Consider the following 114,827-nt stretch of genomic DNA (forward strand, 5'->3'; position numbering starts at 1 on the left):
TGTACATGTTTGTATATACGTTAGGACTACGAGTCTATGGGCTGCTGTGTACCTATTTGAGTGTCTCTTTTCAGCTTGAAGATTGTGTGTACCCTGCCCATTGTGTGTCCTGTAGACGTGTGTGGGTACGCAGTGAAGGTTGTGGGTCTAATCGTAACTATGTCCGTGTGTGCTGCATGTTTAAAGACGGGAGGGAATCGCCTTGTATCCCCAGGGTTAGAAGATGTGTGTGGCCGCATGTACACTACAGGAATGTGTTTGTTTCTCAGTCAAGCTCGGTCCTCGTCCAGGGCCTGGGGGGGTCACGGTCACGTTCTGGGATGCCCTGGCCCAGGTTCCCAGAGGGGCGGGGTCTCTAGCGCCCCGCCCCCCGACTCCAGGCCGCTCATTGGCCGTGGGTGCTATGACGTCGTGGGGATCGCAGACAGAAACCCCAGCGCCCGGCGAGCGGGAGGTATTGTCCGTCACCCCGGGCTTTGTTACGTCTTCGCCTACTCACCTGGCCGCGGGCGCGTCCTGGCCGCTGCAGCCCGGAGCGGAGTGCCAGCCGCTGCCGCCGCCGCCGCCGCCATGGTGTCCCCAGTCACTGTGGTGAGTGCGCGAGCGAGCGAGCCAGTGTCCGGCGCCCACCGGCCTGGGGACTGGGCTGCGGCAGGCCAGGCCGCCGGGGGCCGTGGAAGGGGCAGGGATCTCGCGGCGGTCGGCGTCCCCGGGAGGGAGGTGGGCGCTGTCAAGGCCCCCCACCCCCCACCCCCACCGCTCCCCGGACCCGCGGCGCCCCTCCTCCACGCAGCCCCTGCCCGGCCGCCCGCCGGAGGGAGGAAAACAGTGGGCATGTGACTCGGAAGCGTGACTTTGTTGATGTCTGTGTGTCTGACGCGGGTCGGCGGGCTGGTTGCCGGGGAGAGGTAGAGGACAGCAGCTGGCCGGCGGTTCTGCGTGGGCAGACCACAGGGAGGCGTGGGAGAGGGCGTGGGAGAGGGCGGGGAGGGCAGGAGGGTGACTGGGCCCTCCTGGGAATCCTGGCCCAAATCTGTTCCCTCGGTTCCTTATCTCATAAACAAGTCTGGGGCGGGGGAGGGGATGTCCCTGAGTCCAAGCAGCATTGGTAATGTGCTGGAGGAAGAGGGGTCATTCTCTCTTGACATGGTTTCCCATTCAGACTTTCTCAACTCGAACGTTTGTCTCTTTTCCCCACCCTTCCTCTTCTAGTGTTGGATTCTCTATGATTGTCAAAGTCTCGCCAGCTACTACTGCCTGTTTCTCCTCATAGGACACATGGGGCTGGGGGACGGGTGTGGAGCAGACCTTGATGCTTCCAAGGGCAAGCTGGTGGTTGATGGGGAGAACTGGGGACTGTGTGGCTGTCCATCTCCTCCAGTCTCCTCCTCCGCCCATGCCCCTGCCCTGACGAGAGCCTGGATGGGGGGAGATCTCCATAGGAAGGGACTTAGTCATCTTTTCTCCCTGCTCTCACTCCCGTCAGAGCAAAGGCAGGCTTGGACCTTGGACCTACCCTTCTGCCTCTTCCCAACCTCCTTTATCACAGTCCGATCAGCCGTCAGGTAACTGGCAGTCTGGAAGTCAGTGTGCTCCCAGAGCCTTGTGCTGGACAGCTCACCCAGCCAGAGGCACAATCATTTTGGGCAGAATGTGGGTATACAGGGAACCTCAACCGTTCTAAACCATCCACAGAGACCCTGTACCAGAAGCCCAAGCAAAGGAGCTTCAGCGTGTCACAGATTGAGGATATCTGCAGTAGCCCCCCTCCCTAGCTTGGAGAGTACCTGCAGTGGCCTTAGACACACCTTTCTTTAGTGGCCCTCCCCCCTGATCCGTCTGAGGCCAAGTCAGCTGCTGTTACTTCCCCCCTCTCAGTTCCACATCTCCTCCCAGCCAGTCTGCTGGCTCCAGCGCAAAAGCTGGAAAGAGAACTCCTCCCCCGCTTCCTGCCTCTTTCTGATGAGCTCTTGAGTTGCTCTTGTTCTCAGAGAAATGAGACTGACCGACAGACAACCCCCTGCAACTCCCCAATCCCTGAAATCCTTCTCTAGCCAGCATCCGTATCTCCTCTCCTTGCCCTTCTTGGCACCTTTAGGCTGGTACCTTTAGGGGCAGCTGGAGTGGAGGCTGAGGAGCAGACTGGCCAAGGAAAGAGCCTGTGGGGGCTGAGGTGCCCACCCTCACACATTGCTGGCACTCACCCGGTGTTGCCAGGGCCCTAAGCCTGTGCCCTGGCCCCACTGCAGAAGATCACAAGGCGGCTAGTTGTGGCGTCTCTGTGGTTTCCTGCTGACTTCACTCCATTCTAGACAGCTGGTGGCTGATGGTGGCCGAGACGGGTTAAAGGGGTTTTGGAGGGACAGGGAGGGGCCAGGAAAGGAGAAGCATTGGCCTGCGGGAGGGGACTTTGTCCCAAGACCTGTTTTCTGCTCAGTGAGTGACCATTCTGGTCCTGCCCTAGGGCCAAGAGTGGATGTGGGCAGCAGGAAAGCGGAGCCCCTCCCCTTCCTAATCAGTTAAGCCTCAGGGTGATGATGGGCATGTTCACACTCTGCTGGCTAGTTGGGACAGGCCAGACTGAATTTCTGCGTGTCAACCCTCCCTACTTGGAAGGTGGGCCTGGCTCTGGGGTATACGTCTGGGCTGAGGGTGCTGGCTCTGAACACCTCTGTGATCTTCTGAGCTCGTAAGTGCTGAGTGCTGCCCTTGTCCTATGTCCTCCAGGTGAAGAGTGAGGGACCCAAGCTGGTGCCCTTCTTCAAGGCCACCTGCGTGTATTTTGTGCTCTGGCTGCCCTCGTCCAGCCCATCGTGGGTCAGCGCCCTCATCAAGTGCCTGCCCATCTTCTGCCTCTGGCTCTTCCTTCTGGCCCATGGCCTAGGATTCCTGCTGACCCACCCCAGTGCCACCCGCATCTTTGTGGGGCTCGTCTTCTCCGCTCTAGGTGATGCCTTCCTCATCTGGCAAGACCAGGGCTACTTTGTGCACGGTCAGTTGCCACAGTAGCTGTTTGGGAGGAATCCTGGGGCTGGGCGCTAGAGGGTCTTAGGTGGCCAAGGATTTGGGAGAGGGAGCTTTTGAACAAGAATATGGGGCATCTGAGGGGTTGTGAGGCCAAAGACCGTGGGACCCTTATTGGAGGATTGCCTTACAGAGGATCTGGTGATCGGCTCTGGAGTTCCTCAGGGGAGGGGGTGGTATCTTTACCTTTGTGGATTTCTTCCCACCCCTGATACTCCCCAAAGTTCCTGGGTTATCCCAAGCACTCCCCTCCCCCCCCCACCCCATGTCTCTCATTACTCATCCGAGCCTGCCCTCAGCATCCCCTCATCCCCTCTCACTCCCAGGTCTGCTGATGTTTGCTGTGACCCACATGCTCTACGCCTCGGCCTTTGGCATGCGGCCACTGGCTCTTCGGACAGGTCTGGTGATGGCAGTGCTGTCGGGCCTGTGCTATGCTCTTCTCTACCCAGGCCTCTCAGGTGCCTTCACCTACCTGGTGGGGGTCTATGTGGCCCTTATCAGTTTCATGGGCTGGCGGGCTATGGCAGGACTACGGCTGGTTGGGGCAGCCTGGCGCTGGACTGAGCTGGCAGCAGGCAGTGGTGCACTGCTCTTTATCATCTCAGACCTGACCATCGCCCTCAACAAGTTCTGCTTCCCTGTGCCCTACTCTCGGGCACTCATCATGTCCACCTACTATGCTGCCCAGATGCTCATCGCCTTGTCAGCTGTTGAGAGCCGGGAGCCAGTGGAAGACTACAGACTGAGCAAGGCCAATTGAGAAGCCAGGGTGTGGTTACCCCTCTCTCCTCCTGGGGGAGGGGTCCAGAACCTGCAAGAACTGAGTCAGGATGGCTGTAGGACTGACCTGGAGAGTAGATACCACTGGGGAAATGTACACGTTTGAAGGGGGGTAAGCAGGAAAAGGATCTCTCTAGCAAAGTTGGTGTTCCAGAACAATGCTTACAGTTAAAAAGAGCCAGCCTAATTCTCCTTGCTGGAGCCAGAATTAGACATCTCCCCACCTCTAACCCCATAGGGGCCGTCAAAGCCCCTCCAGAGGGCAATGGTGCTCAGCGTCTTGACCTCCCCCCGCTTCTAGATGGAAGAGTCTGACTCACCCCACTCCCATTCTTTCTGATCTGCACAAGAGTCGAGTGAAGAGGGGAGAAATCTGACCTGAGATGACCCAAACCCAGGGCTTGAAACCCGTTTCACAGGCCCCTAGGTGAGAAGACTGGATGAGAATGGAATCTTCCTTTCCCTCATCTATCCTTGTTACTTGAACTATCTCCGTTTCTAAGTGGTGGGTGGGAAGGTGAAGGGGTGTCTGCCCAGGTGGGGAAGACTGGGGACTTCACTGGCCTAGGAGCTTGGGCTATCAATGATTCAAGTTGGTCCTATCTCTCTCAGAGGCCAGTCCAGAGCTCAGGCCCACCACCACCACCGCCACCTTTAGACCCTATCCCCAGGGTTAGGGTGAACTATACCAAAGGAAGGGGCCAGCCTGTATGTGTGTCTGTGCGTGTGAATTTCTGTGTGTGTGTGTGTGTGTGTGTGTGTGTGTGTGGTCTGTCTCCCAGACTGTCTGGGTCTTTCTGTGCCATCTGTCTCTGTCCTGCTGTCTAAGTCTTATAGGGAGAGGGCCTCAGGGAGTTGCTGAGGGGGTGCTGAGCCTGGCTTAGAGAGCTGGGACCCCATCCCACCACTATCAGTGCTTTCTTCTCTGCCCCTTCTGCACTGGGAGCAAGAGGAGAGGGCTCCAATGACATTCTAGGGTCATAAGACCTAAGGCACATTCAATGCAAAAGGAGCAAGGATGGGACAACGCCATCCTTTGCTGTTCATGTGAAAAAAATAAAAACCAAGGGCCACTGGCTGCTCTGCTTGTCTGCTTGTGTGGCGTGTGCCTGTCCTGGAGAGAAAGGGGTGGGGGCATGGTGCCAGGGGCCCTGGATGTCCTTAACAGCCTGGGTCACAGTGCTGGCCAGGGCATCTTGGCGCCAGGCTGGCTCCCTGGCTCTGGTGACATGGTGCCTGTTGGAGTGGGTCTCCCTTCCCTGGTCACGTGTATGGGTGTGGATATAATTCAGGAGGGTGGGGGATGGGCAGTATTTGCCACCATCCGATTTTGTCTTTGATGCATTCCCCTGTGCACGGACACCTAGCACCTTTGCTGACTCTTAGTGACCCAGTGCCCTCTAGTGCTGCCCGCCTCCTCCCGGACCTACTGCCTGTTCCAAAATGATCCAGATTCCCTTCAAGTGTTTCCTCTCTCCTTGAACTCTGGGCTCCATTAAACAGTGGGGAGGAGTAAGATTAGATTAGCTGATTTGTACTTTAGATGGGAAGCTCTGGCAAAATAATGTGTCACCCTGTTCCAGGGGCATTTGCATCTTAATGGGCAGTGCTCTGACCCAGAAGCAGAGAGGAAAGCCTTGGGTGGTGGTGAATATGCCATTAGTAAAAGGGTTGTAGAGTCGTGGGGACAGGATAGAGGAGGCTCAGCCCCGTGTGGGTGGTGGGTGAATTAGTGATTTTCAGACTAGGATTTTTACAGAGATACCTGGTGGGAGACAGGAAAAGGATAAGTAGAAGAGAGTGGCCCAGAGACAACCCCCCACCCCCCCCCCCCATCCTTGTTTGGAGTCCAGTAGTTTCTTACAATTTTTTTTTTAATGGGGAAGATTCTGCAGTAAAACCTAAGTATGAGACCTAGTGAGCTGGATGACCAATCGTTTCTAGCTTTGAGAAGCATTAATTCCCAAATACCAGGAACTCTAGACACTAAAGAAGCAAGGCCCTGATCCCTTCAAACCCCAGAACTCTTGAGGGCAGATCTACCTGGTGAAGAAGTGCTGGGGGGGGGGGTGAAGGGGGGAGGACAGGGAGAAGAACGAAGCCTATAAGATGCGTCCTCCCCTGCCCTGAGGGGAGGGGAGGGTGTGATGTCGCTGCAGAGGAGGGGAAGGCAAGCCAAGGCCCAGCCAAAAAGCGGCTGGTCACCCCCAATGCGGGTGGGTTTGGACTAAGCTCTGGGGGTGCGTGTCCTCTGTATCCCCATCCACTCCCAAGCCCATATCCTTGGTCCCTGCTCCATGCCAACCTCAGGAACAGGCAGGGGTGAGCTTAGTCAGTTTATTGTCCCATGACTTCACTGACAAGCACCAGGGAGCGAACTGGGCCGCCGTCACTGGGGACACACACAGGATAGGCTCAGAAACCACCTAGAACAACATCCTCCTGATGCCTGGGCTGGGCCGGAGATCACATAAGGTGCTTGGACTTCTGCAGACTCTCGGTGACTGACGCTAGAATTGACTTGTCATCCTTGTCTGAAAGAGCAAAGCAAGTATTTGTCAGTGTTGCTAGGGGGAAGGGAAACTCCAAATTGCTGGACTTGCAGTTAAGGCCCCCGTCTCCCAAGGTCAGCTGAGCGTGTGGGGCCAAGAGCTGCCAGTTATTCAGAACTCAATATTTGCCAGGCATTGTGCCAGTCACTTCTGTGCACTATCTCATTTAAGCCTCAAGACAGCCCCCAAGAAGTAGATGAGAAAACAGGCTCAGAGTGGTTTGCCAAGGTCACGTGGCTGGACGGTGGCGGAGCCAGGGCCGTGGGCCCACGTGCTTACAACCAGAATTAAGCTGTCAGGGATTTCTCTAGCTGTGGAATGAAAGCTGGATGTCTCCCACAGTGCCTTCCCTGGCCCAGTTCTGTCACACAGTTCAGCAGCTGCCCTGGAGGCATCATCTCAGGGCCAGATACCTAGCTGAGTACTTGAGAGACAGAGCGACAGGACGTGGTCTTTCCCCGAGGAACGGGACTTACAGCAGGACACCAGAGGACTGCCGCGGAGGGTTCAGGGAGCGGCAGAGGATGAGGCTGGAAAAGTAGATGTGGGGGACAGGGGAGACAGTGTGGGGAGCCTTGCTGCTTGGGGTTTCCTCCAGAAGATCATGGGAGAGTCAGGGAGTTTAAGTGAAAGGGAGCAGGGCAGGTCAGCTCTGCATTGGGAGAGGTCCTGCTACTAGCTGTGTGGTTGTGAAAAGAGTGTGTAGGAAGAGAAAACACTTCCCCTGCACGTACACACGTTGGGTAGAGGTGTGGCACACCTGTGCAGAGGAAGGGTCTCCACTAGGTTCCGTTCCGTCCTCCCATTGGTGCTTCCCACCTGTCCTTATCCTACACCAGGAGCTTTCAATCTTGGTCGCACATCAGAATCACTTGTAAAATCTCGTAAACATAAAAATTCCTTCCAGAACCCGGCCACGGAGATTGTGCCTGGCCAGTCTGGGTTAGGCCCGATCACCAGTATCTTTTTCAAAGGCAAGTCTAGGCCCACTAAGGGTTGCAAACTACAGTCTACCGAGGGATTGCAAACTCCCAAGCCTGGAGGCTCCAGACATGTAACAAATGACATCGGGAGGATGGGGGAGACGCACCGAGTACGGCCAGTTGGTGAAATGTTTACACCACCTGTTGGCAGAGTAAATGAAAAAATGCACCCCGAGACGGCCATCCTGTGCCTCTGGCCCAGATGGGACGCAGGGCCGCCTCCCCGCCCCCAGGCGGGCTCTGCGGGTGCCCTCACCGTAGACCGTGAGCGCGCAGCTGCTGCGGTCCTTGCCCAGCTCGTTCTCCACCAGCACGCTGTACTCCCCGCTGTCCTTGAGCGTGCAGGTGGGGATGACGATCGTGCACACCCCGCTGGTGGAGTTGTACCAGAACTTGGAGTTGGCCGTGATGTTGACGTCGCCCTTGTAGAGGGTCACCGTGGGTCGCGGGTTCCCAAGGAAGGCGCATGTCATGGTGCAGTCCTGGCCGCGCAGCACCGTGTGCGGCTTGAGCGGGATCAGGAAGCGCGGTGCGTGGCGCCAGTCCTTCTGCTCATACGGCTTCAGCTTGGCGCTCAGGTCCTCGACTGCGCGGGCGGGACGCGGTGGGCTGTGAGCGCGCCTGGGACCCCGGCCGATGCCCGCCCGCTGAGAGCTCGAAGGCTCCCTGGAGCCCCCCAGGCCTGGGCTACATTCCCACGCGCTCTCAACTTTGGGGCCCCTACCTTACGCCGGCACCCGAGGTTCCATTCGGCCACCCTCCCACTCCCTTGTCATTCCAGGGCTCCACTATCAAAACCCAGTGCGTGGGATTTCACGCTTTTCCAGACCCAGGGGTCCTAACTTCTTTCCAGCTGCCAGCTTCCTGACCGAGCTGTTAACTCCCATCTGAGCTTTTCCAGCATCAGGTCAGCCTCCGTGGTCTCTGCTAGTCTCCATTTAGCTCTTCATTTCCAGTTTCCTGACGCTATCTCCACCCCTAGCCCCTTCCCTCCAGGGTTCCTGGACATCATCCCCAGCCCTCATCCCCGTGACCCATTGGCTCAGGGGACCACGTCTCAGCTCTAAACAGCCGGCCCGCCCCTGTCATCCCCGTCCCCAAGGGCACCCCCACCTCCACTGTCATCCCCACCCCCAAGGGCGCCCCCCACCTCCACCCCCTCAGAGTACGTACAAGGTAGTTCCTCCTCTAGGCTTCTGGATCACTACTTCTCTTCCCAGCATCCCTGACGTTAGCCTTTTCCGCCTCAGCGGTTCTCAGATTTTACCTCAAACCTTGGGTACCGCTGGCAATCCCTATGTCATCCCTGCCATCAAGGATATAACCCAAACCCCCGAGTTTCCTGACTCACTCTTGTCCTTGACGATGAGCCAGGTATCCTTGGAGTCGAGTGGGTCACTGTCACCGATTTCATTCCGGGCCACTACTCGGAAATAGTACTTCCGGCCAGGGAGTAACCCGGTCACCGTGTACTTGTTGCTGAAGACGCGCTCCGCTGCTGTGAACCAGGTGGGGCTGCTGGCATCCCGCTTCATGATGACGTAGTGGGCCTCACTATCTTCCTGCACGTCAGGGCTGTGGTTCCAGGTCAGAGTCACCGTGTTGGGGACCTCCTCAAACAGCTGTAGGTTTGTGGGCGGCCGCGGAAAATCTGGAACAACCACAAGGTCCAACAGCCACCCTTGGGGGCCTGAAGAATTATGCCCCACCACGGCCACCTGCCAAGCCCCATGGAAGATGAGACGGGGAATGTCCCTTCTTTGAGTCTCAGGCCGCTGGTATTTTGGAGTCAGAAAGAACTATTTCTGAGGCGTAGCTCTGCCATTTACCAGCCCTGTGAACTTGGGCAAGTTACTTATCTTTTTTTGAGACCGGTTTCCTCGTTTGCAGAATAGGGCTCACAATAACTATCACAGAAATGCTGAGTAAAGTGCTTGGCACATAGTAACTATTCAATAAAAGTTTATCCCTTCATCCCTTGGGAGTTTAAGGCTTTATTATAAAGCTTCTAGCCCTCACTACTATGAGGCCACTGCAATTATTAATGGACTCATTTCCATCTATCCCTCCTGATTCCCACTCATTTTCTGCTCTCTCTCTGCCATCCATCCTCTGCATATGCCTCAAAGCTCATCCGATATGCGTGCGGAAACTGAAACAAGGATTTGGCCCTAGTTCAATGGCTCTAGGGCTTCAGGGCATTGAGAAAAAGCGGAAAGAAACCTTCCCATTAAGGCAAAGGCCAATAAAGTCTTGTTTTGTGGTGCCAGACAAGACTTCACTACCTTAAGGCCTGGCTTGGCAGTGATAGGAACTCGAGCAGCAGTGGGGAGTTACATTTTGGAGTGTGTGTAAGGATACCTCCCCAAGGCCTCTGCCTACTGTCATACCTGCCACACGCACGTGGATGTCATAGGATGCCTCTCCAAACTCATTCTGGAGCAAGATGCGGTACACCCCTGAATCAGAGCGCTTGGTGCTGTTGATGAGGAACTGAGAATGGTTTTTGCCCTTGGTGATGGTTTCCCTGCCCTTGGTGGGGATGCCGTCTTTCTGCCAGATCACGTTAGGTGGTGGTGAGCCCTGTGGGGTGACAGGAGATGGCACTGGGGTCATCCAGGTGATATTTGGGGCTCCCACTGTTGAGAAGTCTCCTGCCAGGCTCTAGTGCCAGGGTTCTGGCGAGGGGCCGAGACAGAGACTCTGATAGCTACAGCAGCCATCTTGGTGGGCATCTGGGGGCCAGGATCTGGAACAACTCACAGAGAAGGCAGCATGGATGCAGAGGGCTGTCCCAGCACGAACCACCATGTGACTCTTCAGTCGGGCACTGAGGTCAAACTTGGGGGCAGCTGAGAGGGAAGAGACCAAGGTGGGGCCATGGACCTCTCTCTCTCTGGAAGACTCAGCTTTAAACCTCCCCATCCAGAGCCTTTCCCAACCTCTCCTCCATGCTCTTGTTAGAGCCCATACAGACCGTTAGCAGCCCCAACACTGTGAAGCATTTATTTGTCCCTCGTCTGTCTTCCCCTATTAGTATGTAAGACTCTAGGACAGGTCCTGTGTCTTAGTTGTTTCTGTATTTCCAACACCCCTCTTGGCACACAGTAGATACTATTTAGCATACAGTGAGTGGAGTTTTTTTGGTGGGGGCGGGTCACGCCTGGCTCTGTCCAGGCACAAGTATGGACGACTTCTTGCCCATAGCATCACCCAGTTTTCCCCTGTGGGATGAGGTCCTAGGGAGGAAGGTATGGAGCTGGGATGTTCAGGCGCAAACCCCAGCTCTCTCTGCGTCCTCACCTGGTGGCGGCATGGCACGAACCCCCTCATCCAGTTCCACAGGCTCCCCAACCCCAGCCTCATTCACAGCCCGGATTCGGAAGAAGTATTTCTGCCTCTCGGTGAGGCCTCCCACTGTGTAGCAGGTGCCTGAGATGGGGATCTTTGTGCACTTGGACCACTCCTTAGTGTCTTCAGCCCGCATCTCAAGGATGTAGCCAGAAGGTGGGTCTCCCTCTGCAGGCTCCCGCCAGGCCAGGGAGATACTGGAGTTGGAGGAATCAGACACGCGCAGACCCTGCACCAGACCTGGGGGCTCTGGGTGGCAGAGACATCCAGTCAGCCTCCCAACTCACCCGTACTCCTCCCCGTGCCCATTCCCACACCTGGTACCCCTAAAACCTAGCTGTCAGCACTTCTTCCTCTAACACCCAGTTCACACCTTCAAGGCCAACCTTGCGCACTCAACAACCTCCAAGTTCAATTCTCTCGCTGGCTCAACACTTTCACCCTTGAAGTCACTACCCTCCAAATTCAACATACCCTACAGCCTCAATTTCCTTCTATTCTATTTTTTTTTTAAGGTTATTTATTTTGAGAGAGACAGAGACAGCGAGAGCAGGGGGGAGGCAGAGAGAGAGAATCCCAAACAGGCCCCACGCTGTCAGCCGTGGGACCCCATGCGGGGCTCGAACTCAGAGATCATGACCCGAGCTCAAACCGAGAGTCAGTCACTCAACTGACGGAGCCACCCAGGCGCCCCATCAGTTTCCTTGTGTTCTAAACTCCACCCTAATTTAGCCCAACCATCTCCACCGCCTCCATTCGTGTGCGGTACCCCCATCTCATCTCCCAAACTCAGCCCCCTCCCGACCATCCACACTATACTATCCCCCTACCCAATCCTCAGACCTGCCTCTATCACCTCGCCTAACCAGAAATGCTCAAAGTTTGATAACTTTTTTCCCACCCTGCCCAATCTTTATTTGTTGGTTTTCTCTTATGTGTGAATCCTGTCCCTCTATTAGGCTGGCAGCTCCCACAGAGTGGAGACTGTGTGGAGGGGTCATCCTGTTAGGCTTTCCCAGAGGAGAAGTCGGCTGTCTACCTTGCATCAGATAATTCTACTGCGTGCTGGGGTTTGGCACCCCATACTCACTGACAGGGTCCTTGGCTACCACTGAGTTGGATGCCATACTGGGCTGTCCAGGGCCTGCCTTATTCACAGCTATAACTCGGAATTCATATTCTGTGTCTTCCAGGAGACCATCCACAGTGCACTTGGTATCTGAAATGGGAGTTTGAGGGGTCCTGAGGCCAGGGGGTCCACGAGATGGGAGACCATAGTGTGGGAGGGCATGGATTAGGGGGTGGCGGGATGCTATGAAAATCCTCAAAGGAGTTGGGGAACAGAGTATGTTCAGGGCAGCAGAAGTACACAGGTCCACCCAGCAAAGCCTCTCTTGGTCCTCCTGAGCCTCTCTCCCTAGGACCTCACCTTGGATGGGCTCCTTGTTGACCGGCACCCAGAGGCTACTGCCTTTCTTCCTCCGCTCCACAATGTAGCCGAGCACTGGGGCTCCCCCATCCTGGGTAGGGGCATTCCATGTGATGGTCATGCTGTCTTTGGTCACATCGGTCACTTGAGGCTGGGAGGCAAGACCAGGGGGCTCTGTGGGAGACAGAGGGCAGAGGTTAGGAGGGGGAGCATGTAGACATTTCCCACCCCATGTTGATCTCTGGCTCCCTCCTTAAAAAAACAAAACAAAACAAAACAAAACACCTTAAACCAATGATTCTTAACTCATGTCTGGGTTTTACCTCCAGAGAGTTTAATGTAATTGGCCTGGGGGGTGGAAGCCAGGCATGAGCATGTTTTTAAAGACATCAGGTGATACTGTGGAGACCAGATTGAGAATCGCCAACTTGGTTCTTTCGACCCTTGTCATCCCCAAAGCCACAGTTCCTAATGTACTGTCTTGACACATGGACACATGGAGACTAGTTGGGAGGGGTGTCGCCAGAGGTTAATTCGCTTTCATAATTCAAATACCCATGTTGTCAAGGGGCTTCTTTGGGGGAAAAGTTAGAACAGATTCAAGGTTATCTCTAAGGTAACACTACTCTCACTTGAATTTGGGGTGATTTCTGGAATGGAGAAACAAGTGGAGTCATTTCCCTGCAATTGAATGCAGTTCTGGACATATGCACACATGTGTTGTGCATGTGATCTGACTGGGAAAAGTAGAGAATTCCTACTCAAGATAATGTTCTGCTCGTACTCCGGATTCCATCTGTCTCATCGGATAGCCACAGAGGTGACCCCACAGAATTCCCCACAGACTAGCCTCCCTCACTGGCGGAAGGCCTCCATCCCGACCCCTGAGTTTCCCACTGAGCATAGGGCTATCTCACTGACCAATGGGATTTCCTGCAAACACTTCATCTGTTTCCAGAGGGTCGCTCACTCCTTCTGAATTAACCGCCAGGATACGAAACTGGTAGGCTTTTCCCTCTTCTACCTTGTTGGTGGCAAATTTCGTGAGTTTGCTGTCCACCTCGCCTATCTTAATCCAGGACTTCTTGCCGACCATCCTCCGTTCCACTATGAACTGGGTCACAGGCCGCCCACCGTTGTCTTTGGGGGCCTTCCACTTCATGTGCACACAATTACCCGAGAGTTCCAGAAATTCCACCCGGCCCTGGGGAGGTTTCGGACGGTCTGAGGACAGAAGATAGTATCACAACAGGGAGCAGGAAGGCTTTATCCCACTTGCCAGAGGTCCACCAAACTGGGGCATAGACTTCCCTCGCCCTTCTCTGTGTTCGCTGTGCCTCCTTGAAGACTTGCCCAAAGGGTTTGATCTTTGGCCACCTGAGACTCTCACTTGCCTAGGAATAGGTGGACTGGGGACCCGGGGAGCCCCTGTCTCAGCTTGTCCCCTTCCACACAAGATCTCTCCCTCCTCGCAGCTTCCAGAACTCCAGTGCTTTGTGATATTATAGTTTATCTTATGTTATTACACATTGGCCAGTTTTCATCCCTTTTGGGTTGAGAAACAGCTGGAATACTTCCATCCCTATATCCTCAGCGCTGAGAACACAGAAGAGGGGTTCAGTCATGCTGCTGAATTGAGTCAAAACCCAAACCTTCTCACTTCACAGCTTGATGGCATGGGTGTGTGTGTGTGTGTGTGTGTGTGTGTGTGTGTTGCATGTTGACCATGAGCTCACTAAGGTCAGCTCCTCATCTCTTGTATTCCAACCCATCCCCAACCCCATTCCTACCCCCTTCCATCTTTCCAGCTTCATTTTGTCCTCAACCCCATTCACCCACCCTCACTTCATGTCACTTCCAACCCCAAAACTCCCGCACCAACCCCACTTCTATCCCTAAATGCCCCTCTTTCACTTCATTTCTACCTTATTTCCAACCATGTCCTCATCTCCAAGTCAGTAACACTGGAAGGTCTGCTATGTGCTGTGCGCCCTGCTATGTGCTTTAAATTCACTTGAAACAGATACTAAAAACAAAACTCCTGACACAACAACAACAAAAACCAAAACCAGCCCCAAATCACCCCATGGCAAATGAGAAATGGAGGCTTCAGTAGGTTCATCCACTTGCCCAAGGCCACCTAGTGAGGAACTTAGAAAGCGGGCTTCTGGTGCAAAGCCAGCACTGGGATCCCATTCTCAACCCCCAACTCCAGCTCCCATCCCCAGCCTGCCTCCCGCCCTGAGCGCAGAGCAGCAGATGCCCTCAGCTCAGCCCAGCGGGGGGCCAGCCCTCACCCAGCACGCTGAGGTGCAGAGTGGCTGTGGCTGTGCCGTAGTCATTCTTGAGCTTGAGCAGAACGAGGCCACTGTCCTCACGCACGCAGTTGGAGATGGTGAGCAGCGCCTGGTCTTCCCCGCGCTCCATGGACACACGTTCCTCTTCTGTCACCTCCATGCCGTCCTTGTACCATGTCACTTTGGGCAGCGGCTTCGCCCGGAAGGGCACCTTGATGTTTGCCGTGTGGCCCACCTTCACAGTCACGGGGTGCGCGGCCAGCGCCTCCAGCACCGACGGGTCGATGGTAGGTGGATCTGCGGGGCGGGGGCGGGGGGCGGTAGGGCAGGCTCGCCCGGTAGGAGTGGGGGGTGGGGCGATGAGGGGTGGAGGAGGATCCCATGGGGGTGGGGGAGGAGCCCTAAGCACGTGGGCTGGCCCGGAGGGGTTGAGTCTTGCCTACAGAGGGCAGCGACCTTACCTGCAATGAATACGGAGGCCTCGCTCTCTGCGCCCTTGGCCCGGAAGGTGTACTTGCCCTCGTGCTCCGGGCCCATATTGGGGAAGATGAGCTTGTGCACTGCACCCTGCTTCACGATCTGCACGCCGGGCAAGTCCGTGATCTGGGGGGGCGAGGGGCAAGGGGCGGCCATGAGTGCGAATGTATGGCCAGTCCACCCCTTCCTCCTTGGCCCCCTTCTCTAGCCCTTGCCTCGGACCTCCTTGCCATCCTTCAGCCACACGCCCTCCACCTTCTCGTCGTTCAGCACCACGCACAGTTCAGCTGGGCTCCCGGTGGCCGCATGCACGTCAGACATCCCGCTCTTCACCGTGGCCAGACGCTCTGGGGGAGAAAGGGAGCAGGTGCTGGGTGAAAGGAACTCACGTGAAAATGGCTGGTGGTGATGGCCATGGGAAGGGGCTGGGGTGCCATGTCTGTCAAAATAATTTATGATGAGCAGGAGATTTGGAAATGGCCAATGGGCGATAGGAGAATGGTCAGGGAGGGAACTGGAACAAGTAGGTGGGAGGTTGGGGAAAAGTCCAATTAGCATTGGGAAATGGTTAATGGGGGCCTGCTCATCGGAAGATGGTCACTGGGGACTTGGGGTGCTCAGTTGAAGAAGGAGAATAGATGGTGGGAGTGTAGATGGGTAGAGGAGTTGGGATGGTTAGTTGGGGTTATGCTAGACTGTGGGATGTCCAGGATTTTTAGGAGTTGAGGGTGGTCAGGGTCAGTGGGGACCAATCAGGATTAGTGAGCAGGGGCTGGTCAAGGTCAAGGAGGATCGGATGATCAGGGCTGCTGGGGATGGTCAGAGTCTGGAAGTGAAGGATGGATAAAGTCAAGGGATTTTGGATAGGGTTCCAGAGATGGGGTATGACCAGGGTCTAGGAGGTAAAGATGTTCAGGACCTGGGAGGTCAGAGAGGGTCAGAATTTGGTAGATGGGGGTGATTAGACTGGGAAGTAGAAACTGACCATGATTTGAGGAGGCTGGAGTCAGTAGGGGGCTGATCAGTGTCCATGGCAGGGAACCGCCAGGCCTGGGGGGATTGGTCAGTGGGAGCTGATAGGGTGAGCACGTACCCTCCACGGTGACCACAGCAGTACTGTAGTATTCAGTGGGGTCTCCGTCCTGCATGGCCACCACAGTGTACTCGCCACTGTCACTGAGCTGTGCGTCCTCAATGACCAGCTCTGCTCGCTTGCCCTCATGGCTCATGCTGTACTTGGTGCTGCGCTCCAGCAGCCGCCCATCCTTCTTCCAGTACAGCGTCACATCCTTGGTGGTCAGCTCACACTCAAGGCATGCACGGCTCCTCTCTTTCACACGTACGTTCTTCAGGGTTCTCACAAACTTGATGGGGATGCCTGTGGACAGATAGACTGGGATCTGCATCCAACCCCCTACATCCCTTTCTGCAGCTACATGCTGCCCTACTCCTCTTTTTGGTCCCAGAAACACAGGGACTTGTGGCATTCAATGTGTTTGTGTGCAACACGTGACCCACAGAGGTAACCGGCAGAGAGAGTCCCAGCTCTGCCCCTTACTTGCTAGCTGACTGTATGCAACGCATTCACTCTCTGAGTCTCAGTTTCTTCATATGTAAAATGGGATAACAGTTTACCCCTTCACAGCACTGCAGTCAATATCTCTAGTGGCCCTTTGGAACTCCAGCCTTAATTGCATTGTCTTTCTGGTGTCTGGGCCTTTATACACCTGCTGTTCCCTCTGCTGAGAATTTCCTGTCTTCATCCCCACTTGCTGAAATATGAACTCCTTTTGGTTCTTGGCAAGACTTGGCCATCACCTCATCACATCCTTTCTGACATCACTAAGTGGTGCTCCTTCTTTGGGTGCCCACAGCCTCTGTGTCTCCCACCATCACAGCCAAGATGATTCCACGTTACAAGAGTCAAGTGCGGTTCCCACGTGTGACATGCCTCACGGGTAACTCTCCAAACGAATTCTAATGTAGGAATGCAAGTGGTTAACAGTGATGTGCTATAACATATAAGGTTAGAGCCGGAAAGGCTAATAATTTCCTGACCCATGATCTCCCAGCTGGTAAGAAGACCCCGGTCTTGACTCCCTGCTTAAGAACTTATGTTCCAAGTCCATTTGGTGCCTCCCCCACTACACAAGGAGTTAGTGGAGGAGAGAACCCTCTGTCTTTCTAGAACCCATCACAGGGCTTTGCAAGGAGAGATGGATGGATGGGTGGATAGATGGATGACTGCCCGCATGGAGGTGGCTGTGGCATGAGGCCCACCCCTCAAGCTCTGGCCCAACCACTCACGGTCAATAGTGAGCTGGGCTTTCTGTACCAGGTCCCCCGCCTCAGCAGAGAACTCGCCGGCATCGCTGAGTCTGGCATCCTTAATCTTAAGTGTGTGGGTCAGACCATCCTCAGACACTGTGATTTCATACTTTTCGTCCCTCTTCAGCTCCTTCCCATTGAACTTCCACACAAAGTTGGGCACTTTCTTGGAAAGGCGGATCTCAAAAACAGCTGTCTGGCGCTCTGTCACCTTCATTGGTGTCATCTCTCCCAAGAACTTCAGCGGCTCATCTGTGGAAGAGTAGGAGGGGCAGTCGTTGGGCTGCAGCCCTGGTCCCTCCTGAGGGGTGGGGTGATGGAGGGGACATGAAGACTCAGGGGTCACTGGCCTTCTGTAGCCCACAATTGGGGAAAGCATCCTTCCTTTTGGTCTGCTTGTGAATCCTGGAGTCCCCTCCCATGATGGTCATATGGTCTCCTCCCCAGTAACGTTAACACAGCAATTTTAAAAGGCACTTATGTAGTTTCAGATATGTGCCAGGCACTCTTCCAGCCAGTGTGTACATAGGATGCATCTAATTCCCATATAGATAGATTTTACTATGATTTCTCATTTTACATATGGGGAAACTGAGGCAAACAGAAGTGAAATAACTTGTCCCAAATCACAAGCTTCTAAGTGACAGAGCTGGGATCTGAACCCCAGCAGTCTAACTCTGGAGACTGTGTACTTAACCATGATGCTACACTGCCTCATGGCACTTACTGTCTCATTCTCTCCCTTGTGCCCCATGTTTCCCTCCTCCGTTAATGTCCATCCCCATGCAGTCCTCTCCTGCATGGCCCCGCCGTCCTCTCTCCCACATCCCTGGCAATTCCTCCCCTGATCTGACTGCATCCTCCTTGTTCCCCCTCATGCCCACATTCATACCCAGCACTGTGAGCTCTGCTCTCATCTTCTTGTCACCCACGGACAGGCTGTAGGTTCCTGCGTCGTTCATGTTCACATTGGTAATAATCAGCATGTACTTGGTGCCTATCTGCTTCACATCATACTTGCCTAGGGAGTACTGGATCCTCAGTGGCTCATTACCCTGTCTCATGAAATGGGTAGAAAAGCTGAGGGAGGGGTTTAGGAGGAGGCTTCCAGAGGTCCCCATTCCCCAAGGCCAGCCTGAGCTGGAGGGTACGACGTCTGCCTCTCTAAGATCCTCAGACACACCAGAGGCCCCCGAGATCTCTTTAGCCACATCATCTAGCTAAGCGGGACCCTGGGTCCCTGCCTCCCTTGAGACCTGAACTCTTAATGTTATCTTCAGGACTACCTAACTCATCCTTTTCAGATGGGTAGACTGAGGCATGGAGAAAGGAAAGTAAGTATCTCAAATCAAACAGCAAAGTGATGAAACAGCTAAGAATAGAGCCCAGCTCCCAGTCAGTTTCAATCATCCCAGGAGGCATCAGCCTCTTGCTGGAATAGAAGAGGGACCTGGTTGACGGATAATGAGAGTGTCTGTGAAGGGAGGAGGTGCAGAGAGGAAATGATATTGCCAGGGCAGGCCCTGCCTAGGTGTCCCCTCCCCACCTTCATCCATATCATCTTGACATTGGGGTCCTTCAGCTCCATGATGCAGTCAAAGACCACAGTGGTGTCAATCTTGGTCTCTATGTCTTCCAGGGGCTTCAGAATCCGGATGGTCTGTGAGATTGTGATAATAAAATGGCGGGTGTCAGGGACATCTGGGGCCTGCCCAGTCTGTTAACCCAATTCTGGAGGAGCTCCTTAAAGGTTTGGGGAGAAATGACTAGGCTGATTGGACAGCTGTGCCTCCCCCAACCTCCTGCCACTGCCTGCCTGCAAGATTTAGGGGCAGACAGATATGATGGACCACGAGAAAGGAACTACATTCATGGAATAGTCACCATGGACCATGAGAAAGGAACTCCATTCATGGAATAGTCACCATGGACCTGGGCCCATTACATAAGTCCTCTAATTCCAGCGTAGATGCTCAATAATTGTGAGTCGGTTGAGTGAATGCATGATGACAACACAAAAACATATGAAAGAGGAAAGTGGAAATTTCATTTTGCAAATGAGAGACTGAGGGGCAGTTCACACAGTTAATAAGGCAGTAGAACTGGGACTTGAGCCCAGGTCTATCCTACTCCAAAGTCTATGCAAGCACATTTGGGGGTAGTGGGGAGAGAAGTAGAGATCCTTTCTTGCTCTTGCCTTTGAGCATGTGTGGACAGGGTGGAGAGACCTTGCCACTGGGAGACACACAGGCACCAGCACTTTCGGAGAGACCCAGACCCCTGCCTGCAGACCCCTGCCCCTCTATGGTCACTGACCTCCACCTCCACTTTCTTCATCTCTTTGAGCTTCTTGAGCAGCCCCCGGAAATCAGTGAAACCATACTCCATGCAGACCTTCTCAAAGTCCTTCTTGGGTACCTTGGACAAAATCTCCAGCATCTCTTTCTCACCTATCCCCTTCTTCTGCTTCTTCTTGGGAGCAGGGAGTCCCCTGGGAGGGGGTGGGTACCAAGCATGGGCTCAGCACCTCCCTCTGAAGTCAGAGGGAGGCTCTCCTAACCTTGAGATTCCCTTCCCTAATTCATGGGTTCTTGGAGCCTGGGCCATTAACTCAGGGCCCCAAAGGCCTTTGAGAAGTTCTGGCCTGGAGGGTGGAGGGACAGTACCCTGGGGAGAGGAGCCTCCCAGCCTCACCTCTTCTTCAGCATCTTTTTGAAATCCATTTTTTCATGACCTGAAGACAGAAAAGGGGACAGGGTCAGACAGAGGAGTCTGATCCCTACAAAGAAAGACCAGGAAGAGGGAGCTGGCTCACCTTCTGTCACCAGCAAGGACACAGTGTAGATGGCATCTGCATGGTCATTGCTTGCAATGCACTTGTAGTTGTCAGAGTCATCGGAGGTCAGTGGCTCCAGCTGGATCAGAGTCAAGCCATTAGTGGGGGAGTGAGGAGGACCCCAGGGAGACTTTCTGTGAGGAGGGAAAGGAGGGCGTTTTGGGGGGGAGGGGGAGTGGGACTGAGTGTGGGTATATGTGTGGAGGACTGAGCAGCCCCTATGATGTGGAGGTTCCAGGGAGCCATCAGTGTGAGTGTGTGTGTTTGTAGCCTGATTCTTCACAGGATTCTCCCTCTTGGCTGTGAGCTAGACGACAGGGATTTCCTCTGAGTTGTAACTGTGTGCAGTTTCTGCCACTAGGCTGAGTGTTCCTTCTTTTAACACATATTTACTCCTTTGTACAGGTGCCGGACTGAACCTGAGGAAACCGGTGAATTAGGCTGAGGAAACCGGTGAATGTTGGTATCTGCAACATGGCACTCACAGTCCAGTGGGGTCTCGGAATGAATGAATTTGTGTAAGGGGTGGCCAGTAGGGGGACCTTGGGGCAGCCTGTGTGTACTATGTGGGGCTAAGGGTCCAGTAATGGGGCCACTGGGAGAAGGAACGTTCTGTATGGTGGGGAGAGGGGAGGCTTTTGGCCCTTCACAATGGTATGTCCTCATGGGACCAATTGGGACACGTTTCCCCATGACCCATCTCTCCTTTTCCTCAAGGGTCTGGAACCAGAGGTTGCAGAAGCTGGTTAGATCTAAGGATGATCAGCCCTTGGCCAGAGTCTTCTAGAAGTGTTCCCTGAAGAGCCCAGGAACCCTGACCTTCACCCCCCTTCGCTAGGATTAGTTCCTCCCTTGGTGCCTGGCCTGCCGATTTAACCTGGCTCCACCCACTACGGCTACGCCCCCTTCTAGCCACGCCCATAGCCTTGGCCTCCCTTCCCTTTTGGCTCTCTCACCTTCTGGAAGAGATGGGTCTCCTGCCCCTCCTTGGCTTTGCCCTAGTTCTGCTTCGCCTCACCCCTAATTTTGGTCTCCTGCCCACTTTAGCAACACCCCAACTCCTGATTAGGCCTCTCTTATCCTGCCCCTCCTCTAGGGCAACGACAGCTTCTTTCCCCATGGCCCTTCTTGGTTCGTTCAGTTGTGGCTCTCTTGTCCGTGATGGGGCCGGCAGCATGCCCTGGGGTCCCTGCCTCTGGCCTCGTCCGTAACTGGCTCTCTGGCTCGGGTCCCCGCACCTTCAGCACGTGCTCCTTGTTGATGCTGTCGTAGAACATTTTGGCCGACTCCTTGATGGGGATGCCGCTCTCTCTCTTCCAGGAGATGTTGGGTTTGGGGTTCCCCTGCACCCGGGCTCGGAACACAGCTTTATCCCCTGCAGTGGGCACGGGACACAAGTTCACCTCTTAGCCTCCAGGTCGGACCTTCGGACCCTGCCTCCTCCCAGGGGTCTCATGTCCACCCTGGCAGGGGAGCACCCCTGGGCCTGGGGCAGCCAGTGTTTGCATTACTGGGGGACAGTGGGGTCGTGGTGCTGATTGGGGCACCGGGAGAAGAACAGAAAGCAGCCAGGGGCTTGGGGACACACGGGGAGCGACACACCCTCGGGCGCGGTGACGGGGTGAGGCTTCTCCACGAACTCGGGGACGCTCTCGCCTGCAGGGATGTCAGTACTCCGAGTCACCAAGCTGAAGAACTCTACAGTGCTCGAGGACTTCCTTGTCACGACTTCCTCTGTGGCGACAGGCGAGAGGTCAGAATGGGAGGATTGGCCTTTTCTTGAGGGGACGGTGGAGCATTTTAGGGCCGCGCGGGGACTTTGGCCAGAAAAGGAGGACCTTTAGTCAGTCGGTCGTTGTGTTATGGCACGTTTCAGCCACCAGGGGGAGCGCCCTCCTCTTCCAGGCCTCTGGTCAATCACGTTTATCGGGCCACGTTACCGGGTCCCAATTGTTTTCTTTTCTTTTTCTTTTTTCCCAACCTTTTTCTTTTTTAAAAAGGAGATTTATTTTGATGGGGGTTTCTTGGCCTCTTGGGCTTCTCTCCTGGAAATCCTAGTCCCCCAGCAGCCTTAAGAGGGGCCCGGTGGCTTAGTTGAATTCGGCTGTCTGCCTTCCCCTAACCCTTCTGTGGTTTAGTATTCCTTGCCATGGGAGGAGCAGTGATTCTTGAGCGAGGGACAGGAAACGTTGCCAGCCTAGAGGGGCTATGGGTGGGAATCTCCTTATCTGAGAGAGCATATTCAATGCAGTAATGTAATTTTATGTTTGGAAAATGAAAAGTTTTTTCAGTATAAACTACAGACCGTCTTGGTGGCTAGTGAGCTGACAGTTAAAAACAATTTCTCTGATTCACCGAGCGCGTTCCTTTTGTCAGGAACCGTGCTAAACACAGTTCGGAGGTTATGTTATTTAATCCTCACAATACTCCAGCGAAGTAGGTGCTTTTATTATCCCCACTAGCCTGAAGGACTGAGATGAGAAAAACGTGTTCCGACACACTTTTAAGTAGCCATCAGAAGGGTCAAACAAGCAGTGTGCAGGCTGCCCATAACCTGCAGATGTTTAATATCTACAATGGTCAAACAAAAAGTAGCCCTACATCTAAAAAATGAGAGATTTCACATAAAAATTCACATTTCTGGATTCTCAACATGGAGCTCATACCCCCCATATGGCAACGATCAGGGGGCAGTGAATAGCGGCTGCCCCTTGAGGTGGGGGATGTCCTCTGCAGTTCACTTCGGTCTTTTTTTCTGCATTTATATTCCGTGCCTGGACCCTGCTGGCCAGTGGTTTTAAACTCTGGCTACATGCTAGAATCTCTGGAGAGCTTGAAACACACACACACACACACATACACACATACCCATACACCTGATTTAGCAGCTGGGTGAGACTTATGTATCACTATTTTTTTTCATTCCCCTTCCTTGCTCCCCGCTACACTAAGCCAATCGAATATGCAGCCGGGGTTGAGAATCACTGCTATCATCACGTAAGTTTGCAACTTCTGGTCTTGAGCCCCAGCTGTTCCACTTGCCTGGCCTCACTGACCAGGAGGGGTTGGGATAGAGTGTTCATCTGGCCCTGACCTCTGTGCACGAGGGCTTTGAGGGACTCTGTCCCTCCAGGACTTTGAGGGAGGGGGCAGTGACTGGGAGGGGATATTGGATACTTTGGCCTCTGGCCATCTTTTAATCTCTTTTCACTAGAGACATGACTGAAACAATCTGTTCTGCTCTGAGACCATTTCTCAGCTTTCCCTTGGATCTGTTTTCCCCCAAGTCCGGTCCCCAAGGGTTGAGAGCCTGGAAGCTTAGGTCACTTGTTTATGTCTTCATCCTCTCCACTGGCAGCTCCAAATCTCCTATTTCTGAAGTGGAGCAGGGTCAGCATTACTCACATCTAGATAAGGTAGCTACTTCCCTAGCTTCCTCCATGTCTGAAATTCTGCCATCGGAGATACATCCATTTGCTTCGGGCTCTGATCTCCTCAAGCAATTAAGTTCATCAATCACTCACACACATGCATGTGACGGACTTTCCTAAGCTGTTTTCCTGGAGATCGGATCTATGGGTAAGCCTCCCACTGGCTGAAGCCTTATCAAAGTACAGATTAGAAGCACAGGTTAGGAGAGGGTTGTCCTTTGTATATGGGGCTCCTGAGGGGCCCAGAACTCATAACGGCTGAGCGCCCACCCCTGCCCCTCGCCCCGTCACCGCCCAGAGGCTGGATGTGGAGAAAGAAAGGCTGCCCTTTCCCGATTTCCCCTCCCATCCACTCTACTTGCCTCCCACGATCCTGGTTGTCTGGGAGAAGGTCTGCACGTGGGTGGTGGAGCTGGAGAACTCCATGGACACGTGCTCCTGCAGCATCTGCTCGTGGTGAATGGTCGTCATGGTGACAGCAGGCGTGGGCACTCACCTGGGAGGACCAGGGAGAGGATGAGGCCATGAAGGAAGGGCCTAGGAGGGAGATCCAGAGTTGCTCTTCTGTGTGTGTGTGTGTGTGTGTGTGTGTGTGTGTGGCGGGGGGAAGACACGGGGCAGGTGAACACAAGGGGAGACGACTGTGCACAGGAGAGAATGAGGAGAAGCAAGCTTCTCTCCGGCCTGTCTTTTCTTCCCATTGTATCTCACCTTCCCAGGCTGGTTACAAGGACCAGTGGGCCTGTCACCCACCAAGTAATCGCAAACCATTCCAAGTTCTCAAGGGGAGAGAATGTAGGGCTGAGATTTACCCAGGGGGAGCTGGGGATTCGTATTCATAGCTACATGGAACTAAGGAGGCAGTGTTAGCTGTCTCATCAGGAGGCAATGAAGTCAGACCTAAGAAGGAACTTCCTGACTAAGCCATACTGCAGTGGGCCTTGGAAGGAAGCTGGGGATTTTCCTCCTGTGCCCTGGGGACCCCTGGCATCATTGGAATGCGAAGACGGATAGATGAGAGTGTGTGTCTGCAGCCCTGCTTTCACTTATGACTCGATAAAGACAGAGGCTGAGGTTTTCTTTCATTTTTTTTTCTTTAAAAAAAATCAGTAATTCGATCTCATCGTTAATAAGTGAAACAACATCCACATCCATATGAAGAGGCCCCCTCCTGAGCCCCCATCTCTCGGCTCTCCCCCAACACGAACCACCCGTGGTCACTCAGCTCCTTCTGGAGCTCCTTCATGCAGAGACACGTATGTTTTTGTCCTCGTCCCTTCTTTACACTTCAGGTACACACTATTCACTATTCCGCCCTTTCTCTTTCACGGAATCCATCTTGGAGATCTCTCCGTATCGGTTCATGAGGGCTTTCCTTGTTCTAACAACTACACAGTATTTCCAAGAATGGATGTTCCTACCATTTTTGTTTAACCAGCACGGCAGTTTTCCACCTACACTTTGTGTGTGAGGAAACTGATGTCTGCGAGAAATAACCTGTCCAAGGTCACTCAGCCTGGAATCCCGGCCTCCTGATTCCCAGTCCACTGCCCTTCTGAAAAGGGCCTTGTTCTGGGCAGGAAGGTTGAGGCTAAACTTTATCTCCCCCACCCCCCTGTATCTCTGCCTGGCCTATTTCCACCTCTGAGTTCTTTTTTTTTTTTTTTTTTTTAATTTTTTTTTTCAACGTTTATTTATTTTTGGGACAGAGAGAGACAGAGCATGAACGGGGGAGGGGCAGAGAGAGAGGGAGACACAGAATCGGAAACAGGCTCCAGGCTCTGAGCCATCAGCCCAGAGCCTGATGCGGGGCTCGAACTCACGGACCGCGAGATCGTGACCTGGCTGAAGTCGGACGCCTAACCGACTGCGCCACCCAGGCGCCCCTCCACCTCTGAGTTCTGAGACTGTCACCAGCTAGACCCCAAGAGCTGACCTTTACTCCTCACCTGCTTGGTTCCACTGACCTTTGTCCCACGTTCTTCCTTAAACTCTTCTTTCTTTATTTTTAATACGAAATTTATTGTCAAATTGGTTTCCATACAACACCCAGTGTTCATCCCAACAGGTGCCCTCCTCAATGCCCATCACCCACCCACCCTCCCCTCCCTCCCACCCCCCATCAACCCAGAGTTTATTCTGTTTTTAAGAGTCTCTTATGGTTTGCCTCCCTCCCTCTCTTTTTTTTCTCCCCCTCCCCCATGGTCTTCTGTTAAGTTTCTCAGGATCCACATAAGGGTGAAAACATATGGTATCTTTCTCTGTATGACTTATTTCCAGCTTATCTCTTAACTCAGGCAAAAGACCTTCGGGGCAAAATATCCTGTGATGGAAACTGAAACAACCCCAAGCAGTAACAACGGCCTGGACAGGAGCTCTGGTGGCCCAGACCACCCAGACCAGTTTAAGCTTAACACATACCCTGACTCACACCTGTGCAGACGGACCCTGGCGTGGCCTACAGTTACCTTTACCTCCTCATGATACTAAAATCTCCACCCAACGAGCCTCAGCCTCATTTACGTAACATACAATGTACGTATGGGCATGTTTCCTTAAGGAACAGGCGTTGACCTTCTGCTCGCCTGTGCATGCGACATGGCTCCCCATCTAAATGTTCATCCTAAATAAAAGAAACCTACTCACCCTCATTCAGGGAGTCACGACTTTGGCAGATTTTCCCCACGATCTCATTTGCTGCAAATAAAGTTTCCTTCGTGCGATTACCCACCTGTAGTTTCTACCTGGGACCCCCCTCCCCCCCCCCCCCAAGGAGCGAACTCACATGAGTTAGCTTACTCTGGCTGTCCTGCTCTGGGCTCCGAAGGTAGCAGGTTCTGCACCCTTCTTGCAGAAAGAGGGGAGCCTTACCTTGAGGAAAGAGGGGAGCCTTACCTTTGCGTGACCTGTCCCTCCTAACCCTTGAATGCTGTGTCCAGGGCTTTGGGGGTGCAGCTACGCCTGGGCTGTAGGCGGGCAAGTCTCCTTCTTTTGTCCCAACAGTGGAGTCACCGGTCCCTTAAATGTCTGGCCCCTTGGGGGCGATCCCTTACTGAGCCTCCACAGCTGCCCCGGCTAGATTGGCACGCTGCTCTGGTGGGGGAGGGGAGGGGGGAAGTAAGGCTGGAGCCAAGGCTGGAGGAAATGCTGGGGACCAGGCGTGTGGGCAGGAGACTGAGGGTGGTGGTCCGGGCTTACTTTTCCTGTTCTCTTTCGCCAGAGGTTTTGGTTCTCACTGCTGGTGGGCGGGACCTCGCTGAGCTGAGGGGCTCAGGGTAGCGTGTGTGTGCGCACACGCACATACATACACATATGTACATGTGTGCACAGTCCAGGGGGGCCGGAGTCAGGGAAGTCTGCCACTTCGCATACATCCAGGGGGCACCGTTCATGTTGGACTCTATGTGTGGTGCCTGCACGGCTTAAGTGGCCTCACAGGGCCACCCTGGAGGAGGAGATAGACATGTTAGCTCCCCTCCCCCTTCCCACTCCTACAGCTCAATCCTTCTCTAATCCAGGTAGAGGGTAAGAGGGCCTACCCTCCTGTTGGAGGATGGCTGGAGAGCATGCCCATCCCCCGCTCTGGGACCTGCATCCCAGCTGTTCAAAGCCCCTCCCCGTTCTTTCCTTATTGTCTGCACGCTTGGGACAGTCTACCAACACACATGAGGTTCTGGTGCTTTGTAAGGACTCACTGGTCGGTCAGCAGCCCTGCCCTGGATCCTCCCATGCCCTGGAGTGACCCCCGCCTGCCAGCAGCAGCATCACAGCTACTTTTGCTGCATCCCTGAGGGCAGGGGTAAGAATAGAGCAGGAGTGTCCGGGTGGCTCAGGATCTGAGCCCTGGGGCAGAGTCCCTGGGCGCTTTGGGGGGGAGGCTACTGTCCGCCCAGGCCTTATAAGGGAAACGTCCAGGTTGCAGCTGCTATTGGGACCTGTAGGGCTCATGGGGTAAGTGGGCTGGCCTACAGGGAGGAGCCTGGGTGTGACCTGAAAGTCTCCCTGCCCGAGCCTTGGCCTCTCTGGCCCATCTGTCGGAGCTGGTGGCCTTCCAGACACTTTGCCTCCTCTGGAAGCCTCCCATACCTGTCCTTGAGGCTCCTCATGGTCCAGGCCTCCTGGATGGGTTGGAGGTGAGGGTGCAGGAGACCCTGCCAAAATCAAATGGATTTGGCCCATACCTCCAATCTCCACAGGGGGCACTAGGGAGCTGGAGGGTGTGCCTCTGCGTGTGTGTGTGTGTGTGTGTGTGTGTGTGTGTGTGTTGTGTGAGTGTGTGTGTAGAGGGTGCACAGAGACCAGGCGCTAGGGACCTTGAGTGTGTGTGTGTGTGTGTGTGTGTGTGTGTGTGTGTAGAAGATGCACAAAGACCGGATTACAAGGAGACAGGGAGGGGAGAGGCAATTATACGGACACAGGAGGCTAGTTTTGCTCAAAATGCTCCGTTTATTGCTCTATTCAATGACCACGAGCAAATTATAAAAAGACACCAAATGTCTCTGTCTGCCGTGGAATAAATATTTAAAGTCAGCAATAAAAACACGTGGCTCCAAGATAACACATGTTGCCAAGAGTCATGCACGCCCGACTGACGGGCTCTCAACACACGCATGGACACAGGAACACACGCAGAGCTACACGCAGCGAGACTTCTGGAAAGGCTTTCCCACGGTGACACAGAAAAGTGTTCCACACGGATCTGGGGCCCAGACCCCACCCCACCCTCAGAGCTCCCCCTTCTCCCACCCCCCACCAGGGCTCAGGTCCTCTGGGTTCACAGCCCCCCTCCGTCCCCTGCTTCCTCAATGCCTCACAGGCTGGTCACTGCCTCCTGAAGGCATCTGACACCAACAGGTCATCCTGGCTGTGATACTCCCCCCACCCCAACCCAGAGACCTCTCGCCCAGCTGAGACCTCTCGGCCCACTCCTCAGGCGCTCCCCATCCCGAGCTCAGTAACTGGGGCAAAATCCAATCTGCTGGGTGGGAAGTGGGGGTGGGGGCCCAGGGCAGGCGCCTCTGCCTGGGCTACTGTGGGGCTGGAGCTCATCACCCCTTTCCCCGGGCCGAGGAGACACAGTGTCCGGTACAGACAGCAGAGATGGACGGACAGACAGACACGCTACAGCGGGACGCTTGCGGCACAGAAACGTTTTGGATCAAGTAGCAATGGAACTATCATTAAAAACTGAGGCCCCAGGTCTGCATGGCATGGGTCAGGCCCCGGGGCCCCAGGCCTGGCCTGGCACATCCCTCTCCCACCCTGCCCCAGTCCCCAGTATGTACAGTAGGAAGAGCTATGTTGGGGAGCAGGGGCCAGGCCAAGGCTGCCGGAGGAGGGAGGAGGAAGGAACAGACTAGAGAGAAGGAAGCAGGAGGGGCAGGGACGGGGGGCAGGTGGGGACCCGAGGCAGGGCCCCGCGTGTAACCGGGGGGAGGGCCCAGACTCAGGTTGGGCGGTGCCCAGAGGACCTCGGGGCAGGAGCGCAGTCACTCTGGGGACTGGCGTGACAGCTGCTTCTCGTAGAGGCTCATGACATGGTGTACAAACTGGTATTGCTCACATGTCTGGATCATGCCGCCCCTGCGGGCAGAGATGCACAGCGGAGATGGGATGGTTGAGAGATGACGGGCTGCGGGAGGGTGCCCCCAAACCCACGACTGCCCATCATTCGCGAGGGGCCTGGTCTTTGTGTAGCGCGGAGGGGTCAACCCTTGCCAGCCGCGTCCCTCTGCTCCTTCCTGTCCCGCCCAGCTCTGGCGCACATTGCAGGGACAGAGAGGACGTGCCCCACCACCCCTCTCCCCTCCCCCCCCCCAGCTGGGTTCCTTTCCCCTCCTCATCAAGCCAGCAGCTGTCTGGATCCAGCTCCTCTCCCCATCTGTGTCCTCCACTCCCCATCCGCCAGCACGTCCACGTGCTGTGGGTCCTCCTGCCCCGCACCCCACGCGTGCCTCAGTCTCTCCCCATGCGCGCCCCACCCCCCCGCCCCGTGCACAGGCTGACCTGTCCTGACGGAGCTGGCACGTGGTCTTAAGGATGTCCACCACTCCCTCCTGCCGCAGCTGCTGGCAGCAGATGCTGGTGGCGATGAAGCAGCCCGTCCTCCCAATCCCTGCACTGAGGGCAGAGGGCACGCTGGGGTAAGGAACGGACCGGCGTGGGGAGCAGGGAGGCTGCGCTGCCCTGGTGGGTGGCTGGGAGGACCCACCTGCAGTGGACAATGATGGGGGCGCAGCGGGGCCCCTCCTGCCGGGCGGCCTCCTCCACCTCCCGCACCAGGTGCAGGAGTGGGGGGGCCCGGTCTGGGGTCTTCTGGTCGGGCCAGGACGTGAACCAGTAATGCTTCAGGCCTCGCTCTTCGGTCCCGCTCTGTCCAGGAGACAGAGACCCACCCCAGATACATGTGAACTCTTAGAGTCCCCAACGCAGCCCAAAGTTGGGAAGGGAGCAGCGAGAACACAGTGGGGAGACCCCGGCGTGGGACCCACGGCCTCTGCCACCTACACCGTGCTGCTCGTACTGCTCAGTGGCATCAGAGACCCACAGCCAGCTTGGTAGTGGAAGCTGCTCAGTGACAACTGGTCTTCCCTGGTCCGTTCTGCCCCAACAACTCCAGGGTCCTCCAAGAGAGGCAGGGAGTCCCTCTCCAATCCGCTCCTGTCCTCTGCTCCCTTATCTTAAACAGCCGGGTCACCCCTCAGTCTCATGACCCGGAGCCTGGGGGCTCTCCCGCTCACGTCACTACGCTTCGCCTGCCACCACCCCCAAGTCTTGTCAGTGTTTTTGCCTCTCCACCAGCGCCACCTCCGCTTCGCCCTTTATCGTGTCTCCACCGTCTCTCCCTCCCCCCTGACTGCTCTATCCCCACAGTGGCCAAACGTGGACCGTGTGCAGCACAGATCTGGACACGCTGCTCTCCTGCTCAGAACTCTCCAACGGCCCTTGTTGCTCTCCGAATAAAACCCACTCTCCTTAGTCTTCAGTCTGGCAAATGAGACACACCGTATAGGATCTAGCCCTCCAGGCCCGTCTCCGACCCCTGAACACGGGTAGTACTCAATCTGGAGTGCTCCTGCACTCCAGATGGTTTGTACGTAAAACCTCTGCGGTGCGCGCGCGCGCGCACACACACACACACACACACACACACACACACACAGAGCTATTCCATCTTCCGTGCCTTTCTTTTTAACTTTTTTCTCTGCCTGGAATGTTTTCTCCCTTGTTTGCCCCTGGTCAACTCCTACTCATCCTGCCAACTCCATTCAGCACCACCGCTTCCAGGAAGCCCTCCCTGAACACCCTGGCTAATGGAGTGGCCTTCTTCTATGTTTTTGCCAGTCTCTAGCCTGGTACTTACCATTAGGGGTGCTCCTTTAGGAGAGAGTCCAGGTTTTGGACAGTCTGTGTTCCCAGTACCCACCCAGAACCAGGCGTAGGGAGGCTTCTTGCAGAGACTCATGGACTCATGGACAAAAGTAAATACTCCCCACGGCAGTGTGACAATGAGGCGGCCCTCAACTCACCTCAGCCTCTCTTTCTGGGGAAGCAGAAAGCTTCCTGGTACTTGGCTCACCTCTCCCAGCCTTTGGGGTTATTACATTGGGCTCTACCCAATCCACAGGATTCCTAAGGAACAATCTCCTCTCTTGTGCTGAGCCTAGAAGAAGCACCACTTCAGGGTGGGAGGATACCTCCCCCCCACCCTTTTGGGCTGTTTTGTATTGCTCATATTTTGTATGTCTTCCTTTTTTTTTTTTTTTTTTCCCCCTTTTTGTGTAACCATGACTTTCCTGTGCAACCCAAACGCAGCAAGAAGTGTCTGCCCTCTGGTGGACAGATTGAATACTACAGGATCTCAAAGTTCTAACGGACCTTCAATTCTAAGGACTGGAGGTTGTTTGGAGATCTCTTACCCAGGCAGTTCTGGACTTGAGTGTATCTGAAGCAGAGTTGGAAGGCATCATGAATGACAGTGTAGACAGAGAGAGAGCCCAAGAGCATAAAATACAACTGATATCTGGTCCTGCCTCTGGCCCCCAAGTCCATTCACCCCTCCCTCGTCCCTGTTTATCAGTACATCCTGAGAGTGACAGAGGCCTGGATTTCAGCTACAGACCCCGTTATCTGTGGAGGCTCCCGGTCATGGTCCTGTCCCCCATCCTCCCAGTCCGGCCCAGTCCGGCCCAGCCCAGTCCCTGGCCTCACCCTGAGGGAGATGAGTCGCAGCCGGTAATCCTCGGTATGAATGACTTTCTGCACAGTGATCTCCACTCCGTCGTACATCACCTGCTCCTCCGGCCAATACTCAGTGCACTTCTGCAGGGGCCCAGACCAGGCTGCAATACACTCCCAGTTCCCCACCCGGTTTCCCCAGTGCCCCACCAGGGCCAGCAGGGCAAGATATAAAAGGACAACAGGTTCGCAGGTAGACGGCAGCTCAAACCTCAGCTTCATAACCTGTACGTTACTTCCCTTTTTTGAGCCTCAGTTTCCTCATCTGGAAACCGGAAGTGATGCCTACTCTGAAGCACTCTAGTGGGGATTCGATTAAATGGGCTACTATGGGTAAAGAAGTAGCCGGAGTGGGCCCCAGCGGGCAGGGAGGCAGGACCCTATCAGAGCATAAGCCGGGCAGGTGGAGAGGGCAGGGCCTGGACTTAACCTCGCTCAGCCTCCCATTTCCTCCCCTTGGCAGTGGCGTGAACACTACCACCCTCACGAGACTGTTGTAAGGATTCATACGGAAACAAGGTGCTTAGCCGAGGGCACAAAGCAGCAGACGCCTGGCAGCGGCATGGGGCGCCTACCTCATTCATCTCCTCGATGTTGGTGATCATGACGATGATGGGTGTCTGCTCCTGCCACACCATGCGCCAGAAGTCGCTGACCGTGCTGACGATGGGTCCCTGCGTGGCAATGTACACCTTCTCCTCCCCACCGTAGCCCTGTGGCCAGCCAAGTCCAGGCTATCAGGGTCGGACACAGTGCTCCCTGGGCCCAGTCCCCACACTCAGGCCCTTCCCGGGGGGCTGGCAGGAGCCGCGCTGGCTTAAGGGCAAGCCTGGAGGTCAGATCCTGTTGGCTTGGGCCTCCCTTTCAGGGAGAGGTCGCTGGGATGGGGCTACGTACCCGGATGTAGTTGGCGTTGATGTAGGAACTCAGAGGGTCATCGGGGTCTGGCGAGGTCAGACATACTCTGCTGTGGGGGTCTGGGGTGTGGTGGGGGGGAGACAGGTGAGGCTGGTATTTGACAGAAGCAGCACCCCTCTAGTGCAGGGCTCACCTTATCTGGCCCGCTTCCGGGCACCCACATTTTTCCTGGGACTCCTGAAGTTCCTCCTTCGCCTACCCACTAGCAAAACACAGGCCCGTCTCCGTGACCCTGGGTCTCCACCTCCATAGCATCATTGCCTGCCCCTTGCCTGTGTCCCTTAAGCTGCCCCGGGCTCACTGTGCGTCATGTTCTGGAGAGGAGTGAGCTAAGTCCAGAAAAGGAACTACCTACAGTGCACATCCTGGTCGGCAGGGGTGGCAGAGTTTGGGTACGCACGGTCACTGACGTGCTGTGCACACTTGAAAAGCACACGTCCTTCCTAAGCCTCGACTTTCCTATCTATAATACGGGGGGTAGACACGCCCACTTCCCAGCGTTACTGGGAAGCTAAACGAGAAAACAGCTGTGAAAGTGCGAGGTAAACCGTCAAGTGCTTTATAAAGAGCTATTAAGATCTGGGGGTAGAGAGCCAAGGGAGAGCCCAGGGATGGATGAAATGGTAGGGTCTTAGCAGCAGGTGCACGTGTGCACGGAGGGCTTTTTCCTTTTTCTCCCAGTCTATTCCCGCGTCAAATCCCACAGCCGCAGATTCTCACAACCTCCTGTTCCTCTTCTTGGAGTAGAATCTGTTTTGTTCCAGCTACAGCCTCCCTGAACGGACTATTCTGTCAGCCAGCAGAGGCTGGGACTGGGACGGGGAGGCCATGTGAGGCGGGCAGGGAGTTGGCTGGGGGCCCGGGGCCCTAGCCTCTGGTCTGGCTCTGTCACCAGCTCACTGTCTTAGCCCTTCTCTGGGCTTCGGTTTCTCTCCCGAGAAACTACAGGCTGAACTAGAGGCACATCCGGCATACAGGCTGGGGCTCTCCGAGGCAGCACAGGGGAGCCAGAGGGTGGGGTCCAGGTCCTGGCTCTGTGACTTGTTACGAGTGCCAACGGGCACGATTGCCTTAGTTCCCCTGTGCCGCGTCTGTGAACCGGAGACATCCCTTCCGTCATGGCCCCGCTGGTCTTGTAAAAATAAAAGGAGTGAATAGTATCCAGATGTCCTCAGGCCAGGAACTTAGCCCAGCACGCGCTGTATCGCATAGCACGTAGCTGTGATCGCTGCCATTATTACAAGTTTCCCTGTAGGTTAACAGGTCGAGAGGATCCCAGACCTGGTAGGAGAAACAGGAGGTGACCCTCACAAGCCTCCGTTCTCCGGACCTTTTATGGGGAGGCGAGTTCTCCTCCCTCCCATGCCCGGAAGTCCTGGCAGGTGATCTGGGGGTGGGGCCCCCTTGTGGACAGGGGCACAGAGAGGTTAGGGGTGGAGGAGGGAGGGTCCATGAAGGAGACTCTGGGTGGCCAGCAGAAGAGAGGAGCGGGGAGTGCTGAGGGGTCACCTCCCTGCCTGCCCAGATTACGTGCTAGAAGTGGACACACCCCTCTTTGACCAGCCACCAGGGCCTCTGGCGTTGAAGAAGAACCACTGTGGGAACGGGAATGGTTCTACTGACCCCACTGAATACTGCCTCCGCGCCTGGCACTGTGCTGGAGGGTAGGGACTCCCCGACAAACAGGACATGGTCCCTGCCCCCAAGTGCCAGGCAGGCAGACAAGCAGCGTGTGGTCTGAAAGCACCCAGGCTGGGTCTGAAGGCCCTGTAGGAGCAGGAGTAGGGAACACCATTCTGTCTGATGCCAGTGCCCGGGGCCAGGCGGGGGGTGGTGACGTGAGGTGGTGAGGAACCAAATGACAAAGGGTCTTACAAACCACACTTATAAGGCTGGACCTAAACCGGAGGGTTATAAAGGTGGCAATGACAGGGTAAAGGAGAAGAATGACATGACTGGATGTCTGCTTTGCACCATTTCGGGGACAATGGTAGATGATGGACAGGAGGGGAGACCAGCCAGGAGATTATTGCCCAGCCCAACTCCAGGGGCATTATGTCAGTGAAGTCCATGTAAATGGCACCCCTGGAATTGGGCAACATACAAGCCCTGAACCCCAAAAAGTCATTTGGCAGTGAGGATGGCGAGGGAGAGCTGATCCGAGATTTCCTTCCTTCCTCCCTCCCTCCCTCCTTTCCTTCTATCCTTCCCACCCCTCCCTCCCTCCCTCCTTCAAACAGGAGCAGAATGTCTGCTATGTGTCAGGCACTATTTTGGTACTTGGGACACAGTGGCAAACGGACAGAAAGCGCTCCCCTGTATCTTGTCCTCAGTGCTGCCAGCTGGGTTACCGGTCACTTTGTCCTAGTAACTGTCCACGGATCTGTTTCTTCCATTAGACTGTGAACTCCCTGTGTCTCATTCATGCCTGAATTCTCATCCCCTGGGGTAGGGGCTCAGCAAATGTGGGCCAAACGAATGAGAGAACAAGCCTCGGGGTGTCCTGGATCTGGTGGGCCTCTGCCAAGCCTGACGTGTCCTCTGTCACACACACCCCCGCGCGGATCCCGGGCTCTGAGGCACAGGGTCAATTCTTGCTGGCCACAGAGGATTCTCTGTTGAGCTCCAGGGCGTGCAGGCTGAGAGCATGGTGAAAGTGGCCCAGGGCCTCTCAGCAATCCAGTGGGGACCGCTGGAGCGATGGCCGGGCTCCCAGCCTCCCCCAGGGGTCATTCTGAGTGGCCAGCAAAGCCCCCGGTTCTGGGGTACCCGAGCCCCTCCCTTCACGCGGGGCTGCCTGGTTGGAGGGTGGCAAGATGAGGGACGAGGTGAGCAGCCCTGAATAATGCATCCTGGCCTTAAATGGTGCTTTGTTTAACCGGAACTACCTAGAGACTGTGTAACCATAGCAACCACAAGTCGATATTTTAAAAGTTAAAAATAAGTCATGACATCTTACATGTTGTTGGAGATGCTGATGGGAAAACTGCTTTTTTAAAGCCTCGTTACTCCACCAACCGAGCGGAGTAGGTTGGTGGGGACTCACTTCCAACACGTCACCCCCTAAGCCAGCCTTGGGGCCTGGGGCCTGAACTTGACAGGGGTGACAGGCAGACAGGGGCTTGATGAAAGTTATCCGAAAATGACACCCCAGGCTGAAAGCGGAACATTCGGTCACCTGGTCTAACTGTCCCTCTCAGACCTGCCAGGGGACTGACCATGCAGCTTCACTTGCACACCCTGAGTGACGTGGAGCTCACTCTCTGACAGGCAGCTCATTCCCTTGTGGGGCGTCCCTTCCTGTGAGAGGACTCACAATCAGAACAAAGTCAACTCAAGGTAGACCAAAGAGCCCAGTTCCGGGGTCAAGGAGGCCCAGTTTGAAACTTCCTGGCTGCGTGACTGTGGATGAGCCAATCAACCTCTCGGAGCCCTCATTTCCTCCCTTCAAAATCTGCCCACTCTGAAGAGATAAAAGAGAGTGAAAATACTCTCCAGTCACCATGCACCGTCTAGGAGCTCTTACGACCTTCACTCTTTCTCTCTGGGTTTCCAGAGCCAGGCACAGCCAGGGCAAGGGTGAAGGAAAGAACTAACCTCTGCCCTGAGCAGGGAGACTTTCCCGGCACTCGGTACCCCCTAACCCTCCTTCCCTCCTTCTCGTGACCCTGAAGGCCTAGCTCAGGGCAAGGGGCACCCAGGTGAGGGTGAGCCTGCCCTCACCTTCTGGGGCAGCGAGTACTCACTGGGAAGGATGGTTTTGTACCGGTTCTTCCGCACCAGCCCAGGGATGTCATACTCCTTCGGATCCACAAAGTTCATGGGGATTTCCTGCAAGATGAGGACACGGGGGAGTTAGCAGCTGTGGGCTGGCTCTCACAGACGTTGGAATCCAGGCACCGGTGTGCCCCTAACTTCTAGTCCAGACGTTTGCTTGAGTGCATGCCTTCATTCAGTAAACATTTAGTATTAAATGAGTCACTGCACATAAAAAGCATTTAGAATAGCACCTGGCACATAGCGAGTAAATAATAAATGTTATTATTATAGTCGATCAAGGGCCAACCTGGCACATAGTAGACACTCAATTAATGGCTGCTGAACAAAGAACAAGGAGAGAACCAGGGACCTGACCAATCACACTCCCTGCGCTGCAGCCAACCTGAATGGCTTCACGGATCCGGGTTCCCACCCAGGGCATCCCCACCGCAGGAGCTCAGGCAGTGCCGCACTCTTTGTAGTTAACATCCACCCCATCCTCTGTCCTGTCCACCTTAAATGCCATCTCCTCCAAGAAGCCTTCCCCGATTCTCCCCGGGAAAAGAGCCTCCTTCTGAGCTCCCAAGGATATGTTTGCACCTCCCAATCATGCTCTGTGTCGAGAGCCCCAAGTTCACACTTCTCCACCTGGCATGTGAGGTTGCCTTGCATCTGGTCTTTGTTTACCGCGGGTTGTTCTCAGTGACCCGCTCTCTAGTTACAGGCAGGTCTCTTCTGTGCTGCAAATACGCCCCTCTCCATCCCGCTCCAGGTCTGAGCTCCCAGCGTGCCTTCTGACTCTGCTAATCGGGAGCCCTGATCCCACCCCTCTCCACCTGTCCAAACAGTTCCTAGGCTGTAAGTTCACCTCTTGGCCCCTCCCCACTGTTCTCCAGGATGACTCCCCAGTGCCTCGGGCTTCTTCACCCCCCCCCCCCCCCCCCGCCTTCCATCTGACCCCGCTGCTCAGTGCCTGACTACACGTAGTTTCACAGTGTCCACAGTTTTTGGACATAGTAAGTATGGGCTTTAAGTATTGAGAAAGATTCACTTTCTTGGGTTACTGTGGAATCGAAAAAAACAAAAAAACAACCAACACCAAAACCAACGTGTCCAAAAGTGCCCACGGAGTGAGCATGCAGGCCACGTTCTTTTCTCTCTGGGCAAAATCAACAACAATCTACTGAACAGGAAACACCAGAGAGGATTCAAACCACTTCTTCAAGGGGAGGTGATGATGGGGGACACAGAGCAGAACTGAGGCTCGGGTGGTTAAGGAAGGCTTTCTGGAAGCATCCAGTGGGGCAATGATGTGAGTACAGGCATGGGAGGAGAAGCCCGGGGGTAGGGGGAGGTGGTGGTCCAGTTTGAAGTGGACAGTCGCTGTAGGGGTGGGGGGCATAGGGCTGAACAAAGAGGCTGGGCTAGCCCAACTCGGGTAAGACAGGCGATGCCCAGCCCTGGAAAATGTGGAGCAGTGGTTCGGAGAGTGACTGCGGTTTTCACAGAGGAAACGGCCATCCAGTCCAGGTAGGAGACAAGGTGGCCTGGGCAAGGGGAGCTGGGGGAGGTTCATGGCTTCCCCATCCCTCTGGCCTCTCCCCGCATACCCAGGGCCTCTTTCCCATTCCTGCCCATACTGGTGAGTTACCGGATGGGTAGGTTTGAGTGAGGAATCAGCTTTTGGACCCAAGCCCCTTCCTTCCTCCTCCTTTGGGGACCATCCTGCAGAGAAACAAACAATAGGGATGGCCTCCATGGGGTGCACCACCTGGGGTGGGTAGAAAATGTGCAAATTCTGGGGGTCAGTATTAGAAAGCTCACTATTACGACGCACCTAAGCCTCACTTCACACTTTGCCTTCATCGACGAAAATAAAGGAGACACTGTCATTACGTCTTAGCTGATGACTGGTTGGGGGCTCAGGCAGGTAAAGCAGGTAAATGTCATTTATCGGGCCCCTCAAAATCCCACAGGAGGCAGCTGGACCAGGCTGCTGCAAAGGGTCTAGAGGGGGACGGGGTGACTGGAGGGATGTCAGAGGATGAACGACGCTTGGTGATGTCAGCCGGGCAAAGGGAGGGAAAACAGGAAGTCAGAAGGAAGGCATTCTTTGACTTTCAAAGCACCGCAGTGGGCAGTGAGGACTTGGGGACGCCACCGAGCACCAGTCACCCAGCGGAGCCCTCTGCACACATTAGCCATGTCTTTCATCCTTGCAACATTCCTATGATTTCTACCCCCATTTTCCAGGTGAGGAAACGGAGGCGCAGAGGGGAAGCAGCTCGCCCAAGATGGTGGGAGAGCTGACAAGGAAATAACAAATCCATCAGATGCTGGGTTCAGGGCACCCCCACCACTGCCTTGCTAGGTGCGTGATCGGTGTGAGCAGAAAGGTCTACCCAGAGTGGCGTGACTGGCACGGGAGGACTCACAAAGAATTCTGCCTGCAGCAGGAAGGGGTCCAGGGCCTTCTCGTGAAGCTCCTTGGCCTGCAGGACACGGGAGGCGCTGAGCAGGTACTCGCGGGCTGACTCCTCACGTGGGGACATGAGATAGCCGAAGCCCTCCTCATTGCAGCCTGGTGTGCACATGTCCAGGGTCAGGGAGACATTGGAGCCCCTCCTGGAAGGACCGGGAAAGGGGGAGTGAGTCTCAGGGGCGGGGAGGTGGGGAGGGAGAGATCAAGGGTGGCAGCGGGAGGAGTGGGAAGGTGACAGCGCCCCTGACGGGAACAGCATGAGTCTCAGCTCCGGGGCTTAAGCCTGATTCCCCGTCTCCTGCCTCCTGCAATGGAGATGCTAACTGAGGTGGGGGGCTTGGGGCCCCGGTTCCAGAGGTTCCATCCAAGGCGGCCTCAACACAGCCCTCCCTGGACTCTCTTCTGTCACTGCCCAGAGGCAGTGCCCAGCCCTGTGGCCCCAGGAAGCTCAAGAGAGAGGGCACCTGACTAGAGCAGGGAAGCGACGCTCTACCCTCTGCATCATGGCCTTGGTCCTGCCAGTGCTGGCTGACGCTGGCCATGAGTCATGGAAATCTCATCCAGGAGAAGCCAGGCGCCTTGGCTATCAGGGGAAGACGGAGTCCCGGGGCTGCACAGCAGCAGCAAAGATGCCTGCACTGGACAGGCTCTACCCCATTCGGTGTCTAAAGCGTCAACAGAACAGTTGAAGGGCGCTGACCACATAGAAAGGGAAAGCGAGTCCCAGAGAGGGGACAAGAACTGCCCAAGCTCACACAGTAAGGGAATCGCAGAGCCGAAACTAAAAGCTAGGTTTTCTGACTCCTCGTCCAGGGCTTCTTCCAAGATATCATGTGGAGAACTCAAACCTGGTGTGATCCAGCTTACCCAACGAGGCTCTGAAAAGGTGCTGACACCTCCCAAAGTATGTTCTGGGGAATACTCCGGGACATTCTATAAAAGCAGAGTGGTCAGCAGACTTTGAGGAATGCCACATGCTACCCGCTTGCTGATTTACAATGAACGCAAGCGTGTTACAGGCCCTGACAAGTCCTGTAATAAGGGAACCTACCCGAACTTACTTGAGCACAGCAGCCTATGTGTGAGTGTGCACACACATACACCTGTATATGCCTATGTGCTCGTGTGTACTAACGGCACTTCTCAGCATTTACCTTGGGGCACTCTGATCTATAGGAATCAGACCTGACGAGCATGTGTCTACACTGGCTAAACTAAGAGGCCAGCTCTATCCTGGGCCCTGGGAGTCAGAGTCAGGCATCTGCCCTTCTGATGGGGAGCTGAGAGCTCAAAAGCCCATAGAGCCCACCCCTTCTCCACCCCTCCCACCTTTCCTGTAGACCCATGGACTTGACGGTGAGTGAGGCAGGGTCGGCCTCCGGCTTGATGTCCATCACGAAGTCAAACACAGGAGTCTCAGGGACAGGGTCCAGGTCTAGGAAGTCATCCTCGACCTTCTCTTCCATCCACTCGGAGTAGGTGAAGGAAGGCTGGCGGCTCACGGACTGGCGTCTATCCTCAGGGCGCGGTGGGGCAGATGGCTCTGGGGGAGCCCTCAGGAGGTGCCACACCTAGTTGGGAAGGCACAGCATCGTGGACCTGGGGCCGTGTCAGCTGGCCCCTGAGTGATGGGGTGTCCATGAGATGGAGTCCCCTGCCCTCAATGAGTCTAGAGCAGCCCTGCTCTCCTGGGAGCCGTCTGCATAGCACCGCCCTTCACCTAGATGGGAGTTTCCAGTCCCCACCCGACTCCCTGCCCCCACCCTCCCCCAACCCTCAGTCTCTTGTGGACTGAGGTCTTGTCGGTGGGGTGTGGGGCTCCTACACCAGTCTTCTCTGGCTTTAGTCCTTCCCTCAGCTTAGAACATCGCAAACCCTTCTTCAAGAAGAAGGTGTCCCTCAACCCAGGCTGGGCTCACCAGTGGAAGGGCACAGATACCCTGTCCTTGCCCCCACCTGAAACATCTAGCTCGGAAATCAAGTGGGAGCTGGGGGGGACTGGGCCTCAGGGTCAGAGGAGGGGTGCACAGAGGTCAGGCCAGGAGGTACCTTACCAGGGTGGTAATGAGGATCACAGACAGAGTAACCAGCAGCAGATTGGGGACTTCCCAGGTCCCAATGCCCAGCCAGGCCTGGGGAACATGAGACAGACAGTCACCACAGGGTGGTGGTGGCGGGGGGCCAAGTTCTCATTCATTCCGGCAGCGACAGAACTGAGGCTCTGAAAGCTGCTGACCAGGTCTGGGTGGGGAGCAGGGAGATGGGTTTCAGGGGCATGGAAGTATCTTCTGAACTCGGAGAAGCCCCATCCAGGGGTTGGTGGGGCTGGAGGTCCCCAGTCGCTCCCTCCTACCTTGGAGCTCCCTGGAGCTTACTCACCATGGGTCCCAGCTGTTCCGGGAGTGTGAGCAAGGAGGAGATGAGGTCTGTGGCATTCTGTGACCAGATGGGGCCATAGCCGCTGAGCCAGAGCACCCCGCAGGCAAGCTGGGGCAGCCAGGGGGAGCGGACTGAGTTTGGACCCTGGGCTCCTGGCCCCCATGTCCCCCTGCAGAGCTCACCTGCAGCCTCAACCTGGCCCCCCCAAGGTCCAGACTGCAGAGCTCAGGGAAGAGCCCAGGTACTGTGTGCGCAGAGCAGGCCTCAGGACTCTCCCTGGAGAAAAGCTGACTGGAGGGAGCCAAGATAAAACCCTTCCCAGAAGGGACCCCCACCAGGTACCCACGTAAAAAGAAAAGTTTCCCAGAGATGTATCTCCATAGACGGGAAATTCTCAGAGAGACCCCTGCAGGCCTGGCTGCTGGGGAGGCCTCAAGTCCTGCTTCTTGGGTTAGGGAAGGCAGGCTGTGAGGGTCTTAGCTCCTGAGGCTGTAGCTGAGACCTCCAGCCTCCTGTACACACCAGCCCGAGGGCTTGGAGTCACTGCGGGACACCGAGAAGGCCCCTCACCTCCCACGATCCCCAGGTGGCCATCCTGGGGAGGACGCGGGGGGCTGTCCCTCCACCTGCCCTCAGTCAGGCCCTTGTAAGGCCTGTGATATCCTTACCAGGAACTGGGAGGCGGCCAACAGGCACAGGCTGTTCCTGACAGGGAGGGAGTGGCTCCCGACGCCTCGAGGTGGTGGCTTCTGAGCTGGCTCTGAGGGCTGTGAAGGCGGTGGGGGCGGTGGCATTTCTCTCGGAGAGTCCGCGAGCCCTTCGGCCTGGTCCAGCGCCTCCATCACTACCGGCTGGGGGAGACCTGTGGAAGGCGGGACACGCGCCCGGTGACTCGGGTCCTGCCGACCCACGGCGGGCCGCTCCTTCTGGGGTTGCTGTGGCTTCCGCTCAATCTGGGATCAGTCAGCGTGGCTCCACTTCCAGCCGTCACCCTCGATTAGCAAAGCAATATTCACCTACCTTCGTCAGAAAGAGCTAAGTGTGGGTGGACAAATTATTTCTCTTTTATTTCTCCAGTAACAGAGTTAAAATGGCAGGAGGTTTTTCAGGGAGTTAGCATCGCCGTGTTTACGCAGCTCCGTTCTTTTCCATTTCTTAAGGAAACAAAAAACAACCACCTCACACTCAATTAAAAGAGAGAGAGAGAGGAAAAAAAAGACACGGCGTAACCAGGCCGTGACCCTGAACAGCCCTCCCACGCCCGCCCTCCGGATTCGTGTCTCTTGTGGTCCGTGCCCCCTGGCTGAGGCTGGAGGCTGGACCCCGGGCAAGATCACAGCCACGCAGCCCTTCGCCACCTCAAGGCCACACCGTGGGGTGTGGAGGAAAATCTTGGTGTAGCAGAATTGGTATCAAAGGTCTAGTCCTGGGTCTGTCCCTGGCTGTGTGACCCTTGGAGAGTCACCCCCTCTCTGGGCTTTGTTTCCACACCCGGGAGACGGAGGTTCAGCTCAACCCTTGGATTTCCTCCTGCTTTAGGGAGCCCTGGTGTTTCCTCTCAGATAATTTCAACACGGGGCTCCGCTACTATGAACGTGTGATCACCACTGGCTTACGTCTGAGGCGCCGGCTGAAGTTTGGGATTCTGTCAGCACCCACGTTACGGAGTCCCAGATGTTGGACGCCCTCCTTTGAACCCACCTGGTTCAATCTACTGCCAAGAAGAGAGGGACTAGCAAAGTGGGTGTGTGACAGCTTGGCGGGGGGGATGGGGCTGTCCATACAGCCCTGCGTCAATAGGACGATGGACCCCTTTTCTAGTTGGGTGATTAATAGAACACCCACAGCCAAGATCATGTGAGGCCAATGGTTTTTCTGGCCGTGTGCTTGCTCGCTCACTGGACACGTCCTGAGCGTCTTCCATGGCCCGGATCGACGGTGTGGTGCCAAGGGCCCAGGTCCTGGTGGCGGCTGTCTTTGTGTCTATCACAGGCCCCTCCTCCTAGATGCTGACCTGGTATGGCCCCCCACGTATGTGTTCCAGCCACACTCCTTGCAGTGCCTCAGGTGAGCTCACCTACCTGCCCCGCTCCCCACGCCTCCCCCTGTGCTTTGCCAACGCTATTCCCTCTGCCCGGAACATCGCTCCAGCATCCTGCTTCCCTCCCCTGCCCACTCCCCACACGCTGCCAAGTTAACTCCTATTCACCTTATAGAACTCAATCAGATGTCACCCACAGTAGGTCCTCCTCTGTCACATTTACCTAGCACCACGTGCCTCTCCATAACCACCACCAGCAAGGACACATGTGGAATGTGCAAGGCCCTGCTGTGGGTGCTTTAGACATGTGGATTCGTTCACTCTGCACAGCACTCGTATGAAGTCAGTATGCCAGCTGTCCTCATTTTATAGACGAGGAAGAGGAGGTCCAGAGAGGGTCCAAGACTCTCCCCAGGTCACTTAGCTAATAAGTGGCTGAGGTGGGTTCAAACTGAGGCATATAGACGGGCTCCGGGCTACACGGCACTGGCCTTGGTTTGTAAAATTATTTGTTGAATATCCTCTCTCCCACTTGTCTGTAAGTTCCATGAGGGTGGGAGTGGTGTCGGTTTTGTTCATCACGACTGCCCACAGCATCTAGCAAAGCCCTGGCATGTAAGTCTGTAATAAATATTTACCAAATGAGCGAATGATGGTAGGCAAGTGCTAAGTTTCCACTCAGTTTTCTTACCAGATAAACGGGGATAACCACGTATTTCTTTGGAAAGCTATGATGAAGAGAGTCAATACTATAAATGAAACACTCCGCATGGCACCTGGCGTCCAGCCAGCGTTCAATAAATGTCAGATGATGGTAACAATGTTAGCACATAACCCCTGCCGTCGCCAGGCTCCCAGTCTCATGGGTGAAACAGACCAGTGGATACGTGCCTCTCATCCAGTGCATTTCGTGGAAAATCTAAGTGCTGGTGGAGTCACTTTTGAAGGTTATCCACTTTTGCCCATGGAGGCCACCTACATGAGCAGACAGCTCAGATCCTGACCAGCAAGGTGAAAAAGGAAAAGCCGCTGCTAAGAGATGGATCATGCAGGGAGCTGAGAGTTTCCTCTGTTGAGAAGCAGAGGCTGGATGACTCAAGTGGCAAGGTCCCCCTTCACACCCTCAGAAAAAGCAGTCGAAGTGTGATGCCACATACGGAAGGGTGGGAGGGGTACAGGGTCACCTGGCTAGGCTCTGCAGTCACACTCCGTGGACCTCGGGCAGTCCCTTCTTCTCCCTGTGTCTCGGTTTGCTTCTCTGCAAAAAAGAGGGGCTCGACCTAGAACTTGGTGCTTCTCAGGTGTTTCTGCCAGCCTCAGAGAGGGGCCATGGGTCTTTGTGGAATAAGAGGAACATGCAATGTTGGGCTTTTGCTGTTTTAAAATTCATGGGTGCTCTGTGTTCTATACTACGGTATATCTGTACTTGTTTTGATATTAAAATAATGGGCTTTTTCCCCTCCCAAAGCTTCGAATCAAATTTCTCCTTCAGGAAAATGTGCTACAATTTATCCTGTGGCTCTGCCCTCAGGGGTACACGCACCCCAGTCTGGGAAGCACGGAACCCGCCTGCAATAAAACATCATGCTGCTGTTACAAAAGATCCTGTAAATGAATATTTAATATCACGGAAAGAAATTTCGATGGCATGGAGAAAGGCAAGGTGACAAAACAGTATGATCTCCTTGGCCTTAAAAATTAAGCAAGTATAAACGTGCGTGTAAAAGGTGGCAAATACCCACCGTAAGATGAGACGTTAACATGTGACAGTGCTCGGGGAGCATGCGGCCCAGCAAACCCCTGGCACACAGTAAGTGCTCAATAAATGTGGTACGTGGTAAGTGGGACCAACTGAAGCCAGGTGTTAACAACAGTCCTGTGGAAGGGGGAGGTGACAAGGTGATTTTTTTCATTGTTTACGTATTACAAATTTCTTCCAATAGATACATGCAATGATATGTAGCTACATATATGCACATACATACACAAACATACATGTACACAGATACATGTATTTATTTATAGAGAAAGAGACATTTTAAAAAAGAGATCACTGCTCTGAGTTCAGATACCATGAGGCCTCGTTAATACTCCTAGGTGCTGGGCCCTGACTGTCACAACTAAATGCACAAGGCGGGATACAAGAGAGTGAGAGAGTATATACACAGCTCTGTGACCCACCCAGCATGTAAGAGGCACTCAGAAGACAAACCCCCTGATGACGCGTGATCATCACTTTTCCATACGAAAGATGGCAGGTTAACTGCCTTGCACCTGGCGGGGGGCGGGGGGGGGAGCATTAAAAAAAAATTGCAGGCTGGTTGGGCCCTCTATGCACATCTCAAAGAGAAAAAGTGAGGCTGGTTTTTATTTTGTTTTGTTTTGTTTTGAGAGCCAGGGGGCACCTGGCAGTCCTGGGGGCCAGATGAATCCAACTGATGGGTATTCACTCAGCACCTGGGAGACGTTCACCTTTCAGAGCAGAGTTTACTGAGAAGTTTTTCTGGGCAGAAAGCGGATGTTTAATTCAGGAAGATACAGTTTTTTAAGTTTATTTTGAGACAGAGAGAGAGAGAGAGAGAGAACGAGAGTGGGGGAGGTGCATAGAGAGAGAATTGCAAGCAGGCTTAGACTCGAGTGGGGCTCGATCCCATGAAGTGACCTGAGCTGAAATCAAGAGTCGGATGCTTAACTGAGCCACCCAGGTGCCCCAGGAAGGTACATTTCCAAACACACAGAATACTCTGCATGTAATTTTGGAGAGGATCCACAGACTTCACGTAAAGAACCTCTGATCTCGGAGTTGGAGTAGAGGTCTGTGATAGAAAGTAGTGGAAATAGGGGAGGTGGAGAACAGGTCTGGGAACTCATCTCTCTTTTTAGTCTCTGTTCATTCAGCCATGAGTCCAACACACACACACTAAGTGAGCACCAACTGTATACTTTGCCAAGCCCCGGGCCAGGCTCCGGGGGACACAACAGTGAACAAAAAGCAGTCGCCGGCCGACAAGGACCACCGTGCTCCTGGCCCCATTTGTCTTTTCGGCTCCTGGTCCCTCTCCTAGAGATGAGGTCACTCTTGTTCTTGCCCTGCCCACCTTCCAGTCACTATCCCGCTCTGGGCGCGACACCATCACCTCACCAGGCAGGCTTGCTTCCCTCGGCAGCCCCGTGAGGTAGACATTCTCATCATCGGCCCCGTTTTGTCGGTGAGAGGCGGCCGCTTGTGTCAAGGGCTGGCTTTTCAATAGTTCACAGCGAGGTAGCTGCTCTGCCACGCATGAAACCCTGACTCAGAGGCAGCTTGCTGACAGTGATTTAACATTGGGCTCCTCACGGGCTTGCCTCTTGCGCAGGGTGAAGGGGATTTTCCAGGCATAGAAATCGAGGCTTACAGAGGTCAAATGGCTCGCCCAAGTCAGTGAAGACCTGAGATTCCAACCCAGGGCCTCCTGACACAGACCGAGCCTTCCGTTTTGCCACACTGCTTATCAGGAAGGGTCACTGCAGCAAAGGAGAGAGAGGCGGTGAGAGCCTGGGAGGGAGTCCCTGCGTCTGGGGAAAATCCTGAACCCTAACCAGCTGCATGGGGGAGGGGGTGGGGTGCAGCATTTGTGCCCAAGCCCCCCTGACGGATCCTCAATGGCCACACGGTATGGAGGGAAGAAGCACGGGAAGGCAGGTGCTCAGTATCCCTGGCCAAAGCTCTGGGGCCCCTGGGTAAGGCTTGCAAGCAAACAGCCTTCGGATTTTACCCCGGGCTTATGGAAGCACTCTGATCGCTCTCCTGTCACCTAGCACCTGAATCCCACCATTCAACTCTGCAGCTACCATGTGCCCTGGGGCTGGCACCGCCTGAGCTCCAGAACCCGAGGCTGCTGCTGTCAGTGACTCATCCTTCGAGCACTCCGGCTCCCAGCCCACCGGAACTGGAACAGGAGGCTGGCTCAGCCTGTTCCTGTTTACATGACGAAGGAGGTTCTGTCCCATTCAGCTTTTCTTCCTTCCCCAAACATGGCCACGAGTGACTTCTCAGCCATGCCCACATACTCACAGGGGGCCCTGACCAACAGAACATCACGCTCAGTCCCGACCAGGCTCTTGGAATTGCTGACAGTCAGAGCCTGACAGCCCCCAAGGGGCATCTGGTCTCGTCTGCTAGTTTCAGACAGGGAAGCTCAGGACGGAGAAGGGGAGTGGCTCACTCAGGGCCAGGAAGTGGCAGAACTGGGGTTTGAACCCAGGTCTGTGGACCTCCGCGACCCGTGATCTTTCTGCTATTTCCCAGAAAGATCTGGAAACCACGAGAGGATGAGGCATGGCAGGCCACTCAGGCCTATTCTGAGGTTTTGTTTGGGGAAGCCCTGAATGTAGAACCAAGGGAGGTAGGTGCTGCCAGGGGAACAGAGAAGGGGTGGAAGAGTCTAGAAGGAAGAGGCCCAATCAGCTATTTCTGCCACCACAACTATCACACTCCTCAGCGACGTCCTGGGCTGGGAGAGGGACAACCTGGCCTCAAAAGGCATGGGCACTGCCATGGACTCTGTCCCCCCTGGGAGAGGCTAGAGTGGTGGTCTCCGTTTTCTGCCTTTTGGGGGGGTGGGCGTGAAAGGCAAACTAGGAGTCAGAGGGGATGTGGTGGAGGGTGAGAAGATTCCCCAAAACAACATTTTCATTTGACATTCACCAAGCACCTGCCCTAGGCTCTTGAGGCTGTTTTATGTCTCAATCCTAACACTGACCAGCAGGACTCCTGGGCGTGAGAAGAGCCCTGGCAAAAAAGAAAAAAAAAAAAAATTCTAGCCTGTCTGGGCAAAGGCAGACTGATGGTGGGCGTGGGGTCCTGGAAGTCTGCACTGGCTCCCTACAACACGTCTACCGCACGAGTCCTGCTGATCAGCAAGCAAGAAGGCAGACATACCCTTAGAAGGAGGTAGTGAGATGACAAGAACTGGGGCTGGCAGTAAGTTAAGTACTCCAGATGGGAAGCTGGCCGAGGGTAAGGCCAAGTCTTGTTCACTGCTGCATTCCCCAGCAGTGCAAGCAGGATGGCTTGAGAAAAGGAAACCAATTTTGGCCTAAGAAGATTCTGGAATAGGACATGGGTGCTCACCATTTATCAGCTATGTGACTTAGGCAGGCCATTTAACCTCCGTGCAACTTGATTCCTGTGGTGGTTTTCAAATGTGTCTGTAAGTTCCTCAACATTCTTCCCATCGATGGGAGTGGAGTCTATGTCCCTTCCCCCTGAATTAGATGAATGAGTGCCTTGAAGATGGGAATGTGGCAGAAGGTGATGAGTGGCTGTTGAGGCTAGGTTAGAAAAGTTCTCGCAGCTTCTGCTGCTTCTCTCTGGACGCTTGCTCTGGAAACCTTCAGCAGTCATGTAAAAAAAAAAAAGTAGCTATCCTGAGGCCTTATGGGGGGAGAAAGACAGAGAGAGAGAGAGGGAGAGAGAGAGAGAGAGAGAGAGAGAGAGAGGGAAACTTGAGAATGAGATGGTGAATGCATTAAGATGCATTAGGTGCTCCAGAAAATTTGAATGCTGAAAAGAAACTATCCACCTTGACCTTCAGCACACAGGCCAATGCAGCAAGAGGGAGGCACCTCAGGCCCCCTAGAGTTTGATAATCAAACTACCCTATGTGTGGGACTTTGGTTTTAAAGCTGACGTTCTGAGAACTCACCTCAAGCAAGGTGAGAAATTTGTACCACAAAGGAGGGGGTGGACAGCTATACTATTCTCCTTCCTGTCTGATGCCGAATTCTCCAGAACTTTCCTCAGTGACTTGCTTCAAGCTAGGGACCCTGGTTCTCAGATCAATACAAAGTGCAAGCCTGTGGGTGTGAGGTTTGGGCTATACAAGCTCTGCTTCCTCCAAGCCACAGAATTCAATTTTGTCCTTCCTCTTTTTTTTTTTTTTTTAATGTTTATTTATTTTTGAGACAGAGAGAGACAAAGCATGAACGGGGGAGGGTCAGAGAGAGAGGAAGACACAGAATTGGAAGCAGGCTCCAGGCTCTGAACCATCAGCCCAGAGCCCAATGCGGGGCTTGAACTCACGGAGCACGAGATCGTGACCTGAGCTGAAGTCGGACGCTTAACCGACTGAGCCACCCAGGCGCCCCGATTTTGTCCTTCCTCTTAACCAGCCTAGCAAAGCACAGCGTCTAGCACCCCCTGACTGCTTTACAAATACCAACCCGTTCAGGCCTTATGACCAGCATATGAGATAGGCGAGAGGACTGTCCTCTTTCACAGACAGGACACCAGGAGTTCAGGAGGCCAAGTGACTTGCCCAAGGCCATCGCAGCTGGTGAAGAGCAGAGCCAGGCCTCAGACCCAGGCGGCTGTGTTTCAACATCTGTCTTCCTGACCAGACCCCATGTTGCCCGCCCTCTGCCTGGGCCTCCACTGTTTCTTTCTCCTGCCTGTCAGGGGAAGTCAGCCTGGGAAAGAGCTCCAGCCCATTCTAGGACAGAAGGGACAGGGACCACCCCAGGATGGAGGGGAGATTAGCACCATCACACCCCAGCATGGGGGCAGGGTCGGGAGTGGGAGGGGCTCTAAGGGCGGGGTGAGCAGAGAAAAGCAGGATCGGGATGTAGATGAGGGGCAGAGGTCTGGGAACTCAGGTCTCTCTCGACGTTCAGTTTGGAGCAGGGGAGGCGGGGGTGGGGGTGGGCAGGGGTGCTGAGGACTGTCTGCGGACGCCTGAGAGACTGTGCTAGGGGAGTGCACGTGTTAAGAGGCGAGAATAGGACCCATGAGTGGATGCTCTCAGTAGGCAGATTTAAGTAACCAAAAAATATCTCCAGGACCTGACTTGTAGCTCCTCCCATCCCCCCAAAGTGGCTTTGTTTCTGGGGAGGCAGCTTTTCTAGCGGCTTGTGGCAAAAGCTTTGGAGCCACACCAACTTAGGTTTGATGCCTGGCTTTGCCATTTGCTACCTCTGTGGCCTCGGGTAAGTGACTTAATCTCTCTGGACAACAGGTATAGTAAGACTTGCCTGTTGGGAGTTTGAGGATACCACAAGGTAAAACATGCCAAGTGTTTAGTCTGGTGCCCGGCACATGGTGAATGTTCAATAAATAGTAGCAGAATTTACAGAGGAGAAGGAGGAAGAGGGGAAAGGGAAGGGAGAGGGAGGGAGGGGCAGCAGTAAGGACTTCCTTTTCATCTGCCTGCTGGGCCCCCCAGGAGGACAATAGATGCCTTGCCTCCTCCAGGGCAGGAGCTGTGAGGCTGTAGGCCTGCAACTGGGGTTGGTGGAGAGAGTGGGCATGGACTGAGGGTGGCAGAAGGGAGGGGGGCATCTTTGTCTCTGCCAGTGCATTAAATCCAGAATGCTAACAAGCTTTCAAAACAAAACACAACTCAAGTAATCTTTCGATGGGATATAATGAAATGGTTCTATCTGAAATTGCAAACAGCTTTGTTGCTACAAACAAAGCCTCAGTTCTTTGTGCCTCTCTGGAGCGGGGGCCCAGAAGTACAAGGGTGAAAAGGGTCAACGAAACTCTGTGGGTGCGGGCCACCCCCCGCTGCCCACGCTGAGAACTGAAAGAACTGACAGAGAGGCCCTGGGGTGACGGGGTGCCAGAGGTCCTAAGTGCCTGAGGCTTAAACACAAACGCATGGCAAGGAAGGGACAGACTTGAGAGTCAGTCTACCGCCCATTTCACAGCTGAGGAAACTGAGGTTCAGAGAGTCAGAGGCAGAACGAGGATTGACGCGTGTGTCTCTAACCCTCTAATTCTGTGCTCGCTGGCGAAGCCAGCATGGGAAGTTTCACAGGCACTGCCAGTGGGTTATCTGAAGGGCAGAGGCCTAAAGCCCTATGGCCGCAGAGGCCCTGGCTTGGGGTTCTTTGGCAAGTACAGGAAAGTCCAGGTGGCAGGAAGGGAGACTCTCAGGATAGCAGCGTCCACAAATCCCAAGCCTCTAGAGGCTGCCATCCTGGGGTGGCCCCCTGCAACCGGGGAGCCTCACAATGTTGGTAAAGTGTCGAGAGGCCGCGACGGCAGTCCTACCTCTGCCTCTAGCGAGCTACGTGGCCCAGGGCTTCTCACTGCCTCCAGGGCCTCTGAGGCCTTCTATAAATTCAAAGAGAGTGACCAGGGGCCTTTAAGGGCCCTTCCAGTGCTAAAGGCACACACCCACTTTTAAAAAACAAATCTGAGTCCCTGCTTTAATTTAATTCAATGGTTTCCCCTTGTTCTTAGGATAAAGACCAAACTCTATCATGGTCAACAATAAAGGCCCAGCATGCGCTGGCCCCTGCTTACCTCCCCAGCCTCCACTCATACCACCTTATTCCTAGCTCTCCCTCTCTAGCTTCTTCCAGATCCTCTGCTGGAACTGGCCTGGGAAGCCAGTTCTGGAAACCAGTGGTTCTGCTCCAAGAAATTCTCACCCAGTCCCTAAGGGGGCATGTACGCTCATACTCTCTGTGGTAGGGGTGGGAGAGGTGGGGGGATCTCCATGTCCTTCGCTTGGAGGAGCTGGCAGGCCATGTCCGGGGACACGCCGGGGAGTACTGTGCAGTCCTTAGAGGCAAAGAGTCAGAGTACATGCAGCACCGCATGATGGATCTCGGGAACAGCGCGGTCAGAGTGGACAGAACGAGATCTAACACAACCCAGTGAATACAGATTAAAAACACACGCACACAAAATATCACCGCCCATTCTGCAAGAGCACACAGAGAGACACGCGGAAAACATACGCTGAATCCCTTAGAACACATTAACTACGGGGAGGAGTATGGCAGTGGGAGAAAAAAGAGAATGAATAAGTGGAGAAAACCAGACAGGAGTCTCCTGTCGACCACTGAGGATAACGGGGCTGCGCACCCACGAGTATGACTGACAACACGCTAATACCTAAAGCGATCGTTGCCTGCCTCCCCCAAGGAAACATGAAACAAAACCACCACCGAGTTGTAAGTTGGATCAAGGCCCAACGGGGAAAGAACAATGGCCGAAGGAAGGAAGGCCTGTCATCTTGTCTGGGTCCTGGACCTGGGAGGGCTGAAGAGAGGGACACTGCTCTTCTGGCCCCATGGCAGGTTCTGGCTGCCTGGGAATCGATGCCCTCTTTAGGGGGCAGGGCTCACGGACTTGGCTGAAGCAAAGCCAACTGCCAAGGAGACCCCTGAGCCTCTTTCTCTCTGAGCTCATTCACCAATATATTATCTGAATCATTTTGTCGGATTTCTCCAGGGAGGGGGGATTTTGGGGCCTAGTGGCTGTCTCCACAGATGCCCCCAGAGGATTAACTGGCCCCCATTAAGACCCTTGGGGTTGGGTCAGCCTGAGATTCTGGTCCCGCCAGGCTGAGGGACCCAACCTAGAGAGAGGTGACTCACCCCAGACAACCTCTGCTACCCCCAACTACCACTCTTGCCTGGCAAGGATTAATTAATATTCTTGGGTGGCTAATCATTTTTTAAATGACTTTGGAATATATGGGGGGGGGGGAACCCTAATAAGAACATAAAGGAAACTCAAGTCACTCATAATCCTACCACGCCGAGACAGGCACTGGTTTCCTTCTGACATATTTTCTGGTATTTTTTCTTTCTTTGTGGGTGGATTTTTTCCCTCATAAGTCATTCTGTATAGAGGCGTATCCTTAGAATATGCCTCTTTGGATTTCAAGGGTTCAACTTTTAAGCAGTATGGCAGACAGCCTCCAAGGTGCCCTAACGATCCCTACCTCCTGGTATTCACGCTGAGATGCCAGACATGTAAGAAAAGCTTTCTTGGCCTTCTATCCCAGCCCAGCACCAGGTGAATACAGCTGAGGGAGTGACCTCAGTTGAAGACACATGAGCAGAAGAATCACCCAGTTGGGACCTCCAAGACCCCCTGAATCATGAGCAAATAAGAGGTTGTGGTTTTAAGCCACAAAGCTTTGAGACCATTTGTTATAGATTAAGCAAATAGCAATAGATTATAGCAAATAGCTATAGATTAATCTATAGCAATAGATTAAGCAAAACAAGAGGCTGGGACTTGAAAAGAAGAAATGGGCTCAAATGAAAAGATGAGTTGTTTTTTTTTTTTTTTTTTTTTTTTTTAAGGCATAAAGAACTTCCCGGGAGCTGGAGTGATGAGTCCCTGGGCCAGGCCCAGGAGAAAGAGGCCAGCATCTGTCACTGCATATCTTAGGGATGCCACGGATGTCCACTTGTTTGAAAGGTCTTTAGCAATATCCTGCGTGGAGGCAGATAGCCTTTCTTCCCATTGTGAAAACTCCAGTCACATCACACATCCAGGTAACTCTCTAAGAATATCAGAACCATTTCTATACTGATGGAGGAAAGTGGGTGATTGTCCCTCCCTGCAACCCTGGCCCCTTTCCCCACCTGACTCTGCAAGTAGACAACGCTCCCCCATGTGTCTGTGCTGGTTCAGGCCTGTGGCGGGGAGTCAAGAAAGACCCACAAAGCTATACTGTCCATTCCAGGGCTGAAGGACTGGTGGGGGACTTGATGCCCGGGCCCTTGGGAATATGCGGAGGGTTTTCTGTTCACACTCCATATCCCGGAACAATCCTCACCACCATTATAAGCTAGCATCTACAGGGCACTCAGCATGCATCAGCTTATTTAACCCTCACAGGATCTCTGTAAAGATTTCATCACAGTACTATCTCCTTTTAGAGTAAAGGGTATGGAACCCGAAGCAGTCAGATAACTTACCCGAGGTGACGCTGCTGGTCAGTGGCAGAGCTGGGATTCGAACCCAGATTGGTCTGCCTCCCCACAGCATCCCAAGACGCAGCTACATGGGTTCGTCCCTCCATAGCTGCCCTGGTATCTGAGAAGAGTTACCCTATACCATCACTAATCAGTAGTACCTGGGTTGGTACTTCTTTTCCCAATACAATGGTATCATTACACAATGCTCTCCAATTAGGGTTCTTAGCACATCCAAATGCTGGTTTTTGTTTTTTTTGTTTTTTTCCTCTTCTCTAGTTTCCATTCTGAAGACTCAAGACAAAGACGATTCACTGTACCGCTAGCCGGTAAACAATCCCAAATGCATTAAAACCTTTGGATAAAAACAGAACCCCAATTATACAAAGAAATAAAAGTCAACAGAACCTAGGCTGCTGTCGACAGGCACAAGACCCCTCAGCAGTACAACTATATCCCCCCAGGCCTGTCTTCTCTATGTTTGTCTATCTGGGCTCCTGCCCTTCCTACTAGACCAGCGTGAACCAATACTAGGTACCAGTCGGAGGGATTTTGCTGAGAAAAAGGGTGAGGAGATGGGAGACATTATGAGGCTAATCTGTTCCTTAAAATGCTTTGATAGCTGGTCCCAAAAGACACGAACCAGGACCAGGCCCCTACTCATCCTTCAGGTGACAATTTAAAGGCCATTTCTTCCGGGAAGACTTCCGTGACCCCCCAAGATAAGGTTACATTATTGGTACACCCTTCCATGGTGCCCTCCTCCTTGAAAGCAGGAACCAGGGTCTGTCTCACTCTTCACTGGGTCACCAAGGCCTGGCACAGCCTTGGGTATGGAGTGGATGCTCAATAAAAGTTTGTCAAATTGATAAAAGGGCTTTTCTTTTTTTTAAAAAAAAATTTTTTTTAAATGTGTATTTATTTTTGAGAGAGTGACAGAGCAAGTGGGGGAGGGCAGAGAGAGAGGGAGGCACACAGAATCTGCAGCAGGCTCCAGGATCTGAGCCGTCAGCACAGAGCCTGACGCGGGGCTCAAACCCACCAACCATGCGATCATGACCTGAGCTGAAGTCGGATGCTTAATTGACTGAGCCACCAAGGTGCCCCGATTAAAGGGTTTTTCAATTGGCCCTTCTTCCTGGTTTCTGGCCCAAGGCCTTGTCTGTGTCATGATGGGGCAGCTGTGAAAACTATAATGTGACCCTCTGTGATGGCCAGGGGCAGTCACTGCAGGTTAGGGTAACGAAGATTTCCTCAAGGTTAGGGTAATGAAGATTTCCTCAATAATGATATCCCCTTTACTGTATAAAAGGCCACCCAGGATGGGCAGTGGGCCTCTAGCTGACACCTAGACATTGTCCCCTTCCAAAGAGGGTCAGCTTGATACCCGTGATGATTTAGAACCTAGGGCTGGGCAGAAGGTAGCCTTGAAGGCACTGGCACTCAGGTGGGAGTCAGTACAAGAGTCACCAAGAGGCCAGCTGGGCAACGGCCTACTCAGGCCTTCAGGGTCTACTCACAACCTTGCACAGAATCGGTTAATCATGGCACACTTAAATCCCAGGGTGGTGGTGACTGTCATGGCTCCAGCCAGCTGTCGGCTGTGGGATGCTGTGGGAGCACCTTATTTCTAAAAGCAGAGCTGTCCTCAGACCCAGGCTGAGGCCCTTCCCCTCTGGCCATGCCAGTCCCCATGGGGCAAGGAGTCCACAGGGCCCAGTGGGTGTGCCCACGCTTTCCCTTCCAGGCCATGCTCTGGCTACTAGAACTCCCCGCCCAAACATCCTTAAGCCTGCACAGGTGCGGTAGACCCTCCTGCGGGTGGACGTGGCCTCCTGCCTGGGTACCTTTAGGTTTGAGGGGTGGCCGAAGGGCTGCATCGGGGTGGCATGTGGACCATGTTTGGACCCACAGACTGATGTGCCCACATGCCACACAAGGGCCCTCGCAGAGCAGGACTCAGAAGAGGGTGGTGTGCCACCAGGGGCCTCTTCTGCAGTGTGGCCTTGGTCCCTACAAATATCAGGAGCAGGCCAACCCTTGGCCTGCCCCCTGGAGACAGTGTGAGCAACACCTGGTGATGTCATGCCATCACTAGCACCTATGGTGGCCTTATCCACCTCCTTCCTCCAGCCCGTACCCCAAAGGAAGCTGCTGGTGACAGGCTGGGACTGCAGTGGTGCTGGCTGGGGAAGGAGCGGAGGCCCCAGCATCAGCGGGGCTGGCTGGTTTCTTGCAAATATGAACACCTACACATGGTTGGGGGTGGGGGTGGGGATAGTGTGAGTTTGAATGTATAAATGTGTTTGGGTGAATGTGAGCAAGTAAATGAGCAAGGAAGGGGGAGTGAGAGAGCAGAAAAGGAGAGTGACCATGTGTGCAAGACTGTGTGCATGAGGGAGAAGAAAAAAGCACGCGCGTGTGTGTGTGCACGCACGCACAGAGGAGCAGAGAAGGGACACCAGCGCCTGGGACTGTGCACAGCTGAGGGCCTGGGCAAAGGGTAGAGAATGGTAGGGAAGGAGTGTGCCCGCTCGTCTGTAAGTGTACATGAGAAGGGGCATGGCTGCGGAAGAAAAAGAGACCTAAAGCGGGAATGACGGAGCAGGCAGATCAGTCTGGATGATGGCCCCATGGAGCCAAGAGATCCCGAGTGCGCAAGAGGAAGGAGGCTCGCAGGTGCGGGAGCTTCAAGTGGGTGTGCGCCCGTGGGGCTGCATGAGGCAGAGAGAGGTGGGGCGTGTGCCCGGGGAGCTGCGTGTGGGTATGTGCATGTGCACACACGAGCACGGGGCTGGGACAAGTGAGCACTAAGACAAGCGTGTGAGCACAGGCGGGCAGTGCCCCGGGGGGTGTGGGTAAGCGAGCCTGTCCGGAGGCAGCTGCGGGCTGCCTGGGGGTGCTGGCGATGCCTGAGGATGTTTCCACCCAGAAATCTCAAGCTGGGAGGACTCCACGACCTGCTTGGTGCTGATTCAGGTCCGGGTGACCGTGGCCGGGCGTGTTGGCCATGCCGCCCCTTGCTGGCGGTGCGTGTGGGAACACGTGAGTCACGCAGGCACGGCTAGCCCTCACTCCACCTCGTCTCGCCCCGCAGGAAGCCAGCTGGGAGGGGAACAGATTACTGGAGGGCTGTATTTTTACCCCATCATTATGCAATTGCTTGCAATGCCCGTGAGCTCATTCTCTGAAGGCCTTGCACCCCGATTCTCTCAGCCTTTATAACCGCTCCCCTCCTTTTATGTCCAGGTTGCTGCTCAGGTCAGTGGTTCTGACTGATGAGCATTTATGGAAGTCTGCTTCTTACCAGGTTCTGGGATCATCCTACTTATAATGCCAAACCACCCCCCAGGTCCTTTCTCATGCCTCCTTCTTGGCTTTAATTTTCTCCACAGCACTTACCACTATCTGCCATGCTAAATATTTTATTTATGTTACTCAGTGTCTATCTTTCTCTAAATAGCGATGCCTATAGCTCACTTGCTATGTGCCAGTTCTGAGCTTTTCATTAACTCATGCGATCTTACAACAACTCTGCATGGTAATAAATAGTATTCTTTTTTTTATTTTATTTTTCTTAATGTTTATTTTTGAGAGTAAGAGTGCGAGCGGGGGAGGGGCCGAGAGAGAGGGAGACACAGAATCCGAAGCAGGCTCCAGGCTCTGAGCTGTCAGCACAGAGCCCAATGCGGGGCTTGAACCTGTGAATTGCGAGATCATGACCTAAGCCCCAAAGTCAGTCGCTCAACCGACTGAGCCACCCAGGTACCCCAGTATTCTTGATTATATTTCATAAAATCAAGGCACAGAAAGGTTAAATAGCTTGCCCATGATCATCCCAGGGGCAAGTGGTGGAATCAAGCCTAGGTCCAGAGTCCCTGCTCTTACTTAGCACACAACACTGCCCTGTGAGTGTGCAGATTTTCGTTTGGTTCACTGTTGAATCTTTACTGCTTACAGGAGTGCCCTGTGCAGGCAGGTGCTCAACGAACAGTCATTCAATGAATGAAGAAATGAGTGAATGAAGGCTGGTCATGGAGGATGAAACAGATAGGCATTTGCTTTCAAAGAACTCATGGTCCCATGGAGGAAGCAGGGTAGAACATCATTGCAAAACATCATTGCAAAATCCTATCACAATGGCATCATGAGAGTCTAGAGGGGCCTATGACTTGCCTAGCCCTTGGAACGAAGTGCTTTCCAGAAGAATGCAGATAAGGCAGGCACAGTGACACTGCCCATCTCTTGCAGGCTCCTCCCTGGGGACAGACACACCTTAGCTCTTCCTGCTTCAGTTCACAGGGTGCCAGAAAATGATGGGTGTCCACAGTGACAATGGAGGCAGAATGGGGAAGTGGCCAGGGGCATGGGCTCTGGAAAGAGACTGCACGAAGTGAACCCTCACTCTACCAAACACTAGCTATGTGACCTTGGACAGACTCTCACTTCCCTGGGCCTTGGTCCTCTCATCTCTAAGTTGGGACAGGAAATGATATGAACGACTTAGGGCAGTGGACAGGATCACGTGCGATGTGTATGTGAGAGTATTTAGGACAGTGCCTGTCATAAGGAAGGCAATGTGCCGGCTCCAAAGGAGATGACCAATACTCCTCTTCCATTCTGAGTCGGCTGCTGGTTTTTGGGGAGGGTTGGAATTTACCCTATTATTCTTATTACTGTAGTCTCTCTCCTGTGGTTCCACCCCATTTTCCAGAAGCGGCTCACAGCCAGGCAAGGACAAGTCTGTTTTATTCACCACTGTATTCCTAGCACCTAGGATAATACCTGACACATAGTAGGTGCTCAAAAAGCATTTGTGGAATGAATGTTTGTGTGATTATATTTATTTAATCCCTATAAGGATAAATATACCACTGTGAGGATAAACACTTGTATTGCTGTTGTTTCCATTTGCAAATGAGGACTAGAGGCCCAGCAAAGGGTAAGGGACTTGTCCATAAACAACCTAAAGCCAGACTCAAATGCCAAAGCCGCTGCCCTTCCCTTCACACTGTGCTCCTTTCTGGACTCCTATACATCATGTCCTATTTTCCGTGGATTTTTTCTAGCCAGCGGGCCATCCCCGGTCGTACAATCATCTCTGAATTCTATGACTCATATCTGAATCACAGAACGCTTAATAGTTGAAAGGGACTTTTGATGTCATCTCGACCTCCCACCCATGTGGAAATTTCCTCTCCACTGTCTATCCAGACAATACTTGAATGCCTCCAGTGATGGAACACTCATTTTCCTCCTCTTGAATTATCCAGCTCTACGACCGGACCACTTTCAGAGTCAGGAAGAAAGTTCTGCATCCCGTGGGCCAGCAGGCCTCTCTTTAATTTCTCCGTATCTGGTTTATGCCAGCTGCTTAAGACACGCAGTACCAATCTGCTGCCCCCTCCACAAAGACAACCTTTCATATAATCACAGACAGCTCTCATATCCCTCTGGAGAATTCTGTTCTTCAAGCTAGCTGTTTCGGGTCCCCACAAGGGCACCTGTAAGATGACACCCATCCTAGACCATCTCAACAGGCCTTCCAAAGTGTTTTGAGCAATGGCACCCCCTCCTGGACACGGCATGAACTGCACCAAAGGGCTCAATCCTTACCTGGAGGCCTGAGAAAGCTTCCCCAGTAGCTGGGCCACTGGCTCAAGGTGTGAGTAAAATAACTACCTATTGTAAAGAATCATCGCTTCAGAGTCATACCTCCTTGTTCTCAATGTCCATCCTAAAGAGTATCACTGAAGATTCCACTCTAAGGTTCCTCACCGATCATGAGGTTTCTGACAAGCTACAGGTTTGGTTTGGGAAAAAGATGAAAACGTACTGTGTTATGGGATGATGATAACTTTTTTCACTTGTCAGATTTTCTATTATTCCTACAACGGATATTTGTTGTAAGTAAGGAAAAAAAAAAAAAAGACTTCCGTAAAAAGAAAAAACAATATGTTGAAAACTCCTCCTATTCTCCTTTCCTTTATTCCTTCCATGGCCTGGGTACTTGGTCCGCATGCTGCCACCCCACAGGCAAGAGTGCCTCGGTCATGTCTCCGCGGTGACTGCAAGGGCCTGTGGTTCAGCCGCCCAGGTTCCCCACAAGCACGATCAACCAGACTCGGACGGCACAAAGCTGACACTCGCAGCCAGCTCTGTCAACAGGGCCGCTGGGTGGTCTCTCCACATTACCTGCCCCACCGTCAGCTCACGCCACACTCAGCCTGTCTGTGTTTCCTAACCTTACCTCCGGAAGTCTGCCCCGCACACCGCCGGCCGGCGGTCACGTCCCCAGCAGCCCTGGCCTCCCCAGCTCTTCACCCTTCCCCCCACCCCTCCCGGCACACCCTCGGTGCCTGCTCTTCCCTCCACAGGAGCCCAGAGCAGCTTCATGTGACAACAGGTCAGAAAGACATCAGGGATTAGAAAAACAAATCCTCATTTAAACGGAGACCTTGTGACCAGCTGAGTCACTCCTCTCGAGCAAGTTCACAGCTAAGCGGGCTCTTCTCCAGCCCGTGTCATCCGGGGCTCTCTCCCTGCATTCGGAACTCTGGGGGCACCTGGGTGCCAGGAAGACTCACCCGGCAGCTTCTCGCTGCAGCACATGTCCAGGGCCCCTCCCTCGGAGTCATCAGCAGGGTGCTTCTCTCTCTCACTCCTGCAGCAGATGGAGAACGGGAGATGAGCAGGGATCAAGGCAAAACCCTGAACAAAGACAAAAAAGGCTTCTGGCTTGCCCTGCGTCCCTCTGAGTAACTCTACCCCAGCGGGGGACCCGAACAGAAGGACCGACCTACAGAAGGGACAAGCTGCAGAGGCAGGAGCAGAATTCTGCAGGCATTTTCCCCGTGGAATAATCAGCAGTAGCATTCCCTACAACCATCACCACCACCATCACCTCTGCCATGGAGGGAGGGCTTGCTATGTGCCAGGCACTTACAAAATTTATCACACTAAATCTCCAGCATGGATGAGGGATCAACCAACAGGCTCAGAGAAGTTCAGTAACTTGCCTAAGGTCACAACAGCTCACTAGGGCGGAGTGGGGCATGAGATTACAGTCTACGACTCTAGGCTAGGCTCTCACTGTTGTGCTGCTGTGCCTCCTAGCTCCTGTGGGTTTGAACCACGCGTGAGCAAGAAGGGGGGTGTGGGTAACACATGGTCTACGTCCAGCTCCTCAAGGCCTGCAAAGACCTTCTGCCTCACAGGCCCGCAGAACTCTTCTCCAGAAATCGTTAGAAAATGTAGCTATACGTATTTTTTTGCATATTCTAAATGTTCTATTTCTTTCTGACATCAGAGAGCCCTCTTTCTAGCCTACCGGGGCACTTTCCAAGCCTATCATGGGGCCTAGCTTTTCTCCTTTAACCCACGACCTGGGAAAAGGTTGCTGGAGATCAGCTAGACCTCATCAAGTGTCTGTAGAGCAGACATACCCCGAGGGCAACTGGGCAGCTCGCAGGGGTTCCCCTACTCTGGGAACGGCCTGAAATCAACTATGGGCTCCAGCGGCTGTCTGCCCTTCATGTTCTGATCCCTGGCAGCAGCTGATTTATCAGGGCTAGACACACCAACTAGGTTGGGTCGATCAGATCCTCTCCCCTGTGTTTTTCAAATGCATTCTGGGGTGGGGGGGCCTGGAGTCTGCAGGTGCTGGCTCTAAATCATGGCAGCTACAGTGCCCTGGAGAGAAAGTCCTAAAAACCGCTAATGCTGCGGGCCTTGGGGCCGCTCCATTTCTGCCCATCCTGAGTGTTGAGTGGGCAACACGTCTGTCAAAACCATGAGATGCCCCAGGATCCTTCCAATAAATTCCAACATTTTAGCTTAAGCCAGTGTGAACTGATTTCTGAAATTGGCAGCCAAAAGAAACTTTAATACAGCACTGCCGGTATAATACTTCCATGAAGTCCAAGAGGTCAGCTGCCTCTCTGCCCACTGTTTCTGCAATCCTGACTCTCGGACTGGTCCTGAGGCCAGTTTCAGGCCCAGCTGCAGATCTGAAACAATTAAGGATAGACAGACAGGGTTAAGGGTGACCCCTTTCATTCTGACTTCTTCTGCTCTCAACTGGCATTGCGTTGTTTTATCTTCTCCTCATTCTGACCGGCAGGGTCTCTGAGAATCTCAAATCTCGGAGGCTGGCCCTCCTGCAGAGAGAAGGCGGCTATCTTCAAGGCCCTTTACGTGTCTCCTGAATCTCTCACTTTTCTTCCTCTCCACCACCTACATCTTGGTCCAAGCCAGCTTCTCTTGCCTAGATTACTCTGGCAGTCTTTTAACTGGCCTCTGGCATTCATTCAAGCTGGCCCCTAAAACATTCTCCATATGGTTCCAATACATATGGCTTCATAGTTTGTGCAGTTTACAATCCGCACAACTGGATGGGGCAGGCCTGAGCTAGAATCAACTGTTTTAAAACTCAACCTTTTATCATCTAAGCTTCTTTTTAAAAAATACATTAATGGCATCCTATTGTACTAAGAAAAAATACAGAAATCCTTTAACATGCTTTACTAGGTCTTGCATGATTTGACCCCTATTTATCCCTCCAGCCTTATTTTATACCCCCCTTTTCCCTTTGTCCTCTGCACTTAAGCTGCACTGGACAGGCTCTTTTCTCCACAGGGCCTCTGCACATGCTTTTCTCTCTGCCTAGAGAGCTGCCCCGGCTCTACTTCCTGGTACTTTTTACTCCTAGAACTTGACACTGTTTGAAATTTCATTTTAATTTATGCCATTATGAGATTAGCATTAGTTACACTATAAGCTATATGAGGACAGGGGCCACCATTTCTGTTTTATTCACCACTGTGTCTTCAAAGTCTTGCACAGTGCCTGGCTCATCATAGGCATTCAATAAATAAGTAAATAATCACTTGTTGAATAAGTGAATGTTGCCCTGACCTTCTTGGAAAAAGCATCAGGAACCTCAAACACGGCCATTATCTGAGCTGCCTTGTGGGCAGGTCTTTGTGAAGCCACCTGGAACCCCCCTCCACAGCTGTGGTCCAGAGCAGGCACAGAATCACACATCCAGAAAGCCCCTCATTCAGAAGAGAAGGAAAATGGAGCACAGAATCCGGGTCTGACTCGGTCCAGGTAATATATCAAGCTGGTGGCCAGGGGGATTGGGATCCTGAGGCTTTTCTCTCTTTAGAGTAAAGAGCACCAGGAGCATGAGGGTTGGCTCCCGGCTGGGTGCAGAAAGGTAACCAAGGTATCTAGTAACCTCTGGAAGGGGACCCATGTGTGACTCACAGCTGTTTTCACACCTTAAGCCTCCCAGGCCCCAAGCCGTGTTCAGAATAGCTCAGGGCTGCATGTATGCAGCGGACTCTATAAATAAGCTTCCTAGAAAATGACTAATTTCATAATCAGAAAAGCAGAAAGAGTAGCACCTCTCATCTGTAGAGGAAAATGGAGCAAAAGCCCGCTGCTCGGCCTTGTCGCTGAAGGACTCCAGGCGACCTCGGCCAGAGCCTGCGTGGCTAGGCTGTTCGGGGAAGGGTTTTAATGAGATTTCTGAAGAGAAGAGATGGTCCATTCAGGGAGGATGGAGAAGCCCAGTCTCTGGACACTGCCCTCTCCCCCCCCCCCCCCCCCCCCCCGCCAAGAGCAGAAATAGCTGCTTGCAGTAAGATTACTGCAGGCTCCTTCTCTCTCCTTTTCCATTTCTAGGAGTTGGGCAAAAGGAGCAGAAAACCGGCCTCCGGCGACAACAGGCGTCAACTTGCTGGGCTGGCCCCGCACCGCTGCCCTTACAGCCAGACAGCCCCAGAGAGAAAAGGACTTGGAGATTACCCAGCCTGTCCTTCCTTCATTGATGGAGAGTATCTGGGTGGGGACAGAACCTTCCCAAAGCCACTGCCTCATTCAACAAGCATGGCCTGTGAGCAAGGCACCAGAGCTGTCCTAGGAATGCAGCGACGAACAAGCCAGGCCCCTCCCAACGGAGCTCCCAGTCATCTCTGGAAGACACACACACAAACACGACCGACCGCACCCACACCTGCTTTAATCGAGGATGACCCATTCACTAGATACCCTGGGGAGCTCGGCCTGCGGCAAGGGGGCAGGCTGTGTGTGGGGCAGTCTTCTGCAAGGGGAAGATAGCAGCAGGTTCTTAAAGGATGCTTCTAGAGGCACCTGGGTGGCTCAGTCGATTGAGTGTCTGACTTCGGCTCAGGTCACGAGCTCACGGTTCACGAGTTCCAGCCCTGCATCGGGCTCTCTGCTGTCAGCACAGAGCCTGTTTCAGATTCTCTGCCTCCCTCTCTCTGTCCCTCCCCTACTCATGTTCTCTCTCCCTCAAATAAATAAGACTTTTTTTTTTTTTTTTAAAGGACGTTTCTACATGGATGAGGGGTCACGAGGGAAAGAACTTCTTTCATGGCACAGACGGCAAGAGCAAGACACAGAGGTGTGAGACGTAAGAAACATCGGGCACTAGCTGGGAACAGGATGGTCAGCGGGATGGGTAGGTGATGGGGGCGAGGCCCCAGGCAGAGGCACGTGAGTAAGGAGCAGGCCTCACCACCAGGAATCCTGCCTTCCCGGTGAGGCAGCCTTCCACTTGACCATGGGGCTTCCCTTGACCCGAGAGGTGCCATGGACTCCCCCACCCCTAGCCTGGGCAGGGGAGGTCTATAATAGGACAGGGGACCAGAAGGGACATCAGACCTGGCCAGTGGTATCTGATCCAGTCCCAATCTACTCCTTTTTAAAATTATGGTAAAACACACATAAGACAAAATTCACTCTTTTAGCCAATTTGGAAGTGTACAATTCAGTGGCACTTCATATAGTCACAATGTTGCACAACCACCACAGCTATCTAGTTCCAGAGCAATTTCATCACCCCAGAAGGAAACCTCGTACCCATTAGGGAGCCCCCCCGCCCATCCTCCCCACCCCCAGCCTCTGGCACCCATTAATCTGCTTCCTGTCCCTATAGATTAGCCTGTTCTGGGTATTTTATATAAATGGAATCATATAATACGTGGTCTTTTGTGTCTGGCTTCTCTTACTCAGCATGTTTTCTAGGTTCATCCAGGTTGCAGCACATATCAATACTTCATTCCTTTTTATGGCTGAATAACATGCGACTGTGTGGATACACTACCTTGTATTTATCCGTCCATCAAGCAATCGACATCAGGGTTGTTTCCACCTTCTGGCTATTACAAACAGTCTGCTGTGAACCCAACGTCTCCTTTAAACTCTGCCTCCAACACACTTACAACTTTGGGGAATCTTCTCTCACCCTGGGCCCCTGAAGCCTCATCTATAACATCAGGTGGTCAGATCCCTCGCAGCCTGCGTGGCAACACCGCCCTCTGTTTACGTGCGTGTGTGTGTGCGTGTGTGTGAAGGTAATGTGTGCCCCACAGCTATTCCACCATTGCTGGATGCTGGAGATGGGACCCAGACCAGCCCACCTCATCTTCCTGGAACTCATGGCTGGTGGGGGAGACACGGGACAGGTACCTGCTGCGGGATGGATGAGTCAGCATTCTAACAGAGGCCTGTCGGGGATGGGCCAGGCGCACCTCACCTCTGCCTGGGGGGGGTGGGGGGTGGGATGGGGGACGGGTGGGTGCCGACAGGAGGTATCATGGAATAAATGCCAGCATTGCCCAGGACTAGTGTAGAGAAATAGCTGGCAGGTTTGGGGAGGGAGGCAGAGCTGCATCCTCTTCCTGGGTGGGTGAGGGGCCAGGCGGCGCTAGGATGGTAAAGCCTGATTCCTGGGCCCCCAGCAACCTCCGGACCCAATGCAGGCAGATGTGCCTCTACCCTGGGCTTCATGCTCCTGGGGCTCCGGGGCCCCCGGGACACCCGTCACTGTTAACATGGAGTTCCTATGACCCTCCCAGAGCTCTGATACCACCAGACCTCGCTATTCCCCGTATACTCCGACTTCTAGGCCTTTGTTCCCACTCTTCCCTCAGCCTGAAGTTTCCTTCTCCCCTCCTGCCAGGTCTTACTCATCCTCAACATGACTTCTTTCATGGAGCAGTCCCTGATTTCCTGGGGAGAATCAAGCTCTCCCATCTCGGGGCCCCCCCACACTCCTGGCTCACTACTTCTCTCTGCCTCTTACTTTGTTCTGTTGCTATAGTTAGCTGTTTATGCACCTGCTCCCCCCACCAGCTTTCCAGTCACTTAAGAGCATCCCCACCCCCTCAGCCACCTCTGCATCCCAGGTGTTCAGGGCCTGAGCCTATTGCTGGACACATCAGAGGTCAAGTGGAAGGCAGTGTCTTAGGGTTAGTGGCTTTGGGGGCTCTGGGAAGACAGACTCTAGTTAGGATCTTCCCAGCCTGAAGAAGACAGCCAGACCATGATCAGAAAGCGGCCCATAATGCCATCGAGATGTTCATCAGCGTGTTCAGCACGTATGGGACAAGGACATGCTGCTTTCACGGAAGACAAATGATCGGGCTGACTGCTTCATGCAAATGAGTCACACGTCCCAGCATGCACATGGAGAGGGCGTGTCCTCCACAACGGGCTGAGCTGCAGGGAAGCCCACATACATCACTCACCTGGCTTCCTCATAATTCATTCCCAAGGTGTCTGGATGGAGAAAGGCGCCATCGGGGGCCAGGGCAGGAAGTTCCTCCGCAGAAAAGCACACTGGAGATGTGAACGGAGAGAAGCCAGCTTTAGAACACCCAGATGGGGGACTGAGGCGAGAGAGGGTAAGTGCCTGGAGGCACGTCATACAGCGTGGACAGCTGTTTTCAGAGAGTTAGAAAGTCCAAATGTCCTCTCGGGAGTCGCCACTCTCTTCTCCTGGTGCCCTGCTTATCCGTTGCCACAGGAGGGCCCAAGACCAGAGGTCTGTTACCTGTTATTCTGTGTTAGACCTTTCTGCCTAAATGTCTGAGTCAGTTTCTGTTGCTGGTTACCAAAGAACTCAGACTGATGTGTGCAGAGAACTTGGGGAACAGATAGGCTCTGAGCCCTGGGCTCCCAATGCTTAGTTCACTGCTATTTCCATCCTGCCAAGCTGCCTACCCTCCCTGCCCAGCTGTCCACTGTCCAGCCATCTGTCCCCACGTCTGAGCAGACTGCAAACTTGGAGTGTTCTGGATCCCAAACACAGGGTCTGAGTGTTCTCTGCTTGGGATGTGCCCAGATAAATGATGACTTCTCCATCCTGCTCTGTTGGTGGGAGACAGGGGTGTGGGTGTGGCAGAAGGGAAGGGAAGGTGGATGCTAGAGAGGTCCAGCCTGTGGAGGTGCTCGGGCAACATGAAGTTTTCCATCTTTCGTGTGAGTCAGATTCAGGGACTAGAACATTCGCTTGCTCAACAAGTGTTTATGAAACAGCTCCTCTGTGCAGGCCATGGCGTGAACCGTAGCTCAAGGCACAATGGGGGACTGCAGGTCAGCAAAGGCAATGGTGACATAGGTGGCCAGTCCGATGGAGAAGTGCAGGGTGCTGTGGGGGCACCAGTGAGGCCCTTAATGAGGCGGGGATATCAGGAGAGGTTCCCGGGAAGGGATTTAGGATGTGAAGGAGGAGCTGGGGTCAACGGCTACGGAATGTGAGAGGGGCACATGGGCTGTTCTAGGCAGAAGGAGGGCATGGGAACAGGCCTGGAGTTAAAAGAAATCAGGGCACATACAAGAGATGGAGAGAAACTCTGTCTGACAAGGGGAGAGTGAAAATGGAGAGTGACATGGGACGGGGACACTGACTGAGATGCTCATTTGTGAAACACTTCCTTCTTGTTTTCCATCTCCCTCCTCTTCTTTCTAGGGAGGTGAGACAGACCTTAATTCTTCAAACAGCCCTAGGAGGAACATACTTTCATTACCCATGTTTTCTAGATGAAAAAATGGAGATTCAGAGAAGTGAAGTGACCAGCCCCAGGCCACACAGCTAGTAATGACAGATCTGCCCCTCGCCGCCCATATTCCTAAGCTCTCTTCTCTTCTGGCTTTCAGCCTTTGTTGAAAACAATGCTCTGAAAATAGGAAGAGAGTGGACACGAACGCATCAGCAGACTTTCTTTAAAAAAAAAAAAAAATCCTCACTATAGGTCTATGTGGCTGCAACCCATTTTACAGACGAAGAAACTAAGGCTTGGGGGCCAAGTGACTTCCAGGCTCACACAGTGGGCAAATTAGTGAAGGAACCAGAGGGGTGGATCCTAGCGTGCCTGTCTTCCTGCCCAGGGCCCTGAAGGAGCTCACTCTGAGGGGCCATTAGCTTTGTGTGCCTTCCCCATGACGGGAGTGACCGGAAGTCCTCCCCTGGCCTGTGGCCTCAGGTTTCCCCGTGTGAGGAAGCAGCCCAGAGAGACTGGTTTGGGTGAAGAGTGTAGGTGATGGTGGCAGCCGTGTTCCATTACGGAAGCGACAAATGCACTCACTGGCCAAGGACCCAGCAGCCCTGGGCTCTTGTCCGAGACCACCTTGTGACTTTGGGCCAGTCATTTCCTCTGAGTCTCAGGAGTGCCAACTGAAAATCAAGAGAATCAAATTTAATGGCTTTGAAGGGCCTCTCCTTAAGGTCGAGTTCAATTTCAGGGCTGTCAAGGTGGATTTAATGAGGCGGATGGAGGGGAGTGACAAGGGACCAGCAGAGGGCGCTCCCAGCAGCAGGGAAACAAGGTCTTGGTCCATGAAGCCTGGCAAAGGCCGCCCAATCTCCAGGTGTGTGGGGCGGTTCCCATCCTAGCCAGTTACTGACAGAGGCCACGTCCAGTTCTGGTGATTAGTATCTGCTGTGGGTGGCCCTATTTGTGTGGTGACCCCCCCCCACCCCCACCAAAATCAGTCGAAGATTTCAGAGTTCAAAGGTCATCTGGTTTAACCATGTTTTCCAGCACTCTGAAAAACACTCATTCTGTGCCCTCTCTCGACACCTCCCAAGCCCCAGCTACAGAGTTTAGCTGTAAACTAAAGGGGAAAACTGGCAATCACCAGCGCGAAGGCATGATCGTACCTCTTGTGACGATGTTCTGGCATCTCCATTCAGTTATATGCTCACGCCTACCTGTAACACCTTGGAATATACTTTTCCCTTCACTAGAAAAGCTCCCTTTTCCCTTCCCTGCTTGGAAAGCTCTGAAAGCCCCTTCTAAGATCATGTTCAAACATCATCTCTTCAGCAGAACTGTCCCTGAGTCCCTTAGGAAGAACTGGGCACTCCGTCTTCGGGTCTCACGTCTCTGTTCAGAGTTGATCTATTGGTGCCCGCATCCCCAACCCACTCGGGGTATCTGTGCACAAACCTGTGCTTTACAATGAGTGCAGATTCCTCAGTATAACCCAACCAACTAGACACAGTTCTCGTCCTCCTCCTACACATGGAGAGACTGGGACTTGGAGAGACTGAGTCATTGCTCAAGGTCACACAGTTGGTAAGTGGCAGAACCAGGCTTCAAACTCACTTTGCCTCAACCTGAGGCCCAGGCTTTATTTAAACCACTAAGCGTAGGGCCTCGGACACGGACCTCCCTGTCTCCCGTGCCTGTACTCTATCTGACACCAGGCAGATATTCAAGATCTGTTTCTTGAAAAAATAAATTAAAAGCAGGTTAGACCCTGAGCATGAATAAATAGCTCACTAAAAAACACAAAGTACAGGGGCTCCTGGATGGCTCAGTCAGTTAACCGCCTGACTCTTGGTTTCAGCTCAGGTCATGATCTCACAGTTCATGAGTTGGAGCCCCGCACCAACAGCGTGGAGCCTGCTTGGGGTTCTCTCTCTCCCTTCCTGCCCCTCCCCCTGCTAGTACTCCATCTCTCTCAAAATAAACACATAAACTTACAACACACACACACACACACACACAAATACAGGCGTTGGGATTGGACTGCCCAAGTATGAACTCCAGATCCCTCAGTAGCTGCCCAGTCTTGGGCAAGATCCTTGAATTTCCTACGCCCTCAGTCTTCTCACCTGTAAAATGGGAATAACCAGTGTACTTCAAAGGATTCTTAAGGAGATTAGGTGACTTTTGATCCTCCCAGAAGTTTTGATACAAGATACACGGAAAATGCTTAGAACGGGGCCCAGTAAACTCCCAAAACCTTTAGCTGCCACCATCTTGTATGTCAGGTGTTGCCTGTTTCTCGGTTAATACAGCCCTCTTTCCCCACGTAGCTGAGGTCCACGGAGACTCTAGAATAAGTCTTGTGTTATGCTAATAAATTGGTTCTCAGGAAAATAAATAAATAAATAAATAAATAAATAAATAAATAAAATTTCAAAGCCCTGATGAGTGGCATTCGCCAATTTCCCTGGTGTAAATGATCCCACGGTGGCTGATTTCAAGCTATGAATGTGAGGGGTCACGCTGCCAGGCTTGGAGGAGGTCAGGAGTTTTACTCCAACTCTCTGTGCCTCAGTTTCCTCACCTTTGAAATAGCATCACTAAAGCTCCTGGAGGAATGCCTGGCACACTGTATCCTCTGGAAGAGTTAGCGGATATAATGGTTGTTGGGAGCTGTTAACCACACTCACTGCTGCTTGTCTGGTTCTGACCCTGGCCCGGTCCCAGCACCTGGCCTCTCGCCTGATGCCCTGGCAGGCAGTCTCTGCCTTGGTCGCTTGCCTTCTAGGACTGAGGCCTTGTCCACTCTTGCGACTCTCTCCCCAACCCACCTGGAACCAGCATTCTCACTTAGCCTGTGTCGGTCACCACATCCACCCTGATCACAAATGGTTTTGTGCTGCTGGTATCTAACCTACCTCTGGTTTCAGCCCTAGGTGTCCCTGATGCCCACCCACCCCTGGCCCGGACTCTGCCTTGCTCTGGATCGTCCACGATGGTCCCGTGTGGTATCTGCTTTGTTCTTCATCACTTACAAAACCACTTCTCGGAGGGCCTGTATGCACTTCCAGAGGGGAGAGCCGGAGTTCAGAGTGAGGGAGGGTTGTCCCCCCCTTCCCCCGTCGCCCACCCACCCACTGCAGCTAGTGAGGACTCCAGTTCCTGCCACACCCCGCAGTGAGGGCCAGAGTCCCCCCACCTCTGCCTCTGATTTAACCCTACTGTGCTCAGGCCTGACCCAAGCAGTGACAGCACAGGCTGGGAAGACCCTGGTACTTTAGGATTTGGTGAAAGATTCAGGAAAACAGAGTCAGATGCAGGGCCTGAGAGAGGCGAGGCAGAGGCTGCATCTGGAAACAGGTGGGTCTGAGGCTCCTTTGCCGGGACAGACTACAGAGGGTATAATGGAATGGGAAAGAAAGAGACCAGATGGAACCAGGAGTCAAGGTTTAGATGGAAGCGGGTCTGACCTCCTGAATTCAGATGTAATAAACATCAGCCGCATACCTACTATGCGCCAAGTGCTTTCCAATGCTTTCTTTCATTGGACCCTCGCAGCAACCTGGTGAAAGGGGTATCGTTACCTCACTTCGTACAGGAGCTAATCGGCACCTGGAAGGGTTAGGGACCGGCACGGGCGCAGGTAAGTGTCACTCTAGTCCTGCTCAGATGGCCAATGGAGAAGACGGGACAGAGCCTGGTCCCGGGCCAAGGACAGTTAGTCCTCTCAGTGCCTCGTGCTACTGCACAGCTGGAGACCTGGGGCCCAGGACAGGTTGTCAACAAAGGTCCTCAGTTATGGGTAGAATCCCTTGAAACATGACAGCTGACCATTCTGAGGTCACACACCTTAGAGCCATTGTGGCACTCGGAAGAAGGATGGATTGAGAGGCAGAGAGACCTGGCTGAAAACGCTGTGCGCTTGGCCACCTTCTCCCCACGGGATCCCTGGCCAATGTCTGAACCTCTCTGAACCTCAGTTTCTTCCTCTGGGCCGCAGGAACAACAGAGCTGCCTGCTGCAGGGTGGTGGTAAAGTGCAAGTGACTGAAGTACAGAAAGTACCAGGCCACCCGAGGCAGACATCCTCCTCGTTATCACAGCTGACCTGGCTCAAAGCTTCATTTCCTGGCTCCCTCCAAGTCAACTCTGCACAGGAGACGCTCCAGCTCTTTGTACCAGGCAGTGCCATCAGCTACAAAGGTCTGTTTCCTTTTTCCTCGGGCTCTGTCAGGTGTTTCTGGAGCTAATGAGAACAACGCAGGGCCTCTCCAGCAGAACAGACTCCTTTTCCCTCTGAAGAGCCCCGGGCTGTTTCCAGGTCCCCCTCGTCAGCCCCAGAAACCCTTGGGGCTGGAAGGCTGACTTCACAGGATTCCCCAAATCCTCCTTCACCATGAAAACTGCCCCATCTCCCATGCTCACTCTTGATTCTCAGCCTTTGTCTCTCCTGTTCCTCCTTCCTGCATAGGCCTCCCTGCTCCTCCTGTCTGAGCTGTGGCCTCGGGCCCTTCCAAGGTCTGCCTCAGCACCATGCCTCCTTCAGGAAGCCTCTCCAGTGAGTCCAGGGCCCGCTGACCTCTCCTCTGGCTAAATTCTTCTCCCAGGATTTGATTTGTGACTCAGAATCTGGCAACAGCCTGCACCCCACCCTGGGCTCCTCCCTGGCTCTCCTGCCCTTAACTTGGGCTTCCGTGAGTTGCCCAGGCTAAGAAGGGGCAAAGGACAGGCTTCCTCCTATCTGGCCCACGACAGGGAGCCCAGAGCAGAGGAAGAGGGATGGGAGGCAGGGCAATGTGCATCCAGCATTTCCTTGTACACTCAGATTTGAAAGGAAGATAGGGAGGGGGGACTGAGCGGGAGAAAAAGAAGGAAGTGAGTGAAAAAAAGTGAAAGGAAAGGGAAGGGCAGCCATGTGAGACTCAGGACCAGGGTCACAAGAGGATGGATCTAGGTGGCTTTGGATCATGCTTTAAGGCTCTCGGTGAATTATCCCCTGATTATGTAACTCTTTGAAAACTGCTGGAACTTGACCTCCTCCAGGCAGCCTTCCCTGATTGACTCTGGTCTCTTCCCTGGCTCCCTGAGCTACACTACTTTGAACCCACTGATGCCATTTCCCACGATGCTAGATCCTCTGCAGAAGGGCTGGAGGTTTCTGCCTCACTGGCGGTGAGTTTCACTCTACATTTCTAATCTATAATCAGAGATGTCTCACCGTGTCTCTTTTATCAGCTTCAGAGGGTGGCTGAGATTTGTTTTGCACAGTTGTTGTGAATCCAGTTTGCCTCCAACACAATCTTGAGACAAGGCCTGCTATGATCTTATACCCATTTCTTTAGTCTCAGGTTCTGTTGGGTCTAAGACTCAGTCCCTGCCCTCAGCCAGCTTCCAGCCTAGAGCATCGAATCAAAAGTGTGCTAATGTCAGGAGCACCTGGGTGGCTCAGTCACTGAAGCGTCCAACTACGGCTCAGGTCATGATCTCACAGTTTGTGAGTTCAGGCCCCACGGCGGGCCCTGGGCTGACCGCTCGGAGCCTGGAGCCTGCTTTGGATTCTGTGTCTCCCTTGCTCTCTATCCCTTGCCCGCTCACACTGTCTCTCTCTCTCTCAAAAACAAACATTAAAAAAAAATTCTTTTTAATGTGCTAAATGTCAACTGAGGCTGTCTTACAGGAGTACCTAGGAGGGCACAATGGGAGGGTCTGGGAAGCTGCACAGAAAGATGACGAGCATCTTCAGGACAAGTGGGAGTCTGGCAAACAGTGGGGAAGGCATTGCAGGCAGAGAACACTGCTGGGGCAAAGACCAGGAGAGATGAAAAGAGCAGGGTGGCAGGAGAAAGAGGGCACCTTGGTGCAGCTGGAGAGTGGGCAGCAGAGGCGACTCACACGCCACGGCAGACGGCTGTGTGCAGCAGGCTAGGGCGTACGGACTTAAACCCGGGGGTCGCTTATTCTCAGTAGGATGAAGGCAGGTATCGCCACTGGAGCTGGCATTTAGAAATCCGTGTCAGTGATGCTGGGGGTGCAACACCATGGGTGGATCCCCCAAACTGCTGTATTCCACCAAAGACCACATCTATGATACGATTCACATGAAGATCGAGAACAGACACAACCGTTCTGGTTGGCTCAACAGGTTGAGTGTCCAACTTCAGCTCAGGACATGATTTCACGGTTCGTGAGTTCAAGCCCCGCCTCGGGCTCGCAGCTGTCAGAGCAGAGCCCGCTTCAGATCCTCTGTCTCCCTCTCTGCCCCTCCCCAGCTCTCTCTCTCTCTCAAAAATAAATAAACATTAAAAATTAAAAAAAAAAAAAGAACAGATAAAACATCCAGAATGACAAAACCAGGAACAACAGTTAACCTCCGAGGGCAGGTACTGACTGGAAGGGAGAAAGAGGGAACTTTCAGGGCTGCTGGAAATGTGCCACATCTTAATCCTGGTGATGGTTCCATAACTTCATTCAGTTGTCAAGACTCACTGAAGGCAACATTTAGGGTCTGCACGTCTCCCTGTTCATAAAATATATCTTTTTTTTTAAAAAAAAGTTTTTTTTTAACGTTTATTTATTTTTGAGACAGAGAGAGAGAGACAGAGCATGAACGGGGGAGGGGCAGAGAGAGAGGGAGACACAGAATCGGAAGCAGGCTCCAGGCTCTGAGCCGTCAGCCCAGAGCCCGACGCAGGGCTCGAAATCACGGACCGCGAGATCGTGACCTGAGCCGAAGTCGGACGCTTAACTGACTGAGCCACCCAGGCGCCCCTCTTTTTTTTTTTTTTTTTTTTTAAGTTTACTCATTTATTCTGAGAGAGACAGTACACAGGAGGGGGAGAGAGAGAGAGGGAAAGAAAGGGAATCCCAGGCAGGCTCCGCACCGTCAGCACAGAGCCCGATGTGGGGCTTGAACCCAAGAACCGTGAAATCATGACCTGAGCGGAAAACAAGAGTTGGTCGCTTAACCGACCAAGCCACCCAAGGTCCTCCCATAAAATATATCTCACAAATGCGTGTGAGCGCTCTTGGTTGTCACAACGACTGAGGGTGCCACTGGCAACATTTAGAGGACGGGGCCAGGGAGGCTTTCACAATGAAGAGCTCTCTCACTCAAAGGCCAAGAGGGCCCTGCTGGGAAGTATTGGTACAGGCCACAGGCAGCACCAGGGGTTTACAGAGCAGAGAGAACTGCCCATTTCTGGGTTTGGGGAAGATGGGGCTTTGGCCATGATGGTTGCCCATGAGGTCCAGGCATCTCAGGGCAGTGAAATGGCGGAGGATGACCTATGACCGGCACTGCCACTCTGGGGCTTTGTGTTTGGTCAACTTCAGCCTGCTGTCCTGAAGCTGCTCAGGCCCAGGAGGGGCCCTGCGCGTCCCTCTGAGGCCCCCCAGAAGAGGCTGAAAGGAGGCTAGCCTGAGTGGTCAGAGACAGCTGATGTCAGAGGGAAAAGGAAATGCCCCCCGTCTGGCCTCCGGGGCTCATGATAAGCACCACGGATGATGAATGATCATCTTCCCCTGAAATGGAGTCTCAGGGAGGAGGGGCGCCCTGGGAGATCAGGTCACCAGCAGTGGGGCGGGATGCTGCTGCCACAGAAAACCATTTCCTGACATCATGGGCAAAAGAAGGACACAGCTGACTTACACTCAAATGCTTGCCTCACCCCTTCCCTCAGGAAGCCTTCTCTGATCTCCATGCCGGGCAGGTGTCTCTCCTGTGATCCCACAGCCACTGGCCCTACACGAGAGGACAGTGACTGCCTTGGTCTGAATTCTGGCTCTGCCACTGACTTGCTGTGTGTTCCTGGCAAGTTCCTTAAGCCTTCGGAGTCTGTAAGCCGAGGGAAATAAAGACCTTCTGTACTGAACCGTTATGAGGATTAGGTGAGATAATATAATGAGCATTCAGAAAAAGTCAGTGTTTATCATTATCATTATAGCACACAGCAGTATGGAGCACGATCACCGGGTTACTTCTCTGGCACACCTAAGAGCTGTAAGCTCCTTGTGGGCAGGGTCCTTGTGGCCGTGTGGATTCCCTGGCACAGCAAATACTTGCATGCATGAATGAACTGCATCCACTAAGACCTCTCCTGAGAGCTTTCTTTTCCACCCACGATGTCTCCACATCACAGTAATTCTTCAGAAATGGAGGCTGGATTCATTTGTACTCCATTCTCGCCTTCTTTCCTCTCTGCTATCTCTAAGGCCACGCAGAATCCATAAAAATCTACTTTTTAATTTATTTATTAAGAAACTTTTTTTTAATGTTTACTTATTTTTAGAGAGACAGAGTGCAAGTGGGGGACGGGCGGAGAGAGACGGAGACACAGAATCCAAAGCAAGCTCCAGGCTCCCAGCTGTCAGCACAGAGCCCGACGCTGGGCTCAAACTCACGAACTGTGAGATCGTGACCTGAGCCAAAATCGGATGCCTAACTGACTGAGCCACCCAGGCGCCCCAAGTGTTTACTTATTTATTTTTGAGAGAGAGAGAGAGAGAGAGAGACTGTGAGCAAGGGAGGGGCAGAGAGAAAGAGAGAGAGAATCCCAAGCAGGCTCCACGCTGTCAGCACAGAGCCGGATGCAAGGCTCTATCCCACAAACCATGAGATCCTGACCTGAGCCAAAATCAAGAGTCAGACACCCAACAACTGAGCCACCCAGGTGCCCCCAAAAATCTACTTTTTAAACGTTCATGGCTTCTTCCCAGACTCCAAACTCCTAAGACTTCAGTCAGTGACCTTTTTTATGGTGGGCCCACAAAAATCCTTTTTAATAAAAGCCCCCATGGTTTCTCAAAAAGTTAAACCATATGATCCAGCAACTCCACTTCTGGGTCCATAGCCAAAAAACTGAAAGCAGGGGCTCAGGTGCGTGTTCATCGACAGTCATAGGAGCACTGTCCATGGTAACCGAAAGCTGGAGGCCACCTCGGTGCCCATCAATGGATGATGAATGGATACGCAAAATGTGATATATATGTACGATGGAATATTACTCAGTCTTAACAAAGAAGGAAATTCTGACACATGCTACAACATGGAAGAATCTTGACAACATCACGCCAAGTGCAATAAGCCAGACACAAAAGGGCAAAATACTGCGCGATTCCACTTGTGTGAGGGACCGAGAACAGGTGAATCCACAGAGAAAGAAAGTAGAGTACAGGTTACCAGAGGCTGGGGAGGAATGAGGAATTATTATTTCATGAACAGAGTTTCAGTTTTGCAAGATGAAAAGAGTTCTATAGATGGATGGTGGTGATGGTTGTATAACACTGTGAATGTACGTAACCCCACTGAACCGTATGCTCACAAATGGTTAAAAGAGCCAACTTTATGGACTTCATAATTTTAAAAAAGCACCCCGAACTGAACCAACAAAATGCTGGAGGGACTCCGTCTCGAATTGGAGGGTGCTGGGTACCACTCTGCCATGCCCTCAATGCTCTACTGACTTTGGCCTCCTGAGTCATGACCTCCGTATCCATCCGTTCCTTGGCTCTTGCTCTGGTGTCCCCTGTTCTCTTTCTGCCCCAGGACCCAGGGCCACATCATTGGTGTCCATGAAATCAACTCACATTTTCCCACAGTCACCCCTTCCCCTAACCTTGGGCCCCTCTTTAGACCCCCCTTGGTCCCATCATCTACCCTCTTGAGGATGCTTAAAACGGATGCCTTGAGAACCAGAGACAGAGTTGTGGTTGAGGATGTTCACTTCTATATCGACCGATGAGGAAATGGTCAAGCAAAATACAGTAAAGCCACTGAGGCTAAAAAGAAGATCATGATGGAACACAGAAGTTATGATACAATGTTAAGTGAAAACTGCAATGTACTACAATTAGATGTGGGCTGATTTCATCTATTAAAAAATACAGACCTTTAGAGAGAGGCAAACCAAGAAACAGACTCTTAACGATAGAGGACTGACGGTTAATGGAGGGCGGGGCGTGGGGTGTGGGTGAAACAGGTGAGGGGGGTTAAGGATCGCACTTGACACGAGGAGCACCTGGCATTGTATGGACGTGCTGCATCACTATATGGTACACCTGAAACTCAAACTATGTTAACTAGCCGGAATTTAAATGAAAAAAATTGTAAAACAAACTGCAGGAAGAAAAAAAATACTGATCTTTAGAAGAAACAGAATGGGACATCTAAACCCATGGCTAACCTTACATTTGCTTTATAGTAAGGTCATGTTATTTTTACAATACAATTCATTTTTTAGGGCCAGGCAACACCCTCAGGCAGATGATGAAACATACAATCTTTGGAACTGACACCCACATGAAATCCACAAATCCCCCTGAGTGGCTTCCAGAGAATTCCAGGAGAGGGGAACGAACACTTCCACTCTTAAGACAGACATGTGGAAGCCTCTCTAATGACTCCAACAAGCACCTCACCATGCAAAGGAAGGACAAATTTAGGGTCTTTATTTTTGCCATCACAGTGACAAGGAGATTTGGCCATGAACAGTTTATCCCCTACATTAGTCCAAAGTTAGAAATTCTCACCAAGATGCTTGCTCTTGAACAAATCTGCAAACTGAGGACTTCTCATACTTGAATGACAGCCCATTCACATCATCTGAGTGTTGTCATTTTGATCATACTGCAGCTTACTATGCCATAATATCTTTATTTAGGGGTTCGTATGGTTCCGAGGTATGAAGCTTTATACATAAATGGTCATTTCTAACATTCATTCATTCAACAACTATTTAGTGAGCCACTGCTGCGTGTCAGGCTTGGCCTGCTAGTCATCAAGAATACAAGGAGAACAGGACTCTGGTTCTCTTGGGACTCATTAACACTGTGATTTCTTATTCCTCAGGCCTGTAAACATCTACAGGATCTGGCCCTGCCCCTCTCTCCTACCTCTTCCCTTACCAAACTTCCTCTCCACCTATCTCTTATAGCCCCTCAAAACACCAAGGTATTCTTACCCCAGGGCCTTTGCACTTGCAGTCTTCTCTTCTTAGAACGCTATTCCCCCTGGTCTCCCCACATCCTTTAGGTCTTTGGTCAACTATCACCTTCTCCAAGGCAATTCTATCTAAAGGCAAAAGTCTTCCTTCACTCTTCCTCCTCCCCACCCTGTTTTATTTTTCTCCAGAGCACGGCTCACCCCCTGAAATGTCATATCTTTACTTATGTTTTATTTTCTGTCTCCCTTGGTAGAGCTTGGGCGGGAAGTTCATCTTTTCCAGCAATGTATCCCCAGAGCCCAGAACAACCTGGCACATAACAGATGTTTATATGTATCTGGAGACTGAATGAATGAATGAACAAACTGGCTCTTGACAGTCTGGGGTGCTCAGTGAGCCAGCTTTGCAGGAGTCATTATGTTCCCCGTCAGATCCATGGCCCCCACTTAGGCTTCCCCATTCCTCCTCCTGCTGGGCTCGCTCTGTGAATGACATTCCTACCCACTCAGGCTCAAAACCTTGCCACCACTTTTCATTCCTCCGTCCCTCCAGCACCCATAACTGCCAATTTTGGTGACCCTCTGGCCTCCTGCATCAACTCCTTTCTCTCTTCATTCTTACAACAACCCCCCCCCCCCACTATGTCTCACTTAGACCATGGTCATTATTTCCTACTTGGGCTCCCTCCCAGCAGGTCCTCCCCTCCAGTCTGTTCTCCACAGGGCAGCCAGGATGAGTTTCCTCATGGCCAGGCTTGATCACATCTCTCCCCTACCCAGAAACTAAAGACCGGATGCCTGGGTGGCAACTGCAGCTCAGGTCATGATCTCACGGTTCGTGGGTTTGAGCCCAACATCGGGCTTTGCGCTGACAGCACAGAGCCTACTTCGGGTTCTCTGTCTCCCTCTCTCTCTGCCCCTGCCCTGCTTGCACTCTCTCAAAAATAAAAACATTTTAAAAAATTAAGAAAAAAAAGAAACTATAGACCAATCCCTTAGGTCAGCATTCAATCCTCCCAGAAACTGCCTCCACCTTCCTACCTAGCTTTCCGTCTCACAACCCCTCGGTTCTCCTTTTTGCTCCAGTTGGAATGAACCGCTTTTGGTTTCTACATGTGCCTTAGAAGCCCCCACTGCCTGTTTCCTGCTCATGCTGCTTCCAATACTTGAAATACTTTCCTTTCTTTCTTCTAGTGTACTCATCACTTAGACCCAACTCAAACGCTACACAGCTTCTCCAAGAAGCGGTTCCCGATTTTCCGGAAGAATATAAAGTCCATCCTTCTCAACTCTTTCCCAAAGGTCATCTGTTTCTCTTTTGGGGCAGGTGTCAGAAAGCACAGGCAACATGAGATGTAGAAGAAAGAGTTCAGAACCCGGGTTCAGATGATCTGAGCTGGACCCACAGCTCTCTGGGTCTGAGACTTCCAAAGTATGCACCCTTAGATAAATTAAACTCTTGAGTCTTAACTTCCCCATTCATGCAATGGGAACAATCACACTATGACTATCATGGGTGTGTTAGGAGAATTAAATGTAAGTGACAGCGTAAAAAAAGCTTTGGCACTAATAAATGACTAAATTCGGTCATGATCAGCAGCTAAACCACTGGTAAACAAAAGTGTGACTTGTCCCGGGGAGGTTTCATGGAGGTCTCTTGCTGGATGAGCCCTAAATCCAGGAATAGGTCAGTGGGGAAGGGATTTTCTGAGGCAGAGGGACTCTGAGGCCCTAAAATCCCATATCCTCAGGCAATCCGAAGAGGGAAGAAGTGGAGGGTATATCCACAAAGCTGGGGCCCTAATGGTATTAATAGCTACCGATTCTGGAGCTTTTCCTGTGCCCCAGGCACTGCGCTAAGTACCCTACATAAATTATCTCATCTCATTTTATTCCCTCACAGAGTAATAGAAGAGGAAAGTCAGGCCCACAGCCGTTATATAAATAAGTGCTCCCCTCCCCCACCCCACCCTTTCAACAGTTCAGACCTAAAAGATATCCTGAAAATTTCCAATCCAGTGATCTTATTTTTCAGATGGGGAAACTGAGACCCTCAGAGAGGTGATGAGCATTTACCGAAACTGTCCAGCCAGTGAGGAAGAACCTGGGCCTGGAACCGAGATCTCCTCACTCCCAGGGTGGGAGTCACTGCTCGGCAAAAATCCAGGGGTACCACTCATTTTAGAGTATATGTCAATGGCGGCTCTGGAGGACAAAGCCATTTATGTGGACCACAATGTGGGTGGTGGTCCTTGGAGTTATGCCACCCAGTCATCCTGGTTCTGCTCCGTGCCAGGCTGCTCACCCCACTCAGGAAGGCAGCTCTTGAGACGAGAGCCTCAGGCCCCCAGAAGCCGAACACTGCCCTCCTTGCCAACCATCTCATTCAACGAAATCTCCTCAAAAGTGACTGACTTCATCCATTCACCATCCAGCTTGCACTCCTTCAACGTACCTCTCGGGGCACCCTGTCTGCGCCAGGCACCCGGCTCAGCTCTGGGGACACCCAGCTGCCCTTGAGGGGAGCCTTGCCCTGAGTTACCACCTGAGCCTGGTGAGGCTGTAGCTCAAGCTTCCACCAAAGCTTTGTCAGCAACACCAAGGGCCATACTGAACAGACATGAAGGAGGAAGGGGTGGCCCGACATCAAGGACTTGGGGACCTCTGCAAAGAGATGATGAAAAGGGCCCGGCTGGAGTAGAAGACCTAGGCCCTTAAGGAGGAGGAGAGAGTGACTGGGATGGCAAAGAGTCAGGTCAAGGTGGGGGAAGGGGTGGACTCCTGAATGCCACCTCAACCGGTCCAACTGAGGACACAAGCTCAGTGACCCCTGGGAGAACCCAACACTATGGAATCTGATCTCTGGCCTGGAGCTGCTTCATTCTCCCAAATTAAATCCCAAACCTGGAGTGTTTGCTTGCATGAGAGAGCTCTCCTTTGGGGCTGACTGAGGCAAACTAAAGGCTAACCCTCCCCCCCCACCCCCCCATCCCCGTCCCCCCAGTAAGGATGGTAGCAAATGAATGGCACCTACCGCTCCAAGTAGAGACAGGGCTGGAATTACAAAGACTTCCCTGGGAAGCTCAGATGAATTCTGGGGTTCAGGGGCTTCAATGGGTATAGGATTGAATTATGTAGGAAGAAAATGAGTATGAAAGCCAGAGACCCTAGATTCGAATGCAGGCTTTGTCACTAACTCTCTGGTGACCTTGGTCAAGCCACCTCACTGGACCTCAGTTTCCCCATTTGTAAAGTGAGGGGATTAAATGAGTTCCAAAGGTTCTTCTGATCCCGACCCTCTAAGCCAGTGATCCTTACTAAGGTAAGCCCCTCAGGGCTCTGATTCGGACAGTCTCGGGTTTTGCAGGAGCCTGGGCCTCATCTAGGAAAAAGGGGCATGCTGGGGGAGGGGAATGCGCTGGGCGCTTATTTTGGGGGTGGGTGGGGAGCGGGTTGTTTAAGCTACACGGTTGGTCCGGGGGAGGCGAAACGAAGGGAAGGCTGGGAGCCGCGTTTTACAGGCCAGCAGGCTAGCTGCGATCTCCAGCCTCCCTCCGGGGCTTCAGACCCTGGAGAGGCAATGCAGCCAAGAGCCGCGCACCAGCCTCGGTTGCCGAGGCTCGGACCCGGGACCACCGTCTCGATCCTTCCCGGGAGCCGTGCACGAGCTTCGTGGGGAGTGGCTGCTGCTCTCTCCCCCGTACCCAGCGGCGGGACCCCTCCCCGGCGCGGGGCCCCCTCCCCCAGTCCGGGGGCGCAGGGAGCCCCATGGGGGCGTGGCGGTGGCGGGCGCCGGCTTCTCAGCCCCGGGGGCTGGAGGAGGTCTCGGTCGTGGGGCCGCCCGGGAGGGACCCCACGCCCACCACCTACCGGCTCCCCACACAAAGGCGCCCACGGAGGCGCCGCACTTACCGGCCAGAGCGGGCTCCGGGCGCCGGCGAGCGGGCGGGCGGGCAGGCTGGCGGGAGGATGTGCGCGCGCGAGTGTGCGTGTGTCTGCGTGTGTTCCTGTGTGTGTCTGCGCGAGTGTGTGTGTGTGTGTGTGTCTGTGTGTGTGTGTGTGTGACGGGGGCCGCGCCGAGCTCTGTGCGTCTGCGTGTGCGGGGGCGTCCGTCCGTCGGTCCGTCCGCCCGGCGCTCCGTCCCGCGCTCCGTGCGCGCTCCCTAGCCCGGCCGCCCCACCAAATGCGCTTGGGCTGCGGAGTCGCCGGCGCAGCCGCCGGGTCGGCTCGGCACCCCCCAGCCCCGGCTCCGCCCCGCCCCCGGGCGGCCTGGCGCCTCTCCCCGGGAATTGCGCAGGGCCCGCGGGGCTGGCGGGCGGGGCGCGGGAGCTCCGGCAGCGCCCAGGGCCCAAGCGGGGCGGGATCTCGGACCCCTAGTCCCCGACCCTGATCTCTGGAGCCCCCTCCCCCCTACTCCGCTCGGAGTCCCCGCGCGCGCCGCCCCCGCGCGGAGGTTGCCTGGACAGGGAGGGCGGGGGAGCTGGAGAACCGCATGCATTTCATTCATGATTTTCTCTTCACGGGAGCCCCGGGCCCGGGCTGCGCCTATTCGGCGACCGCCAGAGGGACCCCAGCGGGGCCGTGCGCACCGAACCCAATGCGGGACGTACAGACAGATGGGGGTAGAGGAAAGCGAGACAAAGGGGTCAGTGCCGTGGGGGGTGGGGGGGCATGCATGGAAAGGGTGCGGTGGCGCTCCCCGATGTTGCCCGCACGATGCCAACACCTGCACAGAGTGGTTGCATACCCGGGCGCACACGGCGCCGGGCGCCCAGGACCTGCTTCAGGGCTCGGAGGAGGCACCTGCCTTCCCACTCTTCCCTCTTCAGCCTCTAGGGAGCAAGACCGTCCTCCACCAGGTCTCTCCCGCCTGACGCTCGCCGCTGGGCGCGCACCTGTCTTGGCTTTCTCGTGGGCACCATGGGCCGGGATGCGCAAGGAGCTGCCCACGCACCCCACAATCCCACATTCCTCAGGCTGGCACCCTGCTGGCCGGAGGTTCCAGATGTTCCACCCAGATGGGGGCTTTTTGAGGCGTCAGGCTGCACGCAGAGCGGGATCCTAAGCTCCATTTCTACATGGGGAAACCGAGGCGCACCACCACACACAGGTCTTACCCTGGTTCCAGCCACCATCCTCTTTCATCTGGATTTCTGCAATAGCCTCCCGACTGGTCTCCCTGCCTCCACCCTTGGCCCCCTGCAGTTGATTCTCTACACAGCAGTCAGAGCCATCCTTTTAAAACGTAAGTCTACTCCTTCACTGGAAATCCTACAGTGGCTCTTCATTTCATCCAGGAGAAAACTAAAGCCCCTATAACAGCCTGCAAGGCTTCTCAAGATCTGGCTCCCTTTGAGCTCCAACTTCACTTCCCACCATTCCAGTCACACCGGCTTTTTTAAATGCATCACCAACATGGCACCCCACTCTGTGGCCTCTGGACATTTGAACGGCTATTTTCTCTGCCTGGAAACTTCCTCTAAGGTAGTCACATGGCTTGATCCTTTACCTCTTCAATGTGTCGCCTCAAAGAGGCCTTCTGTGACCATCCTATTTTAAATTGTAGGCCTACTCCCCCTATTTTCTCCATGGTAGTCATGACCTTTGTTGTGTGTTTCCTGTGGCTCCCTGGCCCTTCATTTCCAGCGCTCACCTCAGTCCTTTGGCGTTTCAGTCATCCAGGCTCACCGAAATTCTGTTCTCTAAACAAACTATATTTTTCCCATTTCTAACCTTTGTTCATGCTGTGCTTTCAGCCTGGAAAGCCGTGCCCCTGTATTTTACCTAGTTTATAAGGTCCAGTTCAAGTACCTCCTTCTCTATGGGGGCCTTCACTCATATCCCCAGGGATACTCAGTACTCGTTCCTGTCTGCTGTGACAGCAGTTCCTTGTCTCTCCCCCCCCCCCCCCCCACCCTCCAAGCACACTAGAAACTCCTGGGAAAGGGCTGGGTCTCTTATCTCTCCCATCGGTACATATTTGTGTACAAAGGCTTTGATTGGAAGGCCTGGATCTTGATTAGTCTTTTTCCCTAGGAGGGGCACAGAGGCAGGCTAGGTCTCCTTCTTATCCTTAAGTAGTTGCCTGTGGCGTGAGGGGAAGGGGCAAATGTCTGATAACCAGGCTGTGATGGTTGGTCTGTATGGAAGCGCGGGTAGACAGGTCAGTTGCTGCTCAAGGACTTGCTCTCCCTCCCTGAGCATCTTCTCTGTCCTTCAGCATAAGGCTGATTCTCCCTGATGGCGTCCGTGGAACAATAGCAGCGACCGTAAACGAACACTTAGTATGCTCTAGGCACCATTTTGTGTATTTTCAGTGCGCTGCTCTATTTAATCTTCATGGTAACTTTGGGAGGCAGGCATTTTGATATCCCCATTTTCAGAAGAGGAACCAGAACGAATAAGTGACTTAAGGTCCCACAGTTGATATGTGAGGGCGTGTGTATTTCAAATTCAGATCTAGCTAATTCCAAAGCCCTAGTTCATAGAGCAGGGGTGCCTTAACAGTGAAGGCCCTGGGGGCTGATGGAGGGGGTGGGGCAAGAAAAGGGCTCAGAGAGCCTCTGCAAGATCAGCCTGGCCCAGATTCTTTTTGAACCCTGCTCAGGAGTCACAGAAGCTTGGCACTCCAGCAGGGCCAGGACCTCACAGGTTTCTGTCAATGGTGCTTGGGATGTCCGGTGGTGGAGGCTAGTCGTTGCCCTTCAGAAAGACAACTCCAGAAGGCCAGTGCTGCTTCCCAGACATTTGCAGCTGGCTGCTCTAGGTTCCGAGCCCAGCCCTAGCTGTCAGATGTGATTAATAATGTTCATCTCGGGGCGCCTGGGTGGCTCAGTCGGTTGAGCGTCCGACGACTTTGGCTCAGGTCATGATCTCACGGTTCGTGAGTTCGAGCCCCACGTCGGGCTCTGTGCTGACGGCTCGGGGCCTGGAGCCTGTTTCAGATTCTGTGTCTCCCTCTCTCTCTGCTCCTCCCCTGCTCACACTCTGTCTCTCTCTCAAAAATAAATAAAGATTAAAAAAAAAAAAAAGAAGACAATGTTCATCTCAAAGGTTGCTGTGAGGAACTGTGATGATATATATGATAATATACTTGCATGATATATACCTATATGAATATACCTACGAATTAGTAGAGGCTCAACAAATGATCTTTTGCTCCTTGTAGGGCATTTCTATCACATAGGGATAGAGCTAAACTAGTCTTCTTACCTTGTTTCTGTCTTGTGCATTCTCTTCCTGTTGTAGAGTTTCAGACTCCCACTGTCCAGCGAGGGGTACCCTAGGGTGCAGTTAAGGAAGGAAAGTCTAACTTTTATTAAAGGCTTTAAAAACAAGATATTCCATGTTATGTCCCTGTGTTTGCCCCTTTCGTGTGCATGAGTACATCAGGAGGGAGGCACTGTTATTACCAACAGGGAAACTGAGACCCAGAGAAGTCCAGGGGCTTCCCCATGGCCTCAGTACTCCCTAATTAATGGCTGGAGTGAGATTCTGGCCGATATCTGACTCTGTGCCCTGAGCAGCACCTGTCTGTGTCTTAACCCTATCGGCGTGGAGAATGAGACCACCTATTTCCTTTCTCTTCTCTGATGGAGAAGAAGGAGAATTCTGTGAGTCCCACGGCAATGAAGTCGATGGGGCATTGGGAGGATTTAGGCTTATTGGGTCACTTTGTGTGACTCATTTACCCTCTCTGGAGGAAGGGAGGAAGAAAGGTTTGCGAAAGAGGAGGGGAAGAAGGAAAGAAAGATGGTCTGAGTAACCAGAGAGTGTCTTCCTGGTGGTTTTTGATGGGCTCTTAGAGATTAGAGTCAATATTTCTTGCTTTTGGTCTCACTTGGGATTCACTCTACTGATAATGAAATGTTTTGCTTCAGTGAAAATGTTCCCCTATCCAGATTTTATTTATTTACTTACTTATTTATAACCCACCCCAATCCACAAAGGATTTGAGGTAGCTTACCACAGGAGCAGAAACCATAAAACAATGTTAAAATATCAATAAGGACGGAGAATCAGGACCAAGGAAAATGTAAATAAACTTTGAGAGAGAAGACCAAGCCTTGGTAATTACAGCTGATTCTTATCGAGCTCTTCCTGAGTGCAAAGGAATTTGTGTACATTATTTTATTTAATCCTTAAAAGAGCCCTGTCAGCTCAGTGTTACTATTGTCTTCATTTTGAGGCATAGGAGACTGAGGGCGAGGGAGATCGGCTATGAAGCTCCAAGCTACGTAGCTAGTGAGCAGTAGAACCAATATTTGAATCTAGCTGGATTTTGGAACTCATGCCCTGCCACTCCTGCCCTGCCTCTCCAAGGGGCAAAAGACCACCAATGTGCAGACCATAGGGGCCTCTAGAGTACTGGGATGGAGCCTCAAAGCCTGTTCGGATCTTCTTGGATGTCAAAAAGAGAGGGAAATAGTTAGCACATGGAACTAATGCTCTCCCAGCGTTCAAGTCTTTGCTCAGGCGTACCTCCTTGATGAGGTTCACCCTGACCACTCTCCTTAATAGCGGAGCCTGATTCTTCCTCCCGCTTCAGCTGCCCCCATACCCCTTTACCTTTTCCTTCAAGGATGGCACATTTTACCTTCTAACATACTGGGTAATCTGTAAACTGAATCGTATGTTTGATATGCCGTAAGGTATTCTTTAATATACTCTTTATTAATACCTGTATTTAAGAATTTTATTTATTTTAATTTTAAATTAGACAGATTAACTGTTTAATGTACTCACTGTTTCATCGTCCGTCTTCTTCCACTAGAATACAAGGTCCACATGGGCAGACACTGTTGACTGTTTGGAACACTTGATAGATCCCAAGGATCACAGACAATGCCTGCTATATAGATAGATTTTTGTTGAATGCTTGAATGATTATTTCAGAGAGGAAAAAAGAGACCAAGATGTCTAAAGTGGCAAAGTAGGTCACTTTTTTTTTTCCTAGCTCATATTTTCTTTCCTTCCTTCCTCCTTTCTTTTCTTCTTCATTTTTCTCCTGTTCATTTCCATACAGAATTCAAGGTAACTCTAGCACTAAGCTCTCAGAACAAGTCTTCAGGAAGCTTTTCCTGATGGTAGACTCTTACGGACCCCATGGCCAATGACCTTAGTGTCATTGTTAAGCAAATGCATACATGAGATTCATGGAGCTGATTTTGATGAGGTCTCTTGACAAAAGCTGGGCATCATCCCACATCTAAATTGGTAAAGGTAATTCATTTAGGGGTCTGGGAATGGTTTCCAAGTAGCATTCCCAAGGACTTGGGGTTTGGAGCAGATGCTGTGGGGATGGAGATGATGGGCAAATTAAAAGCGGAGCATTTGTGTGAAATAATTGACTTAAAAGGAGAGGACATCTTTGTGTTCCTAAGAGCTCACCTCCGGAGTCATATTTCCTGGCTGCAAGCCTGAAGAGTGAAAAGCCAAGGACGTTAACAAGGTTTGTCAGAGGAGAAGCTGAGCCGAGACCAATTGCTGGGGTGGATGCGGGTTGGGGTGTGATGTGATCTTGCTGTAGGAGCTGGCCTCAGATCCGGGCCGAGCCTCTGGGAGCCGCAGACACCAGCCTGTCAGCTCAAGGTGAAGGCCAAGGACACCTGGCTGCCAATCCCAGGAAGAAACATCAGAAACACTTGTGTCAGGAGGAGTGGGAGTCAGAACTTTGTCTCTCTCTGGGATCCTACGAAGCAGATTCATTCGCCAAATGTTTTACAGAGGGCCGCCTCTGAGCTGGCCACTATTCTAGAGGCTGGGTCCCTGTTAGAAAACAAGACAGTTAGCTTCCCTGCTCTCATGGAATGTACGTTCTAGTGGCAGCACACTGCCTATGGACCGGGTTGAAATAACAAATAAAAGGATGATTTCGGATAGTGGTAAGAGCAGTGAAGGAAAAGCAAAAGAGACGAGGTGATGGAGAGTGAAGGCAGGGGGAGGGCCACTTCTGACTGGGTGTTCAGGGAAGGCTGCTCAGAAGAGATCACATTTGGGCAGAGACCTGAGTCATAAGAAGGAGCTGACCATGCAGAGTAGGGGAAGAGCTTTCTAGGCAGAACTTTCTCTTGTAGGCACAGCAGGGAGGCCAGGGAGAGATGATGTGATAGAGGAGGCTGGGGGAATTCGGGTTTCATTCTAATGTGCTGGGAGCTACAGGAGGCTTCTGCTTGGGGAGAGTGATGGGACTTGACTTGAACATGGCATCCTAGTGAGCAGCAGCAGCAGCAGCAGCAGCAGCAGCAGAGAAGCACTGAGAATTCCAGCCCTCTGCTCTCATCCCCAGAGGATGTCAAGTCCAGTGGTTCCCAGGCTGGCTGCATCTCGGAATCACTTGGGAGATCTATTTAAAAAATATAGATTCTCGGGTGCCCCACCCCCCGCCCCTAAAGTCTGACTCAGTAGGAAAGGGTGACGTTTGATCTTAAGAAAATTCCCCAGATGGTTCTGCTGACTGGCTGGTAATAGCCAGCCAGTTAAGACCCCCCCCCCCCCCACCTTAGGAAGAGTATACTGAGTGTAAGGAGAAATTCCTTGTCTGAGGTCACACAGGGTGTTAATGGCTGATCTGTCTCCTGACCCCAGAGCAGTGATGGCTAGGGTTTTCTGGCAACAAGCTACAGAAGTGACTATTGGCTAACACAGGCACAGGGGAGTTTATTGGAAGACCATGGTGGAGCTTGTGGATGGAAGAGAAGGCTGAAGGACCATGCTTGGAAAGGTGGGAGTCAGGTTTGGACTTGGAACGTCTCCACAGTCACATCCAGATGTCACCATGGAGATGCACTTGACTTGGTGTTCTTTTCTTCCTGCCACTCAAGACTCAAAGTCCTGGGAAAGCGAGAATCTGATTGGCTGGTTTCTGGTTGTAGACTTACCCCACCGGCTAGAGGAGGGCACACCTTGACTGACAGTCCTCTCCAGACTTCACCCAAGAGGAAACCAGGCATCTGTTAACCAAAAGAGCAGCCAAAAAAAGGTCCATTACATCTGGCACCTCAGAGGGTTGTATAGATTATTCCTCAGTATCATCATTTCATAGTAACACTTAGTCATTTATAGTGTGCCAGGTACTATTCAAAGCATGTTACATACATTAGCAAATTTCACTCATACTTTAAGGCTATGAGGCGGGAACTGAGGTAGGTAGTGAGCTAGGAAAGTGAAACACAGAGAAGGCATGTAGCAACTTACGTCTACATTCTGCTTTTGTAGGTTCCAAAGGTCGTTTACACCTGTTGTCTAATTTGCTCCTGATAATCACCTGTAAGTAAGATGAGGCATTTTTACAGGTAAGGAAAGTGAGGGGGCATATGCTCTGGAGTTACACAGTAGGTGGAGGAGTCCTTGGATTCATATATTCACTCGCCCATTCACCATCCATTCCTTCATTCATCCCTCCATTTACTCATTCATCCATCCATTGGCTCCTTCTTTCATCAAGCAGCAAGCGGCTCTCAGGGGTCAGGACTGTGCTAGGTTCTGGGAACTCCTTGGTTAACAAGCCTCAGTTTTGTTTTTTGTTTTTTGTTTTTCTCCCCAGGAGTTCACCAATTCCAGGGCAGAGCATTTGGGGCAGTGGCCAGAGGGGTCTAGAGCATGAGCAAGCCCAGAAAAAAACAAAACAAACCAAACAAAGAACAAAAACGAAGCGCCTCGTGTTAAGGAGTTTGGATTTTTGTCTTGAGGGCAACGACAGAAGGATTTTAAGCTGGGAACTTGTGTCTTATGAGGACAACTCTGACTGCCAGTATGAAGAATGGACTGGAGAGATAAGAATGGCGGAAGGGAGAAAATTGCAGGGTGATTCAGGTGAAAAAGCGTGGCTGCCTGGATTAGGAGGTTGGAACTGGAGATGGAAGGAAGTGAACAGAGTTGACAGATAAAAAGTGGAATTGACAGGGCTTGCTGGTTGACTGACGGTGGAGGGTGAGGGAAGGTTTTAGGATGAGGGCAGGGTTTCTGACTTGGGCAACTAGGTGAGGTGCGGCACTCTACATTGTGGGTAAAGGCTAGCTGGGGAGCCATTTGGGTGTGGGACATGAGAGCTCAGTTTTAGACGTGTGGTGTTTGAAGTTCCAGTACGACAGGGACAGGGAGGGATATCGACCTGTGTGGACCTTTTGCCTCCAGGCCCTGTGATCTACCCAGAATGCCTTGCTAAGTGAGAGCCTCCGTCTGTAAAGACCACTCAGGAACCCAGAGACTGCCAGATACACTTGGAAATCCCCTACTTCATCCCCTTCACATTTCAGATGAGAAAACAGAGGCCAGAGAAAAGCTATTCCTGGAAGTGGTTGGCCGAGCTAAACCCAGAGCACGGGGCTTCCCAGAAGCCCCTTCCCTGCCATCCCATAGTACTCCAGTCCAGAGGGCACACACCAAAAACACTTGTGGCTCAATCCAGATTCCAGAAGGGCTCTGTTTGGACTGCAACTAAATCAAACTACTTGTCATCATTAAAAAAAAAAAAAAAAAAAAAAAAGATTAAGACATTTCCAGTACAAATCTATATTTAAAAAAAATACCAGAAGATCTGGCAACTTCAGGCTTCTGTGCCTACATGACAGTGACCAGTGGCCCTGGAGAGCAGCCGCTCCCCTGAAGGGGGGCGTGTCCAGCCTGCTGCAGTCCCCAGTCTTCTCCCCATTACTCAGAGAGTGTGCTATTTGCCACTTGTCAACAGCCTTCATCTGTAATTTTCTTAAGGAGGAAAGTGATGTGTTTTTTGTGACATGACCAAAATGTCTCTTGTCTGTCCCCAGCTGGCTTCATTTCCCTGGCCTCTGAAAGCGTTTGGGTTATGACCCTACCCTTCCCCTCTGTGAACCACACGTCCCTCTTTTGTAAAGTGAGGCCCTTGAATATGACGATTCCAAGGCCCTCCACGTCGGCACTTCGGAAACGCGTTCTGCTATTGACAATGCATAATTGTTCTGCAGGTGGTTTTTGAGGGATTGCTCACCCTTGACTCTTTGGTCCTTGAATTATGATTTATCTAAGCCCTCGGAAGAAAAATGCCTTTTGTTTTGGGAGTTTATCCTTCATCTTTTGATTTTGAAAAAAAAAAAATGAGTACTTCAAACAATGCAGCATAGCTTTTGTTGCTAGGAAGACAGCAGCACCAGAGGCTGCCTGGAGACAGGGCCAGCAGAAAACTCTTGTCTCCCTGCCCTGCCCTCCTCTCCCCTCCCCTATTCTCCCCTTCCCTTTTCTCCCCTCCCCTTCTCTCTCCCATCCCCTCTCCTTCCTTCCCTTCCTATCTCTCCCCTCCCCTTCCCTTCCCTTCCCCTCTCCTCTCCTCCTCTCCTCTCCCTGCTCCTCCCCTCCCCCTCCCTTGCCCTCCCCTTCTCTCCCCCCCACCCCTTCTTTCCCTTCCTTTCCTTTCCTTTCCCATCATCCCTCCCTCCCTGTCTTCTCTCTCTCTCTCTCTCTCTCTCTCTCTCTCTCTCTCTCTCTCTTTGGAGCAAAGATGTCAAAATCAATCATCTCTTCTGAAAAGATCAGTCTTATCACCAATAGAGTTTAGGTTTTCCTGAATCCAAAAGGTTATTGCTAAAGAACCACCCCTCCCCAGCCAAACTATTAAATACTCAGTGAAATGAACTCTTGAGTTTTAATTCTGGCTCTGCCATTAGACAGTCGTCTCACCTTGGGTAAGAAATTTATTTTTCTCTGGGCTTCAGTTTCCCCACCTATAAAATGGAAGGTTGGAGGAAATGCTTGAACGCTCTTGCCTTTCCTTATAGCGCTAACATTATAGGAGACCGCCAGAGATTTAGAGAATAAGGCAGCACCAGCAGGTCTCTGTGACTCTCCTTCAGGGTCAGCAAGACCCTGATACCTCTTCACTTTGAAGCCATAATACTCAGCAGTAGGTCTTTGGCTTGCTCCTCTCTGACTCTCTGGGCATTTAATCGGTGGTAAAGGAAGGATTTCTATCCACCCTCCTCCGTAGATGTAATGTGCCCCTGATATCTGTCTTGCTAGGTAATCTTACTTGTAGCATCGTTCCTTTGTTGTAGGACCTAAATATCTGTGATTATTTAATTCCTCAAGTCCGGTGTCACCCTAAGACTCTGCAGGTCCCCAGCCAGAGAGGACGGAGATGATTTAAGCAACAAGTGCGCCCCCTGGTGACCTATGTAAAAATTGCAGAAAGGCTCATGCGTTCAACAAATACTGAATTTAGAATCTTGCCTCTGCCTAACCCTCAAGGTGAGATTTTTAAAAAGGGCATACATGTCCTGTAAAGCAATATACGGCCTAAAAATAGAATAGCGACTGTTTCTGAAGGGTGTATGTCCACTCCCAGAGACAACTTTTGCCCATTTGACATATCCACCAGTTGGGGTAGCCGATGTGTTGAGATCCACTCTGCGGTCCTCCAGTTACGCCTGTTTCTCAGTGCAACGGTGGGATTGGTTATTCTAGGACATAATCTCTCTCTGTTGTTGCAGGTGTAGAAACACATGTGGCAGGAGTCCTTCTGTTTGTTTGTTTTTTTAATTTTTTGTGTGTTTATTTTTGAGAGAGAGAGAGAGAGAGAGAGAAAGCGACAGAGCATGAGCAGGGGAGGGGCAGAGAAAGAGAGAGACAAAGAATCCAAAGCAGGATCCGGGCTCCAAGCTGTCAGCACAGAGCATGATATGGGACTTGAACCCACGAATGGTGAGCTCCTGACCTGAGCGGAAGTAGGACGCATAACCGAGAGTCCTTCTTAGGACTGCTAGAAAAGGGTAGGGATAAGGTTAGATTCACTTATTCAAATGATCAAATACTTATTGTGTACCTACTATGTTCCAGAAACTTCCTAAGTGACAGGTGTACAAGTTGCGAACAAAACAAAGTCCTTTTATGAGCTTACATTTTATTGGGTAAGGGGTGGGGAGAAAACAAGCCCCAATACTCTTATCTAATCAGAGATTCTCTGAGATTCACCAATTCCAAGTAATGGTAATCTGGTTTGGCAAAAATTTCTAACAGTGATTTGGCCAGGGACTCAGGGCCCTAAGGAGATTTAGTATATCTGGTTGAGAGCAATTGAGGCCTCAGGGCATCGTTCTGACAGACAGAAGCCCTACCCTTGGAAGTTATTCTGGGTCCTGAAAGTAGAACCTGAGGGAGGCTGGTTCAAGGTCTTCATTTTCCTAGTTATATGAGAAGAGGAGAGAGAGAGAGGAAGGTATACAGACATCAGGAGCTGCATATATTCACAAGTCACCAGATCTGGAAGACCAACTTAGAGATGATCTCTTATAATATCCCCACTTTAGAGACAGAGATCCAGAGAGAAGTACCTTGCCTGAAATCACAATTGATGATCATTAGCACAGTGGAATTAAAAATTGAATTTATATGTATTGATAAGGAGAACAATCGTATTACAAATCAGTGTAAATAGTCTGATTCCAATTTTGATTAAAAATTGTATGTGGATGGGACATCTGGGTGGCTCAGTCAGTTAAGCTTCTGACTCGATCTCAACTCAGGTGTTTTTTTTAAAAAATATTTTATTTATTTATTTATTTATTTATTTATTTATGAGAGAGCACAAGAGCGAGTGAGACAGGGGCAGAGAGAGATGCAGAGAGAGAATCCCAAGCAGGCTCCACCCTGTCAGTGCTGAACCTGACATAGGGCTCAAACCTATGAACTGTGAGATCCTGACCTGAGCTGAAATCAAGAGTCAGATGCTCAACCAACTGAGCCACTCAGGCATCCCTTGATTTCAGGTCTTGATCTCAGGGTTGTGAGTTCAACCCAGGCTACACTGGGTGTGAAGCCTGCTTAAAAAAAAAAAAAAAAGAAAAAGAAAAAAAATCGTACGCTATATTTTGGAGGTGAGATTGCAAGGGTTTAAAATTTTTTGGCACATATTGATGTACTTTTAAAATATTCTACAGTGAGAGTACACAATTATAAAATAAAAAATAAACATTATTCAAAACAACTTGTGTTTTCTTTTTATTTTTTTTAAGTGTATTTATGTATTGGGGGAGGGGGGCAGAGGGAGAGGGAGTGAGAGGATCCCAAGCAGGTTCTGCTCTGTCAGCGCAGAGCGTGATTCAGGACTTGAACCCACAAACCATGGGATCATGACCTGAGCCGACATCAAGAATGGAACGCTCAACAGACTAAGCCACCCAGGTGCCCCAGAACTTGTATTTCCAATGATTCAAGGGAAACAAACCTAAACCCAATAGCAGTGGTGGAATCTATATATACATATATTTCTTTCTTTTTCTTTCCATGTTCATGATTCTTCTGCATTTTATTTAACAACTGTTGTAGGCATTGCTAGCCTTCCCAATATGCAGTTCTTCCCTCATTCTGGGCATCCAGCAGCATTCCCCTGTCTTGGGGATTTCCCTGCCTTGGCTCTCGCACTTATCACATCACTAATGCTGCCCAATAGGTTATGATCTGTGTGATCAATGGAAACGGCCAGAGGTTGCCTTAGGGCCACAGCATTTAATCTCCAGTGCAAGTCTCTGTAGCATCAGTGAACCCTAAGCCTCATGTTGAAAGGGAAGTATTTTAAGATGTAAGTTTCCTGCACTGCTGAGTGGTGGACCTGGAGGACAGTGGCTCTGAAAGTGCCCAGACATGTTGTGGACTTTGTATGAAAAGGAAATAAACTGGGGCACCCGGGTGGCTCAGTCAGGTAAGCGTCTGACTTGGGATCAGGTCATGATCTCGCAGTTCGTGAGTTCAAGCCCCGCATCCGGCTCTGTGCTGACAGCTCAGAGCCCGGAACCTGCTTTGGTTTCTGTGTCTCTCTCTTTCTCTACCCTTCCCCTGCTCATGCTGTCTCTCACTGTCTCTCAAAGATAAATAAGCGTTTAAAAAAAAATTTTTTTTAAAGAAAAGGAAATAAACTTCTTCTGTGTTACGTCACTGAGATTCTGGTGGTGTTTATTACCACAGCATTACCTAGTCTGTAACGACCAAATACAGTAACACATACCAATGTATATAGTAAAAAGAACCATTAGCATTTTGTAAAATGTAATCAATGAAATGTACAATATTTAGAAATTTTTATGTCACATTTCACACTAAATTATATGTGTAGTGAATAATCATCCTGCGTTTGATTTAAAATCAAGATCAGTTTTTGTTTCCATTAAGGAATATTGATGTGTAATGACCAGTTAACTGAATTACAGACTTGTACTATTGGGAGAGGCCTCAAAGTTTCATCTTGCACATCCTACAAGTTCATACAGAGGTATATCAAAACCATCCGCTACAGATCAGTACAAATGAACTGTTTGAATTAATGGACTCCAAAACCTTAATAACCAGTCATGCCAGGAGAACTTTATGAAAACTGAGACTTCGCAGTTACACTTCTGGAGTTTTGGTTAAGGAGGCCTCCTCATACAGGACCCAGGCGATGGCATTTGAAGAAATCTGCCATGTGATTTCAATCCCAGGTCTGGGAATCGCTGGTCAAGAGGATGACTTCAAATCGCACTTGTGATGACTTCAGTTTAGATTTCGTTTCGGTTTTGTGCCCACATTGAAACTGAACTCACCTTTGCAATCTCAGGTCAGGGTCTCCAGAAGCGGGGATTCCTGTGCACATGATTCGTGAAGTTGTGCATTCCGGAGGAACCTGTAAGGAAACGAGGAAAGTCAGGGAAGAAGAAGAAGCCGGCCCAGAGTATGATGTCAGCAAAGGTTGTCATCATCACCTTGCAGGGAGCTCTGGAGTATAAATGGCACCACACAGTGGTCCCACCTTGAGCCAAGGGATCTGGGCTTCTGTACGCCCCCAACAATGGGCGATCATTAGTCATAGGCAGCCTGCACCAGGGGTAATGTAAACTGTGACGTGCATTCAGTCGGCCAAGGATAACTGGCTGGTGGAGTGGCAAGTGTGAGCTGTTAGCGGGAATTCAGTTGGCAGCTGGGGGGTAAGTGTAGCAAACTGGGAAACGGGATCCCAGGGGCGCCAACGGCGTCTGCTTTTGCCCAGCCAGCCCCAGCACCACTGAGATGCACTGAGATGCACTTGCTTCTCTCCACCTTGTCTCAGCTTCTCCAGGATTCTGGGTGGCCACAAGCTGTCGTGAAAGTTGCAGGATATAAGATGACTTTCAAGCCCCCAGCTCTGGGGCTGGCCCCAAGGCTACACAAATACTTATCATCGCCTTTCTGTACCACCCGTGGCGGATTCTCTTTACCTCTGTTGGCATTTCTCTTTCTCAAGTTTACTTATTTATTTTGAGTGGGGAAGGGGCAGAGAGAGAAGGGGAGAGAGAATCCCAAGCAGGATTCTCCCCGCAGCTCCACGTTCAGCGTGGAGCCCAACATGGGGCTTGATCCCGCTACTGTGAGATCACAACCTGAGTCACAATCGAGAGTCGGCCGCTTAACTGACCGAGCCACCCAGGTGCCCCTCTTCTAGCATTTCTGTCGGTCCAGGTGGCTTGACTGGTGGAGTAACCTAGACACTCCGGGTCTGAACCTCTTTTTATCATGTTCTTGTTAGGCCATGGTTACTACCTTTTGCCCATTTACAGTTAAACCTGGCACAGGAGTAAGAAGGGACACTCCAGTGGCAAACATATTCCTTTCTACCCCCAATATGTGGTAGCAACCCTACCTCCTCATAATAAAGACCAGTTACTCCTGGGAATATGATGGTGTCTTTCACCATCATATGTCTGTACCATTTGGTGGTACAAAGAACTCAAAGAACTCAAAATGTCACAAAGAACTCAAAAGAACTAAAAATGTCTAGGAGGCAGCCATAATTTTAAGTTCAACGAGACTCTTACTCGGTTCCCTGGTATAAGCATGCTCCCTCTGGGGACCTCTAGATTCCCAGAGTCCAGAACTATAGATATGGGAGGCACCAATTCCTTAAGTGGGTCACTGGGAGTAAAGGTAAGGGGGACCACTCTCACTCCGATTTCCTCATTCCTGGACCCAAGTATTCTACCCATGGAGGACATTCCGCCTATAGCGGCCATTGGTTTGAAAATATGTGACTCTTCAGCTGCAACTTTAAGAGGCCAATTCACCAGTATCAGGTTGGCCACCCTGGGATAATGCGATGTGTGATAAGGGCAGGGGATTCCACGCGCCCACTGCTTTTTTCTTTGGCCGTTGTTAGGGTTCCTTGGTCCAAAGCAATGTTATCTGTATTTTCATGCCAGTAAATGAGATGCTCTGCAGGGATGGGACTGGAGCGAGGCAAGAGGGGTGCCTAGGATGCGAACTTTAGGATATCACTCCCTCCTCTGTACTCCAGATGCTTCACTTGCCTCACCTTGGTCCTGGCCCTGACTCTGTGAGTCCTTGGATATCGGCGCAGGTGGAGGCAGGAAAGGCAAACTGAAATGCGTAGAACACGCGTCAATCCTAGTCACGATGAATTGCTGCCATTTCCAGGATGGAAGCTTCCAGTTACAGCCCACATGTCAACAGGTTGCTTGTTGGCCTCCTTGGGGGGCAGGGATTTTGGAGTTTCGGTCTTTGTTGCTGACGGATTGGACATCAGAAGCAGCGGTAGCCAGATCAACCTTGGTGAGAGGGATATGGTGCTGCCACGGCCCAGGCGTAACCTGCATCTCTGTCACCATGGCTGTTCCACTCATGATCCCATTTCAGCAACACTCAGGTGGCCAAGGACAGAGGCTGGCAGGCATCTGTCTAATGGATCCCGTCCACTTGGTTATTTCATGCATCTTCTGCAGTGGGTGCCCTCTGGTGGGCATTAACATGTGATACAAAGTATACAGTTCAGTGGCTTTTAGTATATTCACAGTTGGGCAGATATCACCACAGTCCAATTTTAATATTTTTCTTTTAGTGTTTTTATTTTTGAGAGGGAGAGAGAGACAGAACGTGAGTGGGAGAAGGGCAGAGAGAGAGAGAGACAGAGAGACAGAGAGACAGAATCCGAAACAGACTCCAGGCTCTGAACTGTCAGCACGGAGTCACAGACAGCACAAAGCAGGGCTCCAACTCACGGACCACGAGATCATGTCCTGAGCCAAAGTCGGATGCTTAACCAACTGAGCCACCCGGGCGCCCCAGCCGCAATCCAGTTTTAGAACATTGCATGGCCCCAGAAACTCTGTACTTTTAGCAGCTAGTCCCCATTTCTGCCCCTCTCCCTTTCCCTTCACCTCAGCCCCAGGCAACCATTTATCTACTTTCTGTCTCTATGGATTTGTCTCTTCTGGGTATTTCACATAAACGGAATCACATAATATGTGGTCTCTTATGACTGGTTTCTTTCACTGAATGTAATATTTTCAAGATTCATCCACGCCGTAGCATGTTTTAGAACCTCCTTGTTTTTATTGCCAAATGATAGGCCATTGTATGGGTATACATTTTGTTTACCCACTCATCAACTGACGCGGGTTTAGGTTGTTTCCACCTTTTCACTATTAGGAATAACGCTGCGGTGAATGTTTGTGCACGTGTTTGAGTAGACATGTATTTTCCTTTCTTTTGGGTATATTCCTACGAGTGGAATTGCTGGGTCAGACGGTACCGTTATGTTTAGCATTTGGAGGAACTGCCAAACTTTTCCACGGTGGCTGCACTCTCTTACATTCCCCCCAGCAATGCATGAGTGTTCCTCTTTTCCTGCCACAGATACATCTAGTACCGTGGGATATGTGGGCCCTATGGCCCAAGTGACAGGATTACACATACTGCAGATTGAAATCGCTACAGGGCCCTTTCTGGCTTTAGGTTACCCTCAAAACTGGCATCCTTCCACATCACCGTGGGGCAGCGCAGTATACTCCAGTGCGAAATGTGCTGCTTCCAAAACCCAAAGAGGCTTAGCAAGCCTTGCGCTTCTTTCGTGGGGGCAGGAGGTGTAAGGTACAATATCTTGTCTTTGACTTTGAAGGGGGTGTTCCAGCATGCCTAAAACCACCAAACCCTGAAAACTTCACAGATAAGGCAGGCAGAGCCCTGAATTTTTAAATATTTATCTCCTAGATATCCAGAGTACTTGTCACTTCTTGACCAGCAGGTCAAATTAATATGATGGCATCAATATAATGGACCAATACGGTATTTTCTGGAATGCCCAGGTGGCTCACGTCTCTTCTGAATATTTTGCGACAGAGAGCTTAAGTGTTGTATATACTCTTGTGCATCCTCCCTGAAACAGATTTCTTCTGGTCCTCCTTCCTGATGGGTATTAAAAATAACGCCTTTGCCAGGTCAAAAGCAATGCCATATACCAGAGACCACGTGACTATGTTCTGGTAGAGACAGCAAACGTAGCATGGCATCTGCCCTTGGCACCTCTAGTTGGTGGATGTCAGTGTCCAATGTCGTCCGCCATATTCATCTCCTTTGTACAGGGGCCAGACTAGTGGACTAAATGCATCATTTAACTATTTAAAAAGTTTTTTTTTTTTTTTAATTTTTTTTTCAACGTTTATTTATTTTTGGGACAGAGAGAGACAGAGCATGAACGGGGGAGGGGCAGAGAGAGAGGGAGACACAGAATCCGAAGCAGGCTCCAGGCTCTGAGCTGTGAGCACAGAGCCCGACGTGGGGCTCGAACTCAAGAACCATGAGATCATGACCTGAGCCGAAGTCAGAGGCCCAGCCGACTGAGCCACCCAGGCTCCCCTGCCTCATTTAAGTATTTGAAGGGAATACCATTCTCTGCCATTTCCCCCGGATTGCAGCTTTTAAAAATTTTATTCTTTTGGCTAGTAAAGGTATAGTTTCAGGGACTTCTGAAACTATATGATCTTTCATCCACAATAGCTTTTACTCCATAGGTTAAGGAACCATAACTTAACATAGGTTAAGTAAGTGAATACTGTGGTATTTCACTTCCCCAAGGGGACTCAGCCTTTCTTTCTTAAAAAAAAAAAAAAAAAAAAAAATTAAGATATGGCTTTTTACAGAGGTTTTATATTTTGAAACAATTTCAAGCTTACCAAAAAGTTGCAAGAATAGCACAAAGAAATCTTGTATACCCTCTCCCAGAAACCCCATTCAGGTTTCATCAGCAATGTCCTTTCTAGGGGCGCCTGGGTGGCTCAGTCGGTTGAGCGTCTGACTTCAGCTTGGGTCATGATCTTGCAGTTTGTGGGTTCGAGCCCTGCATCGGGCTTTGTGCTGACAGCTTGGAGCTTGGAGCCTGCCCTGGATTCTGTGTCTCCCTGTCTTTCTGTTCCTCCCGAGTTCGCACTCTGTCTCTCTCTCTCTTTCAAAAAATGAATAAACATTGAAAAAAAAAAGAATGTCCTTTTTGGGGTCACCTGGGTGGCTCAGTGAATTAAGCATCTGCCTCTTTTTTAAAAAATTTAGGTTTAGAGAGAGAAAGAGAGAGAGAGAGCGCACCAGTGCACAAGCAGAGGAGAGTAGTAGAGGGAGAGAGAGAGAGGGAGAGAATCTTAAGCAGACTCCAGGCTCAGCGAGGAGTCAGATGCAGGGGCTCGATCCCATGACCCTGGGATCATGACCTGAGCCGAAATCAACAGTTGGGCACTTAACCCACTGAACCCCTCAGGTACCCCATGCATCTGAGTTGATTTTGGCTCAGGTCATGATCTCACAGTCGTGGGATCGAGTCCTGCATTGGGCTCAGCACTGAGCATGGAGCCTGCTTAAGATTCTCTCTCTTCCTCTCCCTTTCTCTCTCTCTCTCTCTCAAAAAATTTTTTAAATTTTTTAATGTTTATTTATTTTTGAGAGAGGGAGAGAGACAGAGCGTGAGTGGGGGAAGGACAGAGAGAGAGGGAGACGCTGAATCAGAAGCAGGCTCCAGGCTCCGAGCTGTCAGTCAGTGCAGAGCCCAATGCAGGGCTCAAACTCACAGACCATGAGATCATGACCTGAGCTGAAGTTGGTCAGCTTAACCGACTGAGCCACCCAGGCGCCCCCCAAAAAATATTAAAAAAAAAAAAATAAAGAATGTCCTTTTTAACCTCCAATCCAGGATCACATGTCACGTCTCTGTGGTCTCCTTCAATCTGCAGCTTTTATGACTTCTACATGTTTTTGAAGATCACAGGTGAGTCATTTTGTAGAATACTCCTCAACATGGTTGTGTCCACTATTTCCTCATGATTAGCCCCGGGTTATGCATTTTGGTCAGAATACCATGGAAGCAATGCTGTATCCTTCTCGTTGCAATCCTGCATGATGTGGATTTGTCCTATGAATGGTGGTATTAATTTGATCACTTGATCGAGATGGTGTCTGCCATGTTTCTCCATTTACAGTTACTTATTTTTCCCTTTGTAAATAGCATGGATTTTGTAAGGAAATACTTTAAGGTAATACTAAATCCCATTCCTCATTCCATTTGAATCCTCTAGTTTTAGCATCCATTGAGATTTCTTGCCTTAACTAATTATTACTCCAATGGTTGCCAAATGTTGATTTCCATCTATCTTTTTTCAGTTGGCACTCTACTATAAGGAAACACTTTTTCTGTTTCCCATTTTTTTTTTTCACTTCTATGTTTTTGTCATTGTGGACTCACTGATTCCTATTGTTTATTGAGTTATAATCTGGTACTATCAGCACTTATTTTGAAGCTCATATTGTTCCAGATTTTTCCTGCGTGAGTCCCCATAACCTGATTTCTGTGTCTGTCTTATATGTCTCCGTCATTCTTTGAGTGCTTCCTTACTTTCTAGAATAATACGACTTTTCCAAGGTTATCTTTGTTTTCTTTCTGCCTCAGTCCTGGGATCAACCATTTTTTTTTAAGTAGACTTACTTCCTTTAAATGGAGAATGGCATTTAGAAACTAAAATCTATTGGAGTATTGCTGTTTCCAGCCCCCACATCCTGCCACCACTTGGCAGACCTAGGATGTATGTATGTGTGTATGTGTGCATATACATAGAGATAAGTATAGATATTTCTGTATCTACATATATGTATATATATGTATAGTGATATTATTATCAATATATTAGCTTACGATAGCTTACACCTACACCTCCAATTCCAATGCAACACCAACCCAACAGGGTTCACAGGTTTCCCTGTATTTGCCTTTTCTAACTATGAGAAATCTGACTCCCTTTATGCCCAATATTTTTATTTGCTGAATCCCCCCTCATATAACTGATAATATGACCATGCCGGGCCAGCATTCTGCTTGGACCACCTCCCCATGCAGGCCCTGATTTTGCTCTGCTGGTCTGCCTCACCCTCCTGCTCTGATGTCCTCCTGGCATGGGCTTGTCAAGCTCCTTTTCAATTGGTGGGCTCTGGGTCTGAGACCTGGCTTAGGTCTGAAAACTGGATAAAGCATCATGACAATCTGTTGAGGTGGCTGACCTCAACCTTCTGCTCATTCACTCTTGATTTCTTTTTATTATGTATATTAAGTGATATCTTTGATGCCCGCAAATATTTATTGCCCCAAGGAATACCGTGCTCCACTTTCCAGCTCCATAGATTCCTTCAGGTCAGGCACCCCCCTGGCTGCTACTCTGATGTTGCTGCCCATTATGGTTGATTAAGGTCATCTTGTCATTGATGATTAATGCTGCCATCTGGCCTCTACTACTCCAGAATCCTATCATCCCTTTTGAAACCAGAGAGCCCAGCTTTGTAACAGCATCTCCTACTGCCAGTTCCAGCTTGCAGAGGACAGCCACCATGGAGCTTCTCAACCGTGCTGACACTCTCCTCATCATTCATTCCTTTTCACCTTGGTAGAGGTAGCATCCTCTGGGCTGTTCTGAAGAGTGGAGCCTGAACTGGGGATTCTTGCACAAGTGATTAGATAATGGAGTGTCCTCACAAAAAAACCATGAAAGAATGGGGGAAGCAGAATAAAGAAAAGGGCAGAGCTGAGCATGGAAATGGTTGCATGTAAAGTCAAGTCTCTGACACAAAAACAGACACTCATATCAATGGAACAGAATAGAGAACACAGAAATGGACCCACAAACATATGGCCAACTAAACTTTGACAAAGCAGGAAAGAATAATGGAATAAAGACAGTCTCTTCAGCAAGTGGTCCTGGGAAAACTGGACAGCGACATGCAGAAGAATGAACCCGGACCACTTTCTTACGCCATACACAAAAATAAACTCAAAATGGATGAAAGACCTCAATGTAAGACAGGAAGCCATCAAAATCCTCAAGGAGAAAGCAGGAAAAACCCTCTTTGATCTTGGCTGCAGCAACTTCTTCCTCAACCTGTCTCCGGAGGCAAGGGAAACAAAAGCAAAAATGAACTATTGGGACCTCATCAAAATAAAAATCTTCTGCACAGTGAAGGAAACAATCAGCAACTGACGGAATGGGAGAAGATATTTGCAAATGATATATCAGACAAAGGGTTAGTATCCAAAATCTATAAAGAACTTATCAAACTCAACACCCAAAAAACAAATAACTCAGTGAACAAATGGGCAAAAGACATGAATAGACAATTCTCCAAAGAAGACATCCAGATGTCCAACAAACACATGAAAAAATGCTCAACATCACTCATCATCAGGGAAATACACATCAAAACCACAATGAGATACCCTCACACCTGTCCGAATGGCTAACATGAACAACTCAGGCAACAACAGATGTTGGCGAGGATGCGGAGAAAGAGGATCTCTTTTGTACTGCTGGTGGGAATGCAAGCTGGTGCAGCCACTCTGGAAAACAGGATGGAGGTTCCTCAAAAAATTAAAAATAGAACTACCCTATGATGCAGCAATTGCACTACTAGGTATTTATCCAAGGGATACAGGTGTGCTGTTTCGAAGGGACACATGCACCCCCATGTTTATAGCAGCACTATCAACAATAGCCAAAGTATGGAAAGAGCCCAGATGTCCATCGATGGATGAATGGTTAAAGAAGAAGTGATATATATATAGATATATAGATATATATATATATATGTGTGTGTGTGTGTGTGTGTATACACACACATACACAATGGAGTATTACTCGGCAAGCAAAAAGAATGAAATTTTACCATTTGCAACTACATGGATGGAGCTGGAGGGTATTACTCTAAGAAAAATTAGTCAGAGAAAGACAAATATCATGTGACTTCACTCATATGAGGTCTTTAAGATACAAAACAGATGAACATAAGGGAAGCAAAAAGAATATAAAAACAGGGAGGGGGACAAAGCATAAGAGACTCTTGAATATGGAGAACAAACAGAGGGTTACTGGAGGGAGTGTGGGAGGGAGGATGGGCTAAATGAGTAAGGGACATTAAGGAATCTACTCCTGAAATCATTGTTGCACTATATGCTAACTAATTTGGATGTAAATTAAAAAAATAAAGTTAAAAAAATAATAAAGTCAAGTCTCATCTTGACTTTGAGTAACATGGGGACTGAATCACCTTGAGACAAGAAGGAGAGGCTCTTGTAACTTTGATCCCCCTTGATCAGGCACCTCGGGGTAAGGTGGCTCCATTCACCCAAGGACAAGCCTCAAAGTCGCTGGTCGAGCTATTAGCAGTGGCGCCTTCACCAGCTGGTGGATGGACAGATGGAAAAAAACCAACAAAAAGAGTTTCAGGGATCTAGACGGGTCACCAGCAGTGTCTGCTATACCCAGACAGGGCTCAACCATAGGTAATTCTGAATCTGCTTATTTTGTGTCTGCTCCCTCACAACTGAACATGACTAGTGAATAACATCACTGAATGGTATCACTTTAAAAATGACTGACAGCTTCAGAGCGCCTGGGTGGCTCAGGAAGTTAGGCATCTGACTCTTGATTTCAGCTCAGGTCATGATCCCACTGTCATGAGATTGATCCCCACTTCGGGTTCCACGCTGAGCATGGAGCCCGCTTAAGATATTCTCTCCCTCTCTCTCCCTCTGCCCCTCCCCACCCCTAAAATAAAAATAAATAAGAAGAAAAATGACTGACAGCTTCAAAGAGTCCTTAATGCTGCAGGCAACAATAGTACCTCTCCCCAGTCCATTCATCTCTGTTGTTCCTACATGACTGTTTGGTGACTTCTTCTTTCCTTAAGCCTCTGATACCTTCTCCATCATCTTCATTGCCAGCTGATGACCTTAAGAAGGACAATGGAAACAATCAGAAGAGAAATTCCCCAAAGTTCCAACTCTCTGTCACCTGCCAACATCTTTAACTATGTACCTTCTCGTCCCTTTTGTTACTATAAGTGAACCATCCCTTCCCTACTGTTACTATAGGTGAACTGTCACTATTCCTACTAAGGCCAACCCCCACGTGGTAGGAGTGGGGGGTTGGAGGGTGAAGCTCCTCCCAGATGGCACTGCTGGTCTACCAGGAGCTACTCTCATCCAAGTGTAAGGACTGTGCGTCCCAGAGCTGGGAGGGAGCAGGGTAAGACATATTTTGACCACTCTCTCCTACTTTCTGATCTCTTGCTGGTGCCTCCCATTGGCTGAACCAAGGAAGCCCGTGTGTTATACTCAGTAGTAAGTAGCCTCCTGGGGCACAGGGAAAGGCTGAGAAGGGTGGAGAATCAGTTGGGGTTGGAGCAGGTAGACAATAGCCACCACACGTGCCATCTGTATACTGATGGTTTTCAAATTTGTATCTTCACCATAACCTCCTAATTCCAGACACATATATCTAGTTTCCTGTTGAACCGGCCTATCTATTGCTGCATAGCAAATTACCACTAATTTAGAGGCTTAAAGCGGCACATATTTATTGTCTCAGAGTTTCTGTGGGTCAGGCGTCAGGGCATGGCTCAGCCAGGTCCTCTGCTCAGGAAGAGCTCATGAAGTTGCCACAGAGGCACATGATACCTTTCATATGGGATCATATTTGGCTCCAAGGGTTTCACCTAAAGACTGTGGGTCTGTATGGTAGAGGTTTGCCTGCCAGCAGTAGGAAGAATGTGTTGTTCCACGGGGGATGAAACGGAGACCATGGAGAGGAAGAGCCTTGGGAATCAGTTGCCATTTGTTGACAGATAGTATTCTTCAGTCTGGGCTGAATCTGCACACATCAGGACTGTTTTGAGGACCGTAGTGGCCATGACTTTTGGGTAGTTTCAAGTTGTCTTCCTGGGGGAGCATGATTGAAACAATTGACCCTATCTCTATCATACAGTTGTGCTGGTGAAAATTTACAGGGAGGACCCACTGCTGGGCTGTTCTGCCCTTTGCTTATGGAGACCCCCGGAGAGATGCAAGGAGAAGAAGACACCTCCCTCTGGTGTGACTGCAGTCATCTGGTTGTGGGACAAGTACAGCCATTCTTCACACACTTGCTGTGATGCTGAACTTCAGATTTTCCAGAAGGAGGAGCAGAGAGAAGAAGTCTATGGGCCGACACTTGTTAGAGATATGGGAGTCTCACACACTTGAATGGATAGGTCCCACAGTTTGGTGTAATCCAAAGCCAAATGAATAGGAATTCTTTTTTGGTACCTCTAGCAACTAGAGAAAACAATGTCTCATCAACTTTCTAGGCTCTCTGACAATTCACATGCTGACTTTGACTTACCCTTCCATCCTCATTTATTACTACTATCCCTCTCCTATTTTCTAGCAGCATCCTCCCAAACCCTGTCCATAAAAGACATAATGGATCCCAGAACCTCGTCACACTAAGTCTGGTTAGAATTGGAGAATTCCTCTGAAGGCAGCACTCAACAGACTCTACCAATTAATTGACATTAACCTGAGAGAGGAAACCTGCGCATCGTTCAAAGCTCCCTGAGTAATTTTTGTGCCTTTCCTGAAATTACCTCGTGTTTGCCTGTCTGCTTTCCCTGTCATCATGTATTCCTATCAAAAATTTTGTCTAGGGGAGGAGCCAAGATGGCATAACAGCATGGAAGTTTTTTGTGTGTCTCACGTCCATGAAACAAAGCCAGACCAACACTAAACCATCCTGCACACCTAGAAAACTGATCTGAGGATTCACACAACAATCTGCACAACCTGAACCACAGAACTCAGCAGGTGCACGGCGCAGAGAGGTGAACTGGGGGAGAGAGAAGCCGCGGAGGGCAGGGAGCCGCTTTTGAGAGCAGAGAGAGGACGGAGATAAGGGGGTGGGAGGGAGAATATGGGAAAAGCACCTCCCCCCGCAAAAGCAGCTGGAGAGAAAGTGGAAAAGTGGAAACAGCTGCAGGGACTGAACTAAAAAGGGAGAAAGGGAGAAAGGAGAAAGGAGAGGGTTTAAATTCCATTAAGACTGTAAACAGGGGGAGTGCAGAGTCTGCAACTCTGTAGCTTGATACTGGTGGTGCTCTGGTGGGAAAGGCGAATCCCCAGGAACAGAGTGAAGTCTGGCGTTTTTCAGGCCACACAGGGAGAGGCGGTTCCCCTGCTGGGAGGACACCTGGTAAAGGCTGTGTGGCGCCCCCAAAGGCAAGGCCCCAGTGCACCTGGGAGAACAACCACATTCACTGGTGCTGGAACAAGGTCATTAAGGGTGAAGCCTGGTGCCAGATGTATGTTGTGATATTCCATAATCCCTGAAATGCTGCTGCTACACTATGTCGCGAACTTTTTCTGGGGCAGGCTGGCACCCGGCCGCAGTCTCTGGGCATCGGCAGCAGCACAGACCCGCAAACATTCCAGGGGGCTGCCGGCACCCAGCCAGTGCTCGGTCAGACCCTCCTCAGAGGGGCAGAACAGGTCAAAGACGCAGTCCCTCAGAAGTAAGGGGTCGGGAAAAACAGCTGCATCAGAGACAAAACTCAGGAGGGAGGTGCTGCCTGGGGCTTGGTCACGGACTGTATAAAAGGAGGGGGTGAACGGAAGCCGAAGACAAAGGACTGGTGCATGATTGCTGATCCGGGAGAACAGAGTTCTGATATTAGAGATTGGGTACCTGCGTTATGCCATTTTCACCGGTCCCGTGCATGCGCATACGCACCTACAAGCTCCACAACAATCCACCCCAGTAGGCTAGCAGCACCATCTAGTGGAGAGCGGAGCTGTTACACTGAGCCCCGCCCACCTGGGCCAACCTCGCTCTTCAGGAACACAAGTCTCACCACCTGCTTAGTTTATGGACTATAAAGCGCTTCATAGTTTGACTTCTAGGGGAAAACAAAGTAATTTCAGTCGTATTTCAGTCTTCACCAGTCCATCTCTTCACTTTTCTTTCTTTTTTTCTTTTTCTTTTTTCTCTTTTTCATTTCTTTTCTTTTTCTTGAATACAGAAAGAGAAAAAATTCATTTTTATTTTCAATTTTTATTAAGAATATTTTTATTTAATTTTTTCTACTATATTTTTTACTTTTGTGTAAATTTTTTCAAATTCTATTTTACTTCCATAACTTCATTTTAGTCTACTTCAGTGTATTCATTTTTTCAAATTTTCAAACAATTTCCTTTTTTTTACTTTCCCCTTTTTTCTCCAATATATCAAGCCCCTTTCTACACCCAGGCCAAAACACACCTAGGATCTAGCATCATTTATTAGATTTTGTGTGTGTGTGTGTGTTTGTTTTTAATTTTTTTTTTAATTTTAATTTTAACTTTTTTATTTTAATTTTTTTTTTTACCTCATTAATTCCTTCTCTCCCTTCAAGATGACAAAGCGAAGGAATTCACCCCAAAAGAAAGAGCAGGATGACAGCCAGGGACTTAACCAACACAGATACAAGCAAGATGTCTAAACCAGAATTTAGAATCATGACAATAAGAATACTAGCTGGAGTCGAAAATACATTAGAATCCCTTTCTGCAGAGATAAAAGAAGTAAAAGCTAGTCAGGGTGAAATAAAAAATGTTGTAACTGAGCTGCAATCTCAAATGGATGCCACAGCAGCAAGGATGGATGAGACAGAACAGAAAATCAGCGATATAGAGGAAAACTTATGGAGAATAATGAAGCAGAAAAAAAAGAGGGAGATTAAGGCAAAAGAGCACAATTTAAGAATTAGAGAAATCAGTGACTCATTAAAAAGAAACATCAGAAACATAGTGGTCCCAGAAGAGGAAGAGAGAGAAATAGGGGTAGAAGGGTTATGTGAGCAAATCATAGTGGAAAGCTTTCCTAACCTGGGGAAAGACACAGACATCAAAATCCAGGAAACACAGAGGACTGCCATTAGATTCAACAAATACTGACCGTCAACAAGGCATATCATAGTCAAATTCAAAAAATACTCAGGCAATGAGGGAATCATGAAAGCAGCAAGGGAAAAAAAGTCCTTAACCTGCAAGGGAAGACAGATCAGATTTGCAGCAGACCTATCCACAGAAACTTGGCAGGCAGAAAGGAGTGGCAGGATACATTCAATGTGTTGAATCAGAAAAATATGCAGCCAAGAACTCTTTATCCAGCAAGGCTGTCATTCAAAATAGAAGGAGAGAGAAAAAGATGCCCAAACAAAAATTAAAGGAGTTTGTGACCACTAAACCAGCCCTGCAAGAAATTTTAAGGGGGACTCTCTGAGGGGTGAAAAAATGAAAAAAAAAAAACATACAAATAAACAAAGACCAAAAGCAACAGAGACTAGAAAGGACCAGAGAACACCCCAGAAACTCCAACTCTACAAGCAACATAATGGCAATAAATTCATATCTTTCAGTACTCACTCTAAATGTCAATGGACTAAATGCTCCAATAAAAAGACATTGGGTAACAGAATGGATAAGAAAATAGGAGGCATCTATATGCTGTTTACCAGAGATCCACCTTAGACCTAAAGACACCTTCAGATTGAAAGAAAGGGGATGGAGAACAATCTATCATGCTAATGGTCAACAAAAGAAAGCCGAAGTAGCCATACTTATATCAGACAATCTAGACTTTAAAATAAAGACTGTATCAAGAGATGAAGAAGGACATTATATCATAAGTAAGGGGTCTATCCACCAAGAAGACCTAACAATTATAAATATTTATGAGCCAAATGTGAAAGCACCCAAATATATAAATCAATTAATCACAAACATAAAGAAACTCATTGATAGTAATACCATAATAGTAGGGGACTTCAACACCCCACTCACAGCAATGGACAGATCATCTAATCAAAAAATCAACAAGGAAACAATGGCTTTGAATGACACACTGGACCAGATGGACCTAGTGGATATATTCAGAACATTTCATCCGAAAGCAGAGGAATATACATTCTTCTCCAGTGCACATGGAACGTTCTGAAGAATAGACCACATACTGGGACACAAATCAGCCCTCAACAAGCACAAAAAGATCAAGGTCATACCGTGCATATTTTCAGACCACAACGCTATGAAACTTGAAATCAACCACAAGAAAAAAATTGGAAACGTAACAAATACTTGGAGACTAAAGAACATCCTACTGGGGCGCCTGGGTGGCGCAGTCGGTTAGGCGTCCGACTTCAGCCAGGTCACGATCTCGCGGTCCGTGAGTTCGAGCCCCGCATCAGGCTCTGGGCTGATGGCTCAGAGCCTGGAGCCTGTTTCCGATTCTGTGTCTCCCTCTCTCTCTGCCCCTCCCCCGTTCATGCTCTGTCTCTCTCTGTCCCAAAAATGAATAAACGTTGAAAAAAAAAATTAAAAAAAAAAAAAAGAACATCCTACTAAAGAATGAATGGTTTAAGCAAGGAGTTAAAGAGGAAATTAAAAAGTTCATGGAAGCCAATGAAAATGATAATACCACAACCCAAAACCTCTGGGACGTGGGAAAGGCAGTCATAAGAGGAAAGTATATAGCAATCCAGGCCTTCCTAAAGAGGGAAGAAAGATCTCAGATACACAACCTAACCTTATGCCTTAAAGAGCTGGAAAAAGAACATCAAATAAAACCCCAAACCAGCAGAAGACAGGAAATAATAAGGATTAGAGCAGAAATTAATGCTATCAAAGCCCCAAAACCAAGAGAACAGATCAATGAAACCAGAAGCTGGTTCTTTGAAAGAATTAACAAAATTGATAAACCACTAGCCAGTTTGATCAAAAAGAAAAAGGAAATAAATAAAATCAAGAATGGAAGAGGAGAGATCACAACCAACACAGCAGAAATACAAACAATAATAAGAGAATATTATGAGCAATTATATGCCAATAAAATGGGCAATCTGGAAGAAATGGACAAATTCCTAGAGATATATACACTACCAAAACTGAAACAGGAAGAAATAGAAAATTTGAACAGACCCATAACCAGCAAAGAAATTGAATTAGTAATCAAAAATTTGTCTCCCCCAAAACAAGAGTCCAGTGCCAGATGGCTTTCCAGGGGAATTGTACCAAACACTTAAGGAAGAGTTCACACCTATTCTCTTGAAGCTGTTCCAAAAAATAGAAATGGAAGGAAAACTTCCAAACTCTTTCTATTAAGCCAGCATTACCTTGATTCCAAAACCAGAGACCCCACTAAAAAGGAGAACTATAGACCAATTTCCCTGATGAACATGGATGCAAAAATTCTCAACAAGGTATTAGCCAACCGGATCCAGCAATACATTAAAAAAATTATCCCACGACCAAGTGGGATTTATACCTGGGATGCAGGACTCGTTCAATATCTGCAAAACAATCAATGTGGGTCATCACATCAATAAAAAGAAAGAACAAGAACCATCTGATCCTCTCAATAGATGCAAAGAAAACATTTGACAAAATACAGCATCCTTTCTTGATAAAAACCCTCAAGAAAGTAGGGGTAGAAGGAGCATACTTCAAGATCATAAAAGCCATATATGAAAGACCCAATGCTAATATCATCCTCAATGGGGAAAAACTGAGAGATTTTCCCCTAAGGTCAGGAACAAGACAGGGGTGTCCACTCTCGCCTCTGTTATTCAACATAGTATTGGAAGTCTTAGCCTTTGCAATCAGACAACACCAAGAAATAAAAGGCATCCAAATCATCCAGGAGGAGGTCAAACTTCCACTCTTTGCAGATGATGTGATACTCTATATGGAAAACCCTAAAGATTCCACCAAAAAACTGCTAGAATTGATTAATGAATTTGGCAAAGTTGCAGGATATAAAATCAATGCACAGAAATCGGTTGCATTCCTATACACCAACAATGAAGCGACAGAAAGAGAAATCAAGGAATCGATCCCATTTACAGTTGCACCCAACACCATAAAATACCTAGGAATAAATCTAACCAAAGAGGTGAAAAATCTATACACTGAAAACTATAGAAAGTGTATGAAAGAAATTGAAGAAGAAAAAAAAAATGGAAAAAGATTCCATGCTCCTGGATAAGAACAAATATTGTTAAAATGTCAATACTATCCAAAGCAATCTACATATTCAATGCAATCCCTATCAAAATAACACCAGCCTTCTTCACAGAGCTAGAACAACCAATCCTAAAATTTGTATGGAACCAGAAAAAAACCTGAATAGCCAAAGTAATCTTGAAAAAGAAAACCAAAGCTGGAGGCATCACAATCTCGGACTTCAAGCTATACTACAAAGCTGTAATCATCAAGACACTATGGTACTGGCACAAGAACAGACACTCAGATCAATGGAACAGAAGAGAGAACCCAGAAATGGACCCACAAACATATGGCCAACTAATCTTTGACAAAGCAGGAAAGAATATCCAATTGAATAAAGAGTCTCTTCAGCAAGTGGTGCTGGGAAAACTGGACAGCGACATGCAGAAGAATGAACCTGGACCACTTGCTTACACCATACACAAAAATAAACTCAAAATGGATGGAAGACCTCAATGTAAGACAGGAAGTCATCAAAATCCTCAAGGAGAAAGCAGGCAAAAACCTCTTTGATCTTGGTTGCAGCAACTTCTTACTCAATACATCTCCGGAGGCAAGGGAAACAAAAGCAAAAATGAACTATGGGGACCTCATCAAGGTAAAAAGTTTCTGTACAGCAAAGGAAACAGTCAGCAAAACTAAAAGGCAACTGAAGGAATGGGAGAAGGTATTTGCAAACGATACAGCAGATAAAGGGTTAGTATCCAAAATCTATAAAGAACTTATCAAACTCAACACCCAAAAAACAAATAATCCAGTGAAGAAATGGGCAAAAGACATGAACAGACACTTCTCCAAAGAAGACATCCGGATGGCCAACCGACACATGAAAAAATGTTCAACATCACTCATCATCAGGGAAATACACATCAAAACCACAATGAGATACCACCTTACACCCGTCAGAATGGCTAACATGAACAACTCAGACAAGGACAGATGTTGGAGAGGATGCAGAGAAGAGGATCTCTTTTGCATTGTTGGTGGCAATGCAAGCTGGTGCAGCCACTCTGGAAAACAGGATGGAGGTTCCTCAAAAAATTAAAAATAGAACTACCCTATGACACAGCAATTTCACTACTAGGTATTTATCCAAGAGATACAGGTATGCTGTTTTGAACCTGCACCCGCATGTTTATAGCAGCACTATCAACAATAACCAAAGTATGGAAAGAGACCAAATATCCATTGATGGATGAATGGATAAAGAAGTGGTATATATATACAATGGAGTATTACTCAGCAATCAAAAAGAATGAAACCTTGCTATTTGCAACTACGTGGAAAGAACTAGAGGGTATTATGCTAAGTGAAATTAGTCAGAGAAAGACAAATATCATATGACTTCCCTCATATGAGGACTTTAAGACACAGAACAGATGAACATAAGGGAAGGGAAACAAAAACAATATAAAAACAGGCAGGGGGACAAAACAGAAGAGACTCATAAATATGGAGAACAAACTGAGGGTTGCTGGAGGGGTTGTGGGGGGGGATGGGCTAAATGGGTAAGGGGCACTAAGGAATCTATTCCTGAAACCATTGTTGTGCTATATGCTAACTAATTTGGATGTAAATTAAAAAAATAAAATCACAAAAAATTTTGTCTTAAACTATGCACCTCCTAGGACTGTGTGCGTATCAAAAGATCAAAAAGATAGCTGTATGAAGGCCCTTCCCGCGGCTGCCCCATGTTTGCGACCTATCCTTCTGTGTTCAGTTAGCTCTGAGATGGTAGTTACTGGTGGTCAACATCCCCTGCTCTACTGAGAACACACTGTAGTACAATACCTTGTCCATTTCTTCATCTCCCACAGGGTCCGAGTGCTTTTCTGGTGTTGATGCCTAATATTTACTTATTAATCAACTGATGGCTGGACAGAAATGGCTGTCCCTCCAGCAGAATGTGCAATGTCCCA

The 114,827-nt window shown here is 51.1% G+C and overlaps 3 protein-coding genes and 2 long non-coding RNA genes across 7 annotated transcripts; 3 read left to right on the forward strand and 2 right to left on the reverse strand.

The window, feature by feature from the left end:
- Positions 1-460: 460 nt before the first annotated feature.
- Positions 461-4,885, forward strand: TMEM86A (transmembrane protein 86A). The gene is made up of 3 exons (XM_045484730.1): positions 461-591; positions 2,728-2,992; positions 3,351-4,885. The coding sequence occupies exons 1-3, from the start codon at positions 571-573 to the stop codon at positions 3,785-3,787; spliced, it is 723 nt and encodes a 240-aa protein (XP_045340686.1). The 5' UTR covers positions 461-570; the 3' UTR covers positions 3,788-4,885.
- Positions 4,886-6,251: 1,366 nt separating this feature from the next.
- Positions 6,252-24,078, reverse strand: IGSF22 (immunoglobulin superfamily member 22). The gene is made up of 22 exons (XM_045484731.1): positions 23,854-24,078; positions 21,663-21,794; positions 21,299-21,435; positions 20,040-20,139; positions 19,919-19,958; positions 19,541-19,715; positions 18,771-18,884; positions 18,117-18,279; positions 17,204-17,476; positions 15,990-16,274; positions 15,119-15,243; positions 14,881-15,022; positions 14,420-14,716; positions 13,044-13,346; positions 12,123-12,296; positions 11,784-11,912; positions 10,646-10,942; positions 10,106-10,194; positions 9,733-9,925; positions 8,694-8,993; positions 7,599-7,928; positions 6,252-6,341 (listed from the first exon to the last, which is right to left on the reverse strand). The coding sequence occupies exons 1-22, from the start codon at positions 23,960-23,962 to the stop codon at positions 6,274-6,276; spliced, it is 3,975 nt and encodes a 1,324-aa protein (XP_045340687.1). The 5' UTR covers positions 23,963-24,078; the 3' UTR covers positions 6,252-6,273.
- LOC123601469 lies at positions 14,596-21,546 on the forward strand. The gene is made up of 4 exons (XR_006714122.1): positions 14,596-14,706; positions 15,105-15,263; positions 20,466-20,578; positions 20,778-21,546. It is a non-coding gene; the product is annotated as an uncharacterized LOC123601469 (long non-coding RNA).
- Positions 24,079-27,914: 3,836 nt separating the features above from the next.
- PTPN5 (protein tyrosine phosphatase non-receptor type 5) lies at positions 27,915-82,994 on the reverse strand. Of its 3 annotated transcripts, XM_045484732.1 has the most exons (15): positions 82,674-82,994; positions 66,576-66,666; positions 60,603-60,679; positions 41,936-42,129; positions 41,268-41,375; positions 40,943-41,020; positions 40,218-40,459; positions 38,842-39,031; positions 36,394-36,478; positions 32,627-32,706; positions 32,305-32,442; positions 31,703-31,813; positions 29,703-29,863; positions 29,498-29,611; positions 27,915-29,074 (listed from the first exon to the last, which is right to left on the reverse strand). In XM_045484732.1, exons 2-15 carry the CDS (start codon positions 66,593-66,595, stop codon positions 28,981-28,983), a joined length of 1,692 nt encoding a protein of 563 aa, XP_045340688.1. In that variant the 5' UTR covers positions 66,596-66,666; positions 82,674-82,994; the 3' UTR covers positions 27,915-28,980. The 3 variants fall into 3 exon arrangements, with proteins under 3 accessions (XP_045340688.1, XP_045340689.1, XP_045340690.1); XM_045484733.1 differs by lacking the exon at positions 66,576-66,666 and having other exon boundaries at positions 82,674-82,696; XM_045484734.1 differs by lacking the exons at positions 40,943-41,020; positions 41,268-41,375; positions 82,674-82,994.
- A 662-nt stretch (positions 82,995-83,656) lies between these two features.
- On the forward strand, positions 83,657-90,401 carry LOC123601472. The gene is made up of 4 exons (XR_006714123.1): positions 83,657-84,006; positions 87,787-87,983; positions 89,979-90,055; positions 90,307-90,401. It is a non-coding gene; the product is annotated as an uncharacterized LOC123601472 (long non-coding RNA).
- The last annotated feature ends 24,426 nt before the right edge of the window (positions 90,402-114,827 follow it).

This window comes from Leopardus geoffroyi, chromosome D1, assembly GCF_018350155.1.
Source record: "Leopardus geoffroyi isolate Oge1 chromosome D1, O.geoffroyi_Oge1_pat1.0, whole genome shotgun sequence".
Taxonomy (NCBI): Eukaryota; Metazoa; Chordata; class Mammalia; order Carnivora; family Felidae; genus Leopardus; species Leopardus geoffroyi.

Excerpts from the sequence above, each read along its gene's own strand:
- TMEM86A (XM_045484730.1), top strand. The coding sequence starts at position 571 with ATGGTGTCCCCAGTCACTGTG. Across the intron at positions 592-2,727 it reads TGGTGTCCCCAGTCACTGTG|GTGAAGAGTGAGGGACCCAA; the intron begins GTGAGTGCGCGA and ends TATGTCCTCCAG. Across the intron at positions 2,993-3,350 it reads CCAGGGCTACTTTGTGCACG|GTCTGCTGATGTTTGCTGTG; the intron begins GTCAGTTGCCAC and ends TCTCACTCCCAG.
- IGSF22 (XM_045484731.1), bottom strand. The coding sequence starts at position 23,962 with ATGACGACCATTCACCACGAGCAGATGCTGCAGGAGCACGTGTCCATG. Across the intron at positions 15,023-15,118 it reads GGCTGAAGGATGGCAAGGAG|ATCACGGACTTGCCCGGCGT; the intron begins GTCCGAGGCAAG and ends TCGCCCCCCCAG. Across the intron at positions 8,994-9,732 it reads CATCCACGTGCGTGTGGCAG|ATTTTCCGCGGCCGCCCACA; the intron begins GTATGACAGTAG and ends TGGTTGTTCCAG.
- PTPN5 (XM_045484732.1), bottom strand. The coding sequence starts at position 66,595 with ATGAATTATGAGGAAGCCAG. Across the intron at positions 60,680-66,575 it reads ATGAATTATGAGGAAGCCAG|GAGTGAGAGAGAGAAGCACC; the intron begins GTGAGTGATGTA and ends CATCTGCTGCAG. Across the intron at positions 39,032-40,217 it reads TCCATGGGTCTACAGGAAAG|GAGGGGCTCCAATGTCTCCC; the intron begins GTGGGAGGGGTG and ends CGGTCCTTCCAG.